Source organism: Martes martes (genome assembly GCF_963455335.1).
Source record: "Martes martes genome assembly, contig: scaffold_117, whole genome shotgun sequence".
NCBI classification, from domain to species: domain Eukaryota; kingdom Metazoa; phylum Chordata; class Mammalia; order Carnivora; family Mustelidae; genus Martes; species Martes martes.
In genome coordinates, this window is record NW_027666346.1 from 3789 (window position 1) to 147967 (window position 144179).

At 35.6% G+C, this 144179-nt stretch overlaps 1 protein-coding gene across 1 annotated transcript; it reads right to left on the bottom strand.

Annotated features, from left to right (window-relative positions):
- Positions 1 to 3968: 3968 nt before the first annotated feature.
- Positions 3969 to 74787, bottom strand: LOC308338069 (semaphorin-3C; the record flags this gene model as incomplete). Its single annotated transcript, XM_080831634.1, has 13 exons — positions 3969 to 4130; positions 7358 to 7399; positions 11483 to 11571; positions 37531 to 37753; positions 46179 to 46323; positions 48266 to 48335; positions 50689 to 50803; positions 52094 to 52236; positions 53639 to 53758; positions 57827 to 57917; positions 64982 to 65101; positions 73497 to 73559; positions 74698 to 74787. The coding sequence occupies 13 exons, from the start codon at positions 74785 to 74787 to the stop codon at positions 3969 to 3971; spliced, it is 1473 nt and encodes a 490-aa protein (XP_080687760.1).
- Between the last annotated feature and the right edge of the window lie 69392 nt (positions 74788 to 144179).

A 144179-nucleotide genomic window follows, 5' to 3' on the forward strand; every position in this document is an offset into this window, starting at 1 on the left:
ATATTTGTTATTGTTTTTTGATAATATCCATTCTGACAGATGTGAGGTGAGATCCTGTGGTTTTCATTTGCATTTCCCTGATGATTAGTGACACTGAGCATCTTTTCACCACATGCTGGCAATCTGTATGTCTTCTTTGGAAAAATGCCTAGTCAGATCTGCCCACTTTTTTTTTTAAAGATTTTACTTATTTATTTGACAGGAAGAGATCACAAGTAGGTGCAGAGGCAGGCAAGGAGAGAGGAGGAAGCAGGCTCCCTGCTGAGCAGACAGCCCGATGCAGGGCTCGATCCCAGAACCCTGGGATCATGACCTGAGCCGAAGGCAGAGGCTTTAACCCACTGAGCCACCCAGGTGCCCCAGATCTGCCCACTTTTTTAATCAGATTGCTTGTCTTTTGAATACTCAGTTGTATGAGTTCTTTATATATTTGGATATTAACCCCTTATTAGGTCTATAATTTGCAAATATTTTCTCTCATTTAGTAGGTTGCCTTTTCATTTGGTTGGTGATGTCCTTTCCTGTGTAGAAGCTTTTTAGTTTGACATAATCCCACTTGGTTATTTTCTCTTTTGTTGTCTTTGCTTTGGAATCATATCTAAAAACTCATCATGACCTATATCAAGGAGCTTCATGCCTATGTTTTCTTCTAGGAGTTTTATAGTTTCAGGTCTTACATTCAAGTCCTTAAACCTTTTGAGTTAAGTTTAGTCTATAATGTAAGATAGTAGTCTAGTTTCATTATTTTGCATGTGGTTGCTCAGTTTTCCCAGCACCATTTATTGAAGAGACTGTCTCTCCCCATTGTATATTCTTGCCTTTTTTGTTGTAAATTAATTAACCATATATGTATGGATTTATTTCTGGGCTCTCTCATCTGCTCTGTGGATCTCTGTGTCTTTTTTATGACAATAGCATACTGTTTTGATTATTACAGCTTTGTAATATAGTTGGAAGTCAAGGTGCATGATGCCTCCAGCTTTGTTCTTTCTCAATATTGCTTTGGGTATTCGGAGTCTTTCATGACTCCATACAAATATTAGGATTGTTCTAATCCAATGAAAAATGCTAACGGAGTTTTCTTAGGGATTGTATTGAATCTGCAGATTCCTTTGGGTAGTATGGCCATTTTAAGAATATTCATTCTACCCCTCCATGAATGTCAATTATCTTTTCATTTATTTGTGTCTTCAATTTCTTTCATTAATGTCTTATAGTTCAGTGTAGGGGTCTTTTACCTCCTTGGTTAAATTTATTCCTAGGTATTTTATTCTTTTGATGCAATTGTAAACGGGATTGTTAAATTCTCTTTCTGATAGCTCATTATTCATGTATAGATTTTTGTTTGTTGATTTTGTACCCTGTAACTTTACTGAATTTTTTTTTTCTGTTTGCTGTTTGCTGTTCTAACAGCAAACCTATGATACCTGATTTCATACTAGGCATGACATTGCAACATTAAAAATTGCAAGACAGGGTGCCTGGGTGGCTCAGTGGGTTAAGCCTCTGCCTTCAGCTCAGGTCATGATCTCAGGGCCCTGGAATCGAGTCCCGCATCGGGCTCTCTGCTCGGCAGGGAGCCGGCTTCCTCCTCTCTCTCTCTCTCTGCTAGTCTTTCTGCCTACTTGTGATCTCTGTCTGTTAAATAAAATCTTAAAAAAAAAATTGCAAGACAATTTCAGCTCTTTGTTGATTACAAGGACATGATCAAGATCAAATTTGTGGCATTAGGATGACAATGTGGAACCTACCTTTATATATGCATCTGAGAAAGGATTACTGAGGTTGTAATTAGAAGGAGAATAGGAGAACAAATGAGTCAACTCATATTTTAGCAGAAATGTCTAAAATGTAAACAAAAATCTCAAATATGCAATGATAGTTTATATATAGTATGAAATTTTACTTGAGAAATATTCTTTGTTTGTTAAATGAAAATGCTTGTTTGCCAAAGCTTAGGTCTGGAAGTTTTGCAGGGAAAGAGTACCAATCTCCAATTCCTCCACATTACAGGACAGGCTGATAAGCCTAAAGGAATATGATAAGATTCACTTTGTGATCTTCATAGCACTTTCTTTCTTAGAAAGTATGAGGCTTCATCTTTCTTTAGCTTTAAATCTGTTTAATAGATAGAAGATTGCACTCTAGATATTAGATATGCCAATTTTTATAACTCTTTCTCAAGAAAAATATATTGCCTTAGAAACAGTTATGGTAATAATTTTTAAATATCACTGCTATTGTAATTGGGAATATAAAACAAATATGATTAAAATTTACCAGCAATGACTAAAAAAATCATTTATTTGAGATTACATTTGGAATTTGCTTTCCTCATACTCTGTCCAGGTTCAGATCTCCAGTCTAGTGTAAACAGAAAATCTCAGGATAATGAGGTCTAAAAATTCTATGTAGAAATCAAGAGGCTAGAAACTTCCTGCCTAAATCTCAAAATGACACAGAAGAACATAGTTCTTTAAACACAGATACTAAGGACTACTGGTTTAAAGAATAGGAGTTCTCTTCACATTCCATGTCTTTAAAAACAAAAGACTTTCAAATTATCCAGACCAGGTCACACCTGTGCATTCCAAATTCATATTTCTAACTGTCTACTCAACCTCTCTATTTGAATATCTTATAGATACTTTTAGCATCATCTTTCCTTCCACATACCTGCTCCTCCCCTGGTCTTCTGTATCTCAGGAAATTACATCTGCATATGCTCAGTTCTGAGAACTTGGTTCATTCTTGAGTCTTCTATTTCTCTAACTGAGCTCTACTATTTCTCTAACTGAGCTCTACCCCGAATCAGACCTTGTGTGACCTCCACGTCTATCATTCCTGTGTGAGCCACCATTATATCGCACCTTGAACGTACAGTGCCCTAACTGCCTTGCAACTTCTATCTCCTCTCCCCCCATCCCCTGCCTACCCCAGGGCTGCAATCCCAGCCAAACCCAACCAGATGAGCTTTTCAAACCAAATGTAAAAAAAAAAAAAATCATTCATGTTCTCAAAGGCAGTAGTTTTCCATTTCACTCTATAAAAGCCTTCAGTGACTTACTAAATCCTATGTCATATGCCATTCTGAGCTCATTTTCTTTCTACCCTTCCTTTTTCTCATTCCATGATAGCCCCATTAGTCTTGTTGCTATTTCTTGAACAATCTTGACACACTACAGCTTTAAGGATTTCTGGTCCTTCCTTCTCTCTGGAATGCTATCCTCCCAGATAGTGCCTTGGTGTCATTCCTCATCACACTCAAGTCCTTGTTCAAATATCACCCCCTTAATCACCCTGACTGACCCATTGCTCTGATCTTGGCTGACCCTAAATTCTGCATATTCTTTGTCCCATAATCAATGTCTCTACTGGTGTCACAACTTGTGTACTAGTTGGTTCTAAGTTCTCATCTAAGTCTTTGCTAGGATAAATGGCATTTAGTCTCAGACTATCTTACTCTCTCAATCTGACCAGCAACCATGCACTTCCCATTCTCAGAGGTAAGAGCATGTCACCAAGGTTCTGAAAGCAATTCAGCATACACATTTTGAAACAATGTTCCTGTTGCCTGAACTAGGAAAAACATTTGATCATTGGAGAATTAAATGGCACAGGGAAACCCTAAGGAGGTGTAATTTAATGATATACAGAAGCATACAAAAAATTAGGTAATGTGGAAAACATTAAACGCTGCTTAAAATATTTGCTGGGTCATAGGGGGGAATTGTGTTGCTAGAGGAGCTTTAAGAGGAGAAATAAATGTCTCCAAAATACTGTATTCCTACATATCTGTGAGAATTTCAAGTTAAAACTATAGCCATTTACTTCATTCAATAACTATACATGATGCTAAACATAGCTACTACTTCTAGGGCAATTTTAAAAGAATACAGCAATAGAATTTTTTCTAATGATGAGTATCTGGCAACATCAGTTTTGACTTTCAGCTGAATGTTTGGTACTCACCGCTTCCCAGTTGGGTAGAACCTAGAGCACGAATGGCCATCCCAGGCACAGTAAGGGTCCCTTGCCAGGCAGCAGTCAGCACAGGCTGTACCATAGATGTGGCAGCGATGCAGAGACACTTGGGAAATCCCTTCATTGGAGCTCACATACAACTGTTGCTATTGGAGGAATGATTATGATTTAATTCAGATGTGGACGTTAAAAGAGGACTTTCAGCAGGAACGCATTATGTCTATACACCCTGAGATTCATTTTAAAATAGACTAAAAACAAGAAGCAAAGCACAGAGGGTATAAGCCAAAATAAATAGAATTTCCTTATGTTAATATGCCTATAATATTACTACTTTCCTGTTAAAAGAAAAAAAAAAAAAAAAAAAAACTCAGGGCCCTGTGTAGAATGGTCATACATTTGAGACACTGGGATTTATTGTTCTCTCAAATTTGTGCTAATATGTTACAGATTTAAATTATGACGCTTGCTTTATTTTTTGTATGCACAAGGCAGCTTTCTTTTTCTTCAAATCTGGCAACCCATCACCTTGTAAATTTGAAAACGTCAAGTCTTAAATAAAGGGCATTTTTAAGTTTAGGGGAAAAAGTACACTGTGAGTATTAGATAAAATTAAAAAAAAAACTTTTTTCTGCATGCCTTTGAAAGTGGCATATTACTCATTAGAGCAACATTTAAATTATTTAGAAGAATATCAGTATTTATATTTAGTCATGTCTTAAACTTTCTGTGTGATCCAGTGATCTCCAGCATCCCAAGTCATAAATAAAGATTTCCCTCTCCTTCATTTACAGGATGTCAAGAACTTCTTAGGATACTGCTCCAGTTCTTTCTGTGCATATATTGGTTCTCAGGAGTTGAAAGGGTAAGTTTCTAACTAATGCTTATTTTCTAAAGAAGTGATATTTTATGATTCAAATTAGCAGAGAATCTCTAAGCTGGAACTCAAATATATTCACATGTGCAACACACACAAAGACATCTATACATATTCACCTACATGTAATTTAAAATTTAAATCAGTAGGAGCACCATTGGTCTGCCAGGTTCTGGAGGCAGACTTCTAGGATTCAAATCCCAGCTCAACCATAACCATGCTATGCAACTTTTCTGAATCTCAGGCCGTTCTTGAGTAAAACTGGGATAATATAGTACCTATCCTATAGAGTTATGTTAAGAACTAAATGTAAGGGCTAACTCCACATGAAATACTTAGAATAGTTTCTGACTCCTAAGAGCTCAATGAATAATGAATGAATAATGTAGTAGAGTAAATCACCAGTTAACAAACTATCAATTTATACATTGTCAATTCTAATTAATCATTTGAATCACACCTCAGTCTACTGTCTGATAAAAAATCATTTTATTCAGATTAATTAATTTTGCAGAAATTGGGTTGAAAATGATTTATCCCCAGTTGAGACAAACTATACAAAAACAACGGCATATTTTGACAATAACCATTTCTCTAGGAACATTTCAAATAAGTGTTTATTGAGTACATTAATAAATAATATAATGTAAGCATCAGCTATGCTAAATTAAGGAAACTGCTTTATTTAAGGAAAGAAGACAAGTAGTTTCATTCTAGAAATTATCTTTTTAAAAAATTAATCTAACTTTTTGACAGTATGGAATGCAAGAATAAATTAGAGAATAAAGAAGCAGAAAATAGAAAATAAAATAATTTGAAGACTAGGGAAGGCACTAAATTCATAGTGCTTAAATGTACATAAAATACCATTGGCAATTTGTACTTCTTTCTCACTGAAAAAATAATGAGGTATGCAGATGTGCAAATGAGTTCCCCAAAACTGAAATAATTATCCTGCCCTAAATCTAATGATTGAAAGAAACATTTTTAATTATCTACAATATAAGATGTTGAAGACAGATTTAATACTCATTTTTTCTCATGTGTGTATGTGTACTGCATATTGCAATTTAATGGGATGGATTGTGAACTATGAGTCTACCAGCTGAATTATAGCCTGAATAGTAACGTGTGTCACTGTAACTGTGTACTGGGCTACTCGGCCACACAAATGGCTCTCAGTCCATTTTGAATTTTGCTCCAATATTTTCTCTTTTCATTAAACTACTGTAAACAAGGGGCGTCCCTGCCGACTTCAAAGACAATTCTGACTTGGGATCAGCTCCCTGGGACATTGGAGAAAATGACGAATGGCTTCTTGTTATTTGGGAAAATGTTTGTTATGCACCATGCAAACATTTTTACAGATGAGATCTTTAGCTCTATGGTACCCTATTTATTTTTCTTCATAAAATTGAGTCAAGTGAAAAGAGTACAGGACTGACTGTGGAATACTTCTTCATCTGTAACAGACCAAATAAGGTAAAGAACACTAACTTTATGTCATCAGTTATGCTAATACTTAAAACCTTTATTCCATATTCCAAGAAAAATAAGTCTCAGGCTCTTTAAACAGCAGTTATGAAGGACCTGCTGTATTTTAGGCAATTTATATAAATTAACTCTTTTGTGAGAAAAGCATTACCGTATAGAGGCAGAAACTTAGGTCAGTGAAGTTTAACAACTTATTCATAATTTATGGATAACTTGGGATTCAAATGCACGTCCATTGTGCTCTGAAGCCTACTCCATTTCTGGCTATATGCTTCCACCCTTTAGAACTTTCTTCCAGAGAGAACGCCTTGGGGGCTGGAGAGGTGTATACGTTGTTTAGGCAGAGACTGGGATAGGGCTTTTCCTTTTTTTCTGTGATTGTGTATTTGCATGTGCAGGCATGAATTAGAAGATGAAACATTTCTGATAATCAGAGCCAAACATTTCTTCCCTCAAACCCAAATCCTTTTATGGTTTAGATCTGAGAATTCAGATTTTTTAAATGACACATATAAACTCTAAAATATAGCACTTCTTTAGCAATAAGCATAAAAGAATGCATTGCACATTTCAAACAAGTGATAGCAGCAGGAACTCGGAAGAGGACTGATTACTCATTCCAAGCCCCTGAGAATGTTTGTGATGCTATAGTAGCCCAAACATTATACCAAAGTCTTCATTCAAAAGATTAATTTTATTTTGGTTGGCTTCACACACTGTAATATTTGAGAATACAGGATATACAGGATATACAAAATGTTGGGATATCTTGCTGTATATATTTATATGTTCTTCTCTCCTGGGCTTTTATACAAAATAGACCTATTTTGTCTTCCATTCATAGCCTGTCAACTATGTATCAAAATTAAAGGTGATTTTGTGGTTATTGTAAATAATAATTATTTTTCTAATACTAATATTAATTTTTCTAAAATTATAAAATATATTTTTCACAACAGTAAAATTTTTAATACATAAAGAAAAAAAATGGAGTTGTTTTACCTTCTTGGATGAGATTTTCATCGTTGTTATAGGAGCACGATTCTGAAAAATTAAAAAAAATTGGTAGCTGTTCAAATAATCCTTTAAAAAGATTTGCATTAAAGATATTCTCATGTCTGTTAAAATTCAAGACATCATCATTTCTCTACACATGCACATATACTCAAAGTTTAGCAATAGTGGTCTCTAAAGTACATTTCCTCTGTTGTGCTAACAAATATATGATTAAATATATATGATATATTTTACAAATATATGATTAAATTTTAAAAAGTAGCAATTATAACACATCATCAATATAATCTTTAGAAAAACAAAATCTGAGAAATTTGGAAGAATTAAAAAATTTTATCTTGGAATACTGAATGCAATGAATAAAGCTTAGGCGTGGATGGGGGTAGATAAGATGCTGTGGAATGGCACCTCAAGTTCTTCTCCCACAACTCAAGCATCTGCATAAGAAACTACCCTGCAGCTGCCAAATGTTGCTTTGGAAAGACGTATTAGCCTGAATCATACTTATTAATTCTCCTGTTGCAAACAAAGAAATACTGTTAGAAAAAAAATAAAAATCTTACAACTTTGAAAAAAAAAAGGAAAAAAGAAATAGTTAGAAAATGTCCTCTTTTGATAAATGTGAATTCATGAAAGCACCTAAGGATTTTCTGAAATAGTAATCCTTTTTTAAAAACTCTTTTAATTAAATTATTTTATTTTATTTATTTGACAGAATGAGATCACAAGTAGGCAGAAAGGCAGGCAGAGAGTTGTGGAGGGGGGAAGCAGGCTCCCCGCTGAGCAGAGAGCCCAATGCGGGGCTCGATGTGGGGCTCGATGCGGGGCTCGATCCCCAGGATCCTGAGATCAAGACCTGAGCCAAAGGCAGAGGCTTAACCCACTGAGCTAGCCAGGCGCCCCAGTAATCCTTTTTGAAAGTGACTCTATTCATAGAGTCTACTTCTTAAACATTATGAGTTCCTTTTAAAAACTAGACTCGTGATAACCTGATAATCATCTGTGAAGTTTTATTTGAAAAATGCAAGTGAGAGCAAGCTCTCAAAATTAATGGAACCTACAATTATTTCACGTTCTGGAAGTGTGTGTTCTTACACACGTTTAAAAGAAAAAAATGGTGATATTATTAGATTAGCTCAATCTAAACACTCAATTGCAACAGGTTTTGATCACAGCTTAGAAATACACATACACATACAAAAAAGGTATTGCAATTTATATCCATCCAGGCAACTACTAATAGCTGTACCACCAATTCAAGTTAAGTTTGAGGAAGCTGGATGTATTTTCAGGAAATATTCTGAATAGAGGATTAAAAGAGATTATGGTTCTGCACTCTATAAAAACAAAGAGTCTGGTTTTTTAAGGTTACATTGAGTTTGAGTTTTCTGCAGTGTATCAGTGTGACACTTGGCTTAGGAATTTGTTTCCATTCAAATGCATTATTTCCTCACGTGCTAATCACAGTATATCATACACACCCAGTTATTTTTACCTCACCTCAGAAAATATGACACAAACACTGTTGAAGACAGTAAGTAACTGTATTTGGCAACAGTGTCTCTCAATTTAGCCGTATCAGTCACTGGCACACACGTCCACAAGAAAGTTCAAACTTTTTTAGTCTCTCTCTTGGGCTGATGTTCCCCACATGCATTTTGACTGACTCTGTTTTTCCACTGAGAGTTTATTCTTCATGATGATAACACTAGCACAACTCATATAACACACCATAAGTAGTTAGCACATGATCAGAATGACTCCCATTTCTTTAAGAGCTTTCCATAACTTACATGTTTGGGTTTGTGTCAAACCCACTTAATGTTTTCTGATTATCAAAAAATTATATTTCAGAATTAAAAATGAAGGTCTGCCATATGGCATTTTTGCTCTCTTCAAGCAAATTCCAGAATAAGGTACTTTATGTTATTTTGGCTAGCCAAGTTGTCTGTTTTGAACTGAATGAGGAAAATATATTTTATACATAATGCAATTTTGGTTAATCTAATGAAACAATCAATTCCTTTATAAAGCAAGGCACAGAAAAAAGCACTTGAATGTACCTAGTTAACATTTTGTAAGCACAATATTAACACACTAATCACAAAGAACCTTATGCCAAAGTGAGTCTAGCATTTAAAATGATAAATTCAACAAGATACTGGAAAATTTTCCAGAGTTCCTCAGATTTCACTTGGTTACTTTAAAAAAAAATTCTTTATATTTAAAATGAATTAGCATAATCTGAACAAGGCATCTTGATCATTTATATGCTTATAAATTCAATAATTTTGGTGACCATGGGAACATGTATTAATAAGTCAATATATTCTGAGTTCACTCAACTAAGCAAAGCAACTGACTACACCAGCGACAGTCTGCTCCTGGGAGGCCTGAAGTGCTAATTTTACTCAGTTAAAGGCTAACTCTGGTCTTTGGATGTCCATGGACCGTTTGTTTGTTTTGGCTTGTTGTTGTTTATCATGTGACATCATAAATTTATATCTTCAATCCAGCTAAACTTGGAGGGGATTAAGGAAAATATGAACCCATAGAACTGCAATGAGAGCACAGAAATTATAGGATATTTTGAGCAGATGTCGGTGAAGGGATGCTCACCTAAGCTACAGAAGGAATGGCCTAGTAATTAAGATAAAACAGGAGTAAAATTTATTAGATTTGTCCACAGTCGGCAACGGTGATCTTCTTGCTGGTCTCGCCATTCTTGGACCCAAAGCTCTTCTTCCACAATATTCCTGCCCACCCTCACTTTGCCAAAGACCACATGCTTGCCATCCAACTACTCAGTCTTGGCAGTGCTGATGAAAAACTGGAAACCGTTCGTGTTGGGTCCAGCATTTGCCATAGACAAGGTGCCAGGACCCATGGGCTTCAGATGAAATTCTCATCATCAGATTTCTCCCCATTGATCGACTTGCGGCCAGTGCCACAATGGCCCGTGAAATCACTACTCTGGCCCTGAAATCCTGGAAAAATCCTGTAAAGCAGGGATTTTTATTACTAAATCTTTTCTCCCTAATGTTCAGAGCACGGAAGTTCTCTGTTGTCTTTGGAACTTCGCAAGCAGCTTGAAGGAGACGAACCCCAGGGCTCACTGTCCAAGGTGATGTCAAAGACCCAGGGGTGTTGACCAAGGGTGGGCCGTGCTGGCGGCTCTGGGGTGGCAGCGTCTTGTGCGTGGTCTGTTTCTTCTTGATTGATTTAGTTGGAAATTGTAGTCTGCAATAGGATTGATTCGATGCCAAAGTATCTTTGCAATCCTAACAGCTTCTCTGGCTGTTATCCGTCTTTCCAAATGTTTATCAGAGAAATCACCTGAACTACAATGGCTTACATCTTAAGGAGAGAAGGGACACCACAGATCTGCTTTCCCAAGTCACAGATCCAGAAAGAATAAGCACTCTGCCCTGAGTAGGTGATGCCTTACAGGACTGAACTTCCCACTGTGTGCCTTTTTGTTGATGTCGTATATTGTTTTACTTTCTTCTTCTTTTTGTTAAGCCCAAATTTAAGAACAAAGTGAGTAATAATGAAATCTCAAGTTCAGCAGAACATGAAGCTTTGAGTGGTAAAGAGACAACATTTGTTTTATGTAACTTGAATGTCATTTGAGTTGAAAGCCATAAAATAAGAGGAAACAAAGCAGTTTTTCTTAAAATTCCTGGATAAAAAAAAATATGAGAAAGTTTATCTAACAATCAATAATGTAAGGCACTTGGATTTCAGTGGCTTGTGAAGCAAATGATAAAAGCCCTTTGCTGGCAAATCTTTTCGACCTTGACCACAAGAACTCATTTATAAAAATAATGATGACCAAAATTCTTTGAGTTGTGATAATAGTTGAAAAAGCGAATCTTTTAATGTTAAGATAACTTGAAATGCAAAAAAACCCAAAAAAAACAAAAAAACCCAACTTCAGAAAAATATTTGTTCTATATTCCTCAGTTCATCTGGTGTTTCCTACCCTCAAAAACTTATGATATTTATTTGATCCTTTATCAAATATTTTTTTTCCTCCCAAGTGGCCCTAAGATGAAAGAATTCTATCCATCATGCATGTACTGAGATTAACAGAAGAGATGCTCAAACCTTAAAGACTTCCAGCTCCTCCAGAATGAGCTCACCCCTGGCAGAGCTGTTAGCAGGAAGAACTACCACCTTCTGCACAGTGCCTCGATCTAAACCAAAGGAAAGCAAAACAAAACAATGAGATGCAGGAAAGAAAGACATTTAAACATAAGACCACTGACTTAGCATTTAGAATATTATTTATTCTAAGTCATCAAAAAGAGGCTGTCTATATTGAGCCATCCAAACAAATCTCATTTGTGTAAATGGATATTATACATAATTCAAAATGAACCAATATGAACATCTGATATTCTGTACATATTTGGTATAGTCATAGCTATGAGAGAAGAAGAGAATGCCCAAATGCCTTATTAAGTCAAAAGTTCTATTTCTGAACCAAGTGTGTATTTTTCAAATATTAATACATAATTTTAAGTTTGGCCTTTAAGAATATTACTTAAATCTCTTATATGACTTTATAAACTTTATAAAGTGACACTCCCATTGTTAACCTTGACACATAATGATTTATCTGAGAAAAAAGATTATTACAAATGAGTTATTATGATAATCATATTATGAACAATAGTCCTAGAAATTTACATTTAATCTGTAGTTGTGAGATATTTCAGACACAGTAAAAATGTTTTACTCACAATTCAAAATAATTTTCAGAGCAGAAACCTAACTGTGGTCTCATATCAGATGTGGACACCTATTCATAGAATAATTCTACTATTTTCACACATACACACATTCGGGAAATGTTTTTTGGATATTCTTAAAAATCAAGGGAAAATATGAAATTAGATGGTCCAAATAAACTTAAGCAAATAAAAAATTTTCTTATAGTTCCAATAGATTGCCAAAAAGAGACATGCCCAATAAATGTAATATATGCAGGAAATGTTACTTATGTCAATATTTTTAGTTAAGATAGTTTCATATATCACATATAATTTTCTACTTCTAAGCATAAAATTTTGTCACACTACCAATCACATATATTTTAGGTTTAAAGGAAACTAGTTGAGATTCAGCGATGTGGTTTAACCATCATAACCACATCAAAAGCAAATTTGTAAATTATTTGATAAAGAATATATTTCCTCACCAAAATATGTTTCTATTATAATAATTAATGAGCTCTAGCTTGAGTATCAAGTCATTATTTTTAACTATGAGTGTGTAACTCATAGTGTATATAATTTGGAAAGATGAATTATCATCAACAGATATTGGAACATTTTGAAATTCTGTTGAGAAACGTCAATAAGAGTTCATTTGAGGGGCGCCTGTGTGGCTCAGTTAAGCAATGGACTCTTGATTTCCACTCAGGTCATGATCTCAGGGTCCCGAGATGAAGCCCCAATCAGCTCTCCACCATGGACATGTAACCTGCTTGCAATTCTCCCCCCAACCCCCAGAAAGAGTTCATTTGAACTGAGTCTTACAAGGCTAAATTTACAACTTGGAGCCATTTTGTGATAAACACCATAATTTCCAAATCCCACATCTGAAACTGGCCTATATTCCACAAGCAGAAGTATTTGACATAAAAGATCCCATTTGAGGGGACCCTGGGTGGTTCAGTCAGTTAAGCAACAGACGCTTGATTTCTGCTCAGGTCATGATCTCGTGGTCGAGATGGAGCCCCACTCAGGTTCTATGCTGGTCATTGAGACTTCTTAGGATTCTCTCACCCTTTCCTCCTGCCCCTACCCCCTACCCTTCTCAATCGCTCAAAAAAAAAAAAAAATCCCATTTCACACTTATATTTTCTATCTTATGAGCCTAATTGAAAGATTCAAAATAATTACTTTTTCTTTTTTTTAAGTAACCTCTATACCCAACGTGGGGCTCAAACTCACAACCCCAAGATCAAGAGTCAGATGCTCTACTGACTGAGCCAGTCAAGTGTCCCTCAAAATAATTCTTAATATAAAAAATAAACTCTACTTTAAAATGTTACCAGCTAAAAAATTAAAACCCACAAAATAATAAAATGTACAGAAGAACAAGATATAGGGATTTTGCCAGAACAACCCCTGAACCCTGTAAGGATACAAATTATGTGCACCTGATCTTAGAAGTTTCAAACTATATTCTGTAATTTAAAATTCATTTCTTATGCCATATTCAAAGATAAATAAAAATCTCAAAGCTTTGAAAGCTCTAGGTATAATTAAAATGCTTTGAAATTTCTCTGTTTTCCTGATCAGCTTCCATAGAATCAGCCCTGGTAACAATTTGTACTATTTTTCTTGGAAGATAAGTAATGCATGTATAAATTTGAAGGGAAAACACATTTGGGGATCTTGTGCAGAGACATGTCACAATTAAAATGGATGAATGTAGTTGCAGGTGTCCCCCAGTTTCTATTAACAATTCATCACCAAGAACCTTGGAAACTTCTGAGGGAATAAAATATACCAAAATGCCTAAAATGAAAACTTTGAAATTATAATAGCTAGGGCAGGATTTGTGTAGTATTGTGTATGTGTGTGTGTGTGTGAGAGAGAGAGTGTGTAAAGAATGAGGGTGTAAAACCATCCCTATTTTAGGTCATAAACATACTCTTTTCATTTTTTTTTAGAGGTCACAACAGGGTTTTATGGTTCCCTGCTGCAGTTTGTAAGGATCACTGTCATTTTCTGTGACAGCAGTGACCCTCTTTCTTGAGCAAAGACTGAGCAGAAACTGTATATAACCACAGTCCCAAATAAAACTGCAAGAAAGGGAATCTTGACTACAGGGATTCCTAAAGATAAAACTATCAGCTTTGAGAAAAATTAAGTATTCTCAAATGAGATAACTGGCTCCTGTTTTTAACCTAAGGTTTTAACTTAACCATGTGAGCAATATTTTACACAAATCATCATTTCTTTTGAAAGAAGCCACAACAAACACACTTTATGCATGCCATTTATAAAATATTACCCCAAATGCCGCTATAAAAATGGGCTAATAAAAAGATAATGAAATATTTGCTTTTGACTCATTTGCAATAAAAGCAAAAACACCACTTTTATATATTGCTTGTCTTCCTATTCGAGTTATTTTTTGTTTTGCTGGTAATGATGAGTAGATTCCCTTTTATTTTATGACCCTTAAAGTTAAAAATGTATTCTTATACCAAGTAAAACTGAATGTCAATTTATCTGAAACTCTTGCAAAAACATAAGTAACTTTAAGTATTGGTAACATTTCTAGTTGAAAATCAAGTTTAAATAAAATCATAGAAATGCAAGATCCCCAGAGAGAAACACAAAATTATTGAATACCTACTATGTGCCTCGTTCTACCATAAAAATGTATTATTTAATTCTGACTTTCAAGAAAATAGATATCCATTTTAATCCCTTTACTTCTCCACGTGTAGGCATGGACTGGTACTTTATGAGCTAGTATTTCTGCAGAGTTCTTCATTATGCTGGTTCAATTTTCATCAGTGCATTACAAATGAATATATTTGTTCTTTTTAGAATTCCACATATTAAAGTTTTTATATGAATAAATTAGAATAGTCATTCAAATGTGTGGATTCAAATATGAATATAATAGTTTTAAATCTTTGTAGCATTGTTAGTCATCAGTTTTAACAATGGTTAATTTAGGTTTTATGAGACCTTGAATTTATGTAGTTTGGGAAGCCTTCTTTAGGGAAAATAATGCATAAATACAAAACAGAGTTGTGTCTTCCCCAAACAATTGCAAATGAGGAACTCTCAATTTTGTGCTAAGCCCACCTCTAATAATTAGACTAGTTTCCTGAAAAAAAAAAAAAAAGAAAATTGTTTATAAAACTAGACAACGTATTCTTTATATTGAAGAATCTCTATTGAACAAAATCTCATCTATAATATCACTACAATTTAATTGTTCAAGATCATCTTTCACAAGTCAGCAAAAGGTTGAAAAATGTCTTCTTCAGTTAAATCTACCTCTCTGTTGCTTTTATTGATTGGTCTTTCTTCTATAGCTATGAAGAATATACCCGATCTTCTTTTTACATCCCTCTATATTTATCTTTATAATCTCTTCCTCTGGTCTAAGCATCAGCACTCTCTTCAAGTATATTTATTAAAATTCAAAACCAAACCTTTTTGCCTGCCCGTCTCTGGACACTGCGCAGTTTGGCATTATCCTATTTAAATGTGAACAGAATTGTAGATGGTTATGCTATTCTTTTACCAAATGACAGACCTCACTGAAACTGGACTATTTAAAAGGCACAGCAATAGTTCTAGGTAGTTGACCTCATACATGTCAGAATGGCTAAAATCAAAAACACAAGAAACAAGTGTTGGCAAGCACATGGAAAAAAACAAACCCCCGTGCAGTTGGCGGGAATGCAAACTGATGCAGTCACTGTGGAAAATAGTGGGGAGGTTTCCCAAAGAGTTAAAAATAAAACCACCCTATGATCCAGCAATCATACTACTGGGCATTTATCCAAAAAATACAAAAACACTAGTTCAAAGAGATACATGCACCCGTGTTTATTACAGCATTATTTATAATAGCCAAATTATGGAAGCAGCCCAAGTGTCCATCCACTGATGAATGGATAAAGATGAGGTGGTGTGTATATACAATGGAATATTATTCAGCCATAAAAGGGAATGAAATCTTGCCATGTGTGACCACAGATGGAGCTAGAGAGTATAACGCTAAGCAAAACAAGTCAGTCAAAGACACGTACCATATGATTTCACTCATATGGGGAATTTAAGAAACAAAACAAATGAGCGAAGGGGGGGAAAAAGAGAGAGGCAAACCAAAAATACAAACTCTTAATTATAGAGAACAAACTGATGGTTACCAGAGGGGAGGCGGATACAGGGATGGTTGAAAGAGGGGATGGGAATTAAAGAGCATATTTATCGTGATGAGCACTACTCTGAGTAATGCACAGAATTACTGAATACTATACTATATTGTATAGTATATTGTACATCTGGGACTAATATAACCCTGTACGTTAACTATGCTGGAGTTAAAATTAAAAGCTTAGTGAAAAAATATAGTTCTAGTAATAGATCAACAACTTAGGTGATTGGTCAGGATCTCTAGTCCTTGGGGCCACAGAAACAAATATCCTAACTCTAGTGTACACCATTTACAAGGCTCTACTCTGGATGTCTTTATATTTCTGTTTTTGTTATAAACTGCCTGATTCCCACAAACTCCAGTACAGACTCTTAAGACATAGGTTTAATCTAGTCCAATCTAATCATGACTAAGGCACAGCATAAACTAGTACTTGGAGACCAGTCAGTCACCAGTCCATAAGTGTCATTTCAATCGGTTGACAGAGCCAATATACAGTTTGCTGCTGCTCCCTAAGCAGGCCCATGCTAATAAAATAGTTATTCTCAAAATGCAGTCATGGTAGACACATATAACTTCGTTTTCAAGACATACAAATCCAGTTCCCCATATAGAAAATACTTCTGAGGTATCCCTGGGTTGTAGCATTCACTACTAAGTAATTAAGTTGACTTGGATTGTCTCCCACCCATTTTCACTCACTGATTCAACAAGGAATTACTGAGTGCCTTCAGTGTGTCAGGCACTGTATCTAGTATGGATGCAAAAATAAATAGGCACAGCCCTCAAGAGTTGACGGTCTAAAATTTATGGTTTTTTGAGTAGTGTTTTCCCATTAAAATGTTAGTCATTGAAAGATACACATTCCAGAATGTCCATAAAACTCCCAATTACTTATGTCTACATAAAGCAATCTCTGTACCTTTTAGTTTTAAGATGATAATGTAGTTACCAAATGTCTTCTTTCTGACGGTAGTGAGACTGGCATTCCTTGAACGTACTCAAAACATAAATCCTTTTGGGGCGCCTGGGTGGCTCTGTCTGTTAAAGCCCCTACCTTCGGCTCAGGTCATGATCCCAGGACTCTGGGATCGAGTCAGGCTCTCTGCTCAGCAGGGAGCCTGCCTCCCTCTCTCTATGCCTGCCTCTCTACCTACTTGTGATCTCTCTCTCTTTCTGTTAAATAAATAAATAAAATATTAAAAACAAAAAACAAAAAAAACATAAATCCTTTTTATTGTTTTGTAGAATTTGGGGTATTGCAATTATCTCCTTGGGATAAGTTCCATCCCTACAATATATTTACAGTGAAGCAGAGTATCCTTCTTTCTCCCCCAACCCTCAGTTTGCTTGTGTAAATATATATAATAATTACGCTATTGTAATGGATATCTGTTCCTAAGGCTTACCCAGAATCACACCCCCTTCTTTGGGTCATAACACCCTGAGACATTATGCACTTAAGGAATTGTGTGTGTCTCTCTCTTCCAGCTCCAGGGAGATGCCATGACTTAGGCCTGTCCGATAAGTGTATCCCTTTGCCCTGGTGATTCATGCAGGAATGGGCCCAGAAAGAAGTCAGGGCCCAGGCTTTCCTGGGAATTAGGTATTTGGGAGTCTTTTTCTTTCTGAGATCAAGGTGATTAAAGACTTGTAAATCTGGAGGTGCAGGCCGTCCTTCCCACCACATGCAGAGACTCCCTTTGAGAATAAATAATACAGAGGAAAGCAGAGCTGAAAGACAGTGAGATAAATTCCTGACAACATCATTTTTGCACAAATTCAGCTATGTCTGAGGCTGCCTCCTGCATTTCCCAGTTGAACATACACACAGAACGTTATTTTTTTTAAAACTATATTAAGAAGGATGTATGCTCACTTTCAGTTGAAAGAGTTCTGACAAATAAAAACTAAATGAATAATATGTGGAAATTGCTTAGCATAATGTCTGGTACATAGTATACCTTCAATAAACACAAGTTTTTTTTTTTTTTTTTTTTTATAGCTTAACCACCTACAAAAATTTGACATTATTGGAATCATCTTTTTTCTGAACTCCAATTTTCTCATCTACGAGATATAGAAAATAGTCATACTTTGAGTATATTGAAGCACTGTGACATGAACCAAGCAGGACAAGTCTTACTAGTAATTTGCATGATATAAACCTATATACAAAGATAACACAGTAGGGGCGCCTGGGTGGCTCAGTGGGTTAAGCCTCTGCCTTCGACTCGGGTCATGATCCCAGGGTTCTGGGATCGAGCCCCACATCAGGCTCTCTGCTCGGCAGGGAGCCTGCTTCTTCCTCTCTATCTGCCTGCCTCTCTGCCTACTTCTGCCTACTTGTGACTTCTCTCTCTGTCAAATAAATAAATAAATAATCTTTAAAAAAAAAAAAAAAAAAAAAAAGATAACACAGTAGACTCACCAACCCACATTAGTCACTTTTATTTTCTTTTGTTTCATTGAATCTTTAAAGAAAATTCCCCAGAAAGCTTCTTTCCTGCCTTATACATTTTAGACCACCTAGGATTTTTTTTTTTTCTAATACAAGGAATCATAGCAATACTATCCTTAAACCTTTCCACTGTCTCCAGACAAAAGAATGGTTTGAATTTATACCAAGTAAATGTTGGCTGCCTCAAACAGGTGATCAAACACAGCTCATCACCCACCAGTTCACTGGAATAGTCATTTGTGTTATCTATCAGCTGAGTCTCACTTAAACTACAATCCTTAGGGGGTGTTTCACTGGAAGTTGCTGTACCAAACTGTCTGCTTCACTGGTCACCTGAAGACTTGGGGGAACACTGCCTCCTTAATCAGATCTCCTATCAGAGCCCTTCCCCCACTGCTAATCTGTAAAGATTTTCTAGTCAGGGTTGGCTTTGTGGTGTTAAGACCTGTGTAATCACACAAGTTCCTGTAGTCAGAGGTCCATGCTCGGTTTCACGTTCTGTGGTTACCTCCCGGAAGTTCATAATAACTTTAAGCATTTTCAGTTTGTACCAGGCTCTGCAAATTACGTAGTCAACCTGATTCTAGGTTTTGGTGATTAACGGGAATTTCTACCATCTAAGGAGCAGCCTTATTCAATTTAGTCAAGATAAACATACAAATCACAAAGTCATATACTCAACACATTCTTCTTTCTCCTCTGTCTTCATGTCAACCTAAGCAGCACTAAGTATGACTTCCAAGGCAAATTATTGCAGGAAAATCAGTAGTAGTATTTATTCATAAAATTAGTATTATAAAAAAAATCAGTATATTTATTAAATGACAATTCTTCCTTCATCTTGATTTTCTGAGCCAATTTATTAAAGAAACATAATTAAAACGGAAAAAAACCAAACAAACCCAAAACCAAAACCCCCTGCAATAACTCTGTGTGACAAATGAAAGCTTTATAGATAAACGAGGGACGGATGGCTGGACATCCTACATGATAAGTTTCTAAAAGTAGATCTTACCAGTTGGCTGCCTTGTTTCATGTTAGTTAAAATATGTATTCAAAATAGATTTTTTCCTGTTTAGTTTATCAAACTGCACACATGAGCTACATTCTCTTAAAAGTTTTTTTTAGAAATTTGAGAACAAAACTGAATCATAAATTTATAATCTTTATTAATAGTTTACCAACTGTACTTTTAAAAGGCAGCAATTCTATTTATGAATGTTCTCTTTTTAACAACAACAACAACAACAAAAGAAACTTTTCTAAAGAAGGTCACCACAGTTTCTCACACTTAGCAGAACTTTTCACACTAAATAGATAATTTAAGTGCCCTGATGTCGACAACCTTTCGGCGGCACCCCTTAGGGCAGTTAGAGCCCCATTTGTCCATCAAAGTCATCTCAGTGTCTCTATTTGAGGGTAGGCCCTTAGGAAGGCAGTATCAACAAGTGCTATCTATTCAGGATCTCCTGAAGTGTAATGGTGTTAAAAAGTTTGTAGGGTCAAGTCAATTTGGATAGTACTAGGTTCACCTAGGTTAAAGAGGTTTCTTTGCTGTTTGCTGAAGAACCTTTTAGAGTTGTTAAAATACTTTTCTGCATTGTGAAGAAAATATAGAATTCAGTGATTTTCAAGTTTGTTTCCTGATACAATTAATTTCATTTCACTCCCAAGGACCTACCATCCATGTTCATTTAGAGACCGTGTTCTATTGAACAAATAGTTTCTCAAAATGTGGTATTCAAACTTTCTCACTCAAAACCACCTAGGGAGTTTCCTAGAAAATTTGGGTGTTGGTTCCCATGTCAGACCACAAACTTAAAATTCTTAGAAGGGTTAATTTTAAACAAACTTTACAGAAGAAATATGTATCTCCTCAAACGTTTGAGTATTGCAGAAGATGAACAATACAATTCTTTGTAAACTGTATTGTGTCTTGGTAGTAGTCTGTATTTGTCAAAGAAAAAACTACAAAATTAGTTTTTTTATATGCCTATTAATTTTAAATTTTTCTTTCTGCTTAAGTTTAGCTAAAATAATATATTTTCTACTAATATATAAAATCAGTGACTTATTCGGAATGTACTAAAATACTCTGGGAGATTCTCCAAGCAAAACTGTAATAAAAAGTTTCAGACATTTTGAAAATTATATAATTATATATGTAAATATATATATGATTTGTATATAAACAGTGTATATATGAAAAAGTACATATATTTTTAAAGTGTATATATATACATATATATGATATTATAAAAATACCCACTTAATCTGCAAATCTTAAAATAATGATAAAACCTAGAGTTGGCATGGATATAAATAAATTGTTGCTTTCAAACTCTTGGTGGAAAACGCATTCCAAAACATCTTTCTGGAGGGCAAAGGGGCAGTTGGCCATGATGAGGTAGCTAATACCTGAATAGCCTTCCTGCAGTAAACAACTATAAAACTGACAAACTATATGAGGTAATTCTTTCTAGGTAAGGGATAATAGCACATGACAAAAAGAAGAAAAACTCACAAGATAATCTACACGATCACCCCACTTTCTGCCTGGGAACAATTTCCCAAAAGAGGTGTAAAGAGCTGTTGTCCAAGTAGCACATGGTGGTCCCACTGAGATGAAGAGACAGATGTGAGAATTTGGGGCAACAGAAACAAATCAATTCTGTGGCACATGGCATCAGAGAGAGAAAGCTGTGCAGAAAAGGGGTTCCAGAAGAAGTTCATGTGGAACTCTCCTGTGAGTCTGCTGCTGATTCTTGGGATATTTATTTGCAGAGCAGGACCACCCAGGGCTTAACCAATTGCAGCTGCTATTGGGAGAATGGGATAGATAAATGATAGTATCAGCAGTTCTAGGGAAGAGCAGTCCTAGGTGAAGTGGGAGTTCTGGCCCAACCAGAGTACACACATCTCGTTCACACGTTGTTAAAACTTCTGGCATACAGCTGACATGAAAAGCCTGAGCCTATAAGATTTAGCACCACATTTTAGAGTAAGACTTAACTTTAGAGCTGTCCTAACAAAACTTGTAATCAAGACCTGATAAGACATACAGGGGGTTTGGAGTTCGAGTCCTGCGAAATTAGAGTGACTTACCTTGAACAGAAGATTTTTAACAAAGAGTAAGACAAGTCTAAACATATTATACACAATTGGCCAATAACTGACTGTCTGCTATAACAAGAATGAACACTCTTCAGGGGAAGATAACAGAACCTAAAGCCAAGATATTATCTGTAATATCCAGTATTCAACAACAACAAAAATTATTATACATGGAGAGAAAGAGAGAGATTGTGAGAAAATGTGTGGCTAATAATCAAGAAGAAAAGGGAGTTCACATGATCTAGATGTTAAACTTAGCAAATGACAACTTTAAAGTAGCTATTGTAGCTACATAAATATGTTGAAAATATTGAAGAGAAATTCAGAAATGAAAGGAAAACATGGTCTTAATGAATTAATAGATAGAAAAACTCAGCAAAGAAATAAAAATGATATAAAATTAAATGGACAGTTGACAACTATAGTATAATAACTAAAATTAAATTTCAACTTGATAGACTTAGTAGCTGACTAGAGTTGAAAGAAGAGAGTCCATGACTTGAAGCCAGATCAATAGAAATTACCCACTTGCAAAAAATAACTGAAGAAAGTCAACAGAATCTTTCAGGCATGTGTGATATTATCAAATAGGCCTAATATATGTGCAAGTAGAGCTCTGAAAGGAGAACAGGGAGAGATTGGGGAAGAAAACATATGAGAAGAAATAATGGCTGAAAATTTTCCAAATTTGATGAAAAATATTATATTGCACATCTAGGAATACAGTGAAACCCAAGCTGAAGAGAGACAAAAAAAGCCACCCCAGGCACATTATATTTAAACTGTTGACAACAAAAGCTATAGAAAAAAAACTTAGGGGAAAAGAAAAAACAGCAGAAAATAGACATTATGTCATGAGAACAAGGGCTATCATTACTGACGACATTTTATTAGAAATAATGGAGGCCAGAAGATAATGGGATGACTCTTAAACGCCGAAAGAAAAAAAAATAAAAATAAAAAGGAGTTAACCCAGCATTCCAAAGCCAGTGAAAATATTCTTTAAAAATGAAGATGAAATCAGCCATTCTTTAGATAAATAAAATCTGGGAAAAGTTGTCTCCTACAGACCTCCTGCATTTGAAGAAATGGTGAAGAAAGTATTTTAGTCTAAACGGAAATAATGCAAAATGGAAACTCAGGTGTATAGGAAGAACAAAGAGAACCAGATATGACCCTCTTTCTAGCTGTCCTGATTGAGGTGCAAATATCTTTTCGAATGTTAACAGGACAATAGTTGATAGAAGAACAAAACTGATTCCTCCTCCCTGCTAAGGAGAACAGAGCCCAAGACTCCAAAGAAAGAAGCTAGAGCCCTAGTCAAACCTTATCTAAAGCCACCCTACCACTGTTTTTCAGCTCTGTAAACCAATAAATCTTTACTAACAAGCAAACAATATTTCTTAGACTCTTAAGGGCCAGTAAAATAAAATGTCCCTCTCTCCCTCAAAAAGCCAAGCACAGCCATTTGTGATATCTTACAGAGTGAAAACATAATCAGTATTTATAGCATAATCCCTCTATATCAGCAGAAGATTACACTCTATTTTTAATAGAGGCCCATTATCTTTTTTCTGCAAGTCTAATTTAAAAAAAAAAATTGCTTTTGTTTTGTTTTGTTTTTGTTTTTAAGTTCCTTTGGTGCTAAAATCTGTCCTGACTTGAACTAATTTGGTCCCAAAACCTGACCTGCACTTACTTAAGGCTACTTACGGTTTTTTATTTATTATACTTGGTTTGAAGATTTCTGTCTCACTGCAGAAATAGCACTAGGTATTTCACTGGGTGTGGTCCAAGGTTCTGCAAGCCATTTTACCTAATATATAGCCACAAATTACCTTTTTCTATTCAAATGCTTTTGAAGGCTGAAATACATTTGGTTTCAAATAGGGAATATAAACCAAGATGGCTTTTCTTTCTTTCTTTTTTTGTTCATCTTTTTCTTGATTAAAAAAATAAGCATAGGTAAGTTGAACAGTTAAAAAATAATTTCAGAGATATAATTAGGTAAAGCTGTAGACTGAAATTATGTTCCAGTTGTTACTAAAAGGATAAAGGAGAATGTAAATATTCCAAAGACCTAAGTAGAGCTGCTCTAGTAATTCAGGACACTGCTCCTGAGATCACCTAATAGCAGTTGCATTAGAAGGGATGCGACCAGTTTGCACTGTTCACCCACAGGCTGAACACTGTGTAACTGAGCTCTCGGAGGGTTCTCTTTTTGCAATGAGCTCACAGGAGTGGGTAAGCTTTGCTGGTAACAGCCCCCTTAATGGCAGTTCCTGCCTCACTATTGAAAAAGAACATACACTTGCTTCCACCAACCTGCTTAGTGTCCTCTCTTTCCACTGTGTCCATTCTGGTTTTACACTTGTAATTGGGATCAGTTTGAGCAAACCTACCTCTTGTAATCCTTTTTATTTCTCTATAAAATGTGGATATACCTTATATACCTGACAAGGCTGTTCAAGATCAAAGGAGAGAGCCCGTGTGAACTTTCCCTGTAAACTCTACAGAGAATGTAACTAATTTTACCCTCCATGGCCTGAAATTATCTTTCTTTATTCCTACTCTTTGCTTTATGTTATTTACTCTTCTCATATACCAGTGTTTTCACTCTTATCTATCATTTTGAGACAAAAGAAATGCCTCCTACGTGACCAGCAGATTTACCTACCACCTGGAGTCAGGGTTTTTTTCTCGCTCAGCTTTTTCTAATGTAGCGTACGCAAAGGTAATACTGAAATAATTATACGCCTGTTTCCTTCCACAAGGGTATTAAGTCTATGAGAGGAGAGGCATTTTTGTATTTTGTTCATTGCTTATGTCTGGTGAATAGGATAGCATCAGGATTCATAATAGGAATTCAAGGATATTTATGTGTGTACATATATATTTGTATTCATAGACATATACGATTGATTTCAATAAATATATGTCTACTATGTAGATACAAGTACCTGCTGAATATGTACTGACTTCTAGGCAGTAACTTCAGGATTTTACATATATCATCTCATTCAATCTTTGAAATATGTTCAAAAAGTAGATACAATTACGACTATGGTTTAGAGATGCTATATAATTTGCTCGAGGTCATAACAAGGCCAAGAGATAGAGGACAGGATTTAAACCTACATCCTTTGAAATCAAAGCCTGTTCCCTAATTCTTAGTCTAGAATCATCCAAGTGACCTGGGACACAAAGGCAGACGGAAATGCAGATAAAAATTAAATTAAATGTCCTTATAACCTGCAGCCCTTTGACAAATACTTGAGATTATAACATTCCTCCAGGAAGCCCCCAGTGGTTTTTAAGGTTAATGCTTTGCTTGAGGGAAAACAACCTTCGCCTGACAATAGCAAGACCTCCAAGATCCCAAGAGTCTTCTTTAGCATATGAAGTCCTTTAGGAACTTCCCTTAGTTTTACTGCCTCCAACCCTGAGGTATAGAATCAGTTGCCCCTCCCAATCCTGAGGCAGCAGCTCCTTCTGCTCACAGGTTCTGTCCCTGTGTTTTAATAAAATCACATTTTTGCACGGAAGACGTCTCAAGAATTCTTTCTTGGCCACCGGCTGCGGACCCCAACAACACTACTTAAAACAACAACAACAAAAAAAACCCAACCAACCAACCAAACAAACAAAAGCACATCAGAAGGGTAACAGGTAACTTATTATACTTGTTCTAACAAGTTGTTCTGTGTTTAACAAGGTTTTAGAAAAATCCCAACCAAAATTAGATTCGGTCATTATGAGGAAAATCTCTGGAGATTCTCATTTGCCATATCATGCTGCCCTATGCGGATCTACAGTATCACAGGTACATGCGTGCTGGCATCCATTACTGCTGGTTCAAGTGCCAGAATTACACATTTCGGTAGTTGATTGAAAAGTAGTGTTCTGGGGCAAAGCTGAAAGAGAAATCTTAATGCCAACAATTTTATGAAATTAGCAGTTCTGTAAGAAGTACTAAATTACCAGTTTTGGCTTGGTTGAGGCTTACCAAAAAACCAGAGAGCAGAAAAATGTATCATTTTTTAAAAATTTGACTTATTTATTCCACTAAGGTGTGTGTTCTCATGAAAAATACCTGCTATAGCCAATGTATCAAAATATGTTTAATAAGTTTACAATATAATATGCTTGCTTGTTCTGATTCTAGAAGCTAATTTTCTTTGTGAGGGTTAGAAAAAAAATTGTCATTTAGTATTAGACCATGTGATAACCCATCAACATCTGCATTATTATAGTTTCCTAGTGATACAACTAAAGAATACTGAAGTAGGGTCTCAGAAATCACTAAAAACATTTGAGGATGTTGTAAACTGCTAAAACATATGCATCACATTTTAGTCTCTCTATTGCATTACATCATGAGTAATTTATTTACATTTAACTTAAACCAAATAGACTTACTTTGAGCAATGCAGGTGTACCTTCTATGTACACCTAAATTTCCAAAGATGCAAAATGCGGGCTAACTCTTCCTATTTAACCCTTCAACATCTGGGGAAAGAATTACTCATCTGAGAGTAATAAAATTTATGGTCATTAATTAACCTACTTTCCTGCACCGTTTTGACTGGAAGACAGGCCGTTTCGTATTCACTGTCAAAGTTTAAACTGCTTATGGATGCTCTGTGGCCTGGAGCACAAACCTAAGTTTCTGGGTGCTCAGATACAGAGAGGAGCTTTCCCATCTTCATTAGGTCATCTCTCAAGCTACTGTTTACTTGCCCTTCTAACCTCTCCCTACTTCCTCCTGTTCACATTTCATTCTTTTCAACCGGAATGGCCATTCCCCTCTCAAACCTTGCTGGTATGAAAGGAGATAGGGGAATGCGGAAAGGAATGGATGACTAGGTCCCTCAGACACAGCCCAGCTGCACCTCTGATGCTCTCCACTACAGCTTCTTTCCTGACTGCTGCTCTCTTTGTTCCAGGCCGCCATGATGCTACTTCCTCCTCTTTGGTTAACTCTCATGATCGCTCCTTCTCCATTTCCTTGGTAGACTCTCTTTATTTTCCTAACTTTAAATGAGCTCCCCAGAGTTAAACTCTTATCTGAATAGTCTCCTAGCGGGGCCTCAAGAATTGTCATGGATTCAGCTAACACCTACATTGCTGTGACTACCATATCTACATCTTTAGCACAGCCCTCTCTGCTGAAGTGTATCTCCAACAACACCCTCTGACTGATTCTTCCGATGGTCCACCAAATCTTTAACTCAGCATGGGACAGACTTGGGTTTGAATTTAATTACTGTTTCCAATGGCATCACAACCCTAGAAAAGCCATTTAACCTCTCAAAGCTTCGGTTAACATAACTGTAAAATGAGGGTACTGATTCTAACTCATAAGGTCATTGTGAGATTTTGATAAGGTAATGTATTTTCAGTGATGAACTCAGTCTCTGATGGAGAATAGGTCACAGGAAAGTGTAGGTGTGCCGTTCAAAAAGGAATTCATTACTTTCCAAATCTGGTTGGTGATTCCATACTCCCTTGACCAGTGAATAGCACATCTTCCCATCTATTTGCCAAGTTACAGTAAACACTCTATTATAGTCTATAAAACACTCTAAACAGAGTTTTCACCCTTCCACCTTTCCCAAATCAATCAGTTACCATAAAGTCCTTACCTCTTCCAAAATCTCTCTTAAATCCAGTAATCCCTCTCAACCTTCAACTTCTAACACCTGTCTTAATTTACGCTCTCATCCTCTCTTGCCTATAATAAAAAGTCACCTAACTGGTTTCCTTTTCTCTGTCTGAATGCATGCTCCACATCCTTGCAAAAGTGATTTATTTACTATGTATATAGGCAGCGGCTGACCCACTCTTAGGTGCCCCTAATGATCATATCTTTGTATATCTTCTCCCGTTGAGTGTAGGTGGAATGTGTGACTTACTTCTAACCAAGAGAAAAATGCTAAATTGAAACCATGTCAATCCCATGACTATGCCACATTATATGAAACCCCATTTTAGCAGATTAAAGGGAAAGATTGCTAATTTCGAAGGAGCAAACAACTAGGATTTGAATGACCAACAGAAATCCATGTGGGAAGGAATGGCTATGGCCTCATTTCTGCATCAAAACTAAAGAATTTAATTTTTTCCAAAAATCATGTGAGTTTGGAAGAGACGTTGGAACTCCAGAAAGCAATGCAGCCTGGCTTACATTTTGCAGAGTTGTGAAACCCTGAGCAGAGACTCCAGCCAAGTGTTCGTCTACAGAAACTGAAATAACAAGTGTGTATAGTTTTAAGCCACTAATCTTTTGGTAATTTGCTAAGCAGCATCAGAAAACTATCTCAAACGTATATCAGGCGGCCACTTCCTTCCTGGACTCTACAGATCCTTACATTATAGATCTTAACACACTGGTCTCCATGAAGAGTTTCCATAGCTCTTTCACTCAATATTCTCTTATTTTTTCAAGTCTTTGCTAAACTCTAACCACGAGACAAACCTTAAAGTCTTTCACCAGGGGGGTGTGTGTGTGTAGGGTGTTTCATAGCACTGATCGAATTCGAACAGGTTATAGAATTTGTTTACGTATTATGGTCATGTTCTCCACCAGTAGAATGTAAGATCCAGCAGGGCAGAGAGATCTTAGTCTCTCTGGTTCACTGGTGTAGCCCAAGCACCTGTGAGAGTGCCTGCCACATAATAGGCTCAATAATATTTACTGAACTGGATCAAATTGCCTCCTCCATTGGGCCATGAGTTCCTTAAAGGTAAGTGCTGTTGCTATTTTTCTTTATATATCATAAGCTCAGCATGCAATAGGCACAATAAATTCCAATGAGTGAATATGAATAAATAATATCTTTGGGATGTATCACTACGTTATTCTGTATTGGTTGAAAAGCAGCTATAGAAAAAAATATTATCTTTCTGCATTCATGAGTAAAGGCTTTGCTAGAGTTTTAAAACATCAGATTGATTATTTTTACTTTAGAAATTCTTAAGAGAAATATCATATAGTTTTATTGTAGTCTTTCAATGAAGCTAGAGTTCAAAACCCAGTTGTAGTAGTTTTCTGTTGCTGCTATAACAAATTCCCACCAGTTTCACGTCTTAAAACAACACATACGGATTGTCTTACAGTTCTGTAGACTAGAAGTCTAACACAGGTCTCAGTGGGCTAACATCAAAATGTCAGGAGAATTGCATTCCTTTCTGGATACCATAAGGACCATCTGCTTCCTTGAGTTTTCCAGCTTCTAGAACCCAACCAAATTCTTTAGCACATGGTCCCATTTCCTCCATCTTCAAGGCCAGCAGAATCATGCCTTGCTGACACAGCTTCCATTGTCACATCTTACCCAATGATAGCCAGGAAAGATTTTCTGCGTTTACATAGTCATGTAATTAGATTGAGCACACCCAGACAATTCAGAAAAATCTCCTCATCACAAGGTCTATAACAAAGTCTGCCATGGAAGGTGACATATCCACAGGTTCCAGATACCAGGATGGAACCTTTGGGGGGCTATTATTCTACCTGCTACATGAGTGAAAGCAGAAAATAGCATACAACTAAGTAAAACATTTATGACTCTAGTACCACAGAATCACCTCAGAAAATCCAATTTCAAAATTTTTTATTCCAATTTATACTATATTTCATATTCTAAAATGAAATCTTTCTTTCCATTTTCTACAAAAATTGGATTCTTCTCCATTCAATAAAAAGTGACAAAAACAAAAACTTGTAAAGCTGGCTTTCCACAGAAACCACCCCCACAACTGAGACCTAGCTATAGACCTCCTTTGGGTAATCACATTAAGAAGGTTTGGCCTTACTGAGTCTAAGGTTGCGAATTCTTCTCCTAGAGACAAAAGCTGCCAAGTCTGCCTCAGAGGAACTTGGCAGCACATCAAGAACAAAAACATAGGATGGTTATTTCTTCTTAATGCACAGACAAAAGATTTTAAATTGCCTTTATGCTAGGAAATTTTTTACATCATTTATGAGTAAAGGGTTAAATGAAGGCACCATACAAGAATGAGGTTTGGCTATAGTTGTTTTCAGGTCATCTAGGAAAATATCAGTGATTAAATAGTAAAAGAGTCAGTGTCACAGAGCAAATCATCACCATCTCTTCTGTTGAGAGGCACTGTCTCCTTTCACGATACTCTGAAATCTTCCAAATACATCAATTGAATATGCAGAATTCATTTTAATTAAGTAATAGAACCATGCCAAAGAGATTTGCACGTGTTTTTGGTAAGTTCGTAAGACATACTGAAGACAGATATAAGCCCCATTAAAAAAAATTGGAAATGCACAAAGATTTACTGATATATCAAAAATAAAGGCGAAGACCTACTCCATTTTTGCAACCTCTCCTCTCCCCCAAAATATAATCGCCTTCCTTCCTGAATATATGGTAAATGATATCAGACTCACAGGTTAAATTCTAACAGAGTTTAGTTAATTCACACACAAATCCAGTCTGTTTCTGTCACCTTGTAAGATGTATCTTGTTCATGTGTAAGACTTGGTGACAACATGGGGGTGGCAAAAGCAAGTGATGTCACTCAAACAAAACAATCTGATGCTGATGTTGAGTGTCAGCACGTCAATGACATCGTTCTGACTTAGATGGATAAAGCATTTATTTCTCAGTAAAGTGAGAAAATATAGATGAAATTATCTTAACTTCATAAAAGGTAAATAATATAAAGTGGTGATGGTCAATGAGATAGTAATATGAAGAGAATAAATGCTCGGGGTGTAAAAACAGACAGTAAGAGTTGATATTCTAGTTGTATCATACACCAAATATCTACGTGAACTTAACTCATCTGAGCTTCTGTCCAAACATGATGGAGGATAAGTACAAATAATTCTCTCATTTGTTCAAATAATATCTGTTGATTGGCAACTCTGAGGGATGCACTATTCGAAGTACAGAAGATATAGCAATGAATAAATCCAACAAATATGCTGCCCTCCACCCTCCCGTGCAGTATGCATGCTCACAATTCTCACAGAATAATGATAAGGGCCAGATGAGAGTCAATAACACGTCTGGCAAAGGTAAGTACTGTAAATAAATGTAATTAGCATCATTATAATAGAAATAAGATATTTCAAAAATGTGAAAAAGTATACTTTTTGCATAATAAGAATACTGAATAAACAAATGGGTTATTCAGGTAAACTAAGAACACTAAAATTTACATTATCATTACATGAGATTTTGTATGTTGTCTTTAAAAGAATATCTCTGAAGAGTAGCTTAAAGAAAAAGAAATCTGCTTTTTGGCATAAAAATTTTCAGCAATTGGCCGTGTATGTATTTTTAATAAGCTCTCTTTTGGAAGTAAATTTTAAATGAGAACATTATCTCTGGATTAGCAATCACTCTATGGGCTGGCTTCCTTTCTCTCTCTCTCTCTCTCTCCCTCTCTCCACATATACCCTTTTTTGCTAGTCTTCTACAAAATCAAGCAGTCATCACACCATGATTTATCTTCTCCTGTCAATTCAGCCATCATTCCACTCTGTTCCATTAGTTTTTCCTGCTGTGAAAATCCCAGTAGAATCCTTGGTAAACTCTCAGGAGTTTCCAGATTCTGCTTTGGAAAGCCGTAAACCACAATGTTATTAAAAACCAGTGACTTATAAAGGGATTTGTTCCTTACTCCTAAGCAAAGGGGAAGTCTAGACATTATCCTCAGAGTGACATTCATGCACAGCTTCCATCTGATGGGAGTCTTTTCTGAGCTCAAAAGCACTGACTGCTCCAGCTATCAAATTTTACACGGAGTATTTTAGGGAGTCCTTTAAAAATCAAAATGCCTGGCTCTGCGGTTCATTAAGTGTGCCATTCCAAGAGATGTGACTGCCAAAACTGCGTCGTTATTATGAAGGTAGTTATCCTGTAATGCTGCAAGGCAAACATATTAAGGCTTTAGTCACATATGTGGCACACACTTCAAAACTCCACACTTTCAAAGGACTTACTGAAGCCAACATTCCAACTTAGTACTCATCCAGTGAAACGGAAGCTAATAAGAAGCATGAAACAGTACATACTATATAAGAACTTTGGCAGAGCACCACATGTATCGACCTTACATTAAAAAATCATAATGGCATTAAATCATCCCAAACCGCTAACACCCATTCACAAGAAAACTATCGTTCTTTCATCAGAAACCGCATGTCATTCTGATTCATATATAGTGCTAAAAATATAAATTTGATAGAATGTGTCTAAACCTGACCCAGACACTTAAATATTTTCATAACTCCAGAGGCAAAAGGAAAACAGGCAAAAATGTCTTCACTGTGCAATACAGTCAGCTCTGAACAAATGGCCTGGATGTAAGCAGTAGGTGGCAAAGTTAAAATAGAAATGTTAATCCTATGAGAGCTCTGGCCTGCTGTTTTACAGCCTTTCCTAAAGATTAAGAAAAAAAGGAGGTAGGGGAGTAAGGATCACACAAATACCCAGCACTAATACCAAGCACAGCACTAATCCCAAGAACTAAAAACACAAAACAAAGCAACACACGCTATAAAACATCAACAAATGCTACAGAACAAAACAAAGCACTGACTGGAAAATACATTTTTTGTTTTTCAACATGAGATCTTTTTTAGAGGGTAGTAGCAGGAATGAATAGGAATGTAATTAAGTAAAGTTAGTTTCTAGTTTAAGTTTTAATAGAACAGCAGAATATGTTTTACTCAAGATAAAAGGAGAAATATTTATTTTGGACAACATTATGAATTCCTGTATTATATCTACATATTAGAAAATAGCTTCTTCAAGAAGTCTTCATTTTTCTAAGACTATCCAACTATCAGACAAAACAAGGTCAGCAAACTTTTTTCTCTAAAAGGCCAAGTAACAAATATTTTAGACTCTGGGAGCTCAACAGTCTCTGTGGCGATTACTCAACTCTGGCATTGTAGCTCAAAAGCAGCCACAGACAAAATGTAAAAGAATGAATGTGGCCATATTCTAATAAAACTTTATTTATGGATATGGTAATCTACAAATCTTGTTATTTTCAGTGCTCATTAAATACTCTTCTTGTTATTTTTTTTCCAATCATTTAAAAGTATAAAACAACATTCTTAGCTTATGTACCATACATGCAGTGGGTTAGATTTGGTCCAGGTTGTAGTTTGCTAATTCCTAGGTTAGACATTAATAATGCAAACTCTAGGAAATAAAACACAAGAAGACAAAGCTCAGATTATCTTTCTTTCTTCCCTTCTTTCTTCTCTTTCATCTTTCTTACTTCCCCCTTTTCTTTTATTTATTTATTATCTATCTATCTATCTATCTACCATCTGTCTATCTTTGCATCTGGCAATACACAAAGTATAATGAAATAGTACCAGGAGAGTGGAGGGTCAGACTACCAGCCTCTTAAATTCAGCTGGTATAATAGTCCACTGTAAGGGCTAACTATAATGGTTTGCAGGCATTGGGCCTATGTAACTACCATGGAGATTCTGAGCGCTACAAAACTGTTCATAATATTCAAAGTGAATACAGTTACATGATATCCTATTTGCGTTCCAATTAGCTGTCATGTAAGTTGTTTATTTTTAAATTTTTATTTTACTTACTTTTTGTTGTTTTTTTTGTTTGTTTTTTAATGACATCTTCTTTGACAACTAATGTCTTCATTGAATTCTTACGATATTTCCATAATGGTAAAGAGAGAAGGAAGCGATGAGAGAAGCTTGCCTCATGGCAAGGGTTGGAACATTATTATTTACTTATAACAGCTGAAAAGCTGTTTTTAACTGTACAGGGAAGCTTCCCTCATGACTGCCAGATTCCTCTGGCAGTGAGGAATTTGGTAACACCATGACATATTATGCCCTTCCTAAGACATTTAGATACATAGTGCTAAGAAATCCTTGGGAGCGGTGACCTGTAATTCTCCCAAGCTCCATTTCAGAAAAGGCAATTCTATTCACTTTTAGTAGCCAACAAGCACAGGGAACTCGCTTTTGAAGAAATTTCACCAGCAATACAAGAACTACTTGGGCAACAAATATTTTATACCAATATACTGGCTGTTAGAGTTTCAGGTAAACGGAAATCCCTGCTTCTAAATTCTAGTACAGTCTGATATGACCATGAGGATAAGATTCAATGGTTCAGTTAGTTAGCATCTCTTCAGAAAGATGCTATTGGTAGGGGGATTGTCATAGCATGTACTTTCCTATTAGAATAGAGTCTTTCAGAGACTTTTGTGGCTTTGTAAGCAATCATTAGGGAAGCTTCCCAGTACCGTTAAAAACATATGCCTAAATACTGTTTTTCAAAATGACACAAATATTTAAATACCAACACAAAAAGTCTATGTAAAGGTGCCAGATACTTATATGGTAAGAAAAGCCAAAGAATTTATGCATAAGTATGTGTCTTACTGCCTTCTATTTGAATAAACACTGCCACACAGTTTATAAAGACTTGAAAATTCCATCCGCTAAATCTACATATTTTATGCAAACCTTCATGAGACACCACCCAACGGTGACATCAGAGTTCACATTTAACACAAGTTCCAGAAGGAGAAAGCAAGCAAGCAAGCAAGCAAGCAGTCACTTTTTATGAGTAATATGAGATATTAGGGGGAAGTATGACTCTAAAATTACCACTTCACTTCAGGAATTTTTTAAAAAATGCAGACTCCATGCCAGATAATCCCAGCCAAGGCTAGGAGCAACTCTTTGAAGTCATCCATATGGAGGTTATATCTTTGGAGAACACAGTTTATATGCAAAATGAAGATGAGCTTTTGCAAACAGTTATGAATTCATTTCATTATATGAATAGCAATGGATATAATCATGATTTTCAATTCATCTTGACAAATATTTATTGAGCTTACCAGACATGGTGATATGCCTACAGAGAAATTATATATCGTGGAGAAATTGAATGTTGAAAGGAGCATGTGGTAAAAATACATAATATGGGAGACTGGATTAAGCACTGGTTCTAAAGTCTTAGGAGTGGATAAACTGAGTTTGAAGCATGATGTTTGAAATGTTAAGGAGTTCACAATTTTTGTTACCTAAAAGTAAGACGTAAATCAACAACACAGATGTTAGCAGGGATGTGAAAAAAAAGGAACACTCAGGGCACTGTTAGGTGAGAATGCACACTGATGCAACCACTGTGGAAAACAATGTGGCGTTTCCTCAAAAAGTTAAAAATAGAACCACCTTATGATCTAACAATTGCACTAGAGGGTATTTACCAAAAGAATACAAAAACACTAATTCAAAGGAATATATGCACCCCTATGTTTATAGCAACATTATTCACAATAGCCAAGATATGGAAGCAGCCCAAGTGTGCATTGATTTATGAATGGATAGAGAAGAGATGATACATATACAATGGAATATTACTCAGCTATAAAAAAGGATGCAATCTTGCCATTTGCAACGATGTGAATGGAGCTAGAGTATAATGCTAGGTGAAATAAGTCAGCCAGAGAAAGACAAATACCATATGATTTCACTCATATGTGGAATTTAAGAAACAAAACAAAAAAGCAAAGGAAATGAACGAGAGAGAATCAAAGCAAGACACAGACTTTAAGTTATAGAGAACAATCTGATGGTTACCAGTGGAGAGGTAGGTGGGGGACAGGGATTAAAGTATGCACTTGTGAGAAGCACAGGGTGATATGTGGAAGTGTTGCATCACTATATTATACACCTGAAACTAATATAACACCGTTAACTAACTGGAATTAAAATAAAAACTTAAAAAAAATGTTTTAAATAGTAAAATAAAATACAAAAAACAAGTAAGATGTAAATGCAAATATTGAATTCAGGAAATGACAACAATTAGGGATTTGGGATTTGTTTGTACAGCACAGATAATTAAAACCAAATAAATAGGTGAGATGGCCAAAGAATATGTAAAAACAGGAGGACTATGGACAGAATCTCGGGGAATACCTATGCTGACAAGCAGGAGGAAGCTGGGCTGATGAGAGAAACTGAGAAGAAACTTATATTACTTGTGTCTGAAGCAACAGGTAAAGAGCGATTCTACACTACCAAACGATGCAAAGAGGAGATGGAAGTATCTCAGCGGTTAAAGGTCATTGGATTTTCTTATGATAAGGACATTGAAGACCTTGGCAAAATCAGCAGGCTAGCAGAGGGTGAGCAATGGGTCAAGGTGTAGTTTAGTTTTGTATCCTGGTGTAAGGTTTCTAGGCCAAGGATACAGTAGAGAATGAAATGAACAAATAAAGCCAATAAAATAGCTGATAAAGAAAGGTCTTGGAAATGGCAGGAAAGGATAAAACTGAGAACAGACTAGAGAATGGTTAGTCTGGGAAGGAAGGATTATTTCTCGGGTGTGGGGCAAACACAGAGAGGATCAGTGAAAACACCAATTTGTCCAAGTGTAAAGAGGATGCCAAGGAGTACACATCAGCAAATTCTCAACCTCAGACCAATACAAGTTGAAATTATGGGAGTGAGAGATTCAGATCTGGGGTTTTAAGTAAGACCAAAATAAGAATTTCATAAGAAAGGTACACTTTGAAATTACTATTTAAAAGCCAAGAAGAAATACCCACATCTTAAATTGATTGAGGTCTGAGTGCAATTCATTTCTTAGCTCAGAATACCTGTTGCACCACTGCAAATCTTACAATGAGGTTTACAGACACATCTTATATCTCTTTCTTAAGCCAGTAGAGGAATTACCTAATTTCATAAAGTAGTTCTGATACTATAAGTAAAGAGATTTCATCACTTCCTGCAAGGTGGTCAGGAATGTGTGAAAGATATTAACTACTGCCTGACTGGCAAACTAGAGTTTTTTTCTCTTGAGTAGTGGTTCTCAAACTTTAGTGTATATCGAGCTACCTGGAGGGCTTGTTAAAACACAGATAGCTGGGTCTTATCCCTAGAGTTCCTGGATTGGACCCCTAAACTTTGCATTGCTAACAACTTCTTGGGTAACATTGATTTTGTTAGTCTGGGGAACACATTTTAAGAACCTCTGCTATAAAAAAAAAAAAAAAAAAAAAAAAAAAAAAAAAAAAGAACCTCTGCTATAAAGTCAGCCATTCTACATTCATGTAGATCTCTAAACAAGAGTATTTTTCACCCAACTTGTCTATTAAATTGGCAAACTACAATAGTGAGTGTATTAAAATACTAACATTAATATTTTCAAAAAAGCTGTCGATTTTTTAATTAAATTTACTTTTAAATGTTACCTAGAACTATCTATCATTATCATTATCACTGGAAAATGGTTCTGTGTATTTATTAAAAAGTTGCAGAATTTGCTTCAGTTGAGAGAAACACTATCCATGCTTAAAATTTCTTCCCATCCTTTCACTTGGCTCATAATCATTGTATTTCACTATAATATGTGCCAGGGACTGTTCCAGGTGCTTTTCATATATGAACCCATTTGTTCCTCACAATAACCCTATGAAATAATGTATTTCATTAACTCCATTTTACAGCTGTGGTAATAGGCACAGAGATATTAAATATCTCAGTGAGGGTCCAACAGACATCAGCACTGGAGTCTCTCTGGTTCCAGTATTACAGTCCTTACCTCTTGTGCTCTTCTGTTACACATTAAAGTATAGTTTGAGCTCAAATAGTTACCTGTGCCGAGAAACAGGACATGGTATCTACCATCAGCAGCATTCACCCGATCCACAGCTATCTTGGTGTATTTGTAGTCAGTGCCTATACGAACAATCAAAGGTCTTCTGTGGATTGGGTAGACAGAATTGTACATGAGAGGATGGTTCCGGATAAAAGTGACAACATCATCTGGGAATTCCTTAGTGGTCCGCATATTGGGTGTAAATGCTCCTCCTGGACACTAATAAAATATTTTAAAAAAGAAATAGTAAATAGTTACATTCTTTCAGTGATAACCAAAGGCCTCTACTTTTCAACATATTTAGAAGCTTAAGTTGTTGTAAATACAGATCCTCCTCAACTTATGATGGGTTTAAATCCTGATAAAGTCATCATAAATTGCAAATGTTGTAAGTTTATAAAATGCAGTTGATACACTTAAGCTACCAAACATCATCGCTTAGCTGATCCCACCTTTAACATGCTCAGAACACTTATATTAGCCTGCAATTAGACAAAAATCATGTAACACAAAGCCTATTTTATAATAAAGTGTTGAATAATTTATTGGATACTGTATTAACAGTGAAAAACAGAATGGTGGTAAGTGTATGGCTTGTTGACCTTTGTGGCTGTCTGGGAGCTGCAGTTACTGCCCAACCTAGCATCATAAGAGAGGATCGTGTCACAACTCACTAGCCTGGGAAAAGATCAAGATTAAGTATTCAAAGTATAACTTCTGCTGGGTGTGTATTGCTTTTGCATCATCATAAAATCAGAAAAACCATAAGATGAACTATCTTTAGTGGGGACCATCTGTATTTGCTATCTGTTGAGGAGAAAGCAGCATGACTATACAACTATCTATAGAAAATTATTTAAAAAGATACACAGTTTGACCATTAGAGCAAGGCTAAGTCCACTGATCCTAATTCCATTTGTTTTCAGAGAGCAGTTGATGCCATTTACCGTTTCCACTCATCACTTTTCTGTTCTTATTCTGTGCCACTGACAGTGTTATTAGGGAAAAAAGAAAAAAAAATATTGTGGATATAATCTAATGCTATTACTGGCTAAAATAGATCATCATCATCAAATTCAATCAGAACTCTAATGTGCAAGAGTTTTATTCCACCTGATTCCCTCCTCCCAGAAGAGGGATCTCCGAAGTTGGGGCATGGATTGGGTGTGGTAAATTAGACCTGATAGTTTCCTTCTAGAAAAGACTCCTGTGACTTCTGTTACTCTTAGGATAAAATTCCAACAGCTTAGCATGACCTACAAACCCCTGCATTTCTGGTCTGCCTCTATCTTTCCCAGAATAGTTCTCACTGTTCTTGGGATACAAGCATGCCCCCCCTCTAGGACCTTGGCACTTGCTACTCCCCACTTGATATATGCTTATCCAGACAGTTCCATGGTTTTCCCTGTTACCTCCTTTAGTTCTCAGTTCAAAAGTTACTTCTTTAAAGCAGGTGACACATATAATATACCCCATCTCCATCTCCACTCTCTATCTCCTTAACCTGCTTTATTCTTCTTCACAGCTCTATTTACTTAACTATATATTATGATTAGTTGCTTGTCTGTTTATTGTCTGTTTCTTCCTCTAGAATGTAAGCTACGTGTTGACCTTAACTGGGTATATTTTGTTCACTGTTTCACTCTTAGACCTACACCAAAGCTGACAAATAGTAGTTATTCAACAAAGAGTAATTAATGAGTCAATTACTCTATTATATCTGGCATTCAATTTTGGTACAGGGGATGCATGAAACAAGAGCCTCAATTCTGCCAGGAGAGGCAAGATTCAGAACATTAAGTTCAAAGAGGCAGCTAGAAAGCAATAACAAGATCTGAAAAAGGAATGCTGGACAACTTCAGCAGTTCTGGAAAGAAGGCATGACAAGGGCTTCTGGGGAGAAGATTCCATTTATAGGGCATCTGAGGCCAAGCTCAGGGGTAGGCTGGGAGCTGCTGAAGCTTAGCTCAAACTTATCCATTAATAGGATCCAAGTGCTAAGTTATACAAGTGAAACTGTTAGGTATAATCTTTAACACATATACACATTATTTGTGTAAACCCATTAAATACTTGGCAATATTTCCACTTTCAAAAGCAAAAATACTTTGTCATATTCTCTTGAAAGAAAAGCACTTCTGTTCTAATTTTCATTTATTCTCTTAAGAGAGGTAGAAGCTAAAGGAAGGGAACAAAGCAAACTTTCTGATCAACAGCAATGGGTACAGCATCTGGGCAAACTGTAGGATGTAATAGGGACAGTAACAAACTGGAAAGTTGTGCATTATTTAAAATTGGCAATGAACACTCATTTCTAGGTGATTGCTTCCGTGCAAGAATATAAGCCTAATGTGGCCAGATTTCAACAGAAGATAGAAATGTGGAGCTTTATGTGAAATCTGCCAAAATTATAATGCTAACTCAACGTAAAAAAAAAAAAAAAAAAAAAAAAAAAGAATAACAGAATAACAACTTTAGGGACCACAAAAAGATGGCAACCTCTAGGTTAAATCCTTTCAATAGCTAACCCACAATGTTAGTGCCTCTGGACCAGTATCGTTGGGCAGACCCATGTTTGCAGATAACTCTCAGCAAATTACTAATGTTGCCTCACTCACTTAGACTGTATTATACTGAATTCAATTTTTAGACTCACTTTGACCAGTTAACATTACTAGGACTTTTTACAGGACCAGTAAATACAGTTCTTTTTTTATAGAAAGGCACAGGGAGCAATTAAATGACTTCACTAAGGAGAGAAAATGAGACAAGTAATAAAAGTAAGCCTCTGATTCATTATCCCATCAAGTGACTTTCATCTGGGGCTCATGTGTTTTTCTTTTAGGAAAAAGCATTATATTTAAATATACATGTTTATAAATTGCCCACAAAAAAACCCAAATGGGGACAAAGAATTTCATCTGAGGGTATTCTAAAATGATGGATGTGTTTCATACTTCTGCAAAGTGTAGAATTATGGGTGTTCTCTATCCTCATTCCTCACACAAAGTGGAAAAAGGGAAATGTATTGCTCACTGAATGAAAAAATGGAAAGAACAAATGCATGGGCAATCCAGTTCCTCATAAAACACCACTAATTATGGTTTGCTAAGCTGAGATGTCTCCTTAAATATTTGCAAACATTCTCATTTGTAAGTTCCAGAAAGATCCAAAGTTAGCATATATTACTAGGCAATTTATATAATTTCCAGTTAGCGTTTATTTTCATGTGTGATAAGGTTATTAAATTGTAAGTGTGTTAGTTTCTGGGTTTTACTTTATTTAAATTCAGTTAAAAATTACGTCTCATGTGCTCAAAAGTGAACTTATTAAATAGGTAACCCAAACAAATCAACTCAAATCAGTTACTTTATATTCATTCAAATGTCCCCCATTTGGGACTTTTGTTTTATGAACTTCTTGCTTAGAAACCGGTGTTTCCTGGCAGGAGTATTTTCAAAATTACAAAAGAAGCCTTTTTGACAATAATTAATTTTTTCCATTGATTCGTGGCATGAACTTTGCAGATAAGACACAGGATGGGTGACGATGATGGTGACAAGAACAAAAATGGATTACTCTTTGGAGAGTCTCTATCTGGACTTGTGAATTTGTTCAGTGTAACGTCACCAAGAATAAATAAGATGCAATTAACTTATCCCTCACCTTGTGATATGTGAAAGCATGTGTACTGAAATCTCAAGATAATACAATATCCACATACTGCCATAAAATAAAGCCTCTGTCCATGAATGAGGCTGGTGTCTCATTCTTTGGAAGGTTGACTGAGCTCTACAAATAGTCATTAAGTAGTTCGGGTTAAACTTCTCCTTTAAGCTGTTTTTTTCCAGTTCTAGTTTTCTGTTTATCAAGCAGTGATAAGACTCCTTTTTTGAGTAAAGACATTTTAAGTATTTTGATTACTAAAGTGTTGGGTGAAATGCTAGGAACAATAACAATGCCATGTTAAGGAAGTATCAGCAATTGTTGCCCTCAACCAAATTTCTTTCCTATTTTTAGGTATCCTTAACATCTGCCGTCCTCTGATGCTCCTAAATCTCACATATATGGTCCTAGTTTTCAATATTAATATATTCATATATTAATTCACATAGCTATTCTTTGGATACTTTTTATTCAAAAAGCATTTTGATGTGCCCAGTGGGGGACATAATAAGAAGCCACCATTATCTTCTAGACATAAGTATTCTAGTAAAGAAGATAGGCATATTCAAAGTAAAATAACAAGGTATATAATAATAATTCAGACAAATATAAGATAAATAATTTATAAGATAATAAGATTATAAAAATATAAGATAAATAACAATCTTGGTTCATGATCAATTGCCATATATGCGTAAGATCCAGTATTTTTTAAATGAATTCAGACTAGAAGAGAGCTTAAGGCTCTCAGGGTTGATGAAAAGGTTTAGAGGTAGAAAAAAAAATTGGAATATTTAGGAAACTATAATTCCTGGGACATTGCTGGATCACAGAGCACAAACTGGAAGAAAGAGGTAGGAACTGAGGTTAAAGACTACAGAAAATAAAAGCAAAACTAGTCAGAGAAGGAGTGACGGGCATGGTCAAGGGAAGCTTGACCTAAACACTTGAAAGATGAGTGGTGTATGGATAAATTTATGAACATAAATAAATGGCATTCCAGAATCTGTGGTAGTTTCTGGCACTGGTCTTTGGAACTTGTTTTCTCAGAGAAACTGAGCTCATGCTTAAGGCCTTGATAATCTAGGCCCTTTATTCAAAGCCCAAAGATTTACATAGCTGAAGAGTCTTACTTATGTACCAGTTGATCCTCATTTTACCTCCATTTATCCACCATTGCTGACAGGAGTGCTCTATTCCAGTCCTGCTAGTTCAGGCAGAGCTTCTAGAACTCGCTTATTAATTTCTATCTTTGCCTTATAATGTAAGCTGTAGCCTTTCTGGAATATTATTCTTTCCCCACCTAAGTTATCCAAATCTGACAGCCTTCGGGGCAAGCTCAGTCTCCTCTTTGTATATGCCTTCTCTACACAAGGCTGTCCCACGACAGTCTCTCTCTCCCCTAAACTTCAATAGTATTTATTGTCTATTTTATTCATGGGTCTTGAATAATGATATGAAACAACATACAATGCATTTTTCATGTCTCTACCCCTTATATACTTAATTTTATTGTAAACTTCCCTAACAATGTTTTAAACATCTGTGAAGACTAGAAATATTTCTAATGTAAGAATCACCAAAAGATACATGGAATCAACAAAAGTGTCAGCAATAAAATTCTTTTTCTGGCCATCACTCACTAAGTGGGTCACAGATTTTCCATGTTCTTTTGGTGCACCAGGTACCAGGCACAATGATGAATGCAAATGGCTCTAGTCCACTTATACATAGACATTAAAACAGAACACTTCTATTAGGTTCTGCTTTAAACAGAAGTGTATAAGCAAAAATAATTTTCTATGGAAGCTTTATACACGTTGCAACAGAATAATGTCATGTGTTAGCTCAGCCACAGAGAGAATATGTAGTCTTTGGCCGCCCTTTGCAACATACCAAAGGTGTCTTGTTTCTTCCACAAACTTGAATTACTTATGGAAAAACATTATGACACAATTGGCAGGCTTCTTCCCACTGACTTGGGTTTGCTAGTTGGGGCAGTTTGCTAACGTTGCCCTCAACCTGGCTTTAAAAGAATCACCTACAGGGAACACTAGAATGAGGATAGACAATTCCTGTCCCTGTCATTTCTTTAAGAATCCAGTCATGGATTTATGACGTTGACCCGGCAACTGGACTACTGCGTAGGGAAATAAAGTAGAGCAATCACAGTTGATGCTTCATGGGAGGACTTCAGAAGCAACATTTTTAGCCCTAAAGAAGAGGGAATGCTCTGGGTCACTTGGCTGTAGGTCTTCCTGCTACATCAGTGGGATACAAAACCCGGGAAGCCTAGGAAAAAGATAGACGCTGGCCACTGTGAGTCAGACAGCTGAGACTTCCTGGTGTGTTGCTCAGGGAAGGGTGGAGGGACCAGATCTTCTGGGAGGTATGCTTTCCAGAAGGAGTTCCAGAGGTCTTCCTCCACCCTGCCTGTTTCACTCCCTAAGGATCACTCATCTGACAATTTTTTTTATTTAAGGGAGCTGCTCTGGTCTCAGCACCAGATGTAAGAAACCACATTATAGAAATATGTCTCAAGGACTGACTACTCCCTTTTTTTTCACAGCGTCAGCTCCAGATGTGTGTTACTAAGCCCTGGCTTATACCACACTACTTTACAACAGAAAAAAACATGCTTATTCTTAGGAGCTTGGAAATAATGAAAAGTGGGACTGTTAGCAGAATTTTCTAATTTAACATTGGTTTATTTTGTTATACTAAAAGGGTTTTATCTATTCCCACATTTTATGTAGAATAATTGCTATTCGACATGAGTGGTTTTCTCAGTATGATTCCTGAGAGTCTTTTTGAACTGTCATTTTGGTGAAGAGTCTTGACGAGGGGTAGGAACAGGAGTGGCTTTTCTTCAGGAAAAAAAATTCCCTGAATTGTAATACTTGTCAGTTTCCAGACTGTAACTATTCTCACCATGCTGATTTCAAGTTAGTACTGTGAATCCTTACTTGAGATGAGGCACATATAATTTGCTCTTGTAAATTGGGTATAAACTAGCTCCCACATATACTCACTGAGGCTCTGAGGCCTCAAACCTGATTCAATGAGCACGGCTCTCATTTATCTGTTTTTACTTATCTGGGAAATTTATCTTAAGGTAATACTTGGGGGAAAACAGAATTTTGTTGAGTTTACAAACGCAGCTGCTCCTGTATGAGTCCCATATGTATGTTGTTAAAAAGAACAATTAATGAAAGCCTATACAATCACAATCGTTAATTTTCTGTATTAAGATGAAGCAATGACTTGGTCAACTTGAAACAGCAAATAATTCTCAAAAAGAAGATTTAGTTAAAGATTATCAGTGAGTCACCTGAGAGTGCATGAAATACACCGGATGAAATAAAGAGAGCCGTGAATTATAATGGAATTTGAAAGCTGTTTGCCTTCCCCTTCACTTTGCCTCCTCTCATGGGTAAGAAGCCTCCTCTTCTTCTTACCCAACACATCCCAACTTGAGGTACCCTCAGATCAATATATCTACTGGTCTCTTCCTTGTGTTACACCAAATAACTATTTTTTCACATTCTCTTGAGCTATGAGCATCGAAAAGAGATCATGTATAAGGAGACCGTGAATTATATAATAGGACTTTGTCTCCAGCCATGATTAAGTGTGGCTTTTTAAAATTGAATTCTTTCACAGCTAAAGAGCAAGGATGATAATCTTTCCAGTTAATTAAAAGTTAATTGTTCCTGTAAAAGATATATCAGTGATTAATCTTTGAGCTTCTTAGCCAGGGAACCAAATTTGAGCTCTTTTATTTTTGAATAAATTAGGTTTAAAGGCTTAGCAAGCTATTTTTCCTATTTTTTAAAAGAAATTTGACAGCAGTATAATTTAAGATGATGAAAAAAAAAGGGACTGAATAATACACTGCAAATAAACTCTAATAATAACACAAAAAATAAAGTGAATCAACAATGAGTAAAAATTATGTGGGATGAATATCTGAAAGAATTTTTGTGGAGGGAATTTCATATTCAAATAAAAAGGAAAAAGAAACATTTTAGGAAAATAATATTTTAACAATTATCTTTTAATTATTTTCCATGAAAACATTCTTCTTTACTCACATCCACTCCAGTTTATAAATATAACCATATTTTATGAAATGCAAAAATATAAAAAAATTATATTCCTCTTGATAGTCAATTGAAAATTATATTCCTCTTGATTGTCTCTTTTCAGTGTACTCTATGACATTTTATAGAGATAAAAACTAATCAATATTCTAGAATTCAATAAAGCATTACAAGGGGCCAAATGAAAAACAAGTAGTAGGACTATGATCATTGTCGTCCTAGGAAAAGTTCAGTTCCAATCTGTGAGTGCACTGTAACTTCAGCTAGAAATGTTAGCTTTCAAAGTACTTCTTAATACTGCTAATATACCGTATACCTCAGAACTTTATAGTTCATAAATATTTTATTGAACTATAACATCACTTTCATTGTGTTTATTTACACATACTATTTTCTTTCTTTGAGAAATACACAGCATATAATTTTTCATATATCTTTTAAAATTCAAAGATCCACATATATTTTATCTCTAAATTAATTCTTGTATGGTTATTCCTTTATTAAAATAGGTGAGATTCATTAATATCAGGAAGGGTTGCTAAAAGCAACTAGCATTCAAATTCTTTCAGGCTGACACTGAAATGTTAACACTTTCCAAGCTATGGCTTTTATGTGAATAAAATTAGGAAATATCTCTGTCCTATTTCATATATCCAGTTGTCTTGAAGTCTAAAAGAGATTTTATTAGTAATAGTACTTAGAAAAAAATTGTAGAGGGTGCTATATTTGTAAAGTCCCAAGTGACCTGAAAAATTATAATGAGTGTATCAGTTGGTCTATGGCTGTATTTAATAAACATCAACATGATATTCATATCTTGTTAAATTATATTTTTTAAAAACCAAAATAACAAAGAAACATTCCTGGATACTTACAGTTCCAGGGCGAGGATATGGAATTCTACCCTGATAGGAAATCAGCTGATGATTGGGCCCTTCTTTATGGGCAAAGGGCCCATTAAACACAGTCTGTATATCAGATAAATGATATACACACACCGCTGATCCTTTAAAAACCGAGCTAAAAAAACAAACAGAAAGAGATCTATTTTCTTATTTTTTTAACTTTTAAATATAATTTTAAAAAACGGATAAAGTTTGTAATAAAAGTTGATATAATTCATCATAGAAAACTTGAATGCTACAATACACACTATAAAGCTAAAAAACTTCTATTATTTTGAAATAAGCCATTGGTACATAAAACATTAAAACATTTAATTCATCCATGGAGGTAGTAGGCAGTAATAAGTTATAAAAGAGTCATCAATGTTCCCAAAATACAGGACAAGTCAAAGAAATTTCTAACTAGTTTATCTTAACAAGAAAAAAGAAACTGAAGATTTATTTAAAAATATGAGTTTGAATTCTAAGTCACTGTCAATACAATCTATCATAATTTAACTCAGAGAAATAACTCATTAAGGAAAAATGGTATCTCTTTGCCTTAAGATTATTTTAACTTTTTTTTTTAAGATTATTTGTTTATTTATTTGACAGACAGAGATTACAAGTAGGCAGAGAGGCAGGCAGAGAGAGAGGAGGAAGCAGGCTCCCCGGGGAGCAGAGAGCCTGATGCGGAGCTCGATCCCAGGACCATGGGATCATGACCTAAGCGGAAGGCAGAGGCTTTAACCCACTGAGCCACCCAGGCGCCCCTACCTTAAGATTATTTTAATGTGAGAATGTTCTTACATGTATCCTAAATAGTAGCTAGAAAAGTCTGTTGTCATAGTCTCTGTATTTTCCCTGTTAGTAACAGAAAAAAACGATAGGTTCCGCAAGAGATTCATTACATTAACTGTGTCAATAAAATCTCATAGAATTTGTTTGGGTCCTTACTAAAAACTATTTCTGTTGTTACTAAGGCAGATTGACTGAAACAAACATTGTGACTTAAATATATCTCCTAAATCAGATGCTTAATGGAAAACTTAGATGTCCATTGGAAAAAACAAGATAAATTATTAATCATTAGCATCACTGGTCAGAAATGACAATTTTGAATTTTTCAAAAAGCTACTGGGAAAAAACAAACACTGTAGAAATATTTTTTTGGGATGAACATTTTTTCTTAAGAATTTGGTTCTTTTCACTTTGTTCAATTCCTTGTGAGTTAAATCAAGACTACCTTCTCTGTTAGAACAGGAGTTAAACTGTCCATCCAGAAGGACATCTTTTTACAAGTTTTATGGGGCAAGTGTAAAAATGATTTATAATCAATATTTCTGTGATTTTCTTTTACTTTGAAGGGCCCATTACAGTTTACAATTATGCTGTGCTTGCCCCACTGGAAGAAAATGCTAAAATCTTTAAGTTTCTGCTTTATAATTGATGGTCTCATAAAAGGGACCCATTATATTCTGCATTGGCCATGTCACAGCTGGAGTATTGTGTTGCATTCTGAGTAACATTCCAGTGTAAAATGAGTAAACAGAAGCATCTCTAGGAAAGGGTGAGAATATGGCAATTGTCTGGAAATATATGACAATTGGGATTGGATATCCCTGAGAAGTTAGGAAACATTAAACCTATCTTCAAATATATGAAATACCATCATATGGAACATGAAAATTGGTGCAGTATTTTATTAGTTTCTGAATAGTCATCATTTTAGATTGCTCCAGAAGTAAAATTTATTTTAATAGAAATACCAAAAGTTTTAGGTGAAACATTAGTTTTCCACTTACTTCCTTAAAACAAAATAGCTTACGTACTTCCTGCATTATCATTTTTTTTTGAGAAAAATACCATATAGTCATCATAAACATTGTTCAAACCTATTCTGAAAGTGTTAGTTCAGCTTAAACACATTTTGGTAATCAAGCAAAAGTAGTACAACAGGACGATTACATCCTGAATGTTATGTAAAATTAAAAGTTGAAAAGAATATTTTGTAATAATTACTATTACTCAGTAAGGTTTATTGTTTAATCCATAAGCTATAATTATTTAATAATTACCTTGATGTTGTAAAAATGCCATACACTAGTGTTGTCCTTGGATTATCAGTTTCGAGTAGAAACACATCCTCTATAAAAGGAAAACATCACTCTTTTAAAGTTCCCAAATATTAATTGTATTTTAAAGTTTTACCCTAAGAAAATAATTTCAACTATGAAAAGTATTTTTGAGATAGGTATTCCGGCAGCATCATTATAATCTGGAAACAACTAAATGAACTCAATGACAGGCACATGGCAGAGTAAATTAAATAAAATATTATACAAACACAAAGTGGTTTATAAAGACTGCAAACTTATGGAAACCATGCTAATGAAGTAATATTAAATGGAAAAGGCACAGTGGTATATAACATAGACTAGAACCATGTAAACCGTAAACCTATACACCACGATACAATAAGATCACCAGTGAGTGTCTCTGGTTAGCAGAAATATAGAAATATTGTCTTCTTTTTTCTGCATTTTCTCTCTTTTTTTAAAAGATTTATTTATTTATTTTAGAGAGAGAGTGCAAGTGGGGGGAGGGGCAGAAGGAGAACAAGAGAATCTCAAGCAGACTCCCCATAGAGTGTGGAGCCCAAGGAACACTCCGTCTCAGGAACCATGAGATCAGGACCCATGACATCACGACCTGAGCCAAAATCACAAAATTGACATTTACCTGACTGAGCCACCCAGGTGCACCTTTTTTCTGCATTTTCTAAATGTCCTTTAAGGATAATATGCCACTTTTTTAAATTTAAAAAGTATTACAAATTATAATTTTTTTTGACCTAGGGTTAGAAGTTGGAATGTAGAAGAAAACTCTTTTTTTTTTTTTTTTTTTTTTAAGAAAACTCTTTCAACATGACTTTTTTTCTTTGTATAAAATAAGACTTTTTTGGTTTATGGTCAAAAGTGCTAGAGGTAGTTTAATTCAATCAATAATTCCCCTAATGACAAAAAGTTTAAAGTATATTAAGGCAAAGTTAAACGTATAGGTAGTTTGGTTCAGTAACACATATGAGAACCTGGAAGTAGATTTCTGGTGGGAACCCTTAGTTAACGACCAACTGTTACTGTTAAAAGAAAAATTTGAATTTAGTGACACTTTTGCAAATTAAGATTCTTGCTGGGAAATACAAAGAAAGATGTGTTTATTTTAAATTCACAATGAACTTAGGACTTCTTAAGCAATAAATTAATAAAGAGAAGCCTTTCCATATGTGAACAAAAGGCTAAACTGTCTGGCTTTCCCTAAAAAAAACCAGGTAAGACTGAAATACCGTAAGTCATTAAAACATAAACATACTTGCAAAGAATTTGGGGAATATAATGTGTGAGTAGGTTATAACACAAAAATCATACTTGGAACTTTCTTCTAGAAAATCTGATACAGGGGCTCCTGGGTGGCTCAGTGGGTTAAGCCAGTGCCTTTCACTTAGGTCATGATCTCAGGGTCCTGGGATTGAGCCCCGCATTGAGCTCTTTGCCCAGCGGGGAGCCTTCTTCTCTCTCTCTCTCTGCCTGCCTCTCTGCCTACTTGTGATCTTTCTCTGTCGAATAAATAAATAAAAACTTAAAAAAAAAAAAGCTGATACAAAGACTTTTGTTTCTATGATCAATACACTGGCTGGCTTTTGAAGAGTTCAGCTACCTATTCCAGTTTCTACAACTGCTAGAACCAGATTTTTCTATATTGTAATGCGTTTTTATTGCTTACCTCATCACCTGCCTCAAAATCTGAGAATAGCCAGCATTTTACATTTTAATGGGTTAAAGCAAAATAAAAGTCATTTCTAAATGGCACTTAGTAAACATGACACTATGATGTGTATCAAGTTATTCTGATTAAAAAGAGAACTGCTCCTTGGTAGAAAGGAATAAGATTGTTTGTCTTATTTGACCTGGAAAGTGTCACCCTCTTCATGTCACACATGCTGAGAATGCTTAATCCCAGGGTCACCAAGGAGGACTAAGACTAGAGAACACGTCTAATTTCTACTCTGACACTGTCCCATCCAAACTTGATTCTGCTCAGTAACCATTAAAATATATAGCTCCATTCTCGTACCAACTGATTTCAAATCAGAATATTAGAACTTAAATATATATGAAATGCATAGTCTTTCAGATAAGCAAAAATATATCATTATTCACATGTAAATTATACAAGTACATCTTTCACTCTCACACACATACTTATTTATATATCATGGTGAATTCAATGAACTAAATGTCTCAGTAGTGCACTCAGAGGCAAAACAGATTTAAAAAACACTTAAGGAAATTTATGAACAGTGTCTGGATCATTCATTCAAATTGGCAGATTATTTATGCTAAAAGCATTCATGGAAAATACACCCTCTTCTGAGAGGTTATTAAAATAAACTTTACAAACTCCTTTTCAAAAAACACTTCTCAATCTCACATCCATGTACCTAATTCATCAAAGTGTGTTTCTGGGCCGTCTTCATCCGTTACAGAGCACACCAGCCTCGCTTTTAAGAAGGTCGTCCACTTGTTGACAAGGCTACGCAGTCCCCCAGTGTCATTCTAAAACCATTTTGAAAACACACTTCAGAAAGCTTAAATAAATATTCAAGTGCATTAAAAATTCAGCTTGGACTTGGATTACTTGAGGATTTGTTATAATCTGAAGGGTGGAAATGCTAACTACATGTGCATACCAGCAAAGATGAATATTTATCTACAGTATTTTTATAAAATAGCCTTAGCTGTACTATTAATTTTCTATAGTATGGTATCAACTGTAAATGTTTCAATTTATATACGCCCTAAAGTTTTCTAACTTCAACAGTGCATGATGAAAATATCTGGAAAATGTATAGAGAACACATAATCTAATTTGTCCTAATAACTCATTGTCTTCAAAGTGAACATAAATTTTTGTATACTGTGAAGCTTGCAGAGTCTACTGTGGTCAGGAAAGTGGGCTATACTTATACCAAGTGGTCTCCAATAGCTCTATTTTCTCTCCTTCATTTCTCTGTGTTATCGTTTAATCCTCAGTATTTCCAATCAGATGCTTCACTAGATATATTTCTCCAGCCAGGGAAGGGAAAATGGCATTTGGGTCATTCACAAATAGTCTCTCCTGATTTTTTTTCTGTATGCCCAGAAGCCTTTCACTCCTTCTGCAGGCTCTACTGCCTTGTTCCAAATGACTTAAAAGCAGATGAGATCCACAATTAATGGAATATTATAATATTTAAAAATAAACTATTTAAAACACTGAACACTTTAAGAAATACTTTTGCACGAAGTATGTTAATCATAAATAAGTCAGGGCAAACCTATAAAACTCCTATTTGAGAGGTCATCATGAGTTTTCTTGAGTTACTATGTATAGCTTAGAAAGTAGCTTAGAAAGCTACTTGCTATTTATACCAGAAGAATATTTTGTTTACTGTTTTTAATTAGCACTATATTTTACTAATGCATTTCTTTTCATTAGAAAATGAAAAGTTCCTCAATAATTGTCTTTATTGAGGTTTTGCTATATTTTGTTCACAAGAATTATTGTTTCTTTCTGTAACATACAATTTAGCTATTTGTTTTCAATACAAATGCATTAAATGCAAAAAAAAATTAAACAAAAACCATTTATTTGTGTAAAATCATGACAATAGTATTTCCTTGAATTAAGCTTTTTTATCTCATATGACTGATGTGAATAAATAGTAAATTAAAATGTCACCCTCAATATTTCATTAATTTGTAACCATAAATAAAAGTGGGAAAATAAACTATCGGCAAAAGAAAACATATTTATATGATTTGAATTTGTGTCTTTCCTCAAATTAGGACAAGATTAATACTTACAGGACATATTCTGGCAATCATGGAATGAATCTGTTTTGTGCTTCTGCTATTGTCAGTCAGTTTCTCTTTGAAGAAGAAGTACACCTTAGCATCATTTGGATCTGTGCCATCTGGGATCACATGTGCATCCACAAACATAGGTTCTGAGGAAAAAATACAAACACTATATATATATACTTCTGATGGAAATCCATCTACGGTTCATCCAAGTAGATCACAGGTATATGGCTTCTTCATCTTTGGTACAGAAGAATAATTCCATGTTCATAGGCAGAATCTAACAGCAATAATTGTATTCATACAACATACTGTATTTGGAATGTCAAGTGCTACAAAATATATCTATAACGTAATAGCTTAAACTATTTTTTCCCTATCTGCAATACATTCTAGAAGTTCAGTAAATGCAAAAATTCTTTGTGCAGGGATGAGTTCTAAAAAATCAAAACGCTTTTCTACCAGCTATATCTCATGGAATTGAATGGTCATTTTATAGGGGAAAAAAAAAAGTTTGTTTTTCGAAGTATAGTTTTCAATCTAGTGCATAAAAACTCAAATTCACTGAAGCAGAATGTAGAGCCGGGAGTCCAAGATCTCAAAATGTTTTTTTCTTAAGACGGCATATGAAATGAAGGGGAAATTTTTCAAGGAAAAAAATGCAGTCATCTGAAGACATAGAGGGATTTTTTATTTCAAGAACAAAACAAGTTTTAGAATACTCTATTTTCAGATGTACTGGAGTCATAAATTGAAGACGTAAATGGACAATTGCTGCTTTCTTGTGCCTGCCTATCAGTGAAGTAAGATGCTGAACTGTGGTGATTCATGCTTCGCTGTGCAATGTTGAATGAATTGCCAAATTTAGGGTCAGCTAGAAATCATCCCCAGGGTGAAATGACAAAGATCATAGTGGTTTCTTCTTCTAAGCAGCAGCAACCGATTGAAATTGTACATTAAAGTCAAATGAGCATCTTTCATGATGTGAATGTCATGTGACTCTACCCCAAATTAGAAATAAATGAATAGTGATAATCACAAAGTTATCATACATATGATTTCTGCTAAGTACTAAATCAATTATTAAAAATTATATATACCAGTTTTATCATTTAAGAATCTAAGTCTAAAACAAATATGAGGAGTTCCTGAAAACACCCTAGTCATTATATCTAACTGTCATAAATTTAGGAAAATCTTCAGGCTTGACATTATTAAAATATTCAAGCAGACTAAATGAATAAATATCATATTTAATAGTTATATACTACAAGTAGACAACTGGAGAAGATTCTTGCATATGAGCCTGTATAGTAAATATCATTGTCATTTTTATTTATTAATTTATGATAATTATATGGCAGTTAATATAGAGTTAGAATATGGACTATGGACTACTTCAATTATTTATTTTTCCAAATATTTAAAGTCATAGAGTACAGAATTGTTACATCACAAGTGATTTTTTTCAACCATTTTAACCTTTCTTCATTATAGAACTAAATCAGTTTAAAGCATGATTCTCAAAATGCAGAAAATGTTTCTTACCACTTAGCCATTTGGAATTGTGCTGATCAGTTCTGACTGCATTCCTCTTGGTTAAACTTCGAAAAATAGCAGCATCTGTGCCCATGAAATCTATATACATTCCAGAGAAAAGCTCCTCATCTATGAAAAAGTAAGAAAATGTTAACATAATTTTAAATGTTTTTAAGGCTATTTTAAAAATCAAGGAAAACTCACTTAATTAGGTAACCACCCACATTACAGAGTGTTTATAATTGTTGGTTTCCATTGTCCATTAAATAAAAAATTGGATTAAATTTAATCTGGTCTCATTACTGCCTGTATGATTACCAAAACAATTTTATTCTACATAGAAATATATAGAATAAATCTGCCTATACTTAATTATACTAAAAACCTAAGTTTATACAGTATGTATCAAAAAAGACAGAAATAATAATATGCATAAAGTTAATAAAATGGTCTAATTAATTATTACTTTCTTTTAATAAGTCAAAAATACTATAAGAGAACACTCAGTTTCTAATTTTGGCAGGAATTAACCAAGTGGGAATTAGGGCTAAGTCATTTAGTACCCTGAATCTCTACCTTCTCATCTTTAAAATATGGGAATTGGCTTATGACCTCAAAATTTTTCACCATCTGTTAAAAATTCCATGATTTCACTACATAGGTTGAAAATATTAGTTTTTATTGTCAAAATATTATTAATGATAAGGTTATTTTATCCTTAAAAGTATATGTTGTAATTTTTAGTGCTAGAAATTTTCTATAAGGTAATTTTTCAATTATAATACACAATAGATTACTAACATTATGCTAAAAGTATGATATGATATTAATAAGCCACATGTAGTTTGACACATTAAGCCTTAAAAAAACAGAAAGCAGAGATAAAAAAGAAAATATATTTTAAAATTAAATTATCATCATTAATGGCAAAATCAGATAGTTTAATCTGTATTTGCATAACATTAGATATTGAGCTTATTTGTTAAGGTCCATATTAATTTCTACCCTAGTAAGGACAGTAAGCATTGAATTGCTATGTGTAACCCCAGAATAAAAAAAGTAATTAAATGTCTATTTAAAAAAGAATAAAATGTATCGGGTCTGACCCACTGAACCACAGTGCAGCTTTTTTCTCTGACTGATGTTCTACAATTACTCCCCTGGCTATCTTCAGATCATGGTCATTTTGGCAGGACTGGAACATTTTGAGGCACTCCAAACTCACTGCCTAATAATAAGCGATACCAATTAACCCAGGATAGAATGGAGAATGAAACGTTTTTAATATGTGCTCACCAGGTCATGCACTGGACCCCTACCGGTTAGCAAGTGGGTATCAGGCATTGTGTTGCCCAGTTCTGCTTCCTAGTGGGGGTCTGAAACCCATGGGAACAGATTATAGGAAGATAACAAATGTTCATGAAAGCATTTGGAGCAATTTAGCTTCATTTTGTGAATATTTGTGAAGCATCAGCTCAAGTATTCTATAGACAGAACAGCTGTCAAATTAAGATAACTTTGTAATTAATTATTTTTCATTTTTACTATATCGATTACCCCCAAAATGGTGGGTTATAAATTCTTGCTTTTCAATAGATTGATTAGGACAGATATTATCCTATCTGTTTCCAGGAAGAAAAGGAAAAAGGACACTCAGAGGATGGTGTATGGCAGAGAGGGTTGATTCTAATCCTACGGCACCACTTCATTATTTATGTTAAAAGCCTACTTGCCTTGTTGGCGTCATATCCTGTCTTAAATTTTTACTAATTCTATTTTTTTAATTTTTTAATTTTACTTATTTGAGAGGGAGAGAGAGAGAGAAAGAGAGAGAAAGACTGAGCGAGAGCGTGAAAGCAGGGGTAGGGAAAAGCAGACTCCCCACTTAGCAGGGAGTCCAACTCAGGCTAGATCCCAGGACGTTGGGATCTTGACGTGAGCCAAAGGCAGACACTTAACCGACTGAGCCACCCAGGTGCCCCTTTTATTAATTTTGATAGCAAGTTAGGAATAATAAATCTTCTGCTTTATTTTGTATAAGAAATAATTAAATAATTAATATCACTTTAAAAAGAATTTTAAGTAGGGATGTATTTTTCAGAATGTCTGTATTGGTTTATGCAAAGATAAACTGTGCCTTTTAACTTTTAATTCAAAAATCCTTTGCTTTCCAATTTTACTTCCACTGAAAAACCTTCTGAGGCTCTTAATAGCTTCTTTAAGAGATATCATCTAACTTCTTGCTATGTTACAACAATGACATGAAAAAAGAGAAACAACAAAAAAGACCCTCTAAAGTTGAACACTGGTTTACGTACCACAACTATATTATGAAATTTGAAATTCTTCAGTTCTCGATGTTTCTTGATCCTTTAATATATAGAAATACTTTAAATAATCTGTGTTATTCAGTGCCTTGCACTAGAACAGAAATGATCAAACCCCATATGGCAAAGTGAGATGACTACAGAAATTCATTATGCAATATTGGAGACAATATTGGAGATAATTTTAGAGGGATAATCAGTAGAACAAATAAAATGACAAATATAAGCTGCTAAACTTATTCCTCCTTTCTGTTTTCAGTTTTGAGGGTAAGCAAATCACTTAATGAATGACTCTTTGATAGCTTACATCCTAATGTTAATCAAAATATTAAAAGATAAGGGCATCTTAGTGGCACAGTTGGTCCAATGTCTGACTCTTGATTTTGGCTCAGGTCATGATCTCAGGGTGGTGGGATCAAGCCCCGAAATGGCCTCTGTGGTCAGCACGAATCTGCTTGTTCCTCTCCTTCTACTTCTCTGCTCGCTCTCTTTCTCCTCTCTCATAAATAAATGAATAAATAAATAAATAAAATCTTTAAAAAAAAGAATGTAAGAATAAAAATTGAAGTCTCAAATCCTTGAAAAATGAAGGTCAATAACTAACTTAAATTTTGTAAACAAACCCAATTCTCTAAGGACGAAAATATTAAATGACTTATCACAGTTTAATAGGAAAATTTTAAATGTTCTGTTTTAAATCTTTTTTGTTCTAAATGATATTTGATGACTATTAGTATTCACAGATCCTTGAAGTTTATAGAATTTAACTTGAAATAAATGAAAACTCTATATATTTATATATAAGTATATAAATATATAGCTATAATAATACTAGCTAGTAATACTAGTAATACTAGCTATATATTTAGCTAGTATTACATATATATCATCCCATTTCAGTAGGTGACTACAGTTTTCTTCCTAATGGAAAGACTTTCCAAGACACTGCTTTTTTTTTTTAAAGATTTTAATTATTTATTTGACAGAGAGAGACACAGCAAGAGAGGGAACACAAGCAGGGGGGCGGGAAAGGGAGAAGCAGGCTTCCCGGTGAGCAGGGAACCCGACGCGGGACTCGATCCCAGGACCCCAGGATCATGACCCGAGCCGAAGGCAGACGCTTAACAACTGAGCCACCCAGGTGCCCCCAAGACACTGCTTTTATTAAATAATATTCAGAAGCTTATCTGAAAAGTTTCTGCATCAGACATAGCTGAATATCTTGTAATTTCAAAGCTTTCTAATTTTTGCTCCCAAGGATATACACATGCATTTTGTTATTCTTTCATTTGAAAGAAATATTATTTTAATCATTTGTAAAATATTACTAAAATATGAGAAAGATGGGTAAACTTAATACTAGAAAAGAACTACAGAAAATATTGAAAATTACTTTATAATATATATATCATTCTTTTAAAAGATTTTTATTTATTTATTTGACAGAGAGAGAGAAAGTGAGCACAAGCAGAGGGGAACAGGCAGAGGAAGAAGCAGGCCCTCCACAGAGCAGGGAGCCCAATGTGGGCCTCGATCCCAGGACCCCAGGATCATGACCTGAGCTGAAGGCAGCCACCCAATCAACTGAGCCACTCAGGCATCCCTATCACTATGAGTATATGAACACACACTTTTTGGTAAATGGCTGACTTGCTCTAGAAGTGACAGCATCATCATAGTGAATGAAAAAAATTCATGTTTATTACTTCATCGCAAGTTCTTGCAACTGATAAACTACAATTTCTCAGCTCACAACTTTCTGTTACTTCATTCTTCATATGACTATCTCGATGGGCATACCATGTCATGCACTTATTTTAGTTTCCTTTTCATTTGGTATTTCCCCCTCCCTATTTTATTTTCCACTTACTGATCATAACAGACACTGTGTTCACATTGGGGTTGAAGGAGCAGCGTCCTTTTCCAGATTCACACTTAGAGTCAATCATAAAAACTTGGTCCTTTATTATAGAAAAAAACATAAATACAGCAACAATAAATAACTTTATATTTAGTTAACCAATTTGTTCTTTAGTAAAACAAAGCATCCTCATAAATAATATGCTTTCCATTTGTTTCCTATGCCTCTTCAATTTACTTTATTAAGACTTTCTTGGCCTATATGAAGAAAACATCTGGAAATGATAAGCAAACTTCAGCAGACCAAAGTTCTCATCCTACTACCATCTACATAAAGCTGATCCAAAAAGTCCTTCTCAAATCAGTACCAGAAAACAAACAAACAAACAAATAAATAATACCAGCAAAAACCACCTGGGAATCAAGGATCATTGTAAATCAAACTAGATACATTGAAAATTAGCCAAAAGAAGAAAATTGTCCACAGAGAAATAATCTATACAAGGATTATAATATTTCCAAAATAATCAAGACATTTATATATATAATACATACATAATATAATATATATAATATAAAATTTATATTACTAGTTAACTTTGTTATATAAGCATTATGCCAGATTCAAGAAAGTTGAATTCATAATTTAGATAAAAATGTTTTTTACTCTTTCATTCATTTAACAAAAATTTATTGAGTATTTACTATAAGCCAGGTACTAACAAAACATTAGGAATACAGTAAATAAGATAGACAAAAATCTTTATCCTCAAGTAATTTATAGTATAATGATGGAGAGTATAAATATACAAAGGATAAGTACAGAAAATATAGAATATGCTAGATGGTGCTCAGTGTTTAGGAAAAAATTTAAGCAGAAAATGGAACTTGGGAAACCCAGGATTGGATGCAGTGATTCAATTTGAAATATGATGGTCAGTGTAGCCTAATGGAAAAGGAATATTTTGTTGGTATATTTAACCTTTTTCTTAAACAAAGTTAGAAAAAGCTACTACTAAAATTTAAAGACAAAATTTTTCACTTTTGTAGGTTGCATTAGATGATAGAAGATCTTAATTATAAAGCTAAGGTTTTTCAAAATTTTCCTGAAAGAAATTCAGGCTCAAAATTTTTGAGTAAGGAAATGAAAGGATCAAAACATTGCTTTAAGAAGATTGGGTCTTACCTTGGTGTTTTAAGAAGATTAAGAATGGCAATCTTATTTTATTTTAAAGATTTTATTTATTTATTTATTTATTTATTGGAGAGAGAGAGAGAGAGAGAGAGAGAGAGAACAAGCAGGGGAGGGCCGGCCAGAGGGAGAAGTAGACCTCTCGCTGAGCTGGGATGCTGTTGTGGGGCTCCATCCCAGGACTCTGAAATCATGATCTGAGCCGAACCAACTGAGCCACTGAGGCACCCTGAGAATGGCCGTTTTAAAAACAGACACTGGATTAAAGAAATAGATTTGCTTTCACTGGCAATAGTCCAGGAATTAGGTAATAATAATCTGACATGTCAGGATTTCAGGGATCATGGTAACAGCAGTAAAGATGTAAGAGAAGTTGTAAAGTAAAAATCGGCAGACTTGGCAATCAATTACAGATCAGATGTAGTTCAGGAAGATGAAGAAAAGAAAGACTTTTGAAGTTTTGACTCCTTAAAGAAAATAAAACTAGTTCATTTTTGTTACACTGAGTTTGATATGGTGGCAGGAAATCCCTGAGATTTTAGGGAATCATAGAGTTTAAAAAGAATCACAGTCCTCTCTCCTGGAAAGGTCTTATAAAATGATCCTCTTCAATGAATTAACTCTATAGATGAGGGAAATAGAACTCACCCAACGTCATGCAGTTAAATAATTACAAAAGTAAAATTAAAGTTCAGTCTCCTGACTCTTCACTATGTCTGCTTTCCAAAAAAAATTAGTATTTACAAAATGACTAAACTAAACAAATGATTGAGGAAAAACAATAAAATTTAGTAAGGCCAGTTGTGATTACTTCGTCAGAGACATACACATATTTTACTATAAATGTGAGCATTGGCACTACAGGAATCGATGAAATTGTTTAGGTACCACTTGCTCTCCACTGAACTACTCCTCCATTGTTCAGCATCATTTCTCACACAATTTGAGTCTAGACTTTATCACCAGAAAGAGTGTAGTCCTCCTGAATAATCACTAATTCATGCATACAGCAACAATTCTCCAATTCCATCCCCTAGGAACCCATTTCCTCAGCCTTCTCTCTTCCTGACTTTCTTTGTTAACAACCCATTTAGATTCTGTGCTCTTTAGTTCCACTAATTTTTTGCAGAAATATTAAGTTCCTTAAATCTCTGATTTTTTTTTCATTGAAACCACAGCCTGGAAGGGCATGTCTATCTATACATTCTCCATACTTGTGTCCAAACATCTAAGCATTTTGCAGAAAGTGATTCTACAAGGTAAAATCAACATAATATAGATTTGTGATCACCAACACAAAGTGGATCCTCTGTACTGCTCAGTGAACTTTCAAGGATGCTCTATCAACGGGTTCTTCCGTTAATAATTTCAAACCATTGTCACTATAGTCAAATCACTTAATTTGTTCTTAGTTCATATGATCAACAAAGAGTTGATCATATGATTGCAGAGAAAGTGAAGGCTTTAAATGAGACATCTTTAATTTCTCACTCCAAACACATAAATGAATATATACTAATACATCCACTAGTACATGAGAGGAACTCTTTCTCTTACTTTAAGGTCATTCCACCAATGTCTTAGATCTCATTGTATCCAATCTTCTTAGGCAACTTATACTTTCCATTATCCTCCCTCTTTCTTGGATCTTATTAATTGGAAACTTTATATCATCATTTAAAGAACCCATTCAGTTCCTACACATTACTCTCATTGAGAATCACATTTCTTAAAGAATCACATATACTCATCACCATTTCCTGACTTCTCACTTTCTTCTCAATCCATTTCAATTGGGTATTCAACCTCAATTGTTCTATTGAAACCCTTTTTTATATCCTAATGGCAACCACACTACACAATTCGTGTTTATTTTTTAGACTTCATTTTACTTGGATTCTCAATGATATTTTAGATTGTTACCCATTTCTATCTTTTTAAAAAGACTTATTTTTATTCCGAGAATGTATACATTTTTGTTTTTTCCTCCCTACTTGGAGGGTTCTTCTTCTTTCCTGGCTGTTTCTTCTAGGTCATGTTCGAAGGTCCCTTTTTCTCCATCTTGCCATTAAATTAAGAGACCCTCAAGTTTCAATCATAGTCACACTTCTGTTTTCACATTATTCCCTCTCTGCATGACTAAACCCATGCATTGCTTGGGTTTCAGTTACTCTTACAAAACAATGGCTCAAACATTAATATAGCCAACTGTATATTCAACTGCCTACTTGACATTTCTACTTGAATCTTTCAACAGCAACTCAAACTCAAGAGAACAAAGCTCAGGCTTAAAATCTTAATTCAAGCATGATTCTCTTTGTTGCATCCCATCTCAGTTCATGACAAATATATGACTGAAAAGGCCAAAAATAAAAAACAAACAACAAACAAATATCTATATCATTGTAAATTCTCTTTTATATAGCTAAATCCACTAATATCAACTATACTTTTCTATACTTCATACCTGTTTTTCTGTCTTTATTGCCACTCTCTTTCTTTCTTGAAATATTATATCCACTCTCTAACTGATCTCACTACAGCCCTCTCATTCCCTCCCCACCTTAAATCATTTGTAATGTAACACACAGGTAAAAACACAAGCCTTGCCATACCATTTTCTGCTTAAGATCATTACAGTTGCTCCTCCTTTGACACAGGATAAAGACCAACATCTTAAAGGTAGCTTACAAGTTCTGATATAATTTTGTTTTTGCCATTCTTCTCATTAAATAAATACCTACTTATAGATTGGATCAGTGAGAGAAACAAGTAGGACCAGAAAGAGAGTAGGTGGTGAAAAATTAGGAAAGAAGGCATAGCAAAATGTCTCAGGTTATAGATGTCAATAAAGGCATTGAAAAACAGAGGGCATGACCAACATATTATAGATCAGTCTAGGAGAAAGGATGCTGATTACAGGAGTCAGTTTGATCACTGAGGAATCTTGGTCACTGAGAAATAGTATTAGTTTATGGATGATAATGAAAGTCAGATCAGAAAGGCTTAATAATGACATGAAAAACAGGAATATAAAAGCTGGAAATATAGCCTACTAGTCTGAGAAGTTTTGTGATGAGTAAACGAGAGAAAAAAGAAAGTTGAGAAAAGTCACAGATCTGAGATAATGATTTTAAGGAAAAGAAACATCCTATTTTAAAACAGGAGAAACAGTAAACACAGGAGAAGGAAAACGAAGATAGTAAACAGAATAATGAAGGTTATTGATCAAAGAAATTTATTGATAAGGAAAATCCATAACTTTTCCTCTGAGAAGAGGAAAGCTATGAAAAGATACATAAACAGAAAAGTTTGGTGACTAATTTGCTTCAAAAGGCTCTGGGAATAATTTGAATGCCTGTGATATTCTTGGTCATTCAAAGATAAGTTTATCTGCTTGATGACTGACAAAATCAGTGGCTTAAAGGGTATTCAACTGCTGGAACCAATGTCTGGAGATATCTGATAAAATCAACCAGAAATGAGATATAGTAATATTCTAAGAAAATGCAGCAAAATTAACCAATTATAGTTTTTAAACTAATGTTTTACTCATTTTTCAAGTCATTATGTACTTGTGTTGCTTTTTTTAGGAACAGAAGACAGAGAATGAAGACAATAGACAGAAGAGAGGTACCATGGTTAGGAATTGATGTAGCGAGGATTCGTAGGCTCTTTGGATAGGTTCTGCGAAAGCTCTGACTCAGTCTCACAGAATATTGGAAGACTCATAGGATATAATGAAAGTATGTGGTGTTCCAAATGTGAGGTAGGCTCATAAAATATCCAAGAACCAATGCATTGCTATTTGATAGGCAGATAGAAGGTGGTAGATAATGTCTCAAGAATAAAACTGAGTAAGTAATGATTGTGCCATCCTAATATGGTTTACTCTCAAACTGGTTTGAAATACAGGATAAAGGCCATATCTTTATACCAGCACATGGTGTTACTAGTAAGTACTACCTCTGGTCATTACAAAATACAACATTAGTGATGCATAAGAAGGAAAATTCTCTCAAAATACAACTCTCTGTATCATGTGGTCATTTTATGCTCAGGGATCTTTTATCCTAAAGAAAACAAATACAGTAGATGCTTGCTAGATGATGCATTCTATATTTATGTTATTGTTTGTATACTATAGATATATAAAAAATGATGTTGTGGTGAAACCCTTTGACTTGAATCGACTATACAAAAAGCTTAAAATTCATAACGCTTTTCATACTTAAATTGGCTCTTATGATGTTCACATATTATTTAAAGAGATTAATTAATGGAAATGCTTCCCCCTTTGAAATATATCTTTTGAAGTGAGACTAAAGTAGTTCATACTTAGTAAAGTGATTAAATTTTATTCCATGCTGGTTTTCCAAAGGAGATTATTTTTTGGACCGACTTTCCAATTAAGCCTCGAAGTGCATAGTGGGCAATTTGTACATGGGAAAATGATTTTATTTGAAATCTGTGCTCTGCAAACTGCTATGCTATTGTTGGCCTGTACAGTGACTGCACAGCCTTCAGTGGAGTGTCTGACAGATTGCAGACGTCTGGGGCAGTAGTTTATTTAATCAATTGATCACAGGCATGTGGTTCTAATGACAAGCTCAATGCAGCCAACTGTAGTCTTCCAAGAAGCATAGCTTTACTTTTCTTCAAGAATTGTAATATTTCATATCATGTTGAACCACTTGGAAATGCCTCATTTGGGGTCAACTTATAATTACTCAGCTATTTTTAAATGACTTTTTATTTACCAAGAGATATGTGTGTATAAATACCATGCCTGAAAAAATTAATAGTAAAGCAATATAAAGAGAAGCATTGTTCAATTATATTTGTACTTGAGTACATTAATCTCCGTGAAAGGAAAATAAACTTAATAAGGTGTATCAGCAACATTTAATCTTTTTTACAGTTCTAAACTCTAAAATTGGATTGACATTCTTTAAGAACTGGACATTCTAGATTTAAGTTGCATAAGGAAAACAAAGCCAGATAATTTGAAATAATTAAGTTTTTTAAATGCTTCTATTTAGTAAAATAACATGTTTGATTAAAGGAAGGAGGAAAGGCTCTTTTGGTCTGATGCATATTTTCCTTAGTCACTAATTACAGTTTTAAGTATCATTGGTGAAGTTCAACTAGCCTTTCTTTGTCTATACATATTAGGTACATACTTAGTGTTTAGCAAATGCGTTTGTTCACAGAACCCCAAATCATTTTAACTAATGTAAGAATAAAGCTAGAAAAGTCTAGTGTAGACTAATGTTGGTCTAAAATGAAAGCATGATCTACTAACTATAGAAAGTTCTTTTCAGCAAGGACACTTGGGCTCCCTGCTTTATGTATCTTGTATAGGTATCTCATAAAAGTTTACCAAATTTAAAAGTTAAATAAGAAATTACTTAAATTAGCTTTAAGAAAGTGAGGTTATACTATAATATTTCTATAATTTGGTACGAATAGTATCAATACCTTTTCTAAATAATTATAAAGTTACACCATTTTTCTTTCTTTTATCTTTTGTAGCTTTTTTATTCAGAAATATATATATTTAGTTGAAGGCAAAAGCCACACTTCAGTAATTGTGGGGGATAGCAATCAAATTAAATATATTTTGAGTTAAAAGGGCTTGGACCTTTGATTGATTACAACTTTTTTTATTATTATATTATGATTACAACTTTTTTAGATTCAAATACAGTTTTTTAAAAAAATATTTTATTTATTTATTTGAGAGAAAGAGAGTGTGAGAGAGCATGAGAGGGGAGAAGGTCAGAAGGAGAAGCAGATTCTCCATAGAGCTGGGAGCCCAAGGTAGGACTCGATCCTGGGACTCTGGGATCATGACTTGAGCCGAAGATAGTTGCTTAACCAACTGAGCCCCCCCAGGTGCCCCTCAAATACAGTTTTAAGAAATCTTTGGCACTAACACCAAAACTAACAATGAAAAATTGTTTCACTTACCTCTGATCTCCTCCCTCTATTCAAATAAGTACACACGGGGCTGAAGGCACCACTCCCACAAACATACAAGTGAGTACGATTGAAAGCCTGAATTACACGGACGAAGTTCCCACAGCCATGCTGAAAGAACAAAGGAATAAGCAGTTAGCAATACAGTGACATTTATTGCTATTTCTAAGTAGTACTCTCATACTCCACCATATATTTCCTTCCTGCTCTCACTTTTTTGTTGTTAGGAGATAACAAGAGAATAGCACAGTTTATTCTATTGGTTTACATCAGGAAGAAGGTAGTTCAACTTGGATAATGAGTAAAATGTCACTCTCATATTTCAATATTTTACATACTGTGTAAGTTTTTATGTTCTGAAATTTTATGAACTTACTCTTTATCTGAGAAAGTTGAGAAACTGAAAAGTACACCAAATTGTTTCCTCAAATTTTCCTCAAAACGTGACATGTGCGCACACATGTTATATAAATATATTTTGAACAAAACTGCCTATACAAGGTCCATATCATCATTACTACACAATAGCAAACGCTACTGGCTTTTACAGTTGGTGAATAAAACAGACTGTTAATCACATGCCAGCGCTGTGATGTAATCGTTGTCCCTCTGGCCTTCATCCCCTAAAATACTTTCCCAGTTTTTTTTTTTTTTTTTCACTTGTTCCTAGTCCCACCATTGGAAAAGGTGTCATTTGTTCACTCAATGAAATGAAAAATATTATTGTAATTATAAGTTGACTCTGACCTTGCAGAAGTATGTAAACAGTTAGCATCAAAGGTAGATGTCTGTGACTGAATTAATCATTGCGTGCTGTGTATTGCTAGGCTCACTATCCCTTGCTTATTACAAATTAAGCAAGCCTGAGACTGAATGTTGTTTTCTTCAGTCATTTTTTTCACAAAGAACATCATAAAAATGGTGTTAAAGGGTGCCTGAGTGGCTCAGTTGGTTAAGTGACTGACTTCGGCTCAGGTCATGATCTCAGGGGATTGGCATCAAGCCCCTATCAGGCTCCTCCGCTCAGCATCGACTCTGCTTGTCCCTTTCCCTCTGCCCTTCTCCCTGCTCGTGCTTTCTCCCTCTCTCTCTCAAATAAATAAATAAAATCTTTAAAAGATAAAAGATAAATAAAAGTGATGTTACAAGGACAAATATTTTTATTAATAGATATATTAAAAGGTAACCGTGGTTTTCCCATGGGTAGTCAGACAGCATATATTTCTTCTTTTTAACTCTTCTAGGTACCATATTACTAATTTTTATAAGGTACCATATTACTAATTTTTTATAAATTTTATATATAAAATTATATATAATTTTTTATAATTTTTAATTATAATGATAATTTTATTATCATTTATTATTTATATTATTGGGAAAATAAAAAAAAAACAACCAATTCTCCAAAAGTAGAAGTTAATTTTTTTTGGAAGTCAAGTTTAAAGTCAATATTATTTTATTTTTCTCATAATATTCTCGTTTTATATTATTACTCGCTAGTGAATATATGCTTATTTTTATATGTAGTAATTTTATACAATTTCTATTATGGATTTTATATGACACAATCAATCATTCGCTCTGTTATCAAACAAATTAATTCTTACAGACCAGACTATACACTTCATTTTTAAGACATCGAGAATTTTTGTTAAATATATAGTGTCACTATATCTTGACACCTGTTTATAGGGGTACCTGGAAATTGACTACAGAATTGTAGATGATAATGTGTTTCTCTGTAGAAAAAGAATAGATGAAGTATGGTGTTTATATAATACGTCTATGTTAAGGTTATCTGTGAGCAATGAGACTTGTGTTTATTTTTTTCACATCCAAGTTTAGTCATTCTGGGATTCTGTATATACTATTTTCCCAGATAAGACATGAATTCAATTCTATTAATAATAGATTATATGTCATCTTGAGTTTTGTGGACAGTTTACTGTCATGAATAACTGGTATTGGTAAAAAGAAAGATATCACTAATACGTTCTGTATTTCAAGTACAAATTATACTTGTTTCATGTATATGTTTCTATCTCTCTGTATATTTTATATCTACTTATCATGATCAATATTTGTTGGGAATTTATCATGCCCTAGACTTTAGAATGATCATTTTACATGTTTAACCTGTTTTACTTCCCAGGAGGTTTGATTTTCACCTTTATAGCTTACATTTATTGAAGGTACATATGCCCTTTGGGCACTTCACATTCATTCAGTTTGGTACAACTCAACTCCTTTTAGCAAAATAGAGCTTAGAGCTTTTTTAGTTAATTTGCTTGAGGTCGTTGAGCTAGAAATAGGTTAAACAGATTTTCAAGCACAAATGTGTCTAACATTGAATCTTGTACAAGATTGTACAATCACTTGTACAATCAGTTTATAATTTGTCCTTGGGTAAGGAATCTACAGTGGGTAGAGGAGAGTTTTTCCAAGTTATTAATGTTTACAGAGCTCTTAATCTTTTGATATTAAGTATTTTTAATCTTCAAAGCAAAGTTCCAATTAAAGTATTAGTCCCATTTTAGTGATGAGAAACTTGAGTCCCAAAGAGTTTAAATGAAGTACTCTAGTTTTAATAAGTAACTGAGCTGGGTCTTGAACCAAGGCTACCCTCCACCAGCCAATTTTTGTAAAGAAAGGGGTGGGTTCACCATGAGACAGATTTCCAGGCTACCTGATGATACCCAGTGTGACCCTCCAACCTTCCCCACAGAAAAAAACTCAAAAGAAAAAATAGATCAGTTAATTATCGAAAATTATTTTCTAGGTCCTTTCCATTTCCATAGTATTTGTTCACATTATTTCTGATTTAGGCCACAGCAATTACGTCAATGCTATCCAGCAAATATTTACTGAACTCATTCTATGTAAACACTGTATGTGGTACCAGCAACAGTGAAATGAATAAATTCAATTTCGTCTTTCAGAGAAAGGAAACCATAATACATGAGGCAACATGTGGATGCTATATTAGAGTTACATTTTTTTCAAAAATATGCTATAGGAGGAGAGAAGAGAGAATGAATAATGTTGACTTAGGTGTGAGGGTTTGAAAAGGGGTGTCATTGGTGCTGGGACTTGAAGAATAAGCTAGATACTTTGACAGGCAAAAGCATAAAGAAAGAGCTTTCCAACAGAAAGAAAGAGAATATGAACAAAATAATGGGGGCATGACAGAGCAGGGTTTACTCCGGAAGCAGTGCCTAGAGGGAATAGTGAATTACTGTGTGATGAAACCGGAGAGGCAATTAGAGTTGGTCTGTCATCATGCCATAGTCTTCAGATGGGCAGTAGGTGGTGGATTTAAGTGTACAGATATCAGAGCCATTTGACCCGGGTTCAAACTTTAGCTTTACCTTTCAGTAGGTGTTTGAACTTGAGACATTTACTTAGCCTCTCTGTGCTTCAATCTTTTTACTTGTAAATGGTGATGATAACATTTGTTGTGAACAATATACTAATAAAGCAATTGGATTCGTGTCTGGCAAATCATAAATGCTCACAGTGTCAGATATTGGATTCTTTCATATGTATATTTTTATTTCAATGGTCAGAAAAAGCCTGGTGAAGTGGACAGGGCATTTGTCCTGAACAGAGATTAGTACAGATCCTCTATGAAAGGTTTGGAGAATACATCTTCAGTGAATTTCAATACCGTGGATTTTTTCTTTTTTAATTGCTTAGTTCTTTTTTAAAACTATTTCCTGATACAATGCTAAATGAAAAATTAAGCTGTTAACATTATGCAGAATATAATACCATTTAATCTATATTCCTATATATTTCAAACAATGAAGTATTGCAAAAATATACATCTAATTTTTAAGTGATTACTTTGGGGTAGTGGAATTCATTTTATTTACTTAATAGTAATATACCACTTACTGCGTGCGATGTATTGTTCTATGCTCTCTTAAAATATTAACTCATTAATCCTCGTAACAACCCAGTAAGGTAGAGATGATGAGAATGCCCATTATGCAGACAAGGAAACGGAAGCACAGAGAGGTTAAGTTTCTAGGGTCAAAGAGCTCAGAAGAGATTGTTTTCTGTTGCTTTTTACATACTTTTCTAGGTCTTCAAAGATTTCCATATTGAACATGTATTTGTTATGTAATTTTTAACAGGAATGTTTTTGAAATATGTCCTGGAGCCCAGATGCATAAGACTTGAAAAATATTGACTCTTCATTGCCCAAACTATGCAATGCAGAAAAAAATCCCTTATTCTTTTCTTCTTGGCCTACACATCTTTGGTGTGAGCAATAAATCTAAGTATTTTGATAAATATATTTCTAAAGAAAATATATTATCCAGTAGTTTGGGATCCTTTGGTCACATAAATAGGGATACTGATATTCCTCAATTAATAAATAAAGTTTGACATTCTGTGCATTTAATGCACATATGTCTAAATATATGTAATCCTGCTTAATTTTCCAACAATCTCTTACAGTATTTACTCAGTGCATTCATTATGTCCTATCTCATTGGATATGTTTGACAGCATGTGCTACTGTTCAAGCTCAATTTATTTAGAGTATGAATAAAATATTAATATTTAGAAACAAATGGAGCATGGAGGAATGTGGATACAAAGAGGCAGAGAGGGAAATGGGAGGCAGGTTATAGTCTCTTTAGCTAGGCAGAAAATTAGTTATATTCCCACCATGATAACGTATTTTCTTTATAAACATTAGTTTATTATGATATATGATTACTGGGATCAAATTTTTGTCTATCGTGAATTATTCTCTAATAAGTGTTATTTTTTCTAAGTAATTAAAATTTGATACATTAAAAAAATCTAAAGGAATAAGAAATGCTTAAGTCCATGCTGTATATTTTCTTTCAATAATACAGCAGTATGGATTTTAACTGTTACTAGTTTATGTTTTGCTTAAGTAGATGATTAATACAATATGTAAAATAAAAATATTTTACTTTAACCAAAATGAACTTCTAAAATATGTGCATAATGAATTTATTATAAATATTATTAATTTAAAGGCATTAATAAGCTCACCATCCACTGCATCCTACCCCCAACTTCTGACAATCACTTGGAATAGATTCCCATGCTTTGAACTTTTTCAGTTCTTGTTCAACTTTATTAAGTGCCCTGATACAGGTCTGGGCACAGAGAATAACGACACTACCCAGTACTTCCAATCAATAAGGGGAGAGTTACAGTTACAAACCCAGCAATATATGTCAGAGTGTTTCCAGTGTATACAGAGGGACAGCCACCCCAATAAGACTTTCCAGAGAAGTGACATCTGCACAGTCACTTGAGATGGTGAGTGGATGACTGAGGTTAAAGACAGGAAGATGACTGAATAAGGGAGCCACATGTACTTGGTGTCAAAGGCTGAAAGAGGAAAAGGGTGATGCTTATTTGAATTTCAGTATCATTGAAATAAAATAAAGAAAGAAAGTTAAGATAGACACAGTATAGTTGCCAGTAAGTCTATCAAAACTTTCCTAAATACCCCAACTGCAGTGCTTTTTTTTTTCTTTGTCTGCTGTGGGTATCCTTAGCATTTACCGAATTCTTCCTAGTGAGAGGCATGTTTTATCAGATAAGACAGTGGCCTCCTGCCCACTTGCTAGCAGGACAGCTGTGGTAAGTTCCTCACTCTTTCAGTGATTTTTTTTAAATCTTAAAAATGCAAATGGTGACAATAATGTCCGTCTTGTAGCATCGTTGCAAGGATTAAAAGAAAGACTTAGAGGCCACCTGGGCGGCTCAGCGGGTTAAACGACTGCTCAGATCCCAGAGTGCTGGGATCATAATGGCAGCTCCAAGGGGAGTCTGCTTCTCCCTCTGACCTTCTCCCCTCTCATGCTCTCTCTCACTCTGCCTCTCTCTCTCTCTCAAATAAATAAAAAAATAAAGTCTTTGAAAAAAAAAGAAAGACTTAGAACGGTGTCTGGCCCATCCCATTAAATATTGACTACTGTTATTTGACAGGTATTGCGTATATGTCTCATCATCTCTAGTGTATTATCAAGACTCTTAAAGATAGAGACTCCATCTTATTCACCTTTGGTTCCTTCACAATAGTTAACTGATTTTTACAAATTAAGATTCCCCTGTTTTTAAATAAAATAGAAAGTATTAGTTGACATTTCTTCTAACAGAATTAAGAGATGCTTAACTATTTAGTTTCATTAAAGAATCTAATAATAATAACAACAATAACAATAACAACAACCTTTCTCTACCACTGGTCTTTTTCTTGTGGCCTGATTAAAGGACACTTCTCTGTAAGTACTTCTTCACATGTATGAAATGAACTGGGTTTGTCAAACATTCTCTTCTCTTCATAGAACATGTGTTTAGAAGTTATTTTGATTATTTCCCAGCACCTAACAATGTTGGCCATACTAGAACAGAACCCTCTACCAGTTACTTCTGTTATGTATACTAACTGGCTGCAGAGTAGAATTTAAAGATATCCATGAATGATATTACAGCATGATAAAACTATGGGAAAATGTAAGCATATATTGAAGATTTCATCTAATGACTCTTAATTACAAGAAAGCAAATGACAGAGCATTTCCATTTTGCCAAAGGAGGAAAGACATCAAATGATTTGGCTAAGATTCTTCAGAAAACCAACGCCAATCTTTGGAAAGAAAATGTGCAATGGTATCTAAATCCTACATATTCTATCTGTGACACTTTGTATGAATGGGAAATGAAAATCTTTTTGAACAAAGAGGACAACTAAATACAGTAATTACAGTCACAGGATATTATTGTGGCAAAAAACAAGACACGGAAGAATGCACATCAGTGGGGCAAATCTCTACATTAAAGGATGAAAGAAAACATTTAAATTCATGTACATTATTGAAATAATAGCTTCATGGGACAAAAAAAGACTTCTCCACAACATTACACTTTCTACTATTTGTTCCCGAGAAGATAAGCATAATGTATTTTTCTGAGTGTTTCTTACACATTTTTCTGGATTTTTTCCTATAAAATACAGTCCAGCAGATCCTATGGGAAGCAAATATGCCTCTGCAAGCTCCTTCTGCCCATTTGAAAACTTCTCTTAAAAGATGAATTCTAAACCTGGAAACGTGAGACCCAGAACTGAATCACCAGCTCTCAACAACACCCTCCAGTGAGACCCAGAGATACTAGATGCCGGGGTCTTCCATGGCCCTGTCTTGCACCAGACCTTTTCAGAACCTCATCCCAGAGAGTAAAGAGTCAATAAAAATAAAAGTTTGATTTTCACACTTCCTCTTTCCACAAGGATTAGTCTTTTCCTTGAACCACCACGACAAATCTCTGAAACCCTCACTATCAAATCTCAGTGCTTAGCCTTGGACCCTGAAATCAACATTTCTTACCTCTACACTTTTAATGAGTGCGTAGTCAACATTTTTTACACAAAATCAAAGCTGTTATTTCTTAAGACCTCAGATCTGATTGTGTGTATGTATGTGTACAAATACTAGTTTTTCTAACCAGCCACCGTATTTCAACTTCATACCGGCATAAGCACTTCCATGCTCCTTCAATTAATGTTGACTTCTCCAGCGAGATAATAGAGTTGAGGAGAATCAGACTGTCTATTTTAGTACACATTATGGCTGTAGCAATAAACATTATGCTAGACACATAATAGGGGCTCAATCTATATTGGTGGAATGAGTGACTGAAAAAGTGAATCAATGCATAAAAAAAGTTCTTTACCAAATTATTTGTGTAAGATGGGTAATTCTGATATATGGTTCCATTATGATAGTTTTCACGAATTGAGACAAGAAGTTAAAATGACATACATGCTTCATTATAAAATTAACTAACAGGTACACTGAAGATCGGCTCCATGTATTTGTTTCAGCATACTTGAGAACAATTTAATGTATCAGTTCCAGCAAGCTGTTTGCAGAAATCCACATAGATTTCTTTCTTAACTCTTTATATGGAATTCCACATAAGATATACAATTTGTACAAATGTTGCACACTGAACATTTATTGATATTCATAGCTGCCTTGATTTTTGTTTCCGTGGTTATTTTTAACTAACAAAGATATCGGTAATCGTTGGTGATTCATGCTTCTGGAATGTGCTGGCTCACCAGTACCCTTTTGCCGAGATCTTTCTTTGGAGAAGCCCACATGGTATCTGGGAGCTTCTCCAGACACTTGCATTATCATTATTTCAGTGGCCTGCTGAGAATTCTGCAGATTGGATCCACTGGAACAGGGGTTATTACTGAAATCCATCATGAAAAGTGTCAGAATGCAATAATGAAAGCAAGGCAAGAAGTTTTTACCAAGTCAGGAATTCCTGAGTTACAGTGTTTAAGAGTTCCAATTCCTTCACATTTTCGTTTTTTACCATGTGTCCAGCAGAGGATTTAAAATACCAACACCCCTTGTCTCACTCTTGGCTGCACTCGAGGTACATGGATTCAAAGACCAAATATTTAAGTTTTAGAGCTTTTTTAGGCACTCACTGTGGGATCTTTGCCAGCCATCTTGCACTCTTCGACTTTGATTGTAGATGCTGGCCAGAAAACCTGCTCGGAAAGGAAAGGAAAGGAAAGGTTACATAATCTCACTTATACTTATGACAGCTCTGCGCTCTTCATCTACTTTATGTTAACACATTTCTTTAAGGCATTTCTATATTTATATTTCAAGATTCTTTCTTTCAGTTTATAAACTGAAATTCATAAAGATTTTATTATTTTATTCTAATAACTGTTTTTATTTTTCTCATCAATTTTTCCTTTAACAAAAGACTTTCAATAATATGTGCCCATTTCCTAATGACATAATATTAAAATAATGTCATTCATGTGTACAATAAAATGTGTATTTCCCTCCTTTTCCATTATTCTTTTTTCAACTGCTTACATCACAATGAATTTATATTTACATTACCATTTTGGTTTAATATTATTTTTGGTAAACCACAGTCAGGCTGGTAGATTTATTTAAAACAGGCCCCTAGCCTCAACAGCTAAAATAACTTGGATTGAATCTAAGAGATTCCCTCTCTGAAATACTCAGCTAGTGTTCTAAGTCACTATAGCCTTGGGTCAAGTCTGACAGTGATAATTATTTATTTTTTTTAATTGTCAGCCACTGACCCTTGTTAAAATAATAAATTCAGAAGTCTCCTTGTTGTAACGAACTTATAGTTAATTAACTTTTATTTCTTCACTCCAATGCAGATCAATTTATGCCCTTCTTATAAAATAGAATGATAAATACAGGTCACACTTGTTCAAAGAACGGTGCACTGAGTAATGGTTCTTTTTAAGGCCTTGTTGGATTACATACAGATGACAAGGTAGATCTTCCTTTAGTCTGATCATTTTTTCAGGCTATATTATATGCTTCTTTCTGTCTATCTTCCTATCTCTCTCTGTATCCACACCCACACACAATCGTATGTAAACACATACACAGGAAGTATTTTCTCATTTAGTTTTAGAATTTGAAGGTTAAAATCTATGAAGCTAGACAGTGAGAACTGAATTGATTTATATTTTCAGTTCATGAAGTAAGTACTAACTTCCGATTATTTGTTGACATGTGACCTGTACTTTTATAGTTCTAATGGAATATACAATTTTTTCATTGTATTTGAAATTTTTAAAGAAAAAGGAACCTAACTCAACATGGCCTTCATAGAAACGGTAAACTTACACTCAAAGGTTCTTGACTTATATTGTTAATATTCAAGGAAAGAATGTGATCTTTGCTGCCCACATATATCCGGTCCTGATCTTCATCCATTAATAATATCCTGTAGTCTAAAGGGTGGTGGGACAGGCTGAAGTATTCAGAGGTCTTGGTTTCACGAAGCTCTGAAATAGTGAACAGCATAGTGAAAACAGTGTATCTTGGTTCCATGATTCTATTATTTTGATGAAAATTACTTTATAGAAATATTTACCAAAAAAGTTAAGATGTATTTTCCTTCCTATGATAATAAGTTAATTTAAATAGAATTATGTTAGTGGTTATTTTTATTTATTGCTTCTATATTGAAGTAAAACATAAGTAAATCAATAAATGCAATGTTGAAGTTTATGATTCTATTTTATTGTAATTTTATTGCAAAATTATTCACATTACTCAAGAATCTCATCTCAGTTTTATCACTGGCTATCGTCAGCTCAAAACTAAAATAGATCAACCAAAAAAACAGCATAAATGAGCAGATTGAACAAAAAAACAAAACAAAATAATGACAGTGTGATGTCTTCTTAACTTCTCTTAATGTTTTATGGTTATAATCAATACATTCATCATTTTAAGATTGGTATTTTCTACTTGAAATATTTACCTTACTTCCTCAACATAATTCTAACTAGTTTGATTTTTTTTTCTATAAATTACTTGAAAACAAATCTACTCTTTGCCTATTATACCTCATCCAGGAGGCAATGATGTTTAAGTGACAGTCTGGCTATATATATATCAAAAAGTAAATCACAAATATCCAGATGACCTGAATGTTTAGATCTTCAGTATCTCAATCATCACTGACTCATGCTCATTTAACTTCTTTTACAATATGTGCAAAATATGTACCCATATAGCTGAACTTTGAAGACAATGAATGCACCATGACAATTAAAAAATCAATAATCAGTATAACACATTCAATATTTTTCCAGTCAAAATACTTCTTTTTACAATTTATGCCTTTCCCATTCAAATGGTGAAGTATTTCTTTGTTCTTGGGATTATGATCTTGAGAGAGTGACAAACTCTACAAAGCAGTCTGCTTTCATAATTTACTGTTTCAATCATGAATTATTTCTAAATTTTAGACATTGAATCACAAATATACTTCTAGAAATTCTCGTAGGCTGTGGTGTGACTTAAACCAAAGCTTGAAATGGTAAGAATTCTTATAGAAAGACATGAACTATAGTCTGTGAACTCTTGGGCCATATCCCATATGCAAGGATAGAGAAGTCACAAATTTAACCTATTTCCTGGGCATATCAGTTCAGAATGTTTGCCATTATATTCTTCAAGCAGTTCTATATCTAGCCAAGAATGTGCAAATGTCATGGGAGTAGCACAGTGATTATGAAGTCAGGCTGTGGTACCAAACTTCCTGTGACATTGAACAAGTTACTTAACATCTTTGGGCTTTAATTTTCTCATTTGCAAAAAGCAACAATATCACCTCTACCAAGAGGTTCCATGGAAATCAATTGCATACCTGTAAATATTAGAAATGACTGACAGAAAAAGTATTCAAAAAGTTCTAATAATTATTGGTTAGTTGTTAGTATAGTATTATCAAATTTGAATTACTATCCAAATGACATATGGAATTGGATAGATACACATTTTTTCCCTTTTTCTTCTAATTTAAGGAACTAGATTTCTCAAATTACTAACACATAATCATAAAACTAGTCTCTGATATTTTGTCCCCGCAATGACAGTAGTACAGTGTAGAAATTTTTTTATGTGAAAGTTATAAAAATACTTCAGGAGAGTCTTAAGAAGTAAATCACGTGAGAAGACAGAAACAAAATACACTGAAAGATGATTTCAACAAGAGACTAGATGACAGATCTGGAAATCAGAGATTTGAGATGCAGAGCGCCGTGTGGCGTGCTAACCTAGTTCTAAGTTACTGGGCCTCAGGAGGCATCACGGACAGGTGATGCGGTTGGCAACCATGGTGCCACTGGTCCAGGAACTAGAACTGCTTCTTTCAGGAGGAAAGCAAGACTGAAGAGAGGGAAGTCATTCAGGAAAAAAGTCAGCTCCTGCCAGACCAGAGATTATTGCTGAAATAGGGGGAAAAAAGAAAAAAATCCAAGAGCTCAGAACATGAGAGAATATAGTATCCAAGAAATGTCACTCAAAGTTTGCAGAGACGAAGGCTGCCTTGATTTTGCCTAAAATTCAAGATGTTATATAAAGCTTGGTTTTCATCATATGGAAGAGACTCATGGTTGTATGTTTCTATAAAAAACACCAGGAGAGTGCTCGCTTCGACAGCACATATACTAAAATTGGAACGATACAGAGAAGATTAGCATGGCCCCTGCGCAAGGATGACATGCAAATTCGTGAAGTGTTCCATATTTTTTGAAGTGTGTAAACCTGGCGATTCACAGACCTGTACCCCTGGGGATAAAAATAATTATATGTTTATAAAAAAATAAAAAAATTTAAAAAAAAATCAGGAGAAAGGGATAGGTTGGGGTGAAGAATAGATGTTCAACACATACCTCTTCAATAAATAACTCTCCAGTGAAATATATAGACTAGGAAAGTAAAATATGGCCTCTGGGGCCCAACCACCAGAGTCTGAATCCGAGCTCTGCCATTTCATTTCTTTTTGTTTTTTTTAAATATTTTATTTATTTATTTGACAGACAGAGATCACAAGTAGGCGGAGAGGCAGGCAGAGAGAGAGGGAAGCAGGCTCCCTGCTGAGCAGAGAGACCGATGCGGGGCTCGATCCCAGGTCACCGGGATCATGACCTGAGCCAAAGGCAGAGGCTTTAACCCACTGAGCCACCCAGGCACCCCATGCCATTTCATTTCTATATATACTTGGAAGGTGCCTTTATCCCTCTGCACTCTAGTGTCTTCATGTGTAAGGTCAGAATAATAATAATAGTACCTCCCTCATAGTGGTGTTGTGAGGTTTAAATTGTTGATATACATCAAGTGCTTAAAAGAGTGCCCGTCCCATAGTGACATGGGTTATATTATTATGACTTGGGAAAAGACATCAAGCTTCAACCAGCAAGGTAAAAACAATTCTTTACACATGGAGGAAACATGGAGGACCAGATGGCCTGATTTTTATTTATTAATATATTTAATACTTCATTTTTTCACAGGTAGAATATACTCAAATTATTTGAACAGGAGAATAAAATAAGAAAATCATTTTTAAGGAAAATAATTTGTTTGAGCGGCAGGGTAATTTTAAAGTATGTGAGACTGGAGAACTAAGAGATGAGGGTATTCCAGATATGATGTTGATAGAGACCTGATATGCTAAAAATGGAAGAATTGATGAGCAGAATGCTTAAAAGAAAGGATTTGGAATCAATTTTGTAAGAAGCTGGTCTGGGGGGTAAAAGGAAGCTGTAAGCTAAGAACAGGAGAAATGAACATGCCTTTACTGGTTCTGGGGGATTTGAAAGGGAAATTTCCTTGGTAGAGAGTTTGCTTGAGTGTTGACAGATTAAATTCAAATCAAAGCAGATACATCCCACAAACATGTAAAACTAAAGTATCTGTTTGCCATCAGAACTATCAAGTCAGGGGTGCCTGGGTGGCTCTGTCATTAAGTGTCTGCCTTTGGCTCAGGTCACGATCCCAGGGTCCTGGGATCAAGCTCTGCATCAGACTCCCTGCTCTGTAGCGAGCCCTGCTTCTCCTTCTCCCACTCCCCCTGCTTCTGTTCCCTCTCTCTCTGTGTCTTCTCTGTCAAATAATAAGTAAAAGAAATATCGAGTCAGCAGGTAGAGTTTTTCCAATTCTTCTCAGGGGTTACATTGAGTTTCTGAGAGTCGACAGCTCTGAGAAAGCCCTGAGAAGAGACTCTGAGGTAGTAAATTTGAAGTGAAAAGCCAAACATAGAGATACATTGATTGTTTCACCCAAAAGGAGCAACTCTGTAATTGAAACTGAAAGTGAATCATGATATATAGGCAACAGTGTGCCATTGGGGTGGGAGTATACAATCCAAGTCAGACAGTCCTGAATTGAAATGCAAGCTTAAACACTTACTGAGCATACTATTTTAAGAAAACTACCACTCTTTGCCCAATTTTGATTTCCTCATCTATATGTTATGCTAACACCCAGTAGTGGGTCAGGGTATGCTCCTTTGAGCAGGAGACACTTGACCTTCCATCTAACAGAGAATTTTCCTTGTCTTCCCTGTAGGCAGAGCCCGCCTGCATCTACCATCGTTGTCCAACCTCACCCCTAGCCCGTGAGTGGCTTAAATGCGACATGTGATGAGTGCTGGTCAATGAGAATTAAAGGGAAGCCTTCTGCAGGAGTACTGGAAGAGGTTCCTTCTGTCTTCAAGACTGGCACCAAAAAAAAAAAAAGAGGTGATTTTGTTTTCTGCCTCTGGACATTTGTACATGAGGGCTATGAGATGTGCCGCAGTTGCTGCTTACCATGCACACTGGGAGCTCAGAATGGCAAGCAAAAATTTAGAAAAAAACCAGGCTGAAGAAATGATTTAATCTCTGAACTCATCCTAGAACAGCTCTATCACTGGACCACTTTTGTTACAGAAGATTAAAAAACAAAAATCCATACTTTTTTTTTTCTTTTAGACACATTGAGGTTTGCATTTCCTGTTGTTGAAACCCTTCCTAGGGACGCCTGGTTGGCTCAGTCAGTTAAGTGTCTGCCTTCAGCTCAGGGCATGATCCCAGGGTCTTGAGATCCAGCCCGAGCAGGGCTCTCTGCTCAGCGGGAGTCTGCTTCTCCCTCTCCCACCCTGCTGCTTCCCCTTGCTTGTGCGCACTCTCTCTAAAATAAATAAGAAAAAATTTTTAAAAGATTTTTTTAAATTTTAATTTTTTAATTAAAAAAATTTTTTTAAATTAAAAAAAAAGAAAAGAAAAAGAAACCTTTCTTAACTGCCACGTCTTCCAAGTATTCACAGCCCCTACTTGCCACCTTCTCATTCTTTCTATCATGGTTTGTTTCATTCCAGTATTTTTTTAAATATTCTTTTTTCTTTTTCCCTTCTCTTCCTAATCTATACTGAAATAAAACCAAGAGTGTGATCTTAGCCAGGAAAACAGCCTCAACCGAACTTTACTTGCAAGTAACAAACAATGGCAGTTTTCCTCTTTATCTGTTTCATTAGAAAATAATCAATTTCTTGCATTAATTCAAATACCAGAGGGAGCAATAACTGCATTAACTGAAGACCTTTCTGGTTCAAGGATTTTATCTATTTTCCTGAGCCATAAAGCTATCTTCAAATTTAATTACCTGCCGCCCATTGACAGTTGACAGCTGTTAACCAAGGAAGATTTACTTAGGAAGTGCCCTGTTAGAAACCTAGAAGCCAAGGTTATTTTGTTTAAATGCTATTTAAATTACTGTTAGTTAGCCATAACTGAACTCTGGAGCTTGGGAAAAAACAAAACAAAACAGACTTTTTTTTTAGAAGAGATGCATTCAAAGCATTGAGGATTTTTATCTATAAAAAGAATGACTGAAGAATCCATCATTTTGGTTTAATGCAGATCCAACATTAAGTCAAATGAATGATTCAGTGATTTGGTCATAGTAAAAGAAAATGATTTAATGATTTGGCTAGTGAGAAGGAAATCACTATTTCTGGTCTTTCATCTAAATAAGTCAAAGAAAGCACCGTCCTTTTACTTCTCTAAATCTTAACAATGATGTCATCGTTTTTGTAAGTGTTGGAGGTAAAACTAGTTGTGTTGTTTCTCAGAACATGCTCAACGGATAGAGAAGAAACCCTGGCTGAGAGTATGTAGTATTAGAAAATGCAGTGCCCCACAAAGGGCAGTGTAGGTCTCTAAGTCCCTGGGAAAATCTCCTGGGAAACAGTATTAAAAAAAAAAAAAAATGCATGCTTCTATCCTGAAATCCACATTATTGTAGAGTTCTGTGATGGAAAATTACTGTAATGCCTTCCATGCCAATGCTCCCTGAGGGAAAATTTGCAGCACAATATGCTTACCTGAAATTCATGTATTGACATGGATTTTCCTTTGTAATAGAAGCTACCAGGAGCCTTGAGAATTTCACCAAGGTTGGGAGAACAATACATTCCTCCAAAATATAAACCTAGCAATATAAGCTTCTGGGTTCACTTTAATATAGTCAATATATTGCTGTAGCAATTACAACATAATTTAATATACAGTAATATATTCTGTCAATAAATAACACTATCTCTAACCACATAAGAACTAACTTTTGTTCTCTGTCGACCTAGTCAGAGATCTTAACATTTCTGTGGTGACTAAGTCAATAAAAACTCATTCATGCTCTGAGAAATGTGATCTTGGTGGAGGGTGGCGAGTCCTTTCTCATGAACATTTTTCTGTTAAACTATTAAGTAGGGGAACTCATTCGTTCAGAATACTACATTATCTTTGGCCTTTTATAAATGACAAGTACAAGATTACTTGAGTGAAAATCAATTCCCAGGGTCTCTCTATTAGAAGCATATGCTATGGTTACTTATTAATTATATTTAAGTTCATGATGTGTTATTAACTTATATGTTCAATACATACATATTGAGCCCTTATCACAGCCGTCTAGACATTGCTCAAATAGAGGCCACAAATATGAAGATCCCAGGCCCTCACAACAATTCCAAATCTTATCTTACATTCTGTTATTCTGTTTGGCTAGCCCACCGTGACCTTCTCAACGGAAACCTTAGCTGTCCCCCAGGCAGAATGCGCATCTACAGATTTCAAAGTAAATCCTTAGGATATCTTTTACTTCAGAGCTATTGCTAGTGACAGGATAATTTCCTCTCCAGAATGTCTTATCTCAGAAGAATTTTAAGTAGTACCGGCTTAAATGACCCATCCTTTCCCTAAGGCTCAATGTTTTTGAAACTGGGTTAGAAACTGAACTTCACCTGTCCCTTTAGGACAAACGAGCAGATAAAGAGCAGTCAAACTTCACCAGAATGAAAAGATACCTCCTAATTCCTAAAGCAAAGAGAAGTTAGAAGGCATGTTGTTAAAACCACATTTGCTTAAAAATAATAGCTCCTAATAATCACCACGTGTGGGCTTACCAGTAGGAGAGATGGTTCCAGGTATTTATAAACTTATTTAATTGGCATTCAAAGCCTTTGTGTTAGGCCTTAATATTATTCCTGTTCCACACATAATAAAACTAAAATTCAGAGAATTTGAGCAATCTAACCAAGGTCACAGGGTAATGAGTAGAAGAGGCTAGAGCCAGGGTTCAAGGCAAGGTGAGTTCCTTAAACCATGAATTCAGTTGAATACCCTCGTTTTTTCAAACCGGACAGACTTTAACACTATTTGTTGGGCTTCCAGCATGTTCTCCCCGCACATGTGCAGTTGCACCTGTGCAATAACAAATGTAGTGTAAGAAATGCCTCTGAAACTCAAATTGTCTTTGCTAGTTTGAGGAGCATGGCGGGGGGTGCGGGGAAGGGGTGACCACACTCCAAACAACTTGAGAATGATCAAAAATTCTCAGGGATGCTCTTCTTACTAAGCCATCATACCAAGTCTGAAAAAGACTACTATGAAAGTGAGGTGAAAAGAGTCAAACATAATTTCACGTAAAGGGAAAAAGACCTACTTCTCTTGTGTTTTTGGATGGATGGGCATGATTAGCTAAGTGGAAGAGAAATGCCGCCTGGATGAGAGAAGGAACAAGGAAAACAGTTTTATTCAGTGAGCCTGGCCAGGGATGGGTAACAGTGAATACAGCCTATCTCCCAGGAGTTGTGTCAGAGGGAAAATTAGCCAATATCCAGAAGCCTTTAAGAAGAATGGTTCTCCCTCTAGTTTGCCCTAGACGGTACAGCTTGTGGCTGTTTTTCCAGCAAAATTATCTATAGTGCCTCTTTTATACTCTGAAAGGATTCATGGTTTGGATGTTGAATTATATGGTCCCTCCACTTTTAAGACCCTTTCTCTTGTTTGGCCCGGCTTTTCATTACCTTTAGAATAACATCTAATATTCTTTGTGTCCTTACAATGATCTGGTTAGAGATTACCTCACTAAAATTCTCACTCATCACTTTTTGCCTATTTTCTTTGTGTTTTCACCCTTTTGACCTTCTTTTCACATTTTCAAACATGCCTTTCTCCTTTCTGCCTCAGGGCCTTTGTACATGTTCTTCCTCTGCTGACAGGATTCCTCCTGCCATTTCCTAACACCCAATCATAACTCAAGCAGTTGTTTCCATGTAACTTAAATTGGATGCTTCATAAAGGCTTCCTTAATCCCCTAGATGAGGTTATGTCTCAGGTCTGTTGATATTTGCTCAATTATCCTTTGTAGTTTTCTCTTAAAGACTGGTTGGAAGATCACTTAAAATGTTCTAAAATACCATGGAGTCGAGGGTGGGGGGGACTACACTCTATGACTTGCTAATACCATCTCTGTATTCTGCATAACTTTACAGCTGGAACTGCCTCTGAATACAAGACAAGACTTCTTTGTCCATTCACATTCTACCCTTTTTCCTTCTATATTGAGTCTTAGGATGTTTTAATCTTGATGAGTTAAAAATTATGAAAATGACGGGTGTCCGAGGGGTGGTTCAGTCAGTTAAGTGTCTGACCCTTGATTTCGGTTTAGGTCATGATCTCAGGTTCCTATGATCAGCCGCAAATCAGGCTCCATGCTGGGCATGGAACATGCTTGAGTTTCTCTTCTTCCTCTCCATTTGCCCCTTTCCCTCCCCTACCCCACTTGCATATACTCCCTCAATCTCTCTCCAAAAAAAAAAAAAAAAAACCAAAAAAACAAAACTCTCCCTCCCCCTGTGCCTCTCCCTCCACTCATGCTTTCTCTCTAAAACAAAAACAACAAAAAAAATATGACCAGAGCCAATAAAATGAGAAAAAAAATGCTATCAAATTTCAAAAATTCAGGCTTGCATGATTATAAGTTATTCCTATTAAAGGGTAAGGTGTATAGGGGTGAGAGGGTAGAATCATCTTTGGAACTAGCCAACTGGGACTGAAGTTCTTCTAGCCTCACCATTTGTTGATACAGGGTTTGATTTGTCTCCCTTCCCCCAACCACTCCCTTCTACCCACCCCAACCTTGGCTCTATTATCTACAGAATAAAAGGAAGAATGAGATTATAAATGAGAATGATCTCTCATGTTCCTTGCAGCAATAAAAATGTCCATGAAAACAATTCCTTTTCCACTGTTTATAAGTATTACCTACTGTTGTAGAATATTTGTAAAGCTAATGTAATCTTTCACATTACCATAAATCTCACAGGAAAAAAGGTTATGTTTAAAAACATATCTTAGAAATATGACCAAAGAAATACAACTGTGTTTTTTTCTGGAAAAATTAAGCTAAACCAAAAACTAAGGCATTCCTTTCCCCTACCTAAAGCATATTCAATTTGTGTTGTATACTTCAATCAACCAGAACATTACAAACTCTGACCTCCCTTCCTCTAAGCTCACTTGGGAGACAGGAAAGCACACTTCAAGGATGTTAGGTGCCAATCTCTGGCTCCTTGTATGGGAAGTGGTGGCTAGATTCTATCTCAGGGTATGAAGAATATATAATTGGGAAATATTTAAGATGTCTTGAGAGTCTCTGAACTAGAAGGAAGTAACTTCTGGAAAGTAGAACCAAATCTGAATCTGTTGTTAAGCTGTAGAGGACAGCATGGAGGAGCTGAGCCATCATTTTCATCACTGGTGTTCCTACTGTCAGGAAGGCCTCGGCTTCAAAGTGTCCACTTGAGATGTAAACAAGGGAGATAACTTGCAGAGGAGGAAACACTTCATCTGACACCTCCTTTCCACAACTCTTGACACTTCTGGAAAAGCTGCCTTGGGGCAAGGTATTCAAAACCATCAGTCCAAGGTAGTTAGCAAAGCAAAAGCAGAAATGTAACAACAGAAAGCCAAAAACAAAACAAAATAAAAACAACTAAGGGGATATAATAACAATTGGAGAATGGTATAAATTAGTATATAATACAATATAATGCTAATATAATATTATAGCAAACCTAGTATTATGCTTTCATTACAATTATATATGTAGAGATTTGAAGATATGGAAAACATTTTTCATGCTATTAAGTTTTAAAAGCAGGCTATAATATGAAAACAACTGTTAAAAATTATTCACAGAAAATAAAGAGTAAGAGGACCTATTTTAAAATATTAGTGCTAAAAAGCTTCTGATGGTGAGACATAGAAATTTAAAAACAAGAAGACAATTCCTCAAACCAACATGTGTACAATGGGCAGGGGCGAAGAGCTAACGTGGTATATCACACCAGCAAAATCCCAGAGCACCCAGAATACAATATACCCCACTCCTCCATAATAATCCCCAAAGTGATCACACTGGATCCATTATATGGAAAGATTTTTACAGAAGTATTTAACACTTGTCTGTCACAAAATTTGAACTGGTTATTGGTTTTCCACACTTTGAAACAAAACTTCCTTGGGATATCTTGTAGCCTTCCAGTGGGAACTTCCAGTCAGCCTCCTTGATTGTAGCAAGAGTAGTGGGAGATTCCATGTGCAGGGTGAGTCTCTTGTCACTTTTCACTCCCATAAAATTCTGTAAACTTCATGCCACGGTTCTCTAGGACACAAAGCTTATCTTTTATATCCTACAGTAGGCTCTATACAAAATTGAAATATTCTTTGTGATTATTTGTGATTATTTGTGGACCTATTTAGCCAGAGGCTTCCATTAAGGTTAAACAATAACCTTGTTGTTTAACCCTTAAACTGTCCCTGCTCCCCTTCTCCCAGGGGACTTACTTAAAAACAAGTCCCGGAAACCAGCCCCAGGTAACAAAGCCCAGATACAAGGATGGGTCAGGGCAGGTGGAGACATTAGATCGTTGGGGGGTTGCATACTGTCTCCCTAGCTACCAAGGAGTATGGGCCCCGCCCCTTGGGAGCCTTTTGGGCGCCAATTCTAACTAAGGTGTTATAGGCTAGGTCAAATGTCTACTATAGGGTAAATTGTAATTCAATTGGTCACCTAGCATCACTGTGCAGATTTCTCTGTGTGTTACAATTTCATTGGCTACCTGTGTGTGGCCAGGCCCAACCGCATGGCCTTTGCCCTTAAAAACTAGTCTGTGAAACAGAGAAGGATCACCCTCTCTGTAAAAGGCATGGCCCTGGCAGGTCAGTCTGATTCTTGATGCCTGGCACCAAAGAAAGCTTTGCTTGATCTTCGCTTTGTATCAGTCTCACTCCTTTAATCATGGACCCATTATTGGGGGACCTAACAGTGATGTATATTTATTCAGTTATCCAATAGATAGTGTACAGGCCAGAGCTAGGTAAAAAGAAACATTCTTGGTCTCCTCAAAGTGGATAGTGCAAAATGGAGGGACACAAACAACTACAGCATTAGACGATGACTCAGGGGCACCTTGGTGGCTCAGTTGGTTAAAGCATGGGTCTCTGGGTTTTGGCTTAAGTCATGAACTCAGGGTCCTGAGATCAAGCCCCTCCACCACCGCTGGGCTCCGCGCTCAGCACAGAGTCTGCTTGAGATTCTCTCTCTCCCTCTCCCTGCCCCTCTTGCTAGTGCTCTCTCTAAAATAAATAAAGAAATCTTAAAAAAAAAAAAAAAAAAAAAGATGACTCAGGAAATTAAGGCAGAACTGAAGGAAGGTTAAGTCTTCCTGGAAATAACAAGGAAATCTTAAACAGAAGGAAATGCTTGACCTTATGTCTTCATTCAACAAATATTAGTTGAGGCACTTTACCTATTAAACTAATAATCACAGTGATAAATGCCAACATTTACCAAACACCAAGAAAGTGTGGTAAGACAGGATAAGTGTTTAAGGCAAGGGCAGCTGCTTTACGTCAGGAGTCAGAAAAAGCTGCAGCAGCCAAGTGTCATATAAGCTGTGACCTGAGGAATAAATATGGTTGATAAAGAAACATTTTCCAGGGAGTGGAAAGAGCTTAAATAGAAGCCCTGAGATGGGAGATTCAAGGATAATTGTAAGTTTTTGGAGTTGATAAAGAGGAGGAATTGGGCAGGCTTTGTCAAGCAGAAGTAAGGAATCAACCAACATGGAAAAAAGCAAACTTCTTGGATGTCACACAAGCAGCAGGCAATGATGCAAACTCCTCATGTATCAAACCAAAATGGTTGATTTTTCCAAAGCTGCTAAAGGTGCCAGTGGGAAAAAAAAAATCTGAGCAAGTGCAGGACATGATCACTGACAAGTTTGTTAGATAAATTCTGCTACTAAAGGGTTCTCAAGGGCAAGATTATTTTATGATGCAATATTGAGTGAGTAAAGTAGAATAAAAATATTTGCATAACTAAACTATAAGATGTCCGCATAGAAATACATACGCATAGACAAAAGTCTTGGAAAATATTCAACTTGTTAATACTCTCCTTCATGATGTGCTCAGTTAAAAATAAGAGTCTGGTAGTACTGAGGGCTCAGTTTAACCTTGTGTCAGTTTAAAGAAATATAATTATCTTTAATCAAGAGTCAGACAGTGCAAACTCACTCTACAGACCTTTATGATTTAAATATATTCTCATACAGGAATCTGGAGTCACTGCACCTAACAAAATGCTGAGAGCTCAAAAAGGAAGAAATAGCAGTTATCACTAACTGGAAAACGGCTGTATATTGCCAAAATTTTTTGATCTCCAGATTCTTTCAGGATGGACCACACACAACTTTTAGTAAGACAGACATAGACAGACTATTTGGATTTTAATAACACAGCACCCCCACCAACCAAAATTCTTGAACTCGGCTTTCACTTGACACATTCTTAAACCCATTTTCATTTGCACACAGAAAAATATCATAAACTGTATACAGTAAACTCTCAAATCTAAAGAACCAGGCTTCATGAACAAAGAAATAAAGAGATGTTTTCCTAAAGAGACAGCTATTTTATCTAAACATTATTTAATTCAGTGTGACTCATTGTTTAGCCAAGTTACTGCATTTGGCTTCAAAACAAAGAAACACGTTGGAGAAATGTAGGGGACAGTAGAAACATGTTCATTTCACTTTAAACACATTCGCTAGTCATTCAGTGCGGAAGCCTCCTTTTCTCCTTTCTTCTTGTATCTCTCTCCCCTGACATTTTCTAAAATACAAGGTCAGTGACTCTCAGTGCTCCGCTTCGAGAGAAGAGATTTAAAGGGAGTCCTCGGGAGTGTGCCTTTACATAGTAATAGAGCTCCCCTTTGATACTTTTCAATAGTAACACAAAGGATCGAACCACATTTCCTGCAGCTTTGAAAAGCCTAAGACTCATCATGTATACAATGGCTTGCATATACAATGTATACACAACACATTTCTCTTTTCTTCATCCTAGACCTGGAAACCATTCGCTTCCAAATTTCACATGATGGTATTTTGAGATGGAGTGGGTGCGGCATCATTCAAGCTTTCAAAAGAGAAGATCACTGTTGGCACTTTTCTGCTTTTGCTCTGGAAACAAAATATTTATCATTCCTGGAGGCACTTCAAGGAGAATAGCAGAATATGGACTCAAAGTGTATGTATTTTACAAAATGCTATTGCCTCCACGAGGGAAGCATTAGCCAAGACTGTCTCTTTAATTTTCAGGGTACAAGTAAAATCTTTCTGTGGAAACAAGGCACACTTAAAAGAGAAACTGACAAGCTATGGGAAACCAAAAGTTTGACCTGAGTATTAACAGCTCACAGTTGTCTTTTTAACGTGGAGGGAAGTTTCAGTCCACTGATTTATAGCCAGTTTTTCTCCTGAATTTCAAAGAGCAAAACATATTTTACTAGACAAAGCGACAGGTGCAGATAGTTGGGATGGTGTTATTTGAGGGATTTCACATTACACAGTTCAAGTGACTTAGCAAGATTAAGTGAAACAAGCCACTTTGTGCCCTAAAACCAGAAGAGTGGATAAACAGGTTTCTAGTTAGGCATTTGCCTTTGGTTTTTCTTCATCAAAGAGACATACAGGTTGTACCTCTATAATTTTAAAGCTTTGCAAGTTTTATTACTCATAAATAATGAATGTAAGAATAACCAAGACTGTCTTTTAACATCCAAGTGGAAAATTAAATCAAGTTAGTACAATTCAAGTCTAAAAATCATATTAACCTAACACACAGAGATAATTAAAATGAAACACTTTTTTATTTGTTTGTTTGCTTTGTTTTTGTGTCTCTCCTTTTTTTTTTTTAACCTAATGCATCTCTAGAAAAAAGTCTGACATTTGAAGACAGAGAGATCTATGCTCAAATCTTGGCACTGCATCTGTCTAGTTACGGGGCTTTGGGCAAGTTATTTAAATTATTAGTGCCTAAGTATGCCCACCTGAATGATGGAAGTAATACCTATCTCATGGGACGATTATGCTAATTGAACGAGAAAATGTGTGAAGCACCTCAAGCATAGTAGCTCTCACATGGTCTCCATGCCAAGATGAAAGTTTCGGTTTTAAATAGGTTATTTGTACACTGTCTTAGCTTTAGGCCATTACTCTGCAATTGTTTTCTGAGCTAATTCTGCTAAAATAACTGTGATAATATCTGTGAATTAATGTCTAATTTATATTGAATTATAATTTGCATACCAATTAAAAAGTTAGGATATTTCCAAGTTCTAGCAAAAATAATTCTCAGATTCCATCACAAAAGCAAATGATTTTTTAAAAATGCAAGTTTTCTTCATCTTTTTGTAGTCTGCCTCTCTTAAGTTACCACTTATGCTACCTTCCACCTATTGAGAATATATGAAGTACCTATCAATTTACTAAAAAAGTTTACACTGTCTTATTTAATCTTCACAGCAATCCTACTGTTTTCTGCATTAATAAATGAAAAAATTGTGGATGAACCTTGGGTAACTTTCCCTAGTTTTGGATGTAAGTCTGTGTGGCCCATAGTCCACAGTTTCTAGCCCTTCATGGAGGATGAGAACACACTCAGCTGGAAGACTTGGTCTCCTTCACTCTTCTCTGGGTAGAGCACTGGTTTTCAAATTTCAATACACAGAGAAGAGATGTGTAAATTGCTTATTAAAAATAAAAATGCATAGGAGTAAAAACAGTTCCTTCCAGAAATACTTATTCAGAGAGTCTTCTCAGATCTCTCTGTTGAACATACCAAATCTGTGGTAGTACCAGGCTGACTGACAAGGAGATTAACCAAGATCTTCCCAAGGTTGCCTCCTTCTTACAATTCAGACCTTAACTGGCACCTAGTCCAAGACATATCTGTGCTTGCTTTACCTAAAGAATGCCCTCCCAGGGGCGCCCGGGTGGCTCAGTTAAGTGTCTGATTTTGGCTCAGATCATGGTCTCAGGGTCCTGGGATTGAGCCCTGCATTGGGCTCCCCACTTAGCAAAGAGTCTGCTTCTCCCTCTCCTTCTGCCCCTCCCCCTGCTCGCTCTCTCTCTCTCTCAAATAAATAAAGCTTAAAAAAAAATGCCCCTCCATATTATTCTCTATGTTGTAGCCCTATTCTATTATCTTCAAGTGCTTACAGTTTTTTCTGGCCTTAAGTCTCAAATTTATTTTAAATATTATGCTGTTTGGGATAGAATTAATATCAATATGTGACTAGAATCGTTTTTGGAATCTATGCATTTACATGTGAATTTTTGACAATTACTTTTTAAAACATCATCTCACAAAGAACTCCAGATCTTCCAAAAGATGAAATTGTTTTTCTTCACAAGGATTTGTTGTGAAGATTAGAGATAATTTATACTTTGGTCCAATTTTCCTCTTCCCACAAAGAATTTGGAGAGTCTCGAAAATACATGAGATGGAAACATTGGTGCAGAAAAGCTTTCTCCCCAGTTTTTGGTAAAGAAGATCCTTAACTGATATATAAATAAGATCCAAAAATTCATGAACAAGCTAATTATTTGAGATTTAAAACTAATTTTTCCTTTAAAAGAAACCATTGTTATAAGTGGGACTGAGGTCCATAGTTCTCCCTTGCAAAAAAAAGCCTCTCTAATTATCATGTTAATATTACTAATAATGATATCGAAGCAAATATATGTCCAATATTATTTTCTAAGATTTTACATAAGTGATCATTTATCTTCATTACAGTCCTACAAGGTCTATAGTGGTCCTGTGTGTGGTCAGGCGTCAGGGTAAATACCCTCCTTGTCACATCCTGTGTTATCAAGGAAAATTACTTAATTCTTTGGAGCCTAAATTTACTTATCTATAAAATGGGGATGATGAAATCATATATCTAATGTGTTTGTTAGGATAAATTAATATATTAAAGTAGTTAGAACAGTTACAGGCACATTATATTGCTCATAATGTAGTAGCTGCTCTCATTTTCTTATTTTCAAGGAATAATAGCAATATCCTCCAGGAAGGTCAGACATCTTTCTCCAGGTGACACAATGGGAGAAGACTGAAACTTGATCTTTGTGTCCCCAGAGTCACTGTCCTTTACAACTCACCATACCATCTTTCTACATTGTCAGGGCACCACTCCTTCAACTCTACCTGACTGCCAGTAGACCAAGTCTTTTTAAGGAAATGCATGCAAAGTGCTAATCGAGCACATCACTGCAATAATTTTCAAGATATAATTTATATATACATATAAAATATGTATGTAATATGTATTTTTTATGTGTGAGTGTGTGTGTATTATAGCCACCATTAAAATATCACTTTAAATCTCTGTATTTGTTTTGTAAAAACATCTTTATCTTTGTCAAAGCATTTCACTCCTACATGCTTAAGGAGCAGAACTCACCAAATGAAATCAGAAACTCAAAGACATATCAGTGAGAAATTGTTCTTGTTGAGTCTTGAGTAGGAGCTCCTGAACCCTGCCTGTCCAACATCTCCCACTTCACTGTTTACAAAGCACAGATGTACTACTCAACTTTTTATTCCCAGTCCATGAAAGGTTTCTGCATTGCAACTGTTTCCTCACATAAACTGGGAACTATTGTGAGGCAAAAACTGTCAGGAAGTTTAAAAATGAGAAACAAAATGTAATCTTCCCTGCAGGTACTAAAAAGGGGACAACATCCTTTATGGCATCTTTAACTTTTTTTAAAACATACACTTCCTGAGTCTTCTTAGTTGGACACCACTAAACCAACTGCTATTGCAAATACCATAAAAATTGAAAAATAAATCATGTCTCCTAGTGACCTACGGTCTTTAAGGGGAGATATAGTACGTTCATTGTAATATAATACAAGGCAGTAGAAAATAACTGTCTTTAAAGACAGACACAGAATGACACAAGCATCTATCATCCAACCTATAAACCAGGATATCATTCTCAGTTCCTCTCTCACAATCAATTAGTTGTCAAGTGTTGCTGATTTATCTCTAAAATTTCTCTCGAGTCTGTCCTTTCTTCTCCATCCCAATTATCACTCTTTAATTCTACACACTTGTCATGCCATCTCTGACTGGATAATAGCATAAAATAGATAATTTCTCTTCTTGTCATTAGTCTTATCCCTTGTTCAAATATTTACTGAATGTTGGGAAAACATGGGCACTATGAGGCATTCTTTGTTCTGGGTGCTAGGGATACAAAGACTGTGACCCTAACCTACAAATCAAGTGGAATTCTCACATCAGTTTCCTGTATCCACTTGAGTTAACTATCATCCAAAAGTTAAGTATAACCACGTCTTTTACACATACAGCACTCCAGTCCCACTTTAAGTCTATTCAGTGACTTTCTATTTCCTAACCTGATTATTCTGAGCTTGTTAGAAGCTGTGAGACACTTTAAGAATCTAGCAAATCTTAGGGCCTTTCTTTTTCTCAAAAATTTCATATGTGATTAAAGTCATAAAATATTGTACGCAACTTCAGGATGCACTGATGCCCTGGAATTCATTCAAATACCCCATTTTCAATGAGGAGGCTCCATGTACCCAGGTTATAAATCTCCCATCTAAAGGGAAAATTCCATGCCTACAAGTTTGCTAAGGCTTTTGATGACTTAACCCTTTCTTACTTCCTCAACCTTAACATCTGGTATTTCCTCCTTGATCTTTTTGTTTCTGCAGTTGAGCTACCTGTAGTGTCTGATGAAAACATCTTACTACCTTATGCTTCTCAGCTATGTTCATATTAGTCTACTTTGTCTTATCTGCCTGGCTAATTTTCCATGTTTTTAAGGCTTAACTTATTATATAACTTCCATAAAGTCTTTCCCAATTCTCACTTTCTCCTCTGAGAAATGAGAATAATGACTTACCTTTATTGGTAACATATGATTTGACTGGCACCGAGATGTGTTTTAATTACCTATATTTAATCCCTGCACCATGAGATTTATGCATCGTATTCTATGTCCTATAAAGAAACTACTGTTAGAGGAGTTAAATATGGGCTGATCCCCTATAGCTATGGGGTGGTAGAGTCAGGATTGAAATCCAGAATCCAGGAAAGCTTGACTCTAAAGTTCTTTCCATTGTAACATTTTAAGTACACATCTATTCTCACACATATTAGACCTAATCAGACTCATTTGTCTTGAGTGTTGCAAATCTAGGCACAAAACTAGGCACTTTTAAAATTTTTATATTTCTTTCAGAAGCTTCCAGAATGCCATAAAGAGACTGGCAAACTGTACCTATTCAACGAAAATTGTTTGCAACGATCTGTAAAAGTCCTTAAATTCTCAACCCAATTTGGGAGAGGAGGGAGAAGAGAAAAGAAGAGAAAGGGTTATTTGTCCCAGCAGGTGGTGTTGCCTGACTTGAAGTATTTGTTATTTACCAGCCAGGGAATCTGAGGAGAGAGTGCCATAGACTAAACCTTTTCAAATGATCAGTGGTATAGGACAAGTGCTTTTGCTTCCTTTAAAAAAATTTTTAACATATAATAAAAGTGAGTTTCTAGACAAATGAAAATTAACAACTCCACCATACAAAATAAAAGCCCAGATGTCTTCACATTCGATGCAGTAGACCATATTCTGTCAAATGGCTATACTATCATTTTCTCTATTTACCACATTGTGGACTGGTAACAACTGTTGGCATTCTCTGTCAGTTATGGAGGACTATGCCTGAATAGCATTGGTACAAACAAGTTTTTTTTTTTTTTTTTCTTTTCTAAAAGTAGTAAGAGTAAATTCACTTGGCGTTTTCATTTTGCTTGTGCAACGATTAGGACAAACAATGAATGGGTAAACAATGTACTCTGTCAACAAGGCTCCTAGTACTGAGCATTTTACACAGAGCTGACTGAAGCAGCAGGTCTCAGAGCTACTCTTGCTACAAATAGGTGGCATTGTGGAAGGCATTTACTAGAAAAAGAATCAGTAGCAGACAAACAACAATCATGTTCTTAAAGCCAGCTTTTTACTCTTACACATAACATCTAACTCAGCCTTAGTTTTTGCATCCGTAAATAAGAGTTGAACCAAATAATAAGGTCCTTTCTAGCATTGGTCTTTTCCAACTTTTAGACTTTCTAAAACAACCCTTAATCTCTACCCCAACATAAACTGAATTCTTTCTAATTTAATCTATAATATGCTTTTTCTTCCTTCCCAATATTAATTTCACTGCTACACATGCAACTAATCCTAGTGTCTAAGAAGCAGTTACAAAATTTCTAAGCAATGCCCAAGCACATATATTTAACTACATTTCAATTTGTATATTTCTAGTTCCCCCTGATTTAATAATGAGAATAAAAACATAACTAATTCTTGGGAAAATAAAAAAGCATTTCAAGTAATATTTTGGATTTTGACTAGAACTATGCGCCCTGTTTAGTCTCATGATTTAAATTGAAGTTCTAATTTTTGACCTTAGGAAATCATATATTCTCTCTCTCTCTTTTTTTTTTTCTTTAGGAAGTCATATATTCCCTTGATTAAAATCCTACATCTATCAAGAGATCCCTATATCTATCTAGGACACAATTGTGCATTAAGCCAAGCAACTTAAAAATTATTATTTATTAGGTGATAACTTTACTACCTTCCTGTGTCCATAGCCTAGACATAGACTAGCATTCAAGGTCAGGTCATGGGTCACTGTCAAATGATTCTTCTCTTAATACATTAAAAAGAAAAAAAAAAAAGATAGCCTCCATTAGGAAAGTCTAAAACAACTTCTTAGTCCCAACCTTTTTATACGTTTTGATGTTTTATTCTCTAAAAGATTTCTCTCTCTATTCCTCTGGTAAGTATATTTAGAAAACAGGCAAAATACTCCAAGTCCAATTTTTTTGTTAAATCAAACTTCTTTCTGATCAGCCTTTTATCTTATCATTTCTTTCTTACATATCATTTCGCAGCCTATGTAGTTTGTAGAATGTAGTCATTTTCATCCCATGTTTTCCTTTCATTTTTTAAATCTATGATGGATCTATTCATGATGATTTTGTTGTGGAATCTAGATCAAGGAATTCTTTTTCTGACTCTGGAATTCCTCCAAACTGAACACAATCTCTTACAGAAGAGATGATAAGATCACTTCAGCACCCTACCATTACTATGTTTCACAGGAACACAAGTTTCTTAAACTAAAAAGTTTTACTGCCTCTTTAACCCAGCATTTGAATGTCATACAAAACATCATTTTGCAGACAAGTTTCTAAATTTAGCCTTAAAAATGTCTATCTAATTCCACCATGAGGAGATAATTGCTTAATCTCTTACGGTTACTATTCTCCATGAAAAATAATACAAGAATGTTTATTTAGCCTTCATTTTATATCATTTGTAAACAGCTTTTCTACCTAAAATTTCAAACCAGAGAAGTAGCAAGACTAAGTTTTACTAATGGTGGCAATTAAAGAACTTTTGATGCTTTTGCTGAGAGACACATACAAAGAAAAATTACTATTGCTGAAAAAATACTTTTCCCTGATTTTAAAGCCTTAATGTATTTTTCAAATTTATAGACTACGTGTTACTTTTATCAAGGTCTCTACTCCATGTATAATAAAAAATTGCGGGGCGCCTGGGTGGCTCAGCGGGTTAAAGCCTCTGCCTTCGGCTCAGGTCATGATCCCAGGGTCCTGGGATCGAGCCCCGCATCGGGCTCTCTGCTTAGCAGGGAGCCTGCTTCCTCCTCTCTCTCTGCCTGCCTCTCTGCCTACTTGTGATTTCTGTCTGTCAAATAAATTAAAAAAAAAAAAAATAAAATCTTTAAAAAAAAAAAAAAAAATTGCACGCCTGAAAATACATTTTCTTAAAGGGGGATGCTGCTGAATATAGTGGATAATAATGTGCCTTTTCGTAATAGTTTTGCAAAGAAAGAAAAATAAACACTATAGATGAGGGTATAAAGTAATAGATACTCTCAATTTCAACTGGTTCAAATATAAATTTGTATACTCTTTCTGAAAGGCAGGCCAATCATAGATTGAAAAGTTAGACAAAAATTCCCTTAGAGGATAATAGGAAACACTACCTTCATGGCCTAGGAATAGGTAGATTTGTTAAAAAGGGCTAACAAGTATAAACCAGAAGAAAAGAACAATGAATTGGAATACATTAAATTTGGAATCCATCTATGCAACAGTAAGTCTGCTAAAAAGAAAGCCCAATGGAAGAAGATTTGTAAACTCTTATAACCTACACAGGGCTGATATCCAGAATATATAAAGAACTCCTGAAAAGCAGTCGGAAAAATATAACCTAAAATAAAATGTGCAATGTCTTGAAATAATTGCCCTAGAATATATTCAATTAAATAACAAATATTTGTGGGACGCCTGGGTGACTCAGTTGGTTAAGCGGCTGCCTTCGGCTCAGGTCATGATCCCAGCGTCCTGGGATCGAGTCCCGCATCGGGCTCCTTGCTCAGGAGGGAGCCCGCTTCTACCTCTGCCTCTGCCTACCACTCTGTCTGCCTGTGCTCACTCTCTCTGACAAATAAATAAATAAATAAAATCTTTAAATAACAAATATTTGAAAAAGTGCCCAAAATCATTAGTCATGCAGAGAACAGAAATTAGAACTATGAGATACCACTGTATACCATTGCCTAAATGTTTCGTCTTATTAAAAAAAAAAAATTAAAGACAGTAATTTTCACGATTTGGCAAGGATATAGAACAAATGGAATTTCCATCTACTTCTGGAAGGAATATAACTTTGTAATAACCACTTTGGAAAATAATTTGGCTTTATCCACTTCATCTGAACATACACATACTATGTGACCCAGCAATCCAATTCTTAGGTATGTGCCAAAACACATGTATATGAAAGTTCACAGCAGCTTTATTCATGATAGCCCAAAACTGGAAAAGACATAAATGTCTACAAACAGGAAAACGGATAAACATTGTATTTTCCTACAAGGGTAGTACTCAGCAATTAAACAAACAAACAAAACTGAACTACTTCTACTTGTAACAACGTAAATGAATCTCTCAAACAAAATATTAAGCACAATAAGACAAAAATAAAATACACAATTCCATTTATAAAAAGTTTTAAAATTAGGCAAAATTGAGTTATGATGTTAGAAGCTGGGACAGGATCACATTCAGGGAGAATGAGAGGGACAAAAGAGAACACACAGATTTTTCAGTCTGGGTGAAAGTGTGGTTGCTTGGTGCTAACTCATGTGAGAACTCACTCTTACAGAGGATTTTTTGCACTTTTTCTGTACCTATGTTTGATTTGTGGAAAATTGCATTGTAAAAAAGAAGAAATATTTAAATCTACCCATGCATAGTTTCTGAATCAGGCTGTGTTAGTTTTTGAGTTGCTGTAGCAAATTACGATGAGCTTCGTGGTTTAAAACAACAGAATTGTATTCTCTCAGTTTTGGAGGCCAGGAAGTCCAACATCAGGATCACCAGGCTGACATGGAGCAGGACACACTCCCCCTGGATGTTCTAGAAGAAAATTATTTTGTCTCTTTCAGGCTCTGGGGCTACTGACATTCCTTGGCTTTGAAACCACCTCCCTCCAGTCTCTCCGTCTGTGATCACATTGCCTTCCTTCCTCTTGTGTTAAATTTCTCTGTCACTGTCTTATAAGCAAACTTGTATTTGAACTTAAGGCACACCTGGATTATCCAGGGTAATCTCCAGATCTCAAGAGTTTAATTTATCTCAAGAGTTTAAATTTACCAGTGAAGTCGATTTTGCCATATTAAGTAACTTTCACAGGTCCCGGGGATTAGGATGTGCTGTCTTTCATGGAGCCACAATTTGCCTGTCATACGTAGTGCCATTGACAGTAATCAGAATGCTAGAACAGTGTGAACATTAGCTGAGAAGGGCTCACAGAGCAGGAGGGGAGACCTGCCTGTTTATGGATAATGGTATCAGAACGTGTAAAGAATAGGGAGTCACAGTCCCAAATGGCCACAGAGGATGCCAGGTAATTAAGAAAAAAAATTAATATAATCCACTACTGGTAAAAAAACAAATGAAAATGTGCCTAAAATGGGATACATTATTACAAAAAGAGAAAATATCCATTTTAGCTGTTCTTAACACAGCAAAAATCGCACCAATGAAAATCTTCATTTCAGCATTAAAAAACAAAACAAAACAAAACAAAACAAAACAAAAACATGACTGAAAGGCAAAAATCATGGACAACTTTTGTTTGTTTGGGTTTTTTTCCACACTTCAGCAACCCTCTGCCATCTCTAAGTGCCTAGGCTTATTCCCCTCATGCAGAGTTATCCAGGCTGCTAATGCAAACAGCCTGACAGTGTGAGGCTGGGGGCAAAGCATTTCACCATCACTCAGGCACTACAGCAAGACCCGGGCACGATTTCGTGGAAGCAGAAGAACCAGTTCATTACATTCCCTAGTCAGGTCTCAGAGCAATCCCGTGGAGAGTAGAGAAACTCTCATATGTCTACTCCCACATGATTGTTGCATTATTGTTACATGTGCAGCTTAATCTCTGACCTTCTCAATGTCACTGGTTTGAAATGCGTGTGTATCCCCTTGGAACATAGCTGGTGTCACTTGTTATTCACAAAGCTCTTCAAAAGAAAAGGATATTCTTTTCTGCCATCACTTTCAAAGGAAATGAAATAATTTCGCTGTCTTACTCTCCACAGTGAAAACTCAGGTTATTATGTGATTTTCAAAAATGATTTTTCTCTAACTGATACAGTATGATTACAAATTAGACATCAGGAGGATCCAGAAAAGGTTAATGTTTTAAGTGATGTTACTGAGGTTATTCTTATAATTCTGGAAAGTCATCTGTTACCCCAAAAAATGCTGTCAAAGATGACAGAAGGCCTTTCCAAGGATTCCCATCTGGTTGGTTGGTTTGTTTGTTTGAAGTGAACTTTGCAGCAGGCTCAACGTGAAGTTGCACGAGAAAGCAGCTTCTGAATCCACATGGAGAGAGGAGACTTACTCTTCTTTGCCTGATCCTGCTTTGGGACAGTTTTCCCTGCCATCCACTTGGAGAGTTATTAAAGGAACAGCACAGGTATCTCTGTGACCCACTAGAAGGGTCACAGCCTAAAGCTGGACCCACTGTTGGGCCAGAAAGGAACCTCTTAGTTGCTGGATCCTGAGTAAGACCAAGTATTTTTGGGGCAGAGCTGAGGTGACCAAGGTAGAAAAGAGTCACCAGGGTTTTTCAATATCTTAATAGCAGTACAGGCATATTGTTACTTTTCAGCTGAATATCAGGTCTGCATCCACTGTATTAATGGGTGGCCATTTGTGCTCTTTTATACCTTTATGGAGAGGATATTTACTCAACAATTAAATCCAGTTACATTTTAGCTAATATATAACTTATTATTTGCCTAAAATAATAGCTACTTGAAAGACCAAGACTAACTTCCATATATGTTTTCTACCAATAACATTATTCCCTGATTTTGTATTTCATTATTTTAGTGATTTGAAATTATTAAAATGTGGACCCACTGATACATCAAATTGTTTTGATATTTAGATGTAAGAAAAGACACAACCAGATATGTTGAAAATACATATTTTCAGAGTGTTGAGGGTACCACACTCCTCCATTTTCTCTTGTTACTATATAACTGTATGTGACCCTCTTTTGGATTTCCCTTGTCAATTCTTTTTCCATATATATATATATATATTTTTTTTTTTTTTTTAGATTTTGTTTATTTATTTATTTGTCAGAGAGAGAGAGAGAAAGCATGAGCAGGGGGAGTGGCAGAGGGAGAAGAAGGTTCCCCACTGAGCAGGGAGCCCAAAATAGGACTCTGTCCCAGGACCCTGGGATCATGACCCAAGCCAAAGGCAGATGCCTAACCAAGTGAACCACCCAGTCACCCCTCTGTTTCTTTATAGTGGGATTAAAATCGATAAGAAATATAATAAGCTTGTTTTGATAAGAAACATTTCTCTAAGTGCTTTACATAATTCTGGATCAGCTTATCTAATCTTCACAGTCTCTATATAAGAAGAGACACCCTAAAATTTATCATTTAAAATGGAATTTTCCTTTAAGATTTTATTTATTCATTTGAGAGAGAGAGGGGAAAGAGACAGCACCAGTGGTGGGGGGGAGGGAAGGGAAGAGAGGGAGAAACAAGCTCCCCACTGAGCAAGGAGCCCAACATGGAGCTGGATCTCAGGACCCTGGGATCATGACCTAAGCTGGGCACCCCTAAAATGGAAAGCTTTTGAATGCGAAAGGGGGGAACTAGTAATAATTACTTCAGGACAACTGGTATAAATGGGGGCTATTCTTGGCACACTAAGAGGGATGGCTACCCTATATATGAGAACTATTTTAACTTTATATGGGTAAAGAACCTGTGGTACAAATGTTTCAAACACATGACCACAGTTCACCTGGGTGGCTCAGTCAATCAGGTGACCAAGTCTTGGTTTTGGCTCAGGTCATGATCTTGGGGTAATGAGACTGAGTCCTGCACTGGGCTTCATGCTCAGTGAGGAGTCTGCCTGTGATTCTCTCTCCCTTTCCTTCTGTTCCTCCTGCTCCTTCTCACTCTCTCAAATAAATAAATAATCTTTAAAAAAAAACAAACAACAAAAAACACGTGTCCACATTCACGGCATCTATTAAGTGACAGAATCAGGACTGACTCCCTGAGCAGTCAGACTCCAGCGTCCTTGACCTTAATCACAAGCCTGGATGACTGACTGCAGCGGAATCCACAAATGTAAACTCAAGGGAACTAAGAGCAATGAAAGGAGATTATCCTATTAACAATTTACCTTCATCGATATTTGGTTGTTAACACCAGTTTGAGCTAGGGAGATTACTTGTTTTGCTGGTGTTTAGGTTTCAGTTCACCATGAAGATCTTTAAAAAAAATAAACTTTTCTCAATCACTCAGGTTGTTTTAGCTAGACTTGGCATGTATTTAAGCAATCTTATTATCATGTGTTTATATAAAGCTAAGTGTGTATGAATTTATTACTTGCTTCTTAAAAAGGGGTTGTGTGTGAGGAGATACTTGGATTAAATGTATTCAGATAATACAGTTTTTAATAGCCTTTCATAAATCAACAAAAGAATTCTTAATTAAATACTGTTACCAATTTTTTTAGAGTTTTAAAATTGTTATTATTTCTTGAAGCGTTCTCCATGAATATGAGGTAAAAATTCACTGTTCTTCCAATTTTATAAAGGTGTCAGGATAACACTGGATTTGCTAGATAATTTGAATTTCAAAAGTGACCCCTTGAGGCTGCACATTAAGACAGTTGCCCTTTTCTGTCCATTGTCTCCCATGTGGAATGGATCAAGTGTATCTGCTTGTGATACACAGTAAAACATCAACACTCAAACACAGAAAATACCCATGACCGTGAATTCATGGTGAACTAACAGCATGATCACCTGGAAGGAACAAGGATTAGCAAAAGCAGAGAGAGACTGGCACTGCCATGCGGCACAGCATTCAAAATAATGGTGACAACCCCACCAGACTTGCAAAGGACATATAATCCTGTTTGGGAAAGTAGGTCAGAAGAGGAATTTATGCAGATAAAAACTGTGTACTTTGGACTTAGAGTTTAAGGATTAATAAACAAAGAAGCATTGTGCATAAAATTCTTTTCCAGAAAAATATGTTACATACGCTATCTTATTATCTTACTGACACTTCTGTTACTGGGTAAAACTCGTTCACTTATATGTCTCTACTGCCGAAGGTGCCAGAACTGAAAAGAAAACGGACCTGATCCTTTATCTGGGCCTATGGCCCCTGGTGCAAACCAAGAGGAACCCCCACCCCCTGTAAGTATGGCAGAAATTCAAGGGTGTTATCAACCTAAATGGTCACTCCATTTGCCTCCCCTGTGCTTTGGAATGAAAATTACAGCCCTTGGGGCTGAGCTTGAAGCAAAAATCAACATTATCCCCATCCTCCCTTTCCTCCCTCTTATTTCATTCTAACAACCATATGCCACTGGATAATGGGATCAAGAGGAGCAATCACTGAGGCCCTAACCTTACAAATTTCATCATCAATATATGTTAATGAAAAACACCTCTCTTCACCTCTACCTACACTTTCCATTACATTAATTCCTGAATTTAATCCATTTTCATTTCTTTTTGTCTTCTTAAATATGTACATATTTTCTTTAAATTAGAGTCAAATTCCTGCCTTCCAAGAAGAGAACATCAATGCATCAAATGACGCTGGCTTTGGTAGCAGTGACATGAGGTCCTTTATTGAAGGGAATCTGAATTTTCAGAACATACTCACGTGCCATATATTCTCAAACCCAACAAATCACACAATAAAATAATTTCATAAATGTTCAGCAGTTAAAGAAGGAAAGGAAAAAGCCAGCAAAGACCAAAAAAAAGGGGGGGGTGGGACTGTTTAAATTAATGATTCATTCCCCAATCAGTTGGGTCATCTCAGAGTTGCTTATTCCTAGATAAAATATTTTCTTAAGGTGTATTAATTTTTGACTTATGATGTATTAAAAATTTTTTTTAAAAATTATAGCCATAACCTGATACAAAGGATTTTCTCTCCATCTAAGAATACATCATAAAAAAATTAAAATCACATCATTATGAACATTTAAAATAATCAAAAATTTTCTAGAGAGTATAGTTAGTTAGCTCTTCCCTTTCTCTGGACCCTAAACCACCTGACAGTAACATTCAGGGGAATATTTTGATCAGACCAGTTATAGCTTACAGTCAGCATGAAGAATACATAAAGGAACTAAAAGCTCTTTATTAACTAAGCAAACTAAGAATTTTTACCAGCTCGAACAATTGGCTCAATTTCATGATCCTGAGATCATGACCTGAGCAGAAATCAAGAGTCTGACGCTTAACTGACTGAGCCACCCAGGCACCCCCCCAGCTCAAATGTTTTTTAACAGTTAAGCATTTACTAGTGTCTTAGTTGCAGGATAAGTTTACTAATACCTGGGCATTAATTGTGATGTTTCTAAATATGACCAAGGATATTCTATAGTCACAAAGTAGGAAACTGAATCTGACAGCCCGATAAGACATAACACTTTTCTCCTCCCCTAAACTTCCATAGTGTTTGGATATTGGACCCTGATATGGGGTTATCTAAGATACTGTTTTACTTTCACCTTATTTTTAATATGTCTGAAGGACTCGACAACACTTCAAGTACTGACATCTTGAAAATACCATTAGGCATTTGCTACTGAAGATGGTGTAGACTACTAAATCTATCCGTATATGAGGAAGGATTTCAGGAGAGCCTGACAAGAATATGTAGCCTGGACCCCACTGTAAACCACTGGATCACAATTACTTTGGGTGGGGCTCAATAATGTATACTTCAAATAAATCTTCCTGACAATACTGAATCTCAAGCATGTTTGAGACCTACTGATGTATATCATGACAGAACAAAGATGTTTGCCTGTAGGGCTTCCATCTGGTTTAACTGATGGCCTGACACTAGACCCCAGAGGAAAATGTTTGGTTACGTGTATGTCCAGATATATTCCAAACTGAAAAACCTCAGTGAATAATGTAGAACAAACTAGAGTACTTAAGATAATATGTATGAGTTTTGCTGTAAATTCATCAAACCACAGAACTTTTGAGGAGGAATTTCAGTCCCTATTTTTATAGATGAGGAAACAACTGAATAAAGTAGATGATGGCATCAAATATCACTGTTTACAGGTCACACATGCTCAAATGAGGGTGTACAAAATGAACAGGAATTTTTTTAAATGCATAAGATCAATAGAAACAAGAAGACTAAGTTGTATCCAGTTGAGCCATCCAAGTTCATGAAGCTGCTAGGTGTAGAGAAGAGACCATTCTTTTTCTATCCTCCCACACAGCCCTGGGACGTTTAATTAGATCAAATGCATTTTAGCCTAGACAGGGTCCAGCCTTGAAGTAGAGGTAACTCTACAATCTCCTTTTCCATTTATTGTTGGAGTCTTAGTTTAGGGAAGAAAAAATGTTTTCACGTCAACTTAAATTGGAATCTAACTGAATCCTAGACATGTTAGAACCAAGTGGTATCTACAAAGGATGAAGTCTGGACTCCTTCCTTAGAGTTACATTATTTGTTCCCCTCACTGCAACACTTGGACTTTATAAGAGCTTTTGGGTTTTGAGGCTTATTTTTCTCTCTTGCTTTTACCTTCCATCATTTGAAACCTTCATTATTTGAAATTTTTGTCTGAAACTCCCTCATAAAACAGATATCCATCAAACTTTCAAGTTCTGAGACCATAAACCCAAGAGAAGTAATAGTGGCGAAAACTCAAGATAATTCCCCATTTTTTTTTCTGTATGTGAAAACTGTATTTGCTTTGAATATGTTAATGAGGCATTATAAAGGTTTATCCTAGTTACATGCTGAGACACACATACTTCGATAATTTTTTTTCCCCTTTATGTATGTGGGTCCAGAAATCACTTCCATTGCTGTTTATAGCAAGTGTATTACTAAGTTTTGGCATGCCTGTCTTCGAGTTTGTGGTTGCTTTGGAAAAGTACCCAACGCATCCACAGGAGGGATACCTGATCAGTCACTTCCAAGTTCATCCTGAAGATTTACATCAAGCTTCAGGTGGATCCAGTAAGCTCATAAATGCAAAAAGGAGCCGCTCTAAGTCAGGGTAGCAGCCAGCCCTCTCGATCGTGGCTAAAGGATCACATGAACTGAACTGCATAGGTTGAGAACAACCAAAAGGAGAATTTAAATCAAATATACAGCTGACATGATGTTTGGAGTGTGTGTTTTCTGTGTTAAAGATTGTTCAGGGGTACAACTTTTGAAACTGAAACCATTGCCACTGAATGTTGACAGCCTCTGTTTGGGTGTCTCTTGGGCTCCCTGGATGGTAAGCTCATCTCTGAGACAAGGCACGAGGCCTTATTTGGTGATGATAGCTCAGCTCCCAGCTCAGTGGCTGGCACAGAAAATGTTTCTGAGCTGAACTGAAATTTAGAAATCTCCAACACCTTTCACATATGCTTTGGTTTAGGAGTCCCTTTGTAAGTCTGCCAAACACAATTTATGTTTTAAATAACCAAGTCTCAAGAATGTCTCCTCTGTTGTGCTACAAATTCATGTGTAAACTTGGGAAATAATATTTTAATGAAGAGGTATAAAATATAAAATGCTATTTATATAATACTCAGCTTTTATTCAAGTAAGTTTTAATTTTTCTGTAATAATCCTTGTGCTTAAATGTATGCCCAGCAAATGCATATAGGCCAGTATTTTTATCCCACTCACCATTCAGCAATAAAACTCCTTCCCAGAGGAAATGAACTATTGTCTAGTTTTTACCAAATAAAGTAAACTATAACTATGGCCCAGCATAAGTTATATTAAGTTTATAATCATAAAAATACATTTTTTTTAAAAAAGATTATGAATCTTCCCAAAGGCCAACCATTTTCTGGCTTCTTCATTACTATTTTGGGCATATTTGAACACAGCTATTGCCTTCCCAAGATTCTATACCATCTTGATTATAGCTACTTTTCAGAATGGAGTACCATCGCATTTCTGCTAATATGAGGCTCTGTCTCTGTCTGGTCCTACAATAGGTCTAAACTATGGTCCTTAAAACACTGCGACAACAGGGCAGAGAAAACTGACTCGGCCTGGTAAAACCTGTATGTACAGCCTGAACTCTGTCCAACAGCCTGATTGTCACAGAGGCAGTTTCCTGTTTCCATTTGATAGTAGGAAAATAAGCTCAATCAGAGAGCCTGATCTCAGTTTAATTGGCAGAAGACCAGAGTGCAGGTTGGAGATCCAAAACTACAGAGGTCAAGGGCCTACCCTCATTATTCTTCCGGCAGTGGCAGAAACAGAACTGGCAAGTGCATTCAATCAAAGGGGATGAACAGTGAGTAGGAGGCCACCCACACAAAGCTTTGTTGCTTGCTTGGGTCTTTTCACAGAATACCATGAAGACAGGTGCTATGGGGCTTGAAAAATTCTGTTTGGGGAAACTGGCTGCTTGGTAAGTGCTTTTTCTTCCATAGGTACCTTTGAAGCATAGTTTTGCATTTCTCCTTTAATTAGAATTTGTTTATTTAGTGTCAGCAATGTTGACATAGCTTTATATGTGACTTTAAGTCAAAGGCACACGGGAAGAAATAATATGGATTTTCACGTTATTAACAAAGACCTTTATCCAGTTGATCAAACACACCCACAAAAAATGGGAACATACTGATAAGAACATTACTTTGTCATTTTTTCCCTGACAACACTACAGAACAGATTTTAAATACAGGGCACATTACAAAGTTGTTTTTCTCCTATATTCTGCAAATTTTTCTCCCATATTTGATTTTTAAATCTATGTATCCATCCATTATTCCTAAACCATAGAAAATCTCTCCTTAAGAGGAAAAATGAGTGTTTCTAAAAGGCATTGCTTCCAGATCAGTTAGTTCTAAAAACTTATTATAAACACATTAGAAATAATCCAGTCATCATTTGTTATAAGGTAATAAATGTAATTTGTCACTAAACAGTATGATGTCGCATATTTACTTGCATTGGTTTTCAATATTACATGCCCAGTTTGAATAGCCAATAAAATGCCCAAATTTTATAAGTTACTTCATTTTATGGCTATATCAAATTTTATAAGTATTTGTGGCAATCTATCAAGTCAAATATATATCAAGCCAGAGGCTACTAGCTCTGTTCATACAAATTAAATAGCTATAAATTTAAATGATCAAGGCATTTCAAAAAGTGATTTCAAAGTTGAAAAAATATAACTATTATTAAATTGCTACATTCTTTCAAAAATACTCCTGAGTGTGTATTTTTGGCCAATCATTTGACTCCAAGAATATAAATATTGAATTAAACACCATGTCTCTCTCCTCATGGAGTTTTCATTCAATGTTTAACTTAACGCTGCAGGGTTATGATGTTGTTACTAACATAAACTTCAGTTATACAGTGATCAGAGAAAAATATCAAGAAAGACTGGATATAATGTAGGAGATTAATAAGTAATAATAAAGACACACCAAAAAACCCACAAACACCTTAGAGCCTCCAAAATATTATCAGATAAAATATTTTTTTTCCCTTAGAGTCACATGGATGTAGGTGGTTCCTGAGCCTATCACTCTAGATTCTACTTCTCTCCTGAGCTATAAAAATGTCACTTTCCAAAATATCTATTAAACATCTCTGCCCGATCTTTGTAAATATAATTCCAACTCAACATATGTTGATCAGAACTCATTATCTTTCCTTCAAACCAGCCTCTGCCTTGTCTACCTTTTGCTGTTAAAGGGGCTGTGAATCTCCTGGATGCTTTCTATCAACACCTTTCACTTGTCTGTCTTTCTTTCTTTCTTTCTTTCTTTATTTGAGAGAGAGTGAGGAGAAGCAGACTCCTCACTGAGCAGAGAGCCTGAAGTGGGATTTGATTCCAGGACCCTGAGATTATGCCCTGAGCCGAAGCCTAACACTTAACTGACTGAGCCACCCAGGCACCCAACATCTTTCATTTTCTCTTAATGTTTCCCCAGCTCTCACTGCATGTTTTCTGTTGGATTTTATACCACCTGGCATCACATATTGTATGTTTCTTTTCATCATCTGAATACTGAAATGGTCTTCTTTTTCTTTTTTAATATTTTATTTATTTATTTGACAGACAGAGAGATCACAAGTAGGCAGAGAGGCAGGAAGAGAGAGACAGAGGAGGAAGAAGGCTCCCTGCTGAGCAGAGAGCCCGATGTGGGGCTTAATCCCAAGACCCTGGGATCATGACCTGAGCTGAAGGCAGATGCTTAACCACCTGAGCCACTCAGGTGCCCCTTGAAATGGTTTCTTAAACGATCTTTACTATCTTAATCATTTGTATTATTGACATATGCTGTGGGGTAATATGAATCTTCCTTACATCATATTTCTATAAATTTGTTATTAATTATCTTTGTGATCTTAAACAGGTCACATAAGCCCTTGAAAACTAATGTGTGAAATTAAATCATATCTAAAAGAAACAGAAACACAGAAATATATATTTTTTTAAAAACCTCATTTCCACATACACTAAATATACACTTAGACCCTGAAATACTTAATCAACCTCTCTGGCCATGTCCTCCATGACAACTCTAAATGTGTCTTCCACTCTGTCCTGGTGGTCTACTTAATATGTCACAAACATAATTCCAATCATTCTGTCTCCATGTCTTGGCTTTGTTCTCTTTGTTATTTAGAATATTCTTTCCCAAAGTTCATCTGTCTTTAAGGATGCATATCAAACATCCAGATTTTTCTGAGCTCTCTCTTTTCAATGTCCACAGAATTTAGTTTATACTGCTTTTACTTTACTTATCTGTAAGGCAATAATTTCACACATTATAATTCTCAGCTATAAATGTATTAAGAGGAGGTACTATATTTTGCTACTCTTTATCTCCTGGATTGCCTAATTTAGTGTTTTGCATACAGTAAGTATTAAGCAATTATGTTTTTAATAACATTTACCTAACAAGTGGAATGAAATAATTTACATTATTATAACAGGTTAAAGATTCCAAAGTGTTTTATATATTTCCTCAATAATTTGCATAAAACTCTATGATGCAGACCATAGATTCAATTTGCATATAAGGAAATTGGTTCTCAAGCAAATTAAGTAATTTGTCAAGATTATAAAACTAGATGGTGAAACTCAGGCCCAAGATTCAAAGAAAAGACTTTCCTTTGAGGAGTTCAGTGTTTCGTCTATGATGTTATAGTCAAAATTAAAATTAAAAGAAGTTTATTTGCATAATGAAAACCTCACTTTACGAAGTTTCTTGGGGAGCATCGGGGTTGCTCAGTCAGTTAAACATCTGCCTTTGGCTCAGATCATGATCCTGGGGTCCTGGGATGCAGCCCTGTGTCAGGATCCCTGCTCAGTGGGTAGTCTGCTTCTCCTCTGTCTCGAGCTCTGTGTGCTCACTCAGTCTCACTCTCAAATTAATAAATTAATTAATTTTAAAAAAGGAAGTTTCTTGGTTTTTAAAAAAAAAAGATCTGGAATGAAATCTTCTAGCAAAATAAGTTTTACTTCTTATTTTTCACAGTTGTTTAAGAAGTAGTCATGTCACCAAGTTAAAGCCTGGTTTATCAGTGAATTCCATGGTGATGCCTGTGCATAATTATAATCAACACTCCTTCAAGGTGGCGGGGCAGCTGGAGAAGGTGTTTGTTTTTACTGAAAACTATCTGTCCATTCTGAAGAAACAAGTATTAACTTAGTGTTGAAGGAGCTCATTCTTAGAGCTTTTTACAACTTAGTAGTCATTTTAATTGATTTTAAAAACTCAAAATAAGAAGCATGAGAAGATATGGAATCTTCATTTGCACTTGTAGACACTACATTTCTAACATAAGATTTCCGTGGTAGAAATATTGAACAAGAACAAAAACTTTGCACAAAAGTAAGTTCTCATGCTTCTATAGCTTAAAAGTTGACACATATGCCAACTGGATATACTTAGAGAGAATGCAGAGAGCAATGTAAGGTTGAAACTGTGGAAACAATGAAGCTTGTAAACCAGCAAAAAAGAGCAAGTTTTAATAAGCAGAAAAAAGAGAGGCTTCCAGTGAAGGAATCCTGTTGGAAATGCCTATTGGAGGAATGCCTATTGGGAAACCATTTACTTATTAATACATGAAATAAACAACCAATTATAATTTAACATACCATCATGGGAATCCATAATACCTTCTGATTAGTGGTTGTAGGAAACTATTTTGAAATAAATAAAATATATTTTTTTCAAACGAAGAGAAGATATGTTTCTATTGGTGTATACATAAGGCAATTTTTAAATATTGGGACCCACCTCCTCATAAAAGTGGCAATATTTCAAATTATCACAATATGAAAATCACTAATAACAATGTTTTTGTTAACCCTGTTCTTACTTTGTCCCTGTGTTCTTTCCTCCCCATGTTTTACTGTCTTGTCCCAGGTGCTTTGTGAAATTTTGTGAGTTGCTACTACAGATAGGAGTCATGTGGTAATGCTGAAACCAGGGAGGAAAATGAGGGCGCAAAATACCATTATTATGTTAGAAGCATACTTATCATTTCTTTATATATCCATACATACACACATACACACACACACACACACGTACGTTAACCTTCTCCCTGGAAAAGACATTGTAAGAGGGAAGCACTCCACGCCCTAGAGGCTAAGTATGTAATGCAAATGAATGAAGCAGACCAGGAGACGTTACAAATGGATGGTCAGTTGGAACTGAGCCTTGGTCTCAGGGCTTGGATACCAGAAAGACAAACAAAACAAATGACAGACTTGAGGCAGCACCAGGAACAGCAAATACTCCTTCCCGTCCTAGCTCCCTCCCTTACATTTTAAAACAGGACATTGAGTATTAATATCTGTATGCATTAGTCATGTATTTGTAACCAGCCGATGACCATATACTTTCCTTTCTTCAGAGGCAAAGATTATTCATGACATTTAAAGGACGATGTCAAAATCTGTGATTTGGGTTAGAGGGAAGTGAGGTCACTGTAATCTGGATAATCTGGAAAAATTCCAAAACCAGCAAGCAGATTACAGGAACCTATAGCTGATGTGTGTGTGGTTCCAGAGCCCGCTATTGTGGCCAGACCAGGCATCAGAAAAGGAACTGGAGCAAATAACCGACAACATTTTGGAAAAAAGTTTATCAGTAAATTGGGAATTACCCATCTTAAAGGCACAACAAGTTTATCTTGTCAAAGCAAAAGCTGTATTAGAACACATTTATAATTAGGAAAGACTGTTTACTATTCCCCAAACCTAACTTAATAGTATTTTGAAGAGCATAAAATGCCCTGCACTATTTCAGTGGAAGAAATTATGAGCAACTACAATTGTAACTACAATAAGGAGAGCAGAGATTTTTCAAAAGAGTATTTTCATATAAAATCCTGGTATTACAACTCAGTGCAATTTTTAGTAACTTAGGTGAATGAACTAGAATGCCGCCCCCCACCCCCACACAGATCTGGCAATGCTGTCGGTAATCACATATGAATTTGATGTTCATAATTAACTGTAATTAGCTGGCAAAATGTTAATGAAAGTATGTTTTTTAGCAGCAAAGAAAATCAGCATCTCATTACCAGACCAGCAGAGAGCGTTTGAGGTATAAACGTACTTGTTCACAGATTAGTTCTTAAATGTTAAAAGCACAAATTTTCTGTGTAACTTTTAACATTTATAGCCACATAAAAACTCACAGAAGTAAAAATGTGCAGTAGGTGATATTTTTCTACACAGCCATTTCTCATTCCTATTTCTACATTCTTCTTCATCGCCTTTCCAGACCCCACACCAGAGCCCTTCCAGGAGGGTTGGATTTGTATTTATTGATATTCCCCGTGCCAGGCACTGCGGCAGGAGAAAAGTGAATCAGAGGAGCCACGAGCACCTCAAATATGTTTTTGATTAATATGTTTTCCTCCTGCTGATATTTAAAAGTCATAGAATTTATTGCTAGATGTATTAGTTTCTTCCCCAAACCAGTGTCTCCTTTTCCATAAAGCACTATTCACTTAATAGCCTCTTTCCAGTTTCTGGGATTCAGACCTCAATATCATCCCTGACCCCTTAGTCCCCCCATTCCTCAACTCAAGAAGATTCCTATGGGATCTAATCCTGACATCTCCTAATCTTTAACTCCAACTTCAGGTTCCTCTCCTCCCTGACTATTTTCTAAAACTTGACTCTCTCTTGGCACCAATTCTTCCTTTACCTTGTCACCAAGGATGACTTTCTTACAGAAGAGACAACAGATGATCAAAAACACCCATGCTCGAAAATTTCCCTCCCCTCTCTTTCTTGCAGAGCCAAAGCCCAGCCTGTAACCTGGAGAGATCTGTGTTATCCATGCTGTTTCTGAGCTGTTTCTCCCAGACTATGTTATTACTACAGCACCTCTTACTGGGTACGAAGCACTGTGCACTCTTCATTACGGAAATGGGCTCGATGGATCAGTGCCTTCTTTTCTTACTGGGAATTACCCTGCCCTACCTGAGTAGCATGACAAAGCCCTTTTTTTTTTTTTTTAAGATTTTATTTATTTGACAGACAGAGATCACATTCAGGCAGAGAGACAGGCAGAGAAAGAGGAGGAAGCAGGCTCCCCGCTGAGCAGAGAGCCCGATGCGGGGCTCGATCCCAGGACGCTGGGATCGTGACCTGAGCCGAAGGCAGAGGCTTTAACCCACTGAGCCACCCAGGCGCCCCGACAAAGCCCTTGTTAATGTGCCCAAAGTCCATCCAAAAAGCTCCTTTCCCTTCCATGTCTTGTTTGATGCCACTAATCAAAACTGTCACCTTCCTCTTCAATTATTCCATAGCACCTTTGGGGACGCCTCCATTAAAGCTCTCTGCAGAGTTTATATGATATTTTCTTTTCCCATTCAACTGGAAACTGACTGAGACTGAGGATCTTAATTTTTTAGAAGTCATCATTTATTCCTTTCACTCAGCACATGCATTTGTTAAACAGATTCTCTCCTTTAACTGAACGAAAGCAAGACTTTCCTCTTCTCCTCTTACTTTTAGATTGGGAAACCAAAGCTTCGACATGCTAAATGACTTAATCGGAGTTTCTTGGCCATGTAGCTGTAAAGCTAGTGCTCCTTGAGTCCTCCTCCCAGCCTGCTACGCTACCCACTGTGCCATAACAATAAACACCAATGCTACCAGAGGACGCGCCGGGGATCAGGGACTGTTTTAATTATTTTTACATGTGTTATTTAATTCTCACAATGACACTCTAGAAATCTTTATTTTACAAACACAGAAGTTGAAGCAAAGAGATGTTCAACTTCTTGCGCAAGGATCATGTAGCTGACATAGCATGAAGCCAGAATTAAATACAGGAGTTTGGTACCAGAGCCCCAATTCCTAATGTTCTCCATGGGATTTGTATTTTTAAAAAGCACAGCAGAAAGAGACACTTTAAAGAATGTCTCTGTAATGGTAGAGTTTAGACACTTGTGCCCCTGGGTGGGAGGAAAGACCTTCCCGAGAGCCCTTCAAATCACACCACAGATACCACACATCCTTGCTTTATATATTAACAGCTTGCCTTGGAGGGATATGTGTATTTTTGCCTGAGTGAGTTCAGACTTTAATACTGGCCACCTTTAATTTATGTTGCTCTATAAAAGTCAACGCGAGATTCTGGCTGTAAATTTGTCATGCCTTACTAATGAACTAAATTGTGTTTTCTGTCCGTGTTCCATTTAAATTGATGTGACCTCATTCATTATCACAAATGTATTTATAGCTGTAAGAAACACACAAGGGTTTCACAAACTTCTGCCCCCTCAAAGAGCCAAGGGGGAAGTCAGTAGAAGAGCTGGTAAAGATGGATGGGAAAAGGAAGACAAATTTGTCACTATAGGATCATCTTTCTAGTACCCAGTTTTTATCCTGTTACTTTCCCATTTGGAGACCTTAATTTTTTCTGTATTAGCTGCATGATTAGTTTTACGAGCTGCCGTGTATGCAAAGCTTCCTACAGAGCTGGCCCACACCTAGCCTAAGAGTTACTCTCCTTCAAACCCCTTTTGTTCAGACATTAATTCACCTGTTCTCAGGTTGATTGTCTACAATGCTTTAGGTACTGTTCCAGGTGCTGAAGGATGTGAAAGTGGTGAATATGACAGTCTGTGCCATCCAGTGCTTATATTTTAGTAAAAGAAACAAGTAAATAAGAGAGGTAATTTCAGCATTTGATGCCTATTTTAACACAACTTTCAAAATTTTGGGTCTCAAGACCCTTTTGCACACTTACAAATGATTATGTACCTCAAAGAACCTGTTTTGGCTTTATATTTATTGATTATTACAATATAAATTAAAATGGAGGAAAGTTTAAATATGCATTAACATATTAAAAATAACCATAAAAACATAAATGATGTGATTTTATGAAAATACCTGTATTTTCAAAGCAAAAAATTAGAGAAGAGTGGCAGTGTTTTACATTTTTTTTTTAGATCTTTCTAGTATGTGGCTTAATAGAAGAGACCTGAATTCTCGTATCTTCTACTTTCAGTCTGCAATACCCCATGTCAAACTTGACTATACAGTCATGAAATTATGAGAGTGAAAAAAATAAAGCTACATCTTATTCTGTAATAAAATTAATTTTGAACTTGTGGACCGCCCTGATGGCTTGGGGCCTTTAGGGATCCCTGGACCATACTTTGAGAACCACTGATATAAGGGAAGGAAACAAAGATCAAGGAGTGAGGTAAGAATTTTAGATCGGGGTCAGGAAATACTGCTCTGAGGAAGTGAAAGCTGAGGTGAGGGTTGAAGAATGAGAAGGACCTGAAACAACTGTACGCATGTAGAAAACAAAACTCAGAAGGCCCAGAGTATGGAAGAGCTAAAAAAAAAAAAAAAAAAGATTCTGAAAGGAGGTCACTGTGGTGAGAATGTGGCAAACAGGGGAAAGGGTGCTATGAACTGTGGTTGCAGAGCAAGGCACAGGCAGACTGAACAGGGCAGAGGTCATAAACTAGTGGCTTGTGGTTCTGATCCGGACATCTGTCTTACAGATGTATTCTGTCTGCACAGTGCCTTTTTTTTTTTTTTTAAACTATCTTTATTGAGACACATATTTTAAAATGGGAATCTCACATAAAATTTGTATTTCTGGGTTCTCTTAAATAGACCAGAACACCAGGCAATAGCACGGTTATTTCCAAGTAGGGCAGCACTTACTACATCAGAGGGAACCATAGTCCCCACCACTCCTTATTGTCTCCTCAAAGGTGAAGCCCTCTCTGCTTCCATTCATCCAGGCCTGTTTCACTTATTAAAGCCATTTTCCATGTGCCACAGACATGTGGTATATGTGAGAGCTCTAAGGAAGGATTCATTGGCTTTGTAGCATTTGGCTTTCACTTTCACATGAGATGAGAAATCTTTGAATTATGGTATGTTAAATGCTCTCATTTATGTTTTTAAAAGACAACCAGTTTTTCCCTGGAAAACAGATTGTAGGGGGCAGAGTAGAAGCTCCTGTTGAAATGTTCACCATCTGCACCTCCTCCGGCCCTCGAATGCATCACAAACTTTGTCCTTTCTCTTGCCTTTCCCACAAGAATGTCCTGCCCCCCACTCATACCTCACCTTAACTTTTCTTCCTCCAAGATCCACCTCAAAGCCCCCTCCTCAAAGTGGAGATGTGGGTGGGAGGTATTCCCAGACCACAATCACCCCGTGAGGCCATTACAGTACTCCTTGTTTACCCTATGACATTATAATCCATGGCTTTAGACCTCTTCACAATCAGAATATTCTTATCAGTCAGACTATAAATTCCTTGAGGACCTGAACTTATCTCTCTACTTTTCCTACTATCTAGAACTGATTGCTCCTACCAACCCCAATGAGCAAAATCACAACAACCAGCATGGTGTTCACAGCATTTACAATTCCTGAGGTGCTTTCCTCATGCTGTCTAGGCTCCCATGATCTATTGTTCAGTGGTTGACTGATCAGGATAGGCAGACCTTTGAGAAATGACCAGAATTAAATCTACAGTATAAGCAACTTCTTTTACACCACAGGTACTTCCCTGTTCTATGTATTATTTAAAAGACCATGTATGTATTATTCAAGACCAAGTGATTGAACTTATCTTTTACTCTCCTCATCTGTAAAACGGAGTTAGAATAAATAGCACCTCACTCATGGGCTGTTATGAAGATTAAATGAGATAATACATATGCCATGTTCAGTTCTTATTAACTACCATTAGCAGCGAAAGCTTCCAGATGCTTGTCCTTGTATGTAAGAGAAATGTCTGTGCTATTCCTAAATCAGAAAAAAATTTTGCCATTTTTATAAAGTCCTCTTCACTAAATGGTGTATGGAAAAATACTTTCACAATATTAATTTTTTATTACTAAAAAACATTTTCAGCACCCTCAGAATATATATATATATAACTATACTTTATATTTCATGCATTATATATATTACCTAATTGCTTAATAATGTTACTATATATTACTATATATATAATATACATGACTTAAAAGACATCTTTCTGGGAAGGAATTTATGATTAGTCAATTTATATATTAATAATTTCCCTAATGATTTACTTTTTTTAAGTAAATTTGGAATTTCAGATTTTCTCACATTATCTGTTTCCAGTATCAAGTTCCATGATCTTTATAGCTGCTACCACCCTACATGGGTGGGTTGAGTGTTGTAAAGAAATACAGAAGGCAACATAGAAGAAGTGAAATGATTAAGAACAGTGAGTGACTCTGGAACCAGATGACTTGGCTGGGGTCCTGGATCTACCATTTGTTTTCTATCATGACTAACCTCTTTGTGCCTCATTCACCCCATCTATAAATTGGGGCTAATAACAATATCTAACCTGTAGGGTTACTTCAGATTAAATGAGTTTTAGTGGTAATATATGATTTATGTCCCAAAATATAAGACAGCATTATTAAATTATTTAGCAAACTGAAGTAAAATGATACTGCTTTTTTATCATTAAAAATCTTTTAAAAAATCATTTTGATAATTAAAAAGCTCCTTCTGCAACATAAATGAAAGCCATTTGATAATATTTAAAACAGGCCACACTGAAAGTCCCACAAATTTTTAAATTTCTTTGTCAATGTGATTTGTCACATGTAAAATACTTATTCGTAAGCAGCGTGAAAACACTTGTCAGTAAAATGAAAATGCTGCTGGTCTCCAAAAGCTCTCATTTCATTGCTCTTTCCATCATTGCACTGCTCCCAGCAGTTCCCAGGGAAGTGCTTTCAGGGTCACGCCAAACTAGACCCAAGAGATTGCAATAATTACATCCCAGTGGTGTTGACATTCAGCTTTGTCCCACAAGCTGCCGAGGATGGGCAGGGCGCCATCTGTCATGTTAGATGGCCACTAGCTAGCTATAAGTGATGAAGATTACTTTTCTGACATGCTACAGTTTGCTTCTGAGCCAACCTTTTAAAGTCTGGAGCAATTAGAGTTTATTTTGGCAAAAGATCATAGCAAGATTGTGAGTATACATTGAAAATACATAGTTATGAAATTTGGAGCACAGTATCACGAGAGACATGCATAGGTCCCTCTTACACTACAAACTTCCTTTACAGTGGTTACCATATATTTTTAACAAGTGTCCTAATTTATTATATATTCTAAGATATATTTGTTAGGCATACCCTACTGAAGTCTTCAAATTTGGAATGTTCTGCCTCATTCTCCTCCAACTGCCAAGCTCTTTGTAGGCTGAAGTTCTTTAACTTCAACAATAGACACAGTTCTTTAACTTCTTCCGTACTGAAGGATTGTTTTTTAAATCCCTGTAAATATTAATCTAAAGTGTGATTTTAATGATCATATACTCCATCACCTAATTTTGTCTCATGTTTTCATGCCATTTGGTGATAACAGCCATTGATATTTCAAAAAGTATTTTAACTACATTTCTGCTTAAATATACATATTAGTTGATGGATGGAACTAAAGAAATTATACTCAGCCCAACAGTTTCTTCTTTTCTTAAAAGTAAATTCCATCTTCATGCAATTTTAATGAATATATAATTTAAATATGTATTTTCCTGTCTAGTCCTTTGTTCTGTATTGATAATTGATTGTAATGTAGTATTTTGTACTTTAAAAAATTTCCCCAAATTAACTTTTCTGCAAACTTTGAAATATAAGAGATAATTTATGATGTGTGAGATTTGACGTAGTATAGTTAGAAGCGATATGAGTGAAAGGCGGCAAAATTCCTCTCAATGGATCCTATGTGTTGAATTCCCACTCAGGGTGAAATTATTTCTTTCAACCTAAATCACACTTTTGGTTAGAGTTCTGTAATGACAAGTTTAAAATTTATAATCTTCATTCAAATTTAATAACTTTTTATGATTATGGCCTCTTCCATTAATATGAATTTTATTTTCACAATGGAATTTATTATATTTCCTTCAAATTCTATAGAATAAAAATGAATATAATTTCACAAAAATTGACATTGAAACACTAAAGTAATTTAGGAAGTTTTATGCTGTAAGCTATAAAGGACAAGGTAATTGATTATACAGGAGGAATGTAAGGAGTGAAAAAGTAATAAAGAATGGTACCTATGACGGCAAATTTTCCATATGACACTATGGTAATGGGTACATGTCATTATATTTTGTATAAACTCACAGAATGAACAATATCAAGAGTGAACCTTGACAGAGTTTGCGTGATTATGATGTGTCAACATAGGGTTGTCAGTTGTACAAATGTAACACTGGTGGGGGAGGTTGATAATGGAAAAGGCTGTGCATGTGTCAGAGTAGAAGGTTTATGGGGAAATCTATAACTTACTCTCAGTTTTGCTATGAACCTAAAACCGCTCTAGTAATGATGATGATGATGATGATGATGATGATAACAGCAAAAATAATAATGGGACTGAGGTTCCTAGCTTGGACCCTGGGATATATAGGTTGTCATTTACCAGGTACAGAAGGAAGAGAAAGGAATTTGGGGAAGGAATCAGTATTCAGAGTTAGACATCTTGAGTTTCAGGGCACTTACAGGATGTGGGTGTTCACATAGGTGTCTGGTACACAGTTGTCTGTAAGAGCCTTGGGTTCAAGGGAGACCTCAACTGGAGATATAACTGGAAAGGCTTGTAGCACAAAGATGGTGATAAGAAGCCTTGCCAGGGAATGAGACTGCCTAGAATATGGAGTGTGGCCTTAGGAACAATGATGTTTATAGAGTAGGCACAAAAGGAAGGATTTGAAATGATGAGAAAGAAATTACCAGAGAGATAGAAATGACTTGAAAGGATAGTGTCATTTAAATAATATTTTCAAGGAGAAAAATGGCCAGAAATATCAAATGTTACAGAGATCAAATCAGATAAAAAGTGAAAAGTAGCCTAATGTAGCGGTAAAGACTGGTGATACTTCAGTGAAGTAATGGGGATGAATCCCATCTGCAGAGATCTGAAGCCTAACAAAAGGAGAAGACAACATGCAGACAGCAAGTACAGAAATGCATCCACAGAGGTCGGTACTGAACAAGAGAAGCAGATAGTGCCAAAAAACTGGACCTAGAAAGGGATTTTTTTTTTAATGACGGGAGACCTCTGAGCAGCACGCATTAATGGAAATGGTCATTTAAGCAGGATTTGTTGGAGATACAGGACAGGGACAGTAACTGATGGAACACTTACAGTCCCTTCATAGACAAAGTATATGGAATTCCAGAGCACAGGGAATCAGAAAGAAGATACTTGGTTCTTTTCAGTCAGGAGGGCCAGAGGCAGAGAGAGACACGGATGCAGTAAGATTGCAGGCACCTGATTGTGCTTTCAAGATGCTGTGCAAGGAAGGGGAGGCAAAGAAGCACAAATTCCCAACACATGTAACACTTTGTGAAAATACTTTGCAGGCCATGCATTAAATTATGCATGGAATTTTAGCTACTCCTTACCTTGGCTTATGCCATGAACTCTTCTCTTTGTACGTATAGTTTTCTCTTACTTTTTCTTTTTTTGAACTAAAGCCATAATGCAAAAGACAAATGTGCACCAACCCCGCCTTCAAACCAATACCTTTTGACTTTAACCCCGCTGCCCTCTCACTCACTCTGCTTCAGCTGCACTATCCTTCTTTCTGAAATACGCTGGGAATGCTCCCTCTCATCTTTGTTCCTTTGCTTTGGTTCTTTGCTCCTTCTAGAATGCTCTTCCCAAAGATATCCCCTTGATCATCACTCATCTCCTTCAAATCTCTGCAGTCTCAAGAAGGCCTACACTGGTTGCCACATAATACCATTGCCTGCCTTGCCTTCAGCCCTGTAGAACACCATTATCCTACTCTACATCTGCTTTTCCATAATACTTATCACAGTCTAAGACACTGATAATTTATTTCTCATATGTAGTGTTTTTTTTTTTTTTTATGCCTCCTTCCACAAGGATATAAGATCCACTATGGTAGGGGCATTTTTTTTTTCCCCCAGTGATATTCTGAGCACTTAAAATAGTATCTGGCAGGTGTCTGGGTGGCTCAGTGGGTTAAAGCCTCTGCCTTCGGCTCAGGTCATGATCCCAGGGTTCTGGGATTGAGCCCCGCAGCGGGCTCTCTGCTCAGCAGGGAGCCTGCTTCCCTTCCTCTCTCTGCCTGCCTCTATGCCTACCTGTGATCTCTGTCTGTCAAATAAATAAATAAAATCTTAAAAAAAATAGTATCTGGCATATAATAAGCACTGATAACTATTTGTTACATGAATAAATGAATTTGATGATGAGATTTATTATGTTTAAAAGTCGTAATGGCTGCTTATCTTAGAAATACATGCTACATAATTTACAGAAATCTTCCCAAAGATGCCTTCTAGTGTATTGGGGGGAGAAATGCAATTGAAAGTTTCACTCTTACCTGTACTTATAAATAATGCCCTTATCCAAAAGTAGATAATACTACAAGAAGAAATCAATCAGCATGTCTTTTAGAGAATTATCTTGCATTGTAAATATTCAATAATAATCATTGTTATGGAATTATAACTTTGATGACAAATAGCTAAAGTTAATTTGATTGTTAGGATGTACAATGGTGTTTCTGGTAAATAATGATCTTCTAGGGGCACCTGGGTGGCTCAGTTGGTTAAGCATCTGCCTTTGGCTCTGGTCATGATCCCAGGGTCCTGGGATAAAGCCCCATGTTGGACTTCTTGCTCAGCAGGGAGCCTGCTTCCCCTTCTGCCTGCTGCTCCTCCTGCTTGTGCTCTTTCTCTTACTATCTCTCTGTCTTTCAAATAAATAAATAAAATCTTTAAAAAAAATGATCTTCTACCAAAAATTTCATGCTGAGTGTTATTCTTGTCCCCTGGGGAAGGAGACACACACACTCACTCACTCAAGTTTATCAACCATTTTGCCCAAGAAGTCAACAAGACTAACACTATTATTCTTCCAAAGGAAACTTAAATATTGCTCTATCTGTAGTTTCTTAGCTAATTTCATACCATTTTTATATTCAGAAACAACCTGTAAGATATGTTTTATGCTATGCTTTATGATGAAGTCATATTTTTTTTTTAACCACAAACATAACAGCACCAGCTTCCAAGAAAATAGATTGATACTTCCTCTAAGCACACTCTGAGTTTAATCCAGTGCTTATAAGAAATAATAGACAAGTTTGGCACCACTGAAAGAGTTTTGCATATGTAATTGATTAGGAAACTGAATGCTACAATTGCTACGTTCTTCCCAGAGCTTATCTTTTGTAGTATGGAAAAGTCAAACCTCTCCTACATGTGGTGTTTATCTTAGGAATCATGGAAACTATTATCTGCATTTACAATTGGCTTCACAGCACCAGCAGCAATGAGTTGAAATAAGGTTAGAGAATTAGATTCATACTGTTCCTTGTGCAGATAACCAATGACTAGGGCTGAAAACCTCTAATCAGCCAGTGCATTAACTTGATGACAGTGTGAGGGGAAAATGTCAAGCCACATAAAGTTTGTAGTGACAAAGAAGGCTTGCTGAAAATCATAAAAGGCTGAGGAAGTTCACCCATACAGGGATGCAGTTATTTATTGGGGAAAAATCATGAAAAAAGTACTCATGTGATTTTGTTGATTTAATCTACTAATAAATATTTTGGAATGCACTATCTTTAAATAAGACATAAATATATCAGTAAGAGGAAAAATAGTTTTTCATGTAGGCACACCAGGGCCTGGGTTCTTTTATTTGTCACCTATGCAGTCCAAAATTACCAAGATCATATGAAAAGGAACCCCAATCACAATGGACTTTAGTCATTACAACTGATAGTGTAGATTACTACACCTAGTTCCCCAAATGCTATTATTCAGTACTGTATGGGTTAGACCACTAAAATGTCCCCCTATAAGACTCAAATAATCTCGATTTATAAAATGAGAGCTGTGTTAACCCTGTCTATGAACATGTCTTTATTTCCTGGGAGGTATGTTATTGGCCTGAAATGCAATATATCTTCTGGCAGTTTTATTTTCTCAGAGGCTGGACCATTGCAAGAACTTTGAATCACTGCAGAGCACTGAGCGAAACCCCAAAATACTTTCTGGAATTTTTAGAAAATGCAATTTTTTTCTGATATTTTACATGTCAACTATGCCTCATATAATTTACATATTGGCTAGAATGCAATCATATAAAAAATAAGCCACTAATAGAGCTCCTGACTCATAGTAGGCATTCACTGAACATTTGGTGACTTGTTAAGCACTAATGTCAATGAAACATTTCATCTCCAACAGGCACATTAGAAGCCAGATTAGTACTGGCTTCTCCCTTAGGGAGCCACGATTACCTCATGTCTCACTTCAAACAATTTATTTTTCTTGTATGCATGACTGAGTTCAAGAGTTCTTTCCTTGTTTTAATTGGATATAGTCTTTGTCCCCCCTCCTTTTTTTTTTTTTTTTTTTTTCAGTATAAGTCCTGTAATACAGTAAGGACATCCAATAGAACTCTCAGAGTTATCTGGAAAATTTTTATACAGCAAATGTTTCATTTGGACAGTTTCCACATAAAAAATGGATATGCACATATGAAAATTTAAAAAAAGAGAAAGTCCTGAAGAGGAGTCTCCTATTAGAAAGTGACTTTCACCTAAACTCATGCATAAAGCAGAAGGAATGGATTAAAAGAATGAGGGTCCTATGGCATGACACTCCATGAAACCAGACTATGAGAAAACTAGACGTTCTCTTCCATAGGGGAAGTTACTCTAAATGACTTCTTTCACATTTTCCTATTATAATACTTCATATTTTCCTCCCAAATGTTTGTTAATAGGCCACAGATCACCCTGTATGTAATGCTTTTCATATTTAGCGATCAATACAAAATCTACAAATTTTTAAAAAGTTAAATCTAATAAATCAACAGACTCTTTCCAAAATAAAAGACAGGTTGAGTCTGCCTAAGCACATTATAGCACACATGGAATTTGGACTTGGTTCCAAGTCTCAGAGGGCAGAAGCACACACTTTCGCATTAAGGTCCTCTTGTTCCAAATCACAAAGAGCAGAACTAGGTCCAGGCAAGTCTGCGTCTGGACTCTGCCTGCTCTGGGATAGTTTCAAACTGAATCAGAGGCAGCTCATTTGGAATATCAGTAAAAGTAACTGTATAATCCAACAAAATAAATTTCTAAAGGAAAATTTTGGTTTTTCTCTCACTACATGAACTTTTGAGAACAGGCTGCTCACTTCCCTAGTAGTTTTTGCGCACTCAGACATAAGGGCTCTCACCCTCTCCTTGGAGTGACATTTTGTCTTTTTGTCCTATGACTCATGCATGCTTCTTACTGTTCCTTCCACCCTGGACACAAATAAAGGCTCACAGTTTGCCCTAAGACTTGCTTTAGAAGCAGCTTTACAGTGATTCACTTCTCTGTGGTCCTTCATGGTATCAAAGCACACACTTACATCATGAGGAAAAGATCAAAGATGTCATTATAAATGAATTCATACCATCAATTACCATAATTTGCAAGAATCATCACTCATCTTTCATTTTCACTTGGTAGCCATGATTTCCTACAAGAAATGTTTCCAGAATCCACACTAAGTGTGAGGCACTGTGGTAAACCCAAGAGGTTGTACTCTAATCTGGGTTAAAATCAGCATCATGACCACTTTGTGAGCAGAAATTTCCTTTCAGTAAAAAACAACACCTGCTATGTTAAACTGCCCTCTTAAATTGAATTTTTTTTTAAAGATTTTATTTATTTATTTGACAGAGAGATCACAAGTAGGCAGAGAGGCAGAGAGAGAGGGGGAAGCAGGCTCCCCACCGAGCAGAGAGCCCAATGCGGGGCTTGATCCCAGGACCCTAAGATCGTGACCCGAGCTGAAGGCAGAGGGCTAACCCACTGAGCCACCCAGGTGCCCCTCTTCAATTGAATTTTAATACTTCTTAATTTGTCTATTAATAAGTTTACTTTACAGTCATAAAAAGTTCTAAGCAAAAGAAATGTATCCCTAATTTTCTATATGAACATATCTCAGTAAAATTTCATATATGCATTAATTCCATTTCCCTTAAAATATTAAGAAAATATTGGGGCGCCTGGGTGGCTCAGTGGGTTAAGCCTTTGCCTTCGGCTCAGGTCATGATCTCAGGGTCCTGGGATCGAGTCCTGCATCGGGCTCTCTGCTCATCAGGGAGCCTGCTTCCCTCTCTCTCTCTCTGCCTGCCTCTCTGTCTACTTGTGAACTCTCTCTGTCAAATAAGTAAATAAAATCTTTAAAAAAAAAAAAATATATATATATATATATGTTAAGAAAATATTAAGAAATCTCCACACTTTACAGGTAAGAAACTGGAGATCAGTCCAAGACCAAAAGGCTATTAAGGAAAGAATCAAGGTAAAGTTTTTTAACTCCACCATAGAAGACTTTCAACCACCTAACTAGCCTCTATCTAATTGCTACAAAAATTCGAGCCCTCCTTAACTAACTTTTCAAACATGAGATAGGCTGTAAGACTATCTGATCTTAAAAATACCACTATGTTCCAATATGGCAAAGAAATGAACGAAGCCCATGTTCTACAGACTATTCTATGGGCAATTCCACAGTGAAGACGAGCAGCAAATACTTTCCAGCAGTGTAAACAGAAAGGCCGGGCGTAGAGAAACTCCAGACTTGCAGGGAAGGTGGACGCAAAAACAGAAGGCGTCCACTCTCATACAAACTGTGGCACTGTTTTTCATGGAACCTGGTGCAAGGCAACCGAGATGGAAGCTGCTGCCACATGTTCAGCAGAAATACTGATGTCTGTTTACAGAAGAATTTCTTCATGTGTTTATTACTGCTTTGATGTATATCATAAATTTCTGCCTAAAGGTCACAAGATTGTGATGACACATCACAAACCAGGTTGTAATAATATGTTGATTGTTGAGGAAAACTGTGTAAAGACCTAAAGAATAATAAACGTTCAGGCTAGTGTATGAATTAAAAAAATAGATTAGATGTCCTTTAAAATTAAAAAAAATAAAAGGACTCTAAGGAAATCTTTGGTTCCTGTAGGTACAAGTAAAACGTTTTACTGTTGAGTTGAAGTCATTCTTTCTATGAAGTCATCGCTGCTGCAAACTTTCATAAGATTACAGTTTTGTGACAACATTTCTCTTTAGAATGAGAGAAGGAGGATGATTCTTATGTTTAAATTTGTTAACCTGTTGAATGTTTTGCAACTTGGAATTTTCCCCTATTGTTTAGTTCTTTTTTTTTTTTTTTTAAAGATTTTATTTATTTATTTGACAGACGGAGTAGACACAAGGAGGCAGAGAGGCAGGCGGGGGCGGGGGGTGAAGCAAGCTTCCCACTGAGCAGAGAGCCCGACTCGGGGCTCTATCCCAGGACCCTGGGATCATAACCTGAGCTGAAGACAGAGGACTTAACCCACTGAGCCACCCAAGCGCCCCTAGTTTAGTTCTTAAGGAGAATATTACCTGATGTCTGAAATGCAAATATAGTTTCCTTTTATGGTTTGAGATGTTGGGAACATAGCTCTTCTCATTTTTCCCTCTTTAAACCCTAGGTCAATTGTGTAAAGAATAATTTTTGCTTTCCTATAAAAAACAAACCAACAAACTGTCCATTGATGAATTCATATAAACTCTAATAAAGTAAAAATGTAACAGCTTTTTCATAATGAGTTTTAAATACATGAGTCAATTCAAAGTGATTTTTATACCCACATAACATTTGTGAAGTTTAAAACCTGTTCTCAGTTTGTAATTACTGTAACCTCTAGCCACACTGCCCTCACACCACCACCAAAAATCCTGCATTTCTGTATTTGCGTGACTTGCTGCCTCAATGATTCTGCCTTTGCAGTTCTTTAATCTAACTGTCTTGTCACTGCCTAGTGAGGTTTATATAAACCTGCTGTGCTAAGCATCTATGACAACAACCCTGCTGGTGACATATTGATTTTTTTAGTTTCAGTTGTCTCCCCTGAGATTTTGGAGCAGCTGCGTTTTTTTGTAAGATTCCACTGAGCCCAGAGCACACTCGACATTATCCATTCAAAGTAATTCAAATAGAGGGATAGTTAATCACTGGTGAATGCATCCCCTGTTGAAGATGCTAAAAGTAAAGACCAATCAGCAAATTAATTAATTATAGCTTTGCACATATTGAGTCTTTTTTTTTTTTTTTTACTCTTGTTAGTTTATTTTATTTCTAACATCTGGTAAAGTGCTTCTCAGTTGGCATTTGTGCAATAAACATATACTGTACATGCAGTATGTATTCATATGTCCATGTATTTATGAAAAAAAAGGCTTAGCTGAGCTTGTATATACACTCAGAAGTTAAACTTCGTAAGGATCACTTCCATTCACAAGGTTAACCATGGCAAGTGACTATGAGAAGTGGCTTGGTGAGCAAGGATTCAGGATTCTAGGAGTTAGTTTTAGTTAATGCAATATCCTAAAACTGATTAAGTCAGCTCTGTGCTTAAGTAACCAGCATGTGGTCTAGTCCTTAATGCCGAATATATGGCTGAATTTTAGAAACATTTAAAAATCTCACTGAGTCAGTATTTTCTTATAATGAGACCAATGAGAAAGGAATCAGGATATTTCTAGGTAACAGATATTGGTCAATTTTTCTCTCATTCCATCATTGACCACTAAGATCTTTAAAAGTATGCAAATATTTATAAAATCTCTAATAGATTATGGTAATTAGACTATGGCATATACGTGCAGCTTCTCAGTGCTTAGCTCACACATACTGTTACTAGGTAGTTAAATTATCCCATGAAAAGATTTGCATTTTAATGTAGCTATGTAATTTTACAGAGCAGATCCAAAATTTAAGGCATGATTCATCAAGGAAGTTTACATACTCTTGCATGGAATCCTTATTTAGCATGTTGATGAAGTTTTAAATGAAAATAGTTATTAAATGTTTAAAGAGATTGAGCTTACCACTTTGTACACAGCATCCAAAACAATTACTTCAATTTGATATGCTAGAAATAGGTTAAGAAAACAAATGTCAATAAGTCGAGAAGAATGACCCACTGAATGCCTCTCACTGAGGTTTTATCTTCAGTAAACACTGAATTTAGAATGAAGTAGAAAGATTAAATTGATGATTCAACTCTCTAAACCAAGATTAAATGGGTGAAACAAATTCCCAAATCAAAGCACTGGTAGTATGTTTAACAAATTACAGCATTAAAAAATACAGTAGCCTCAAGGCCAAAGTTAAAGAATATTACCTTCAATCTGCCAAACCAGTTTTGAGATGCTGGTTATGGGTTTTATGGTTCTTAGAGTTAATTATAACATGGATTTGTTCTATCAACTGAAAGCACTGCCTGTCCTGAGTATACAGAGTAATTGAGACTCGAGACCAACTTGCAGTTGTTTATCATGGAAAAGAATCTTAAAAGACTCCAAATAAATTTATGTCTCTAAAGTCATAATTGAAATATTTAACACAGTCTAGTATGGAGGTTTTATAAGCATTGATTTTGTATGTTATCTTAGACATCCCAAAGAGTATAATTTTGATTTTAGTTTAACAATAGTAAATAGTCTATATTTACTGCAGTTTGGGGGACAGAAATATAGATTATAGAAATATAGATTAGAAATTTAGACTTCTTTGTCTAAAGAAGTCTCTTTGCATGTTTTAACATTACAGATTTATACATTATAAAATAAACCAAATGTTTTGGAAAGATGTCTCCTGACATTGTTTTCTGCTTACACCATCTAAAGTCAGAGATAATTCCTGAGATGGCCTCCAGGAGATTTAAAAAGAAATAATTTTGTAGTTAATATGAACGTATTGACATGAACACTAAGTTTATAAGACAATGTAGTGAAGAGACATCTGAAAGGAAGGAGATACATCCTGGACATATATCTATATAATAATTAACAAAGAATACAGAAGATCTGGTATCATTCTTAGGTGTCCAAATTTTTGTCCATACCACTACCTCTGTTTCATGTCTCACAAATATAATCCTTGAATTGGCTTTGATTACGCTTGGGTCTAAGCAAACATTTTAAATATTTATAACCATAGTAACTAAAGAAATTTACTAAGTCTAATTAAAGAGACAAAGTATGCTATATTTTGTCTCATAGTTAAATGCCAAAAACAGTATTCTGATTTGATCGTATATTTGAAATTGCATATCTTGAATTCTATATTACAAAAATAAATATCTTTTTTTTCCATTTGATTTCACAATAGCCCTGTTGAGAAAGGAGAGTTATTGATATTTTCATTTAGATAAAAGGAAAGACTGCAGAGCTTAAGGGACTGGGATAGTCAAATTAAAACTAGAATCTCAGCCTCAGAATTCCTAATTGTATATAATTTGTATTACATATATTCACATACATATGATCACCTTTTTATGTTATAAATAAATCTGCAAACAATTACTTATCATCGATGATTCCCTTTTAATATAGAAAGTGTCATTTTCTTCTTTCTTGTATCATCACCTGTCCCTGCAATTGACTTAAAATACTTGTCATATAAGTTTTATAATTCCATTTAACCTTTAAAATACATTCTTCTCTGGACACCTGGGTGGCTCAGTCAGTTAAGCATCTGCCTTCTGCTCAGGTCAGGATCTCAGGTTCCTGGGATCCAGACCCATGTTAGGCTCCCTGCTCAGCAGGGAGTCCTCTTCTACCTTTCTGCGCACCCCCCGCCCCCGCTTACTCTCTCTCTCTTTCAAATAAATAAAATCTTAAAAAAAACCCAAACAAAATACATTATTCTCAAAGAGGTATGGTTACTAATTGAGTATGCATTGTTAGTAAAAATGTATGTTAGGTGCGCCTGGGTGGCTCAGTCATTAAGTGTCTGCCTTTGGCTCAGGTCATGTCCTGGGGTCCTGGGATCCAGCCCCACATAAGGCTCCCTGTTGAGCAGGGAACTGCTGCTCCCTCTCCCACTCCCCCTGCTTGTGTTCCCTGTCTCGCTGTACCTCTCTCTGTCAAATAGATAAATAAATTTGAAATAAAAATAAGTAAATAGAAATGCATTTTAGATAAATTTTAGATAAATACAACAAATCAAAGTAACTATGTACATTTCCAAATAGAGTGCAATGTTGTAAAGGGAGAGATGTAGTTATTTTAAGCATAAATGTGATGACAGAAATGATGATATATCATATAGTATAAAAAGAAAAAAGAATTCATTTGTGTATAACCCTCCTAAATAATACCTAATGATAAAAACATTTTTGTATTTATGACAATTTTTAATAACACAGTCACAAATAACTAATTCAGTCAAGTCAACCATGGAGTTGGGAGAGGACGAATAACCATTCAAATTATATCTTGTACTTTAAGCAAAATTAACAACCATATTATTCAGTTTTTAGATGTTTGATGTTCTCATATGCCATCTATTGTTCTCGTATTTAGAAACCCTAATTAAAATGTGAAGAAATGAATCAGATTAGATATGTGTTAAGAGAAACCATTTGTTTTTAGAAATCTAACATATTGAAGGCATTGACATCGTGGCTAAGAAGTCTGTTGTCTTTGACAATCTGGGCACTTGTCCAATTTAATCTATCACATTTTCAATATGTAAATCTTTAACATTTATTGCTGTCACTTTTGGATAAAATTTTACCATGGCTCAATCAAGGGCAAGAAAAAAGAAAGCTCATTTTTAGTTTTGATCTCCTCAGTGGCTGATATGGGCAAATGTTCCTAAAGGAAGCTGAGGGTCTTCCAAGGTTTCAAAGGTACCCTTTACCTGTCACACCCTTTTCAACATAGACCATAAAACTCAATAAAAAGAGTAATGACAATATTAAAAGTGTATAAAGGAATATGAAATTAAGTTCATAAAGTTTAAACTCTTGAAAGAATACTTGGTAAAATAAACTTTAGAAACCACCTCTAAACAACCAAACCTAAAGGCTCAAAAATGACCGAAGTTGCTTTTCACTTGAGGTTTGGCTGAGTTATTTTATTATATATATATATTACCTACTTTTCAAATCTGTTGGTCTGAAGGCTGAAACACACATGTTCAGCAGTGACTGAACTTTCCCCCTAAGTTGGCACATAATTAACCACACAGTTCATGGAGTTCTAAAAATACCAAAGCTCAGTAATCTCTCTACAGAGAAAGTTTAAGATTCTGGCAAAGTTGTTGTTGTTGTTTTCTAAATGTTGTCCTGAATTACTAGCATACTATCGCTTTCTCCGAAACCCAAAACGGCAAATATCCTGAGTAACAAATAAATGCATTATCTACGGATAATGCTATTATTTTATGACATTTGCAGTATTATATTTTAGTGTGTTTCACTACAAAGCACACGCACACGTAATCTGTATGTTAACTGAGGCCTCCCTAAACTAACAAGATTTAAAGAATCTTGCTTGAGACCCCAGTCTCTGAGTCTGGTACAATTAAAAGTCTGTTTGACTTCGTGGTTCAGAACTGTCTGCCATATGCGTGTCCCATGTGAGATAGGGCTTGGATGTTGCACTTTCCTGCTAATTTCCACAGAAATTTCAGACACGCTCAGCATTTTGTGATACTCAGCTAATTTAAATTGTCCGTGAGTGAGACAGGCGTATCTCATCAGTCATTAAAGCATGTTTGCCATCTTTCCTCTATATCCCTTCTTGAGCCCAAACTCATGGTATATATCCCTCCTTACTCTTCACAATCTATTGCAGTGGTCCAATCCCCCTCCATATTTATCCTCCCCTTCTTGTGATACCGCTACTGTTTCCATACTAGAAATAGCCAAAAGGCCAGTTTATCTTCCCCAGCCCCCTTAAAATTCTGGTAAATGGACTTTATCCATTGCATTACATATACAAACAAACTCTTCAAGTAACTTGGGACCCATAAAAAGGAATGAGAATGAGGAAAAGAGAATCAAAAAGCAATGAAAAGCAAGAAGACATAACTATGGTTCCTTTCACATTTTTTTCTTGTTTTGAATGATAAAATACATGAGAATGATAGATTAAAAAATTTTTTTGAAAGGGAAATACCAAATTTCTTTAAAGAACAAACACAAATACTCAAATTATTTTCTTGAGTTCTAGGGGGAAACATTCTACCTTTTCTGCTGAATATAATAGTCAAAATCAGACTAGAAACTACAAAACTACAAGCACTAATAATTTTATCCACTTAACTAAAATATGTTTCTTAGACTACTGAACTATTACACTTGCCTAAGTCACAATTCTTTTCCCCATGCTAACTAGAAAATTGTATAACTGTGACATTTACTCTTGAATGTAAAAAGCATTTGAAATCATGGAATTTAAACAAGAATGATTACCTAGGAAATATTATTTTTTCCCTCTTATTCTTCTAAAAGTATGTACCATATGCTAGGGATAATAAACTCTGCAAAAGTTTGAAATAGTAAATGTCTTTTTAAAAAAACATATATTCTTCCATTTATATTTCTATTAGTTATAGGCTGCTTCCTTTAGAAATGCAGCTTTGTAAATACTCCTTGCATAATGTTAAAATCTTAGGATCACATACAAAATCATCGGCTTGTACAGAGTTTCTTTACAGGAGACAATAAACTATTGCTTTACAAATTGAGTAAGATCACTGTGACATTTGATTTATCTTGCAGTTCTCTGTAATCTTTCACAGTTAAATGTTGAATACCCACCAACACTTTAATGGGAGACTTAGCACAGATTATTGAAATGTATTTACAGAGAGACCATTCTCCACTTTAACAGTTACGGGGGTCTTTTTAAAAAAATTATTCTAATACCAAGGTCATCTATATCTTGCAGAGTTATATAGATTCTTTTACATACAATGCTTCAAAGGCAGTCATGATATTTTCTTCTTTTCATATGACTTTCTACTTTACTATAGACCTGTGATTAATTTCAGGGTGTACACTGCCTAAAAAAGGAGACAGAAGTAGGTCCCAGACACTGTAGGAAAATGATATACTAAAAAGCTCTGAAACCCGCGGGGAAGAAGAGAAACCTAGAGCATCCTACAGCTAACAGATCCTATAGACACTCTAATATTTTTTGAATTAAAGAATATAAGTTACTAGATCGAACATAGATTTTTCAAAAACATGTTCTCTAACATTCATTTTTTTACAAGGCATTTCTAAAGATTCAGGTATAAGTACTTTACTCTGGATCTACTCAAGTTCCTAAACAAACTCCCATTCTGAATAACTGACTCCCCTGTTAAAATTTGGGATGTGTGGTTGTATTATGATCTATTTTTCCCTCCATTTTTCATTGCTCTAATGTGAAAGTATTTTGTTGCTTGTCATTTTATTCTAAAAGAATATAGGACATTGGCTATCCTTAGAAAATTTCCGTATTTTTTTCCAGAAAAGAATGGAAATCAGGAATGGTGCTGTATTAGATAATTAAAGTTGTACTTCAACCCTTGAACATAAACTCTTTCATCAGAGGATAATTAATGGCAAAGAGGCAGAAAATATGATACCCAGAAATTCTACTTATTTTTAAATCATGATCATCCCCTGTTAGTTTATTTACATTGGTCTCCTTGTCTGGCTCTCCCTTTCTCTTAATGTTGTACCTTAAACTCCAACCAACTGCCTTGTCATGTCCATCAGTTTACCTCAACATCTGGGAAACACATTAGCCAGGTTAGTTTCTCCAGTCCCATTTCATCCTAATCCCTGGAATCAACATTGTTCCAATCCATCACATAATGTCTTGGACTCAAACAGAACTTAGGAAATTGATGTCTATGCCATTGCTCTATCAGATAGACTCTTTACCTTCTTTCCTGGAGGCATATTCTTAAACTGTACTCTTTCTTCAGGTAAAATTCAGATTTACCCCATCTCTTTGTTTTTTTTCCTTATCTCTTTAGCCTTCAATACCAATCACTAATTATGTCACATTGTACAGTTATTATTCTCTGCATCTCCTTAATGGGATTGTATATCCTTGGAAAGCAAGGTGTCCCTCATTTACTGTTCTGCTCAATATAGGTAGGTTCTCAATCAGAAATTTTTAAATTAGGAAACATCTTGAAAAGCTGATGGGGGTATCATATTAATGTATATTTTGTGTTAGTTGTCGTCCTGTGTTTATATAGATTCTAACTCATAAATTACATGAATAATGCAGGGAAATATACTAAGGATATTTCCAAGGCAACCAAATAATTCCTGAAAACAAAAGAAAGACCAGACCTTATACAAAAATTAACTTAAACTGCCCTTCAGCCGTTATGAAACAGACAACCATTTTAAAAATGTAAACAAACCTTAAAGTTACAAGGATTTTAATGCTGTGTCATGACTGAAAGGAGAAACTGAAATCATTTCTCTACTTTGAATATATTGCTATAACTTGTTTGAGTTGTCGCACATGAATGCTAAGAAAACTAACCCTACTGCCCAAACTGTTTCTGTCATTGCTATGATATAAATATCCAGTTTATAGTACAATGGGATAATTCTTCCCTTAGTAGACAATACTTCAAACTAGTTCCTGAATATTGTGAATTACAGTTTTAACTGTGGCAGTTGAATCAGAGAGTGTGTTAGGGTGTACTACTTTATTCTTATTTAAATGGGGGGGCCTCTATTGCTAAAGAACATTAAAAACATAGTGAGTTAGATTTGCATATGTGCAATTTAAACTTACTGCGCCTTCCTAAAAAAACTAGAACATAAATCATTCCTTATGTCTTATACAGTTATTTCATTGTCATCTTAGTAGAATATTTTTTGGAATTAACTCTTACATGATTTTTTAAAAATATTTTTTGTCAAAATGATTATGGAAATTCTTTTGAAATGTTGAGGTTATGAATGCATGTTTCTACCCGATTTTTTTTTTTAAACAAAATTCACCTATTTACCTAAAGAGCATATTTCCAAAGTAGAAGGATTTGGACCCTCTCTGAAACTGGCTAAGTAGCAATTCATGAATTTTGGAGGCAGATGACTTTAAATGCTTTTTTCTCTTTTTAGATACTAACCATAAACAGTAGGTATAAAACATCAACAAATTTTTATTTGTTTCTGGTCCAGAAATTTTCCTAGCTCACAGTACTCAATTTATCTTTTATGATTATATCTTTTTAAAGCTTGATTAGATCGACTCTTTCTCTCTCTTCTCCTTCATGGTACATTTCTAATTTCTCCATATACCCCTTACATGAATAGGTAGAGAAGAGAGTGATGATGACATAGGAATGCTGTAGACAAGCAACAAATATACCCAAGTTCTATTTATTTGCCTAGTGGCCAAGACACTTAATCTCCCAGGCTTCAACTGTAATATAAAAGGGCCAGATTAAATGACCTCTGGTTTTTCTTCCAGAAATAGAATTCTGATTCTAAATATAGGAAAGTGATGCATATTCTTTCTGGCTACCAGAATGCCACTTAACATTTTGGTACAATTAGACTGTTAGAAATGGAACTGCAACATAAAACATGCCTTAGTCACTAATGGCACCCAACCCAACCACCTGATTTCTTCCTAATTGATTTATTCTACCCACCTACCCACCCACACACACACACATACACCCTCTCCATAAATCCACACTCTGAAAGTGCCATTTATTTTAGTTAAAACTTTTCCTAAACTAGTCTTTACTAATGGTGCTTAATCTCCATGTGGCTTAAAGTAACAAACCAAGGAGTCTGTGTGTGGTGAGCATGTGGTCATGAACAAGAGGAAATCTGAATTTAAAGGGCAGAAAGCAATGGAAAATGGAAGCCAGCCGACTAACTCTGTTTTTCCAGCTGTTTCACTGGTAAAAGAAATTCTAATAAAACAGATAGTATTTCTTTATAGCCTCATTAGTTTTCCCTATGTAAACTGACAATGCAGGGCAGTGTTCCCTGAGTCCAATGTTGGGATACAGTGATCTTTTAATTTTTAAAATGTATTTCCTGACGATGCCTAACAAAGTGGCAAAAGATTCAAAATGTTAAATGAAAATCTGCAGAAATTCTAATCCTTGATAAATAAAATAAATTCAATTCTTAACATGCACAGCAAATGACACATTACATAGAGTGATTAGAATATTGCAGAGAGTTAAAAGTTTAAACACAAAAGGGTCTCTGTAATATGTAGAATCTATTAATTATCTATGTAGAAACAATGATTACTTCAAAAACACGCAGGAGAATGCTTCAAAAAAATCTCTTAGGAAACATCCAGTTACCTCATTTTCTAAGTTATCTCTGTGATCTGGAAAAATCAAGGTGATGATTCAATTTAGGGCTGTCTAAAACAAAGTTTGTCCTACATAAATTAATTACGTAAACTGTTCTCATTTTTAAGGTTTTTTTCTACAATCCATCCTTAAACATTGACTGACTGATCTTTAGGCATATGATACCACTATATGAATAGAGTTTGTAGGTACTAATTAATGTTTTTCATAATATTTTCTAAAATGCTATGAAGTAAAAAGAGAAAATATAGAGAATACACTAATATAAATGTAAGATTTGTGTTTAGTTTTTCATATCAATCATACTCAGTATTCCCAATTTTTAGCATAATCACATTACAATTCAAATTACTACGATTTTTAAATTATCTTTTAAATAGCCCTACAACTACAAACATTAGATCTGCTTATTAATCTATAATAACAATGCCAATTGTAGAGAACTTGAAAATGCTTCAAACCACTATAAAATCAGCATCTAAAGGTGATTACTCAAGGTAGCTACTGGTATCATCACTTGTGTCAAATCAAGGTAACAGTAAAAACTCTTGTCGTCTGACCGTTAGTCATTCCAACTGTGCAGAGTTCTTCATTTTATTGTCTCCTGATGCTGTCAATTAACCACACCTCAATCATACACCTATTATCAAGAGCAGGTCCATTTCAGGTTACCTTTCATAAAAGGAGACCCTTTCATAAAAGGAGACTCTCCATTTAAAAATAAAATAAATAAATGGAAGTATTAAAAGGGAAGCAAAAAACCATCTTAGCAGCCACCTAGATCTGCCTAATAATAATGAACTGAACTTCAGGTGGAGTACACTAGTAGCTCTTACAGTCGAATAGGATCTCAAATGACCCTCCTTCAATCAAAAGGGTTGTTCCTTCAGAAGTGGCTATCACAGGGTTATCTGTTGGGCCCTACTCTAGTCTTACCATCTTGCAACTCAGCTAACCTACATCTTAGCTTCTCTTCCTTTTGTGCCAGCTTTTAAAAAATATTCTGCTACTTCTTGAATCAACCTCCCAATAAAGGAAAGCTGATGAGGCGGTGTGTGGCAGGATGGTAGGGTCATGGAGCAGCAGTCCAGGAAGGAGAGGGGATGTGAGAGAGGAACATAGACCCCTGAGCACAGCATGGGGCTGTGGAACTGTCCAGCAGCTGGCACGGCCTGCCTGATCCACTGGCTGATGTGTTCTGAAAGTTAGTAATTCTGTTCACTTCTCTCTCCAATTTTCCTTTAAGTACTTATTAGAAAAATAAGGATCTAAAGTGAATGAGAGCTATACAAAATTACTCATTCTTGTCTCCTGGGCTGTAGGGCAGTGTATGGAGTTGTAGGGCAGTGTCTAGAAATATTAAATTTGGGAATTTGCATCAAAACATAAAACAACTGAAGTCCATAAAAACTCAATATTCTTTTCTTTTGCTCCCTATGGGATAAGTAGATCTCTGGAGGGAAGAAATGTCTTCTTTTAAGGTTGGAGACTGTAGATGACTAACAGTAAAAGGGCTGCTTAGGGAAGACCACAGTCTTCAGACCTGCTCCCATGCCCAGGTCAGTTCTGGGAAGGATAAATAAAAGCAAGAGGAGGTGTGCAGAGCAGGGCACACAGACAGAAAAGAGCACTCAGAGGTACAGAAGAGGAAAGAATGAGAATCAGGAACTTGAAGAGCAGAAAGGTAACCAGCTGAGAAAAACTTATGGAAAACAGTCTGAAGCTGTTTAATGAGTAGAAGGTTGGATACTTGGGAAAACAAAGAACTGAATGGAAATTCAGTCTAAGATTAAGAAGAAGGTTGCATTTACAGTTTAAAGATTAAGGCTACTGTGCTATTTGGTTTAACTGTAACTCTTAAGTTTTTTTAGGTTGTTATTCAGTACCTTTCTAAATTGACAGTACAGTCAGATAGTATTAAGCAATGGATCATTCTCATGTTGAATGAATATATAATAAAAATTTCTAAACTTTATGAACTTGGAAATATTTTTTCTTTGTACTTATTCTTGACATAATTGTCAATAAGAAGTGACACAAAAGAATAACAGGATAGAATTTAGATGTGGTTTATGGAGACCATATCAAGAAGATTTGTTTTTTCTAAATAACTTCCCAGATTTAAAAAATGAAAACTATATGAACCCAAAGACTCAATCTTAAATAATTCTTATTAAAGATGAGTAACATTAACAAGTCAAGAAATGACAGATGCTGGCGAGGATGCAGAGAGAGGGGAACCCTCCTACACTGTTGGTGGGAATGCAAGCTGGTGCAACCACTCTGGAAAACAGTGTGGAGGTTCCTCAAAAAACTGAAAATAGAGCTACCCTATGACCCAGCAATTGCACTACTGGGTATATATCTTAAAGATACAAACGTGGTGCTCTGAAGGGACACGTGCACCCGAATGTTTATAGCAGCAATGTCCACAACAGCCAAACTATGGAAAGAACCTAGATGTCCATCAACAGATGAATGGATAAAGAAGATGTGGTATATATACACAATGGAATACTATGCAGCCATCAAAAGAAATGAAATCTTGCCATTTGCAACGACGTGGAAGGAACTAGAGGGTATTATGCTTAGCGAAATAAGTCAATCGGAGAAAGACAACTATCATATGATCTCCCTGATATGAGGAACTGGAGATGCAATGTGGGGGGGTTGGGGGGGTAGGAAAAGAAAAAATGAAAGATAGGATTGGGAGGGAGACAAACTATAAAAGACTCAATCTCAAAAAACAGACTGAGGGTTGCTGGGGGGAGGGGGGACGGGAGAGGGTGGTGGGGATATGGACATTGGGGAGGGTATGTGCTATGATGAGTGCTGTGAAATGTGTAAAACTGGTGATTCACAGACCTGTACCCCTGGGGATAAAAATACATTATATGTTTATTAAAAAAAAAAAAAAAGATGAGTAACACTGAGTTCCATGTATAAGAATAACAGAAACAAAGAGATATATATGCATCATAATAGTAAGACAAGAATTATTATATTATTAGTATATATGAGCACCAGGCAATGTTTTCTGTCAATATTTAGCAAAATATGGCAGAACCAAATCATATCAATCCTGCAGCTCACAGTACTTGGGAATCAGACAACCATAATAACCCTGTGTTGAGTATCAGAACACTTAACGCAAGCTCTCTCTTTCCTTAAATGAATATGTATGAACCTAGGATATCTGGCACTAGATTTTTCAATGAAGAGCCTGGTGATAGGTATTAAGGAGGGGATGTATTGCATGGAGCACTAGGTGTGGTGCACAAACAAGGAATCTTGGAACACTGAAAAAAAATAAAATTAAATTAAGATGTTAAAAAAAAAGGATTCTTACCTCACTAAACTTCCATTTTATTTTCCAATTCTTTGTGCTATAGTTACCAACATTTTACTTCTACATGTTACAAATCCCTCAATACAATGTCATTGTTTTTATTAAAAAAAAAAAAAAAAGAAATGATTGAATAAAAAGTTTTATGAACCTTTTTAGGTACATCATAACAGGCAATTTGATCACATCATTAACCACAGCCTGCTCAAAACATCTCTAACTTCACTGCTGATCATAGTGCCTGATAAATTCTACCCCAGAGTCTGTCAACATAGCCTATGTTATTTTATGGACAGTTTGTGCCTTCATGCAAACCTCAACACATGCCCACATACCTACACATTTATGAAAAAAGAAGTTGTGCTGTTTTTGATTCCCTTCACTAAACTTTCTTACATACTCTTTGGCCACATACTTTCTTCATAACTAGTATTTTCATAAACAAGGACAAAAGTAAATGTATTACTTTGTTCAATTTGGGTCTATTCATATTCAATATCATAAACATGGTATATATTTTTAAGAAAGACATGATATAAACCTTGTTTTATTACTTTCATTTCTTTTTTTCTAATTATATATTCTTTAAAGAAAGAGTTCTATTTTTTCTCTTTTATGCTCTAACGCCACCAAAGATAGGGCATTCTTATAAGACCTCTTGCTTTACTCAGAAATGATTTTTCATCTGTCATTGTGCCCAACTCTAGACCAGGAGTAGAAAACTTCATGTTGGCAAGGTTTAGACAGATGAACATAAATGAGTAAAGGAAACAAGGCTAGAAGGGGGCAACCCTACTCATTTGCCATCTGTCCTTCCTAGGTCTTCTGACTTCTTAAGAACAATGACAAATACACACCATCCGTGAAAATCTGACTCTTAAATGTTAGCAGCTAATTCATTTTTTGTTAAATATTTTAATTTTTATTATTCTACTATGTTCAGTTGGCTAATTCATTTTTAAATATCATGGAGCCAAGAACATCCTTTTTTAGGCCAGTGACCCACCAGTTTTCCACATCTAGAATAATGTTTCTTAATATAAACAGACAATATATTTCTTAAGGGCATGGAGTATATCCTAGTCATTTTTTAACTCCCTCAGATTTATGCAAAATTATAAAAATAATACCTAACATTTAGTATATTTTTACTGTGTGTCATGTCTTTCTAAATGTTTTACATACATTATCACATTTAATATTCATGATAAAAGTATTAGGTAAGAACTAACTTACCCTTACTGCCTAGAAAATAAAGTCTGGGGAAGCTGAGGGAATTGTCATGAGTTAATATGGTTTCTAACTGGTGGAAGGATATTTCAAACCCAGGCACTCTACTCCTAAACCTGACCTACTTGCCTTAGCTGTACAGCATGTACAAAACAGAAACAGTTGTTCTATTTTGATTTAACTGGGCAAAGATAATAGTTAGGAGGGACTATTCACTACTATCCTGTAAATTGTCCGTTAAATGTGAATAAATAAAATCCTTCTACATAACAAGTGAATGCATAAGATTTAGTTCTTCCATGACTAGTTCATTGCACTGCCCTATAAACTCTCCATCACTTTTCCTCTTTACTACTGAGATAACACAGACACAAGAATGAAATGTGAAAAATATATAATCAGTATTTTAGTGTGTTTTCCCTGGAAGAGAAGATGTTGGATATATTGCCTAAGTGGCTTAAAAATAAATTGGGAAATACTGCAATATAACACCTCATTTTGTTACACTGCACTAAACAATCTGGCATAATTGGATTGGGGAAATGAGTCACAGTTTTGCCTGTTACAGAGGGTGGTACAAGGAATTACTATACTTCATTTTGGTGGATTAAGTCCAGAAATAAATTAGGAACCTGTACAGTATTTAAAAAAATCAAGCAATTTTTCCATTTGTCATGTTAGAATTAAATGATGACTTGAGTTTTATCAATGATTCTCCCAAACAAATAAATGATAAGGGAAATATTCCCTTCACTCATGACCCTAAAATTTACAACGTGGCTATTTTACAACAGTATGTTCCATTTGTGAAATTTGCATTTTGATACATTGAGTTGTATTCATAAAGTCTATGAAGCCAGATATTGGTATTTGATTTCTGGAAATATTTCAAGCCATTATTTAGTTATTTGTCAGTTTTTCATTTACTTTGCTTTGTTTATATACTTTGCAAGACTTGCTACCAAGTCCTAAATAATAGGAGTACACCACATCTAACCATTTCTTTTTAAAAAGGCAAAATATATATCTTTCCATTAAAGATCAGTCAATAAAGTTATAGGTGGAATCTTAGGAAAAAAAAAACAAAACCTTAGTTTGATGTGACTGGAATCCTAAAAGCACACAATGTCCTAGAATACCATTGTTATTTTGTTAATAAGTAGTTAATTTTCTTCTCCTTCATAAACTGCATCCAGTGAGCAAAATGTGCTTTCTGGAATTTGCCCATTTTATGCATACTGTGCATTTCAGGTGTTAAACTTCTATCCTCCACAAAAACAGTTTTTTCCCCTCTAGTGAAAGACAACATATTGGTACACTGAAACATATACCATAAAGCTCCTGAGAATGGCTAAGTTTTTAATTCATGTTGTTTTAATATAAACAAGTAAACATGACGTATCCTTTAGAGTCAATACTGACTCTTCAAAGGCCTCAAGTACTTTTGTGTTCTATTTATTGACCTGCTTGTAACAAGGCTTTTTAAATTTCTCTCTCATTACCTTTACGCATGGTATTTTACCCCAAAATCTTATGATTTGTAAGTATGCAGATACGTTTCATAAGCTAATAAAAGCCATATCTTTCCTGCCCACATAGCAATAATAGGATGACACTACTAAGCCAAGAGACCTAAACCAAGATAATTCTCTAAGAAGAAGGTTAAAAGCGTATTTATTAAGAAAGGTCTCTGAATCATTGGCCCTTCATGATCCTGGAACTTAGAGCTAGACAGAGTTTGATTCACTATTCTGACCTACTTCGGCTCCCCTCCAGTACTCTTCATCACTAATGCAAATATAATAGCATCTATGCTCATTGAAGAGCCTGGAAAAGAAAGATATAGGAAAAAAGAACAGAATGTGTTCCCACTGCCATAGGTGACACATTTTTTTTTTTTTTTTCCCTGAGAAGAAAGCTTCCTTTTCTTACACCTCTCCCTACCTCTACCGCTACTATCTGTAAGCTCTTCACCTTCAGGAGGGTGACACAAAGTACATACAAATGAAATTGTCTAGGAGAGAGTATCCATTACACAAAACTTTATTTAATCTTCTTAGCAGCCTACTCTATGACCAGTGATGTAACATAAATCAAGACCTAGCTTAGGTTATAAAGAACCTCAGTAAGATGTCCCTACATTTCAAAATATAAAGGAAATAAAAGTAGAACATAATTTTCTAGGTTGTGGCTTTGAAACAGATCTTCACATTTCACATAGAAATGAAGGAGATCTGTTCACACTTTTTTTTTTAAGATTGTACTTATTTATTTGACAGAGAGAGACACAGCGAGAGAGAGAACACAAGGAGGGGGAGTTGGAGAGGGAGAAGAAGGCTTCCTGATGAGTAGGGAGCCTGACGTGGGGCTCGATCCCAGCACCCTGGGATCATGACCAGAGCTGAAGGTAGCCTTAACAACAGAGCCACCTAGGCGCCCTGTTATCTGTTAATTCTTAATGGGTTGTCAACCCTCAAGCTCATTATGGCTACACTAATGATGATTTCTCCAGCACTGAAAATCTTAGTTGTTGAGTAAAGGAGCTAAAATTTACTGTTTAGCACTATCTTGGATACCATTAGAGCAACAGGTTGACTATAGCTCTCTTTCATTTTTAAAAATTCCTGGGAGATTTCACGTTCTCTCATAGAAACTGAACTTTAGGGATTTGGGACAGTGATTCCTAACATGACTGCAGACTGGAATTGTCTGGAATAGTTTAAAAACACGAGTTTCTATGCCTCATCACTAGATAAACTGACTTAATTGCTCTGGGTGTGGTCTGGGCATCAGGATTTTAAAGCTCCCAGATGACTCTAATGTGTAGCCAGTGTTGAGAATCACTGTTCTGAGATCTTAGGTTTAACCTAAGCCATGATTCCCAAAACTCAGAATTACTGATTTTTTCCCCCTGGCTTAATTTCTTCTGTCTTATAGACTTATGATGATGGAGTGGCAAACTGCTGATGGGAATGAAAGCTCAGAGAGAGCATGACCTCTGCTATGGAATTCATTTTGGGGCATGGAAGATATTTCTTAAGACCTAATTATCTTGAACCTCTGGTCTGGTCCTTCATTCTATCTCTCAAATATGGCTGAGATTGTCGGGGGGAGGGGAGGAGAAGGAGGGAAGGAGAGAAAGAGAGAGTGTAGAGATAGTAAGAGCAGTTGCGCTGGAGAGTGAGCAATGGAGAGATTTGGAAATCAAGAAATGGAGAGGATAAAACCAGTTCCCCAACCCTACCCCCATTATATACAGTTTAGGATTTTTAATGCAGGGCATTTAAAGACAATTTGGCAAACTGGAGTCAAGCTGTTTGTCAACTGATCAGTCAGGTAGAGATAATGATTCTGCATAGTTACAGACACTAAGGGGAATCTGGAGGTAAATAAAAGAAGACAAAAGAAAAGAAAACCCAGCAAAAGTGCTTTGCCTCAGAGGCTTGGAGACCTCTCCTCAAGTGCAAATACCTCCTCTTTGGCATTCCAACTGAACTCCCCTCTCAATCTAGTTTCTAACCATGACGAAAACTCTAATCCCTGTTAGCAGAATGATCAATGCCCACAACGGGTTTAAAGCCAATATTCTAAACCAATTTAAGATAATGTTTTTATTTCAAAACTGACCTCTTCTATGTGTTGTTTGTGCCTCTTTTATGGCCGGGTGCGCCTGGTATAACACTTCTTTATGTAGATGGCGTATTCTGCTGACTAGAATGGGTGGTCACCACAGAGAGGATTCATGCCATACTTCTTTTTATACTGAAAGATGTAGCACACAACATTGCACGAGGTGGGTACTCTAAAATATTCCTGGAATTCAGTGCAGTTCATTGGGTCTTTTTTTTTTTTTAATTGAAATGATGTATTAATGGAATCTATCTAAAGTAGGGAGGATGAATGGGGAACAAAGGAATAAGAAACAGATGGACACAACATTATTTATAAAAGCCTAAAAGCTTTTTCTCATATTGACCCATAATTTGCCAACAATCAATTCTAAGCAGATTTCCCAGCTTTCACTTTAAGGTGAACATAATTTGTACTGTTGGCACTTAATACAGATTTACTTGTATACCTTGAAAAAGATCTAAGCTATTAAGGGACCTC